Source organism: Acipenser ruthenus, chromosome 13 (genome assembly GCF_902713425.1).
Source record: "Acipenser ruthenus chromosome 13, fAciRut3.2 maternal haplotype, whole genome shotgun sequence".
NCBI classification, from domain to species: Eukaryota; Metazoa; Chordata; class Actinopteri; order Acipenseriformes; family Acipenseridae; genus Acipenser; species Acipenser ruthenus.
The window spans coordinates 10,002,023-10,146,201 of record NC_081201.1 but is presented as its reverse complement, the minus strand read 5'-3'; the positions used below and the strand labels follow the sequence as shown (position 1 = coordinate 10,146,201).

The window sequence follows — 144,179 nt, the reverse complement described above, 5'->3', positions numbered from 1 at the left end:
GAATTAGATTAAATCTGGAACTAATGCTTATCCAGCTGACCGCCTAGGAGAGTGCATGTAAGCTTTACCCTGACACCGTGCACACATCTCCTACCATTAGAGGATGAACATTAGGAGTAAACAGTGAGGACAGCTCTTCCCATTCTTCTTGGGAGAACCTGTGCAAAGAGGGTTGAACATCTGTTTATTGGGTTACATGAGAATAAACTCCCCCTTTGTCAGTAACATACATCCTCTGCCATGGTTGTAAATTCAAAATTAGACAGTTCCGAAATTACAATTAGTGTAAAAGTAAACATGGTAAACCATCACATTTTATTTTTCTCCAAAAAACTAAACAAAATATATGGAAACTAACCTGTCAACACAATGAAAGGGGTGTTTGTATTTGAAAAGAAGCTATTTATAACAAAGGTTCTTAATGTAAAAGATTTGTAAGCATGGAAAAAATGCCCCGCACTTACCATCTCAGCACTCAACCCCGGCTTTCCAGTCTTTCTGGGACTCAAAGGGACCCACACTTTCAGTAAGGATACAGGTACCATGCACTCCATAAAACCTTAATTAGCCATGTGCCACGTACTTTTGAAAAAATTTTTGCAAACGCAGCAAGTTTAACAATCATACGGCAGACTGTTCTTGACCTCAATGTATGTTTACACAAACTCCCAGTGCAACTTTGGTTTTACAAGCACCATAAATTTAAAAGAAATGACATGAAAAAAATGTACGTGTAACTTAGGGACATAAAGATTCCTGCATATATACCCAGATTCTGCAAGTCTCAAAACCTTGCTAAAGAATTACCTTATTATTTACTTGAAAAAAAACACCACCACCACTGAAGGCGGCACTAGGCTAAACGTTTGCCGCCTTGACTTTCTCATAGGTTTCACAAAAGAACGACCTTACCGTGTTTCAATATCATTGAATAAGCGGTTCTGAAGTGTAACGTACATATGAACATTTCCACTACATACCTATTTAAAAACGTCTCCATATTTATGAAATGAACCGTGTCTCTGGTGTTTGAGGATATGCAACACCTGGGTACATGATAATACAACACACTGAATCAAAAGGATTTCAGATTCCCAAAACACTGGGGGAAAATACTAAAACAAAACCAATACCGATGTGTTCCTGCCAAATATTTCAAATATGGCAATTAAAAAAAAAATAAATAAAAAATACAAACAAAAACTATTTTGAGTTTCAAACAAATTGAAGGCTGGAGACAATTTAAAGACTGAGAAATAAAACATTTCTTCAAGTGGAAAACCTATTGAATTATTGTGTTAGCTACAATCACTTTAATAGTGTGCTCAAGAACAGGTGTAGGTAGGTGTGTGTGTGTGTGTGTGTGTGTGTGTGGCATATGGGTACAGCAACCCACGGATAAGATTTCAGAAAACTGTATTTAGACCTTTAGTACCACACAAGTGTGGGACACAAATGCAAAACCACTACAGTGCTACATTACAATGCTGTTACTGTGATGCCATAGCTTTATGAATGCCAATGAAGAAAAGATAGTCGAGTTTTCAAATTCTTCATACATACACAATACAATATGTCCAACCCAACCCTATCATCTGCCTTTCTCCACTCCACTCCACTCCCTTACCCCCAAGCCCATTTCTTGTGTTTTTTAAATCTCATGGGATGAAGGCAGCAAAGTGTACAATACCATTTTTAATACAACAACTTTTGCAGTATTTGGAAAGCATCGGTTTCTGGGGAATCTCAGTATGGTTCTAGTGGTGGGGATGTGGACTAGCTCATCAGTTATCCAGTTACTCCCCTCAAACAATAACCAAACTTAGAGCTCCATTTTCTGTGGGTGCTGATACTTGTAACCATGATTTGCAGGTAGGTGGCTGAATCACAGGGAAATAAAGAACTAGTGGCCCAATCCGAAAACCCCAGCCCAACAAGTAAGTGCAATAGCTGGGACTGAAAACTGGCACCTACCACATTCTGGATGTTAAACAAGTTCTATGGATTAACAGTCAAGTAGACTCTGTGAAATGGTGCTCAGTGCACATAAAAAGAATAAAGGGTATTACTGACAAGGACATTCAAAATGATTTGTAGTAGCCACTAGTACCGTATGATTTTTTTGTATGCTATTTTGAACATATTAGATTTTTCCATTGGGATCAGCTCCCAGCCTTTGAGAGCAGATTAAACAATGGTAAAATGAGAGATTCCAGGGGGCTTGTGCTCCGTAAGGCAGTCTGTCGCACGGCCGCTGGGTTAAAGTGCAAATCCAGGAGGGCATCTCTATTGGTCTTGAACCCTGCAGGTCAATAATCCTCTACCCAGCCATTCTCTGAGATAAATGCGTCGATCACCTCCTTCATAGCCAAGTTTGGGATCAGCTGATCCTGGGTTAAGGGACTCCGGGTCACAGGGTCAAAGTGTCCAACTCGCTACAAACGCAAAACAAAACAGAACATCAGCGGCAATGCATATGGTTTTACATTCAGTATGACCGGCTTTGGATTTATCAATGGTTCTAGACATATAGTGTACAAGCTTCTTCAAAAGAAGTCTGAGGGATATATTTTGCCACTCTTCAACAGATCAGCTGCTCAATACTTGGTTTGATAGCCCCTGATTAGGACTTATCTTGAACTACTTTTCCCAAGGTAAGATTAGGTAGCCCCAAAATTAATGGTAATTGAGATCTGTAAAACTAGCCGTTATGACCGTCTTTCTTTCACCAACATCTTTTACTTGCTCTGGCAATGCATGATTGGATTCAGAACTGGAGATGGGCCAAGAACCACAATCTCGTACCTTCACAACCCTCTGTAATAATCAAGGACTACCTAATGTTACCCTTGCACGGTAGGAAGATAGTGCTAAAATCGGGATCTGTGACCCCTCTCATAATCAACATTCATTGCATGCTACTCAGTAGAGCAATATCAAAATAAAAAAAGGGTGTCAGTACTTTTGGGCAGCAAAAGTCGAGACAAGGTATCAGTCATAGAGAGAAATTTGAAAGTTAAAGTTGCCAAATGATTACAGTTTCCGTTCCGATTATCTACCGCTTATTTGAATGCATAGTTACAGATGTCGATTAGCCTAGCACTGTGCTATGGTTGGATGTTGTTTTTACCTGCAGATGCTCCTCTATGTCTTTGCGGTCATATGTGATTCCACTGGGGGTAATGCAGGGCTCTCTCATCAACTCAAAGCTGATCTTTCCACATAGATAATCAGGGATATCCCGCTTCTGTACAAAGAACACAAACAGCACATTCCAAAAGCATACACGGCTATGAAACAAAGGAAATGCTGTATGTAACAAAAAGACAACATTTCTCAACCCGTACTACTGTAAATTATTCAGACGACAGGTTTTTTTTTCTATTATACTGGGGTTCCCCATAAGTCATAGGAGTGATATATTATGGTGATTATGATATTCATTGTAAAACTGGGTGGCCATAACATGTAAAGTATCTGCACCACACATCAAAATGATCTGAATGTATTCCTCTTTGCTTAAAGACATTTCACACCTGAAAAAAACAGAGACAGCCAATATTAACAATAACACCTACAATTCCTGACTTATGGGACACTTTGTACAATTATAAATTGAAACAACTTAGTCGTTTTCATCATCATTTTCACAAATTTTCATGGCTTTGACGAACTAAACCAACTAATTTCCAATTGATGGCTATAGCACAGAGAATATGGCTATTTTATAAGACTGAACATTCACCCACCTTTCTTTTTTCATCTACTTGAGAGAACAACTCTTCCATGTCTGACAGGTATTTATCCTGTATAACAAAGAGAAAAAAAAAGTTTATTGGATAATACAAAATCTGCATTGTTTTTTTTGTGCACATGCAGCATGTATTCCTGTGTAGAAGCATTTAAGGAATGATTTCCTGAAATTGATCCTGTACTCTCTAGTGTCTCGTTAAACTCTGCTCCAACTGCATTCACTCATTAAAATTAGGAAATCAATACTGGAAAACAGATTCTGGCAGGCACAAAGTCCAATATACATGTGGATTCAAATTTGACTTGCTGAATAATAAAGCAATCATTTCAAGTATGTACGTGAGCTTCCCAGCAGGGACCCTTTTAAGGCCACTGCACACTGGATCTGATCCGTCATTTATCACACATTATCCCGGTAAATGATTGAACACATTGCATAGAGCTGCACGACTTCTTCAACGAGAGAGACACCAGTTGCATCAAAGATCTGAAATATTACTGCTATAGATTACTCTGCCCAGTACAAGAAAAGAACATTTCAGATGCCTGGTGATATTTTTATTAATATTTATTCTGTTTGATAATTTGGTGAAAATATAATTTCGCATTTGCTGTTGTTCAAGTCAGTATTTGAGAACTTTTGTAATAAAAAAAAAAGAAAATCTCCGATAAAAAAAAAGAAAAATCCTCGTTATTCCGTGAGAAAATAAAAGGGCTAAAAATGAGTTTTCCCTGCCACATTATAAGACACACAAACAGTACTACTGGGGATTACCGAGTTCACAGTACCAGCGCATTTTTGTATTCACATATTCTGTGGTAGAAAGAATTATGCCTTTCTACCACAGAATATGTTCTTAAAAAATCGCGCAAGAGAAGTGGCTTATGAACAGTAAGTAAACAACTTTATTATTATGTATATTATTTATGTAAGTTGTCAAATGTCCTAAGAAAATATAAATCAAATTCTGTTTTTACGTAGCATGTGTCAACTGTACTGTATTACTGTAGATACCCTACCCCCCCTTTGCAACCTAGTTTTTATTGCCTCTTGAAAATCAAACTTAGCACACAGAAAGCGCGTTTTCACCACGGTTTGTTTTTTGAACTTGTTTTTAGTGGAATCACTATAATCTTTACAAAGCAGAACATAATTAGAATTGTGAATTTTCTTTTATGCAGATCTAGACAATGTCTGACTGCCTAATAAACACTGCTGATTTAAAATGTAAATCTTCATATCTGCAACATGTCTGCCTTGCTGTTCCGTTTAACTCAGATAAAATAAGTATGCAGTCGTGTTGCTGTTAACAGTACACTGACTAGCGAACTTCCTTCTTGTTAAAATAACTTGCTGTAAATGCATTAACATATTTAATTTATTTACATGTTCAATATTCCATTATGTATGTAGGGGTGTGCAAATTTATTAAAACAACCCCGACTCTGTAATTTGATTTGTTGTATAATATATAGCACCTTCATTTGCAAATGGAGATTTCAAAGCCAGTTCATTAGTGTGGTATAATAATAAATACAGACATTCTGCTGTATTATTTTGTTTTTCAAATTGATGGAAACTTTATTTTCTCAATAAGTTTTGTAGCAAAAATGTAACTACATCAATTTAAAATTAAGATTTGTTTTTTTTAAAGAAGTTATTTTTTTGTTAAAAAATGACTTGAGCACAGTGTATTTATTTAAATAGCCATTTAAAAACGGATTACAAAAAAATGACATTATGCCGTGGTATGACGATAACCGTGGTATATTTTTTGACGGTTATCATACTGTCAATTTTATACCGTGACATCCCTACTACTGGGTGACAGTTAACACCGGAAGTATTTATTGTTGTTCTTGTTACACTTCTTGTGTCTCTTTATGTTGTATTTTAGTTTATAACTTTAATTATTCTTGAACTGTAACCTTGTATTACAGTGTAACATGTGTAAGTCGCTTTGGATAAATGCGTCTGCTAAATAAATAAAAAATTTTACATTTTCAAATTTTAAGCATGTTACAAGCTTACCAGCACTAATTAATCATTAATCAATAAGACAAACAAACATACTTTTTTTTTTTTTTTTTTTTTTTTTACTTCAAATATTACAAATAGTTCCCTGTTATAAAAATAAACAATATTCCTATAAGTTCAACTCCGAGTTAGTCTTCATCATCCGGACGGCTATTGTTAAAATAGAGCTGCAGCATTCCAGCTACAATCGGTCTGACTTCGGAATGGCACCACCTCCCTAATGTGCTTGCTGGAAAAATCTCACCGGTTGATCCACCTTGCATAGAGGAATGTTTCCTTTTACAACATTTTGACAAAATCTGAAACAGTTTCACGCTGTTCTTTCGCAGTTGTAAGACGCTGAAATCCAAACACAGTGGTCTGTTTCAGTGTTTGATGGCCCTGCTGTTTCGGCCTCATCTTGTTTTACGTTTCCTTTCATTCAATTTATGTTTAGCGCTTCCCCTGTGTTTTACAATGGTGTGCCTACGAGTGTAATCTACAGCCTTGCTGCATGAAGTACAAAACAGCACATTACCATCGGTGTGAAACTCGTCCTTGCCAAACTCGTTGATCCGATCTTTAGGAGTAATTGTTATTGTTTTCAGCATCTTTGAAAAGCTCTGAACACTGAAGTAAATTGAACTAAAAAGTAGTTTTATTAAATAGGTATGCTTACATAAATGTAGAGCAAAGTTGCCTGTGTTAATGTTTATATCATAAGTGTATTGATTTGGTTAATATCAAACAAACAAAAAGCCTTGCATGTTTTTTGACCCTCCCCAAGCGTAAAACTAAAAAATCTCCAAAAACATAGAAAATCTGTGTTTCTCCGTGTTATCATAGAAAAATCCGCGTTTTCCTGTGTTATTCCGCAGCAAATAACTGTAAAGAAAAATAGTCAATATTGAATCTGACAAGGCTAGTTTTTCCACTTTAATAAATATTATGTTTAAATCAGGAAATAACTATTTTTAGATTGTGAAGAGCCACAAAATAAGCCATTTTTTACCATGAAAAATAATACAGCCCAGTCAATAAGTGAAAGCAGTCAGGGCAGAGTTTAGGACTTAAACTGAAGTAGACAAGTCAACACATTAAAAGGAAAACTGTGTCTTACATGCTTAGCTTCAATCTTTGCTAATTCATTCCTGCATCTGTTGTCTTCCAAGTTTTCTTGTCTTTCTCTGAAGTCTGCTTGTTCACTGCGGATGTAATGGAACAATCAGCACACCCATACTCTTACAACACAAACTCATCATACTCATCCAATCAATGGGACAACTGCAGTGTGGTGATTCAGAGCTTGCGTTGAGCTGGGTTGGACATTGTAAGTACCTGTACTGAACAGCCTTCCTCATTCCATTCACATTAACTGACAATATGACCTTTCAAAAGTAAGCTCCAAGCCAGGTTAAGAAAATTAAATATTGGAGCAACAGGACTAAGAACAACTCACAATGATTTCAAACATCTATTACAATGACGTGATGGTACTTGCCCCCACAAACATAAATAGCACCTTACCATTAGACAAATATAACGACTAGGGTCCATTTATTTCTTCATTTTCTTTGGAGAGAGACATTTCCACATATTTATTTTTTTTGTAAAGGCTACGGGACAGCAGCACTAACTCCTTGTACCTCTCTTTCTCTGCCAGGATGAGTTTGGTGAGATAGGCGTGCAGCTCGTTCTCCTGGTTGATGCGCTTCTCTTCAATGTTGTTCCAGCGTTTCTTCTTTGCTATCCTGAGGGCTCCAGGGATATCGTCCCCAAAGTTCAGCCGCTGCTCCTTAGCCAGGTTGTAGGCTGGAAACAGACAAAGAAATCCTGCACAACACTGACAATATAAAGCCCTTATGTAGAAATCTGCAATGTTTTGGGGACTTTCCTGTGTGTTGGCAACAAGTGAGGAACACATAAAAAAATGTGAGGAAGCAGGTGTACAAGTAACACCTTACTTTACCTTTGCGGTATGCTGTGTTGCCTGCATCTCAGCAGTATATTGTTAAACAATCATGATTATTGTGATATTTCTAATTCACACATCATGGAGCATAAACAGGCTAGCTCCTTTTCAACGTTTTATTTTTCAATGCTTGTAAAACACAGTAATAAATTACAATTTGAGTAGCATATTTATTTAGAGTCAACTCTAGAAGCTTTATGACCCATGACATGTGACTACAAATATCAGAACAAAATTTGAGGAATTGGTGCCTTCATCGTGACCTCTGAATGCCAGGTAAACAACAGACTCAATCAAGTGTTTAAGAACCTCACGACTTGCTCGTTGTGATGTATTGTATCCCTACACTTCTGTTCATTCAGTTGAACATCAATCCGGGTTTGTCCAAAAGTTTTGAGTGTTACAGTGGCTCGCAAGTGACTTTGGGAACGCTCATGTTTTTGTGCTGACTTCAATAGACATCCTAGATTGCTGTAGCCAGTGCGGTTCCACATCGCCTTTTCTGTACTGAACAAAAGACAGTTCCAGCAGTATAATTTTTCTAATTGGCAGCTTTCATATTTGACCGGATACCTTTCATAATCTGAATGTTGGAAGTGACGAGTCCCTTCCTGTGTCAGTTCTGGTATTTGGTGTATACCTCCCTTTTATTTTTTAACAATCTCCAATTTTTCTGAGAAAGTTTTCTTAAACTGATTCATAACCAAATCAACTACGATGTCTCCATTGTTTGATGACATTTTTTTTTTTTTTAATTTGTAAATATTACTTCGAAGTTCAACATAATTCTCAATAACGGTCTCTATAATATTAGCAATATTGTGTGACATTCAGCTATTACCGTGAACCCTAGTGTATTTATGTCCTGCCTCTGCTCACTAATGATTGGACACCTGCATAATAAGGGGCAGATATCTGACCCATTGGTTAAACCTACTCAAGACCATCAACCGTATGTCCCGCCTCCGCTCACTTATGATTAGACTGCCATGGAGAAAATGCAGTTCTATTGGTTGACTTTATATAAAACATTTTAATTCTGCACAATTAAATTGTAAAAAATAAAAAAATAAATACATAAATAAATATGATCTGCTATCAACTCTTTAGTTGATTAAATTGGTCCGATTAATCTGTTATCTATCTATCGAGAGGTAGGCATTACATACAAAAACAGCTAGTCCATTTTTCAAACCCTGACCTAAAGCACATACACTACCGTCTAACTAGTATTTGGATGCTAGCGTGAAAACAAGGATATATTGGAAGTATATTAAATCCTCCTCTATTCAAATTTTCAAGAGCCGTTCAAATGTTTTGTGCAAAATCCACTTAGATAATAGGAAGAGGAGGTGGACTTTACTGGACAATAAAGGAAGTATCATTATACATCCTCCTCCACCACGGCAGTAAATCTATAATAAGAGCTATCAGTATCACAATATGTAAAAAGTGTCATCACAATTAAATAAGCAGTTCTTTAGAACAGATCATCCCCTTTAAAAAAAAAAAAAAAGAAAACATTTTTAATCCAACTGAATTGCAAAAACAAATGTACTGCAGTGAAAGTTTCCAATGAATGTATATTGTTAAGGCCTTCCACTTATCAACACAGTAAAAAAAACACTTTCCGTACAATAAATATATGTGCTGTTTTTACGGCTGTGTTAGAAGGTTAAAAGGTTCGAAAGTTCGCTTGCTAGCCAGGAATTCGAAGGTAGTTTTAAACCTTCGAAGGATCGTCAGGTGACATTCACACACTGTAGTATCCAAAGCACTGGGTATAGCGGTTGTATTGCTTCAGTAAAATATGTACTGGATACCTAGTGTACAAGAGAAGTGCTACGGTAGAATATGTTTGAAACATACAAAATATACGCCAACATAATAATTTAAATTTCGAAAACTGAGCACCGTCTTCCCCTCCCCCTGCCAGCTCATGTTATCCAGAGGCAAACCTTTAATTTCTTCATTCGGCATCTCGACAGCAAAGCGTTGCATAGCGCAAGCTGTATTGAAAGAAATGTCTTGAAACCCCTCTGCTGTTTGGTATTTTTAAGTTAAATGTCCAGACGACCAAAATATGAATGCAAACTGAATGCAAACTGTGCAAGCATCTGTTGATGTATCATGGCGGCACAGCCAATCTCCGGGGTCACTTGACAAGCGTAAGTTCATATTATTAATATTTTTAGTAGTAAAATGTGACCGATAACCTGCTTGGAAAGATGACTGTTAAATAAAGCTTTGTTTTGCATCAGTCCGCTGCAGTTGGTGTTGCTGCAATGCAAGCTTACTGTATATATAGCAAGCAACATCAATTACGTGTAAATAAGTGTATTTTTGTTTTTATTGAAATTATAAAAACATGATTATTGTTCTTTATAACATTTTTAAACGACATGTGAATGTTTTATTCCACTTATATGGATTACCTGTAAAATAATAGGATTTTCAATCAAATATAAACAAGTAGCTATGATGACGTCACCAGTAAATTATGCAAATTAGTACCACTGAAGGTTCAAACCTTCCTTCGGTAATGTGTTCCGAACCTTCGAAGGTCAAAATGTACCCTTCGTTGCAGCCCTAGTTGTTTTACAAAACTGTTTCCACAATTTTCTGGGGAATCCTGGGCAACCTCTGTGTGACATGCACGTGTCTGCTCTATATGCCCTCTATATGTCCTCATACTGTTGGAGGATAGTGAAGGCGTGCGGATTCATCGAGTCGCACAGTGAACCGTGATATTTTTCTTGATGATACGATTACTGATACAGTGACCCCTGTATCTGTACACCGCGATACAAACAAAATAAATAAATAAAAAGGGAGTCTGCATGCACAACACACGGGTCTGCAAACAGTGATGTTCATGCATAGATTTAGTTGAAAATCCAAGAATATAATGTGTTAGTAAGCACTCTGGCAGCCTTGCTCCATCTTGAATGACTGTGTGTAAAGGATGTTTGTCAAGCCCACCGGGAGCAACCCCGGAGAGCCAAGCAGAGACGGGCTATTGTTGATCACCAGTTAATTTAATGATGGAAGGCAACACGGCGAAATTCAACCTGTGTGCTGGCCTGTTTAAAATCAACAGCACAGCCTTAATGGATTTTTTGTTTGTTTGTTTGCATCAAGGACTTGCCCTAAGTTCTTGCTATGAGTCACGTTGCTAAGAGTCTAAACTATGAGGCACAAATCAAGTACCGGTACACTGGCCATACAACAAATCTCATTTTAAATGGCACCATCAGACCGACAGTACATTAGTTAGTAGTACATTTACTACTCGCCAAGTATAACTAGAAACATTAAATCATTCAAAACGATCTTAAGCATCTGCAAGCACTAAAAACATTACCAGTTCCCCGTGCATTTAGTTTGCTTTCCTACAGTATTGTGGAAAACTAATTTACCCATACTTTGGATCCAAGGTGTACACTTCTTACCAGTCCCTATATTACTGAATCTATTCCTGAATTATACTGACATAAAACAGGAAGTCATGCAGAGGGCAGCATTCACCTACAGTATTTGGTTTAAAATGAATCTCCATTTAGATAATTCTGAGAGATACCACATTTTTTGCAAAACGGATTAAAAAAACAAAGATTCTAAAACACTTGTTTCCAAAAACTGTGCAATTGTATAGATTTTTTTTGTATTAGGCTATTATTATTTACAGTATTTGTAATTGTTTTAAATAATGTTATTTAAAAGGTTAATCAGAAAACAAATGCAAAACATGTTGCGAGTCTTATTTGACCAAAACCTGACTTATTCCAAACACTTGCACTATCAAATGGGGCAATAATTGTGTAATGTTTATGTTTCACACTTAGTTTTCGGTGATATGATATTGTGAAGACCCTGCCTATGCACGGCCCTAGAGGATAGTCCAGCTATTCCGTCTCATGCCCTGACCTCTCTGCAGGTTGCCGATGGCCTCGTCATAGTTCTCCAGCTCCAGGTGGCACTGGCCCAGGAAGAAGTGTGCCTTCACTGACTGGCTGTCCAGCTCTAGGGCATGCTTGCAGTCAGCCAGGGCCTTGTCGTGCTGCTGCAGCTTCACGTAACACAGAGCCCGGTTGGTGTAGTACACTGCCACTGAGGGATTCCGGTTCTGAAAAAAGAACAAACGCAGTTTAAGATCAAAGTAGATCACTGTGACCCAAATGAATGGAAAGGACAGGTTCCTCCAAAAACCCCACGATCTCCTTATATCCCCCAGATTCAGCGACACTCAATTACTTCATCACTAGGGATGTCACGGTATACCAGTTTTATGGTAAAACGTGGTATAAACTGCCATTGTTTTGAAACTGCAACCATTTTTCTATACCATGATTACCGAGTTCACACTGTTTAAGGTGATATGGGAGCGTTTTTTTTATTCACCGTTTGACTATAGATAAATGAGAGGTTTATCTGTTTTCTAGTCTTTCCCAAACCCGTTCCTTGGACAGGCGCCTTCCTGTGTGCCGTGACCTTTCAACTCCCTGGTATGTTTATTTATTTATTTATTTATTTTTTTTAAGGAGCAGTCCTGTAGCCTACTCATATACTCTTTCACAATCTAAATGTCTCTACTTGAACACGGTAATAAAAACAATTATTTGCCATACTGATGTACATTTTTCAGAAATATATTAGTTAAATAAGTACATTTACGCCCAAGACAAATAGGAACACAGTCTATTTTAGAAGCTGTTCGTGTTGCGCTACATGGCCAGTGTGAAAGCCTCCTTAGATGTACAGTATTCTAAAAAATGAATGTTTCGCGGGACACTTTGACGCGACGCGCTTGGTGTGAAAAAACTTTTACAATGTAAGGTAGTTCTGAAACCCAGGACTGGGTGCAGGGCTGGTGTTAGTTTTAAGCCATTCATTTTGCAAAACTGCAAGTCAAACAAACATAAAATTCTATGGAAGTGCTACACCTCATGTAATCCAGCAGCACAAAACATCAGACCATAAGATCACCACTTCTGCTCTTCCAGGTTCGGCAGTATGGGAATTTGAAACCTTATAGCAGTGATATTAAAACAGGTGTCTACTTTTCTACATTTGTATTGCAAATTTTGGTGATGAATATCCTCTTGGATTTGCTGTTCGTGACTGGTACTCACGATAGCTTTGCTGTAGCAGACTGCCGCTTCCTGGTACTTGCGGTTGAGGAAGAGTCGGTTCCCCTGCTCCTTCAGCTCCTGGGCGGAGGCGCTTTTCTCGGGGCTGCCTGCCATCTTCTCCGCCACCCCCGCAGCACCCGCTCCGCTCTGCTTCCCAATCCTGCTCCCCGTGTCTCCGGCTGGCCACCCGGCAATCCCTCGGGCTCCTTCAGGCTGAAACCACCCCCCGATCCCTGCACAGAACACACAGTATGGGTGTTTTATTTATTAAACATCCTCATTTGTAAACGCTAGAGCTGACCTCTATATCCGACATGATAGCTTGGACAATGGTTGGGAAACATTTGAAGCACTAAACTATTCAGATTCCTAGCAGACAGCACACAAAAACATTTACCAAAACATGATGCAGTCAAAACAAACATTGTAAAACCAATAGGGTCATTCCAGTCCATTCCTAGAAAAAGTGTGTCCTACATGGTGTCTGAAGGTGGTAAAGCCATTTTGATCTTTAACCTACTTTTTTCCTCCATGGGTGGTAGGTGACAAATAATGTTATTATCATTTTAAAGCTTGTTTCAAGGGCTTTCCATCACATGGGGTTGGCAAACCCTACTTGGTCTACTTGAGCTGGAGTCATGTGCAATCAGACATTACAAATGGAAGCCCTACAGTGGACACACACTGTTCTATTTATAATTTCAATACTGTTATGCACAAGGTTTGTTTGGGGGAGTGAAGGATTTTTCTCATTGTAATGTTGCTCTGAGCATGCTTGAAATAGTCTCTATAAGCCATCTGGCCACTTTCAAATGCTGCTGTGGAAAAAGAACATAAACTTAATTGGTTTGAAGGATGCCATCTGTTAAGAGGTGCTGTGTGTTTCTGCGAATGTATCTGTCTTTCTACACCTTTTCTGAAAGATAAAAATGCTACTCAACCTGTACAGTATTATCACCTTTTAATACAGGGACTGATAGTTCTACAGGGGTCTTCAGACTGTAACCAAAGCATCACACAATGTCAGTGAATAGACCAACTGCAACACCCCTTTTGAAAGTCTGTGTTGGGCATGTTGCTCTTGGCTAGTCCTAGTTGTAGTGTTCCCCACCACATCCGGTTGTGGTTCTAATCCCGATATTTATTCACTTCATTATTAAATGCGTTATGATGTAATTTCTCAATAAATATACTAATGTCAATCAATTTGGATCACACTTAGCACCACTTTAAATATGTTGCATAGTAACGTATTTAATATAAATGACCATAATTATATACGAAGTAATGCATACTGCAAAGACAATTTATTGTGCAACATTACTGAAACTGAAATAGTATTTTTCTGCAAACTGAAATTTCTACTGACCCCTGAACAAACCCACAGAATAACGGTACTGATGTGGTATGAAATTACGTTACGAATTACATTTTGGGCGTCGCTATAAAATAAACACATTTTAGTATATTGTCCAGGTTAAGAAAAACACAAAATAAATTCATGGTTTTTATCCCGGACCGCTATCTACTTTCTGTCTATACCGTGCAGCGTCATATTTTAATATAAATAAAATCGCATTATACCCCTCAATTCCTGTTGCAGATAGACATATTGTAAATTGAGGACACAACTAAAGCATACTAGTTGCCATGTGAATATCTTACTGAATCGGTCAGCGAGGCCCGTGCAATCTGATATTAATACTTACTATACAAATGCCGACAGGAACGTGGAAAGCTTTCTTTGGCCACCAGTTTATTTATCTTTGTTTATTTTCCAGGTATTTCAGTGATTTTATATAACCCCTTGTCGATCCCTGTTTCCCCCTCCAACCCCTGTTCTGCAAAAGCGTTCAGACTCGCTGCCTTCCCTGTCCCAGCCGCTCTCTCCCCCAGCAACCGTCACAGCAGGCAACACCCGGGTCCTGTTGACCGCAGCTTCGTACCCTAACTAGTATTCCTTTAAAGCCCTTGCCTTTATTGCACGTTCAGTACTGTTTTTTCCATATCTTCCATTTTTGCAATATCTATTTTAAATATCTTTGACGTTGGCTTTTTTTTCTCGACTAGAGCGCTTCCTCAGCTTCTTGTTTTGGTGACGAAGACACTATCGGAAGTTCTCGTCCGCAACACACAGATCGGAAGTTCCCGTCGTAACATCTTCACCATAGAGTAAAAACGAGCATAGAGTTATATTAGACATATTTTAACTTCCCAGTTACCTCGGCCCTAAATATCAAAAGTGTCTTCCGACAGCCCGAAACTCGCTGTCTCTGTCTATTTTAACCCGACTCTTATCCCGAATGTTGTTTGCATCATAAAACGAAACACTTTTCTGCTGGTCTCCGACAGTTGGAATGCAATTTACATAAAGTTGGCGGAATAACTGTTAATTATTTCAAAGAGAAACCTATATGTTAATGACGCAAATAACACTTTTTACGCCATTTCAGGATTTTAATCAAGGGACAGGTGGGATTGAAAGGTAAGGCGGAGGAAAACAAAATAGACGTGTGTTTCAAGAGATATGGAGAAACAAGAGAAGATACATTTAACATAATAATAAAGCATACACATCAGGACAGAGAGAAAAAAAAATGAAGTTAGAGAGCTGATTTGAATGTAATTTTGTAAATGCATTAATTAAATTATAGTTTCTGTACTCGTTTGAACTTTATGAAAAGGAACAGACCCTAACACTTAAGTGTATTGTAGCGATCCGTGCATCTATGTAATTGTGTCTTGTGTACTGTACTGCAGTGTAATTCACGTTGTATTGCCCTTTCCCACCTCAGAGGGCTATCTGCAGCCTCACTTTGAATTAAGTTGTTTAATTTCCTGTTTTGCTTGTCTGCTAAATGTCTGTAATAATCGTGTTTTTAAACGATCTATTAAATAATGTTGGTTTAATCAAATCAAGGCATAATATTAGTGGGGTTTTTTTTTCAAATACATTTCAAGATCTGCGCCTGGGGAGCTCCTACACATTGATTTAAATAATCCTCATCATTATTTTCTGAACTCAGTCACATAGAAATGTTCCTCATATGCTTCTTTTTTCAGCTACTGAGATGCATTATTATTGGGGAAATGTTATACAGTGTGATATGGATAACTATAATAATATGTAATAATATATAATATGCAGTCAGTGACATGCATACGTCATGCATGCACAGGTATTTCACGTCAGACTGTAAAACCAGTCTTTGGAAAATAAAGGACATTATTTAAAATGATATTACTCTGAGTTAAGCTAAATTGCAACTAAATATTTTACAGCCTACAAAGAGTGTGTTGATATCGGGGGAATAATTTTTTCGCTTTTCTTTGAGACAAAAATACATATGTTATATAAAATTGACGTTTTCGATTTGTTACGTTTATTGTTATTGTTAATAGTAATGGTTTGATGGTCTTATGAAGTTTCCATCGGCTGTATTACGATGCGGTACGATGTGATCATGTGATTGGGGTGTTCAGATGAATAAGGGCTGTTACGAAGAGGTACGATGTGATCATGTGATTGGGTGTTCAGATGAATGAGCTTGCCTTCGGCAGTATAATGATGACATCTATTAAAAGCTGCGCACGCATGACTGCACGACAAGAGCTGCATGGCTGGAGGATCCGGGCTGCAGAGAGACACTGTTCAAACAATCGAGGAGCTTTAGCTGACAAAGAGGTATGTAGTCAACCAGCTACGATCCTCACTCCACGTGCTACTGCCACCTAGGCAGGGGGTGAATTACATATTAGATACGGCAAAGTAATACAGATACATACATGTTTCAATTCTGAAACAGTTCAACAATAAAATACTATGCATGGATGTTTTAGTGATGTACTTATACATTATAACTTCAATATATTTGTGTTGTACATGCAGGTGGGTGGCTGAGGACCAATGGGATGTTATCTCAAGGCATCCGATTTGCATAAGGGGCGGAGCTACGTTATAAAAGGTGCTGCGCCGCCAATTATGTGTGTGTGTGTTTTGAAAGCTGGTTATTGTTCCAGGATTGCAGTGAAGCAGACAGAGCAGTGGTCTCTGAGTAATTAAAGCAATTGAACTTGAATCAAGCATGTTGTCTCCTTCCTTTCTGTCTGCTTGTGAAATGCTACACTGGTGTCAGAGTGGGATGGAACGTAAGCATTGGGGACAAAGAGAGGAAGCCAGGGAGAGAGCTAACTGGAGCCGACATTCCATTATTACTCGAGTGGATGCTGGCAAAGGAACGGAGCGTCTCCAGAGTGTGGTAGCGGGGTCGCATCGCATCACTGGATGGAGAACGGAGACAGCAGTGACTCCGATGGGCGCTGAAAAGTGTCCGGGGGTCGAAACTGGGAGCGGAGTCGGAAGTCTCCGGCCCCTTTATGCAATTATGCATGACCCCTTGGTAAACGATTGCAGCTGACTCTATTGCCTGCAGCTGCTACCTCGTTTACTTTCCAAGTCAATACATTCCTGCAACGGAGTCTCGTATTTTTCCAGACTGACCGACTTCCCGACTCAGGGAATGACTGTCAGGCCAACCTGTCCAAAGCCTTTCCCTTTCGCTACTTAGTGCCCTCACAGGTCGAGAGGGAGATTTACAACCAGAACTCATTATATTTCTGTCACAAGTCCCTACATCCAAATCGGACCCTTTTTATTTTAGCACAGGGCCTGTTTGAATTAAGTCCTCATCTCCATTAGGACTGAAACAGGTGGAACCACTTTAGACGTAGAGTACTCAATCCAATCACATCAACCCTTTTGATGTTTTTCATAACATTCCTCATACTGTCGGAATTGGGGTTTTGCGACTGTTCTCATCCTTCCTGGCCATTTTCGATTTTTTGATCAGAACACGAAAAACAGTCGGAAAGTTAAAACTCTGCCACAAAAGGCCCCCCACCCCCACCCCTGTGGATTTCATATTAAAATAAAATAAAGAAAAACAATGTGTATTCATGGTTCCAGTCATGTTATCTCAGTGTTCCGGTTTCACCTAGAATGCTATCGCTCATTTCTATTTACTTTCCCTTCCCATTTTAAGTTGATTACATTGCCATGTATTGATTCCATTCAGTTCCCCACCCATGTTTGTTTGCATTATTCGATGGCTGCTGGGGAACTGTGTGCAAACTCTCCTAGATCTTTTTTTTCCCGGTTCGATGGTATCCTGAGACAGATGTAAATTAGATTTTCATTGTTTGTTTTTGCTGTTCATTGCCATTTTATGATTGTTGCAATCATTCCTTGTTGCATTACTAAAATATATTTTACTTTGGGAGTGGCTTTTCAGTTCTAGTTTGCCTGCCATAGTCATGCATCGTAATCAACATCAGCGAAAGGGTCTTTATATTGGTATACCCGAGACCCATCTAATGCACAGCTGTGTATTACCAGCAATACTCTACATCATTATCTTCATTTCTTAAAGGAAAACAAATAAGAAACAACTATTTACAAGCCCTGAATTGAAATGTCTGAGTTTCTGGCTTTGTAACTTTATTGAGTGCATTTTTCCTTTCTGAGTTTGTTTTTACTAATTTGGATTAAACAGCTTTGAGAATTTAGCACATTTTGTTCTATCTTCATCTGACAGAACAATTGTGTGACCAGGTGTGGAAAAAAGTATTCAGATGTGTTACTTGAGTAAAAGTACTGTTACTTGGAAAAAAATATAATTAAGTAAAAGTCAAAGTATCCTTCTAGAAAACTACTTGAGTAAAAGCACAAACGTATCATATCTTAAAAGTACTCAACTAACAGAAGTAAAACATAGCCGACCTTAAATTCTACCCATGGAAATCTGCTGTTACCCCTGAGTTACATACCAAGTATATTTATCAGGGGGCACAATTCTAGGATCAAATGTTAAAAATGTGAAATGCTGTTTTGAAACTTGTAGATTCCCGTTACTTTTCTAAACTACTAAATGCATTCTCTGCAGCTAAACAAGAGGGACCACAATAAACACAGATGAGTCAAATTACTCAAAAGCAGTGTGTGCATTCACGGAGATCATTCTGCGCAGATTCTGTGCAGAAGCTGACCAATTAATTAACCAATGATCTTCTAAGAATTGGTCAGATTCTGCACAGAATCTCCGCAGAACGATCTCCGTGAACGCACCCAGTATCATCATCTTCGTTCGGGGTTTTGTTGTGTTTGTTGATTGGTTATTTTAAAAATCAAAACAGTCTCTGGTTGGACATCAACATACTATGTCAGGGATGACGAACCTTTTTTTAGCTGGAGTGCCCAAAGTCAGATATATACTAAGTGCCAACGGTGCCAATGATTAAGGGGAAGCTAAATGTTATACAGGGTAAACGGTAACTTTTTAAAACGATATTGACATTCCTTTTTTTGTAATGATGTTTTTATTGAGCACATACCAACAAAACAAAAAGTTTTAATATTGCAGTATTGCTACACTACAGTGACATGCATGAGTCACACTTCACGTTTGAGAATTGTAATCCTAACCAACATTAAAAGAAACAATCACAATGCAGTACATATAAAAGGTTTGCTCATTTGGCGCGCTGCATCAGTATCCCTGGCCATATTGTTCGTTTATGTTTGCAGTTGCACACAACCATTACCGACGTACCTTCATTTTTTTTCCAACTGTGACATATTTACTTCCTTAAACATATCTAGTGCTTTTACATTTTGTAAAATAAGTAACAGTAGATAATATACTTTATGGCACTGTGTTTTGTTTTTTTTTTTTGGAAAAATATCATAGCTATGGTTGTCTTCATACAGTGGGGGAAAAGCAGGTTGTAAAAAATTCTCTAAAAAAGAACTGATATGAGTACATTTGTGGATATGCTGTTTGTTTTTTCAACGCAGTTTGACACCTGCATTTCCCCCCTAGTGTCAAAATTACATTAAAAAAATGTATGTGACAGTGAATATATTTTCGCTCAGATTATGTCATTCGGGTTTTTTTAGGCTCCCCGACTCCGACCATTTTAAATTGTGTCGGAGTGTGAAGTACGAATAGTACAGGAGATAACGGTAAGCAAAATTCTTCGTCCCCGGACCCCGCGAGTCGCGCTGACACATCCATAGCTGAACACATTTACATATGGGCAGACTTACTGTTTTTATCTGCTTCCTCCTGGCTCCAGAGTGCAGCACAAAAGCATGAAACAGACATAAACATGAAAACAGAAACATTAAGATAATAACAGCTACAGTTAGCACTGCTCAATTACTCGGGGACGGGGCCGTCCTTGCAAATCAAATTGACTGGCTTTCTGAAGTGCCACTGATCTCTGATTGCGGGCGGGGGGAAAAAACAACAAAGCAAACAGCTGCTGACTTGGCGTGCCAACAAATAATGTTTAAAAATAAAAAACAAAACACATTGAGTGTGCTTAAGAGGACATAACTTAGTTGTTTGGTTATAGTTTTGTAAAATGAACAGGTGTTTTACTTCATTTAATTAATTAAAGCCTAGAGTAAATGCTTTGAAAATATGAAATTGTGTGGCATCTCAGGGAGAAACACATTTTCTGTAAATATCTGGGAGCAAATTGAATTTTTCCTGAAAGATGTTTGAAATATTTGTCTACTTTCTTTACCTATTAGTTTTACCTCACATCTGTTTGCAGAGTTTTTCAGGTGTGTTGTATGTAACTTTTTAACCAGGTGGGTCATTACGTAATTTATATATGAACTTATAAATAGTTCATATAAGTTAAAGAGGTTGGGAAATTGCTGTAGGTTCTTAGTTCCACTTGGGAGTGGTTCAGAGCCTCTGATAAGACAGAAAGAAAAAAACAGAAGCATATTGGCCCTACCTTTCCAACTCAGCAGTCATGCTTTAGCTCCAGCAAAGAGCCAGACAACGCCCATTCGCTAGGAAAACACACAGTGAACCAGCTTCCCATAGCGTGTCTTTTAAAAACGGTTGAGCATATCAGGATTTATAAAAGACTGAACATGGTTATTGTGGAAATGGATTACAGATCGGTCACCGCCCCGGTAGGGATTGTACGTTTGGTTGAGATCTTCCTCTCCTGTGTGACTTTCAGTCTGGTTGCCCACGATGGAACCTTCAGTGGCTCCTATGGTATCTGGTGCATGTTTTCCTGGTGTTTCTGCTTCATCTTAACAGTTCTGATTGTGCTTCTGGAGTTTACTGGGCTATGTCAGAAGATCCCCATCTCTTGGGAGGACTTCACCAGTGCATTTGCCATGCTGGCTACCCTCATGGTGCTTACAGCCTCAATCATCTACCCTGTGGAGTTCCTCAAGAACTGCTCAGGAAACAACTGTTCCTTTAAGATTGCGGCTACGGCCATGTCCTGCCTGTGTTTCATTGCCTATGCTGTGGAGGTGGGGTTGACCCGTGCCAAGCCGGGGGAGATCAGTGGCTTCTTGTCCACCATTCCTGGGCTGCTCAAGGTTTTGGAAGCTTTTGTTGCTTGCATCATCTTCATCTCGATCAGTGATTACTCCAGAAATTCCGGACGGCAGTGGTGCATGGCTGTCTACTGTCTCTGCTTCATCTTTGCCCTCATCATTATCATCTTTACCATCTGCAAGATCATCTCCCTGTTCCCCTTCTCCTTCGATAAGGTCCTGACTGGGTACAACATCTTAGCTGTGCTCATGTATGCCTCGGCAGCCATCGTCTGGCCAATCTTCTGCTTTGACAAAAAATATGGTGGGGGTCCCAGACCCCCAAATTGCAATTCCTGTTCCTGGGATGGCTTGGTAGTAGTTACTGTCATGACTTACGTTAATCTGGTGGTGTTTATAGTAGACACAGTGTATTCTGTGAGGCTCGTCTTTTTCACCAGCCCATAGTAAGAGTACCTACCATGCTGTTTTATTCCATACGTGTCCCTGAATAAAAGACTCTCATTTTCTGTATATCATTCTGGCATTCAGATCCCTGAGATCTTTATAGTATTTTGTATTGAACTTGCTGGTTCTCAGATTTCCTGTGCTCCACTTACATTAGTTAAACTAAAATGAAATGCCCAGTACATCATTTTCTATACATCAATAACTTTTGAACTGTAAATTGTTTTTAAAAGATATATCTATGCTGCATTTAATTAACTGTCTCTCAGATCCCCTGTTCAGCACTGAGGTATCCATACTATCCCTTATACAATATTACCACAGTAAATTTGCATGTTAATTGTGCAGTTTTTCCATGTTTTTCCCATGGTTATACTATGTTTACCATGTTTTTTAAAATGATTTACTATATGTTTCTGTGCTTTGCAATGCTTACCTATGTTTTACCATGCTTTCTCGTTATTACACTGTGCTATGCTTTTACTTGGGTAAACTTTTAATAGGGATACTGATAAGAATACTTTCATAATGTCAAAAGTTTTGACAAAACTGAAGAAACTAGGTGAAGTACAAAAATGTTTCAGCTATACCGTCTTTAATGTGGTTTCTCTAATTTACTATCTTTCAGATCCCCAATACAATGAGTAGTACATTGAGTTATCTATACTATGTCGGGACTTGAACTGTGTTTTACCATGCTTAATATAATGTACTACATGTTGCTGTGCTTTTACCTTGGTATGCTGTAATAATGTTGTATGCCTTTATCAAAAAATTACCCAATAAAAATCACCTTTGCGCTTAGCTTATCAAGACTTAAAATCAGTAAACAAAATAAGTAACCTATATAGCACGGCATTCATTTTTTTCTACACATTTTACAGTAAGTAGAAAAAATGAACGCTGTGCTAAATAAGTTTCTTATGAAAAATGTACTTTTAATCAATACACATATGAGAGTCTGTTCTTTTTGGTCCAAACAGTGGCGAATCTGAATACTGTGACTGATGTAATTAAAAATATTTTACAAAATTATAAATACCTTTTAAATGTCATTTTAATTGCCTTTTAACATTTAATTTACTATTTATGGTGTTTACAGTCATTCTTGAATGTCATAATACAAATATTTGGCGGCCACAGAGCTTATTATAACGTACCGCGTCCCTTTCCCAAAGGCAAACTTCGAAAAAGAGGTATGACACAGGCCCGGTTTTTGGGATGGAACTGCATAACAGTTTCGCGTTTTGATTGGTCCATGTCTTACACATGAATATGTCGTCACACGAGTGGAAAAGCTTGCAGGCATTTTTAACATTGTGATCAGAGAGAGAAAGTGATCTGCTTTCCACAACCTTACCATTAAAATATAATGTGGTATTACGCTGTACTGATATAACAAACTATGGTTGATTTACTTTATATGAATTATCATGTCATGCACGAATGTAAGAATTGGCTTTCTGTGGTGGTGTACTTTTTTCTTTCAAGTAGCATATATCTATAATCGTTTTTGCGATATATTTTAATATAAAATGTATACACTATTGCAGTTTTGTTACAGGATACATTAGTTTATCTCTAATGTAATCACAGTTTTACATATAGACTGCCCCTGTTTTCATTTACGTCGCAAATTCTGGGCCGCTTTGCCTTTCAGATAATGTCCCAAATTCTGGGCCGATTTAGTTTTTAGATAACGTCCCAAATTCTGGGCTGCTTTGGTTTGCAGATAACGTCCCAAATTCTGGGCTGCTCTGGTTTTTAGATAACGTCCCGAATTCTGCATTTTCGAATTCAGGCCAGTTTTTGAGATATTCTGCTCAGCTGACAGCCGAGTTTCTAAGTCATGCATGCACAGTTTACCATAAACTGGACCGTTAATTCATTTAAGAGTAACCCTTAGTACATGAATCAAAGTTAATTTATTTTTACTCCCCCCAGAAAACATTTAGGAACATGGTATACCAAAAAAAAAAAAGGACATCTCATTTGCTTATGTAATGTCCATCAATATATAGTGAGGCGTATGGGTTTATCAGAACTTCTGGGTTTAAGAGACCAGTGCCCTTCAACAACTTCAAATAAATCATATTGTATTGTATTAGTGAACATTTCCCTTATTTATACTGCAGGTCAGGGGTTTTCAACCTTTTTTTGAAACTGTACCCCTTCTATCTGGAGGTTTCAGCTCGAGTACCCCTTTACAATTTTCGTTCAACTGAACGGTACCTCAGTTACGATAAAATGGAGAATAATCTGATTTTTGATACCCAGCATACACTGCAATACCCAGCAAAGTTATACACTGATATTCTGATAGCACAGCAATTCAGTTGAAGTTTGTAATTGGTGAGTTCCTCAAATATACAATAAAAAGTGATATTTATAGGGTATACAGTTATACAGCGATACAGTGGTTTCGGACATCTAAGAACAGGTACTGCGAGCATCTGGATTCATACCCAGAGGTACTCTGTAGCCTCCTAGGACATTCACAGCTTGTTGGCACCCTCTTGTAGTTGCCCGTTTCTGCATATAAAGCAAAATGCTGTTTGTCAATCTCTCTTTTTTCTTAAAAATCAGTCTTTGCAGGAATCATTCCAAAAACACTTGAATCAGTTAGGGACTACCAGTCTGACACTACAGGCCTTTAAATTGCAGTACCAATTTGCAAGTTGCTAAGTGGTTGCGTTCCTCAAATTTGCATTGCAAAGTGATATTTTAAAGAATAGGGTATATAGTGCTTTGTTTCGCCTCTGCTCGCTTTTGGTGCAAAACTATGCTCCAATACACTCAAGCTGATACTGTGATCACAAAACACTTGGAATGGACTTAAATTGGTGCTTCTGTTGCATAAATACACTACAAAATATGCACATTTCAGGTCTTATATATAATGGACATTTTTTGTATGCATTTTGCTATAGGAATAATAACGTAGTAGTAATAATAACAGTGACGTGCCAAACGATACTACCGATTTCGCCCTTTGAGTTCAGCGAGTTATTAAAGAAAGAAAAAGAGATACCGGTAGCTTTAAAAAGAATGGCACCCTGGGATGTGTAGGTGTTTTGTGGGGTTTTGGGGTGTAATTAGCAGACAAGAAAACTACAAATTCCATAATGCATCACTGTAACACTGACTCAATGCGCGGCTGACGTCAGGGACCAAGCCGAGTGTTCTGTTTTCATTGAGGCGCGAAAGTGCACAAGGACTCTAGAAATTTAAAAAAATCTAGTCATTCTTAAACGGTGTATATTGTGCCACAATTTTCACATTTATTTTTTAAAATAAGAATAAATATAATCAGTTTAATTCGATATTTGTGTTTGTTGGTTAATGCGTTGTCACATTATTTCTATCCTCCGCCTTCCTCCCTTTGTAACTAACTTATTCCTTGCTAGATATTTTTGTATTGTGTGTGTAAAAAGCGAACACAAACATATGTTTTTGATTGAATGGACAGTGTGATTATCCAGGCGGCTAAATAAACGCACTATATTGCTAGCTGCTAACTCCACGTCCTTGGTGGCTAGCTAGCTTGTTTCACAGCTAAATCATTGTGTGTGTGTGTGTGTGAGAGAGAGAGAGAGAGAGAGAGAGAGAGAGAGAGAGAGAGAGAGAGAGAGAGAGAGAGAGAGAGAGAGAGAGAGAGAGAGAGAGAGAGAGAGAGAGAGAGAGAGAGAGAGAGAGAGAGAGAGAGAGAGAGCATGAGCATGTTTGTTTTGATATCGTCAACTAACTAAGGTTATCTAATCACTTCAATTTGACTTTTTTACAAAAAGTCAAAGTGTAAGTAGGAAGATGTTATTAAAGTAATAAACACAATTGATAATGATTCTCATAGCAAATGTAAAAATAATTTACGAATGAAGTTAGCAGAGCCATACTTTCTCTCTAAACAGCATGCATCAATTTATCATTTTATCAGGCGAGTGAAGCAGTGCAACCTGGTAAAAGCAGTACAGATGCAGGTGGAGCAACAGGGTCGCAGGTGAGGTCTGTAATGGCTTAGTGATTATAACAGTGAAAGTGTTAGACTCAGTTTTGAGATATATTATTGTTTGAGGCACATTGTGATATGATAGTAGGCTAATGCTGTATAGTAACACTCAGCAAATAAAGTTAGCATAGCCATATATTCTCTCTCTATATGTCATGCATCAATTTATTATTTTATCAGGTGAATGAAGCAATGCACCCAGGTACGAGCAGCAGCACAGACACAGGAGAGGCAGGCAGAGCACGTGAGCGTGCATGTGCTCATGCTTGTAGCGCCAGGGGTATTGGTAGCTTACAGTAAGGCTGGGATAGGTTATAATTCAGGTTATTAGTAATTCTATAGCAGGGATGTCAAACCAGCTTCCAGGAGGGACACTTTATCATAGTGTTTTGAGTGTATACTAGCCAACTTCATGTCAATCAGATTGTCCTCGATTCATGTCCAGCATTCACTGGGGCAGCAGTGTGGAGTAGTGGTTAGGGCTTTGGGCTCTTGACCGGAGGGTTGTGGGTTCAATCCCTGGTAGGGGACACTGCTGCTGTACCCTTGAGCAAGGTACTTTACCTAGATTGCTCCAGTAAAAGCCCAACTGTATAAATGGGTAATTGTATGTAAGAAATAATGTGATATCTTGTAACAATTGTAAGTCGCCCTGGATAAGGGCGTCTGCTAAGAAATAAATAATAATAATAATAATAATTTCAAGCCACCAGATGTGACCATTTTCCCTGGTGGGCATGCCCCTGAACCCCCCTAGCAACCGCGACTCCGCCCCCCTAAATAATTGTGTCCCCACCAATGTTCAAACCAAACCTACGCCCTTGCCGAAAAGGGTAGTTTTTGGACATTTTTGACAGGGCGTATCTCGGGTTCTGTGGGGGTTAGGAACTTGATTTTTTTTTTGCGGCGGAGCCCCACACAAGGAGTCACCATTTTCATGGTTCAGATGCCAGGACGGCTTGGCAAAGTGAATTTTTTCGTCATGACATGAGTTTTTGGGTGAACCACCACACCGTTTTAGGGGGTGGTTTGTGGTGCTCCCCTGAGTCTATATCACTTTGAATGGTGGTTCTACGTGCTCGGGTTCGAGAGATATGCCTGAAATGTGTTTTTCAACCCTGCTATAGACATGAATGAGGCTGAACACCCTGAACGCCCTGAAAATATTTTCTGCAAAGAATTGCTATGAAACTGAGCATATTACATTCAGGCTGTTCTAGAACCCTTCGAACGGTGGTTATAGGTGCTCTGGTTCGAGAGATATGACTGAAAATGTGTTTTTTAACACTGCCATAGACATGAATGGGGCTGAATAACCGAAAATATATTTTGCAAAGAATTGCTACGGTGGGTGTATGCGTGCAGGGGTTGCATGGTGGTGTGTGCGTGCAGGGGTTGCATGGTGGTGTGTGCGTGCAGGGGTTGCATGGTGGTGTCTGCGTGCAGGGGTTGCATGGTGGTGTTTGCGTGCAGGGGTTGCATGGTGGTGTCTGCGTGCAGGGGGTTGCATGGTGGTGTGTGCGTATAGGGGGTTGCATGGTGGTGTGTGCATGTAGGGGTTGCATGGTGATGTGTGCATGTAGGGGTTGCATGGTGGTGTGTGCGTGCAGGGGTTGCATGGTGGTGTGTGCGTATAGGGGGTTGCATGGTGGTGTGTGCATGTAGGGGTTGCATGGTGGTGTGTGCATGTAGGGGTTGCATGGTGATGTGTGCATGTAGGGGTTGCATGGTGGTGTGTGCATGTAGGGGTTGCATGGTGGTGTGTGCGTATAGGGGGTTGCATGGTGGTGTGTGCATGTAGGGGTTGCATGGTAGTGTGTGCATGTAGGGGTTTCATGGTGGTGTGTGCGTATAGGGGGTTGCATGGTGGTGTGTGCATGTAGGGGTTGCATGGTAGTGTGTGCATGTAGGGGTTTCATGGTGGTGTGTGCGTGCAGGGGTTGCATGGTGGTGTGTGCGTGCAGGGGTTGCATGGTGGTGTCTGCGTGCAGGGGTTGCATGGTGGTGTTTGCGTGCAGGGGTTGCATGGTGGTGTCTGCGTGCAGGGGGTTGCATGGTGGTGTGTGCGTATAGGGGGTTGCATGGTGGTGTGTACATGTAGGGGTTGCATGGTGGTGTGTGCGTGTAGGGGTTGCATGGTGGTGTCTGCGTGCAGGGGTTGCATGGTGGTGTCTGCGTGCAGGGGTTGCATGGTGGTGTCTGCGTGCAGGGGTTGCATGGTGGTGTGTGCATGTAGGGGTTGCATGGTGATGTGTGCATGTAGGGGTTGCATGGTGGTGTGTGCATGTAGGGGTTGCATGGTGGTGTGTGCGTATAGGGGGTTGCATGGTGGTGTGTGCATGTAGGGGTTGCATGGTAGTGTGTGCATGTAGGGGTTTCATGGTGGTGTGTGCGTGCAGGGGTTGCATGGTGGTGCATGCATGCAGGGGTTGCATGGTGGTGCATGCATGTAGGGGTTGCATGGTGGTACACGTGTGTGGAGGGGAATTTGAGTGCAGGTTTTGCGCAAAAGGGGCGGGGAAAAGACTGGGAAGGGTAGGGTAAAAGAAAAATTACTACAATCATTTATTTTCACTATTAGTCTTTAATAAAGGAAAACGACTGCTTTAATTAATTTTCACGTATCTATTTCAGTGCAATGTAGTTTCTACATGTAATAAGAAATACGTTTTTTTTAACATTTACATTTTATTTCTGTTTTTTCATAAAAAAAAAAAAAAAAGATTTCTGGGGAGAGTAAAAAATACATTAACTTTGATTCATGTTCTATGGGTTACTCTCAAATGAATTCACAATCCAGTTTATGGTAAACTCGGCTGTCAGCTGAGTCCCCAAAACTGAGCTGAATTCGAAAATGCAAAGCGGCCCAGAATTTGGGACGCTATCTAAAAACCAAGGCGGCCCAGAATTTGGGACGTTATCTAAAAACCAAAGCGGCTCAGAATTTGGGACCTTATCTAAAAACCAAATCGGCCCAGAATTTGGGACATTATGTGAAAGGCAAAGCGGCCCAGAATTTGCGACGTAAATGAAAACAGGGGCAGTCTATATGTAAAACTGTGATTACATTAGAGATAAACTAATGTATCCTGTAACAAAACTGCAATAGTGTATACATTTTATATTAAAATATATCGCAAAAACGATTATAGATATATGCTACTTGAAAGAAAAAAGTACACCACCACAGAAAGCCAATTCTTACATTCGTGCATAACATGATAATTCATATAAAGTAATCACCCATAGTTTGTTATATCAGTACAGCGTAATACCACATTATATTTTAATGGTAAGGTTGTGGAAAGCAGATCACTCTCACTCTGATCACAATGTTAAAAATTCCTGCAAGCTTTTCCACTCGTGTGACGACATATTCATGTGACAAACATGGACCAATCAAAACGCGAGACTGTTATGCGGTTCCATCCCAAAAACCTGGCCTGTGTCATACCTCTCGAAAAATGTGTGCTTTTCAAGCTTTGCGGGAGATTGCAACATCAGCTGCTAACGCATCAGTAAAGACTCTACATCTGCTCCAAGGTACGACGCCCAAAACGTGTGGTGAACCTTTTAAAAGCAATTCAAACTGTCAAGACTTTATTGTTTTCTATAAACCCTGGAGTGTTGTTTGAATGCGTCTGGATATCAATGCTCGCCATTTTAAATAAAGACGTTGCAGCTTAACACACAGTTAAACCAAACTTTGTCAAAAACGAGTTCAACATATCTACAGAATAATTAAAATAAATAATGAACTTCCACGGTTCTTTTGGACACTACGAATAAACAGCACATTTGTCTTTTGGAATAAAAATGCAGTTACAAAACATTTTTCGAACAGTTTGTCACACTCACTTTAAGACTGTAGTTTAGGATTAATTTGTTAGAATACAAAATAAATAAATTAATACATTTTGTCAGTTTTCCAAAAGGACGTTGCAACGTTTTGTTTTAATTCGTAAAAGTCGAACACTTGAACTCGGCTGTCAATTTTATCTCGCCTTGTCCAACGTAGCAACAGTATCTAGGCCTTGAAAAGTGGGCGGGGCTAAAGTCGGATTTGCGATCGCTGAATTGGGGCGAAAAATGGGTGCAATGTTAACTTCTCCTCCCAGCTCCCTGTCCTGACCTGAACACACCCTACCTGCAGTCAGTCCTGGGCCTCTCTCAGACAGAGACCGCCAGTTGGGAAATTGTGCCAAATGACTAAATTATTTATAAATTTAGGGTGCCTAATTATTTATTATTACCCTGTTTTTATGCCCAGTTTTAGAATGTCCAATTAATTTTTCCAGCACCGTGCATGTCTGTACCTTTGCCATCGTTCCTGAAATATTTAAAGTATTTTAAAAAAGGTTTTCATATTTAAAATAATAAAAAAAATGTGTATGTATGGAGACTGTCAGAGTATTACATATCTTTTTAATTCCAGAGTATTACATATCTTTTTAATTCCAGAGTATTACATATCTTTTTAATTCCAGAGTATTACATATCTTTTTAATTCCAGAGTATTACATATCTTTTTAATTCCAGAATCACCTTCTCTATTTGTTTCAATTCCACTCCCTACTGTATTACATAATGTCCCAGTAAGCATCATCTATCTTGTACATAGAATGCTGTCACTAATTTGTATTTATTTTCCTTCACTTCAGATCATATTCATTTTAAGTTGATTACATTGCCATGTATTGATTCCATTCAGTTCCCCACCCATGTTTGATTGCAGCATTTCTGTTTCTACAGTGCCTTGCGAAAGTATTCGGCCCCCTTGAACTTTGCGACCTTTTGCCACATTTCAGGCTTCAAACATAAAGATATGAAACTGTAATTTTTTGTGAAGAATCAACAACAAGTGGGACACAATCATGAAGTGGAACGAAATTTATTGGATATTTCAAACTTTTTTAACAAATAAAAAACTGAAAAATTGGGCGTGCAAAATTATTCAGCCCCCTTAAGTTAATACTTTGTAGCGCCACCTTTTGCTGCGATTACAGCTGTAAGTCGCTTGGGGTATGTCTCTATCAGTTTTGCACATTGAGAGACTGAAATTTTTGCCCATTCCTCCTTGCAAAACAGCTCGAGCTCAGTGAGGTTGGATGGAGAGCATTTGTGAACAGCAGTTTTCAGTTCTTTCCACAGATTCTCGATTGGATTCAGGTCTGGACTTTGACTTGGCCATTCTAACACCTGGATATGTTTATTTGTGAACCATTCCATTGTAGATTTTGCTTTATGTTTTGGATCATTGTCTTGTTGGAAGACAAATCTCCGTCCCAGTCTCAGGTCTTTTGCAGACTCCATCAGGTTTTCTTCCAGAATGGTCCTGTATTTGGCTCCATCCATCTTCCCATCAATTTTAACCATCTTCCCTGTCCCTGCTGAAGAAACAGGCCCAAACCATAATGCTGCCACCACCATGTTTGACAGTGGGGATGGTGTGTTCAGGGTGATGAGCTGTGTTGCTTTTACGCCAAACATAACGTTTTGCATTGTTGCCAAAAAGTTCGATTTTGGTTTCATCTGACCAGAGCACCTTCTTCCACATGTTTGGTGTGTCTCCCAGGTGGCTTGTGGCAAACTGTAAACGACACTTTTTATGGATATCTTTAAGAAATGGCTTTCTTCTTGCCACTCTTCCATAAAGGCCAGATTTGTGCAGTATACGACTGATTGTTGTCCTATGGACAGAGTCTCCCACCTCAGCTGTAGATCTCTGCAGTTCATCCAGAGTGATCATGGGCCTCTTGGCTGCATCTCTGATCAGTCTTCTCCTTGTATGAGCTGAAAGTTTAGAGGGACGGCCAGGTCTTGGTAGATTTGCAGTGGTCTGATACTCCTTCCATTTCAATATTATCGCTTGCACAGTGCTCCTTGGGATGTTTAAAGCTTGGGAAATCTTTTTGTATCCAAATCCGGCTTTAAACTTCTCCACAACAGTATCTCGGACCTGCCTGGTGTGTTCCTTGTTCTTCATGATGCTCTCTGCGCTTTAAACGGACCTCTGAGACTATCACAGTGCAGGTGCATTTATACGGAGACTTGATTACACACAGGTGGATTCTATTTATCATCATTAGTCATTTAGGTCAACATTGGATCATTCAGAGATCCTCACTGAACTTCTGGAGAGAGTTTGCTGCACTGAAAGTAAAGGGGCTGGAAAATTTTGCACGCCCAATTTTTCAGTTTTTTATTTGTTAAAAAAGTTTGAAATATCCAATAAATTTCGTTCCACTTCATGATTGTGTCCCACTTGTTGATTCTTCACAAAAAATTACAGTTTCATATCTTTATGTTTGAAGCCTGAAATGTGGCAAAAGGTCGCAAAGTTCAAGGGGGCCGAATACTTTCGCAAGGCACTGTATACCTAACTGACCTTGATTTACAGTAGCTCCCATATATGCTTCAAGTTCTCATCTGCTTGTTGGTTTTGTGCCTCATTGTTGGTGTCGGTGGCACGTTTCGGATACGCATGTTCCAGCCTCCGTTTCCCGAGTCGGCAGGGGGGATGCGAGCGGTGAGCCGAGGATACAGATAATAAATGGGCATACTAAATTGGGGAGAAAACTGGGGTAAAAAATTGGCGATGACTAAATGAAAAAAAAAAAAATGTGGGAATATATAGAGGCATCTGTAAGCTATCCAATATTACAGGCTGCATTTTAATACATTGTTTTGTATGACATCTCTGCCTTTCACTTTCATTGGCTTTACAAATCCTGCTATCTTATAATACAACACAATACAGTCATAAAGGGCCAGAGCAACAACAGCCCGTCACAGAACAGTTTTATTAAAACCCAGGTCCAAAAGATTGTCATGTACTAGCAGGGTGCATTTAGATTGCTTGCAGACAGCAGTGTCTCTCACTAGTATAAAGTCCTTGACCCCATATTGGATTTTACCCTCTGGTGCGTTCAATGCATCCTGCAGTCAGCTCCTAATAACCTGTCATTTTGTATTTAAAGCTGTGGCAGGCGGCATGACAAATATTAAATATAAAAAGGGTGGATTGTAAATACTAGTAGTCTTTCAGAAAGCTGGAGAATGTGTTTAAGAGAGTTTCAGACAAGATTCCTGGTAAAGCTTTTAAAAAATACATTTTGTGGAGGGACTCCCCAACTATAAACTAAGGGAATGTCAAATCGCAAACCAGAAAGATACACTGTCAATCTGTAAGTATTTAAGTCCCCACAATATTTCTGTACATTAAATTGTTTTTTTTTTGCAGACCCAGTTTGAGAACCACTGAAAGACTAGAACAAAAGGATTTATGGAGAACCTCTAAATGGTCTTTGACTCGTCTGGCATGCAGAACAGATCTCAATTACATTTTATGACTGAAAACTTATTAGCTTATATTATATTTGTTTAGTTTGGGATGTGTTTACAACAGGTTATCCATTCACTGAACAAACCTTCGGGAACAGCCCTGAGTCCAGGAGTATCTACACAAACTAAGGCCGCAGTCATAACTTTAAAATCTTTAGCTTGCTGTTTCGTTGTTCCTGTAAACCTCTGAATAGCATCCTGGACTTCCAATGTGTAGAACTGGGTTCACATCTGGGTTGGCAATATGCTATTTTTTGTATTGTCCTTTTAAAACAACAGGAAACAGGAGGAAGGCTATAAAAAATCTGTTGTTTGAAGTGCACATCTCATTGATAGTTGCAAATGGTTTACTTATTTATATATTAAGTTTTCCTAATTTGTATATGGTTTTGTTCTTCAAGTTTTTCAAATTGTGCTGTAACATCAAACAACAGAAAAACTAATGAACAAATCACAAGTGTTCTTTAATCAAATACGAATTGCAGTTCTGTAGCTTAAAAGTGACATCCACCAGCTTTTAAAGGAGTAATACACTTAAATATGTGTCGTTCAGATTAAATGACCAAACACAAGTGAAATTGCACATCCAAGCAAGCTTGCACCATAAAAGTAGTCATAATATTGAAATATGGTAAAAGAGTTTCCATTTTGGGAAGATATACTATGTAATTAAAATGGCCATGAGAGAAAGGGGGGAACCAGCGCCAACTCTGAGGCACTCCATACAAAGTGGATAGAGCTCAGCCATATCATGGCAACCATTTCTGGCTACCTTAGTGACGACTTGCTGTATTGCAATTTATAATTGTGTAAATACATTTCAGGTGCCACCGCCGTTACAACTGCAACTCAGTTGTAAATTAAGTGGAGGAAGACTTAGGACAGCGGGAAGGAGACACTTCTTCACAGAGTGGTGAGGGTATGGAATGGGCTACCTAGTTATATTATTGATGGATAAACATTGCAATCCTTTCAGACCCAACTTGACAAAGTTCTGAGATCAATCAGCTACCAAGAACCAGACAAGCTTAGATGGGACAAATGGCCTCTTCTTGCTTGTACATTTTCTTACTCTGCTGTCTCTCTGCGATCACCACATCCTACACCCCTTTAGCAGGGCAAAAACAGGGCAGAATAACATTTCATTTTTGACCTTTTGGCGATGAAGGGCAAACCGTACAAGTGTAATATTTTTGAGCATACAGTATCGTGCAATTAGCAACAAGTTAGAGACTGGACAAGGCTAATATAAAAAACGGCCATGGATTCTGGAGTAAGGAATACAGGAAGTTAGGCAGTGGCACATTGGGAATCTTTATTGCTGTTTAAATATCTATTTCAGTTCCTCAATTCGGTTTATTATAGTTTTTATACATGCTGTAAAGCAAGTCTGTTTTGCTTGTACATGATAACATTCAGAAACAAATGAGTTGCTAAGTCCAGGTGTGACCCAAACAGACATGAATAGCACATTGAAAAGAGATTGTGGAAAAATCAAATTAGATACACATTTCTGGAGAGATAACAGCTGAACAGTATAGCATGGAAGTGACTGGTAATATTAAACCAGTTTCAACAGGAAGATCCCTAAGGGTCTGTTCAATTGATGTAAACAGAAGAGGATTTGAAAACTGCTACTGGAGGTCATTAAAAAGCTTTTATAAAATGATCTTAAAAGCCTAAGTACCTTTAAATCTAAGTTTAATAGCTTTTTAACATTCCCCTCGATATTTATGGTGCTTACAAGCGGTTCTGAGTCCTGCTGCTCCTTAAATATGATCTTTTCTCTAAATCAGCCTTTACCTGGTTTTGAGCTGCTTAGTTAGAGCATGTCTGGAAAGTCCAGGGGACTCTCTCTGGACACGTGACAAGGTGACCTTTCAACTCTTCTAGCACCATCGACTAGGTGGGACCAGTGGTGCTGAAAGCCATTGAACAAAACTCTAACCCCTGTATAGGATGGAAGCCATGCATTTGGTTGCTATTGTGTTCAAACATGTTAATAAAACAAAGCCAGCATCAACACCTGTTTATCTATTGAAGTAAAAAAATAAATAAATAAATAAATAAATAACCACAGTCCTTGCTACAATGCTTACAAAGTGCTTGCCATAAAACAACAACAGGGCTCCTAGCAACCAAGGTTATAAGTAGAGGCAGTGCAGATCTGGGGTAATTCCTCAGGAATCGTGGCGTTTAGCAGGCTCCTGTCTTTTACAGATGTGCAATATTCTGCAGCTACATCGTCATCATACTTATCATGAACAGACTGCTAGAGTGACCTGAACTATAGAACTTAGTTGTACGGTTCTAGTTTTATCTACTTAAAATGTCTGCAGTTTTTTTTACATATTTATCAGCAGATCTGGACTAGTCTCTTTGGTATATTAAACGGGGAAGTCTCATTGGGGCTTGGGATGGCTTGTTCTAGTGATCTGGCATGCAGATAGCTGTGCTGCAAGCATGCAGCATGTTGTGCCATTGAGCTCTCATGTTGCAGACTACATTGCAGTACAAATAGAAACCCGTAAGGCTCCATAGAAAAGTCTTTATTTATTCTTTAGTTCCTAAAACCTGTGTGGATGCTTGAACTGAGACCAAGCTAACTCATTTAATTGAGCTCCCTTCTCATGAATGCAGTACTTTTCAATGCCCGTTATCTCTCTCTCACCCAGTAAGATGTTGTAAAGATCAGTTCTGGAGCCAGGTTGTGATCACATGGTTGGGATGAGGGTGAAGCTAAGTTGATATATTTATATCTTCCTTCTCCTCTTTTGGTCAGGCAATGAGAAGAGATGCCAGCTGGAGGGCACATTTTGTACATTTGAGCAAGGCATGTGTGACAATCACAGTCATGCCAATGGAATTTTGTGGGATGGGGTGGCATTCTGTGGTCCAGATGGTTTATAGCAGTGAGCACTTTTCTGATTGAACCCACAGCAATTGACAGTGTCACCTCACGCAGTATGTTCCAAACAGTATTGTAATTGTTTGCCAATATGTGATGCAAATCACTAATCACCACCTGCTTATCCACAAGGAGCGTTGCATTGGCCCTAGCACTTTCGCGGTTAGGGATGCAAAATCATCAGCGACTGAGTCACCTCATCGCAGCCCTTACTGGCAGACACACTGTCAAGGCTGTAAGGAGGGATCAGGGATCAGAGGATCCTCACTGACCTTCTCCTGAATTGTATGGAGTTGCACCAGTGAGGGAACATAATTAGACATTCTAAACTGGGAAGAAACTCACCAAAGGTCTTAATAACAGGCATGATCTAATAGGGAGATTTTCAGCAACAGAATTTACTGTATCACAAAGTTATAAACTGGTCAACCAAACACACCGCTGTAAAAGAATAGACAAAGCTCTCCTGGCTTACTTTTGGTTTTCTTCTTATTTTTCATCAGGTGCAGACCATTGTTATTAATATACCGTAGCATACATACTTTAAATCACTGAAAACAAAAGCAGACATTTTCAGACCTATGGACAGGTGTGAGGTTCGACTGCCATTCAAACCATCCTGACCCTCTCCCCAGCTACGTTGTTAAAGGACAATCTAATGACGGTTTGCTGTGACACTGCTCAGAGAATAAATAAGAGGGTGTCAGACTGACGATCAAGCCTCCCCGGTGTTAATCCAGCACACAGAAAACATGTCACAATGCTAACATAGGCAGCCTGGGTGAGTCTGTGAGGTCTGGGTCACAGTTGTTCTAATGAATCACACACAGCAAGCAGACAGCTGGTTGACAAGCACTGATGCTCAGATTTCAGTTAACTAGGGCCAGTACTAACTGAGAAGGCAAGTATTGTGATAAAACTGTTTAGTTCCTATATCAAAAATGGATATTCCCATATAAACTGGATCCTATATCAACTTTACAGCTTAAACTGATAGGGTTTCAAACTCTGTTCAGGTCCCGTAGCCTCTCTGGATGTTTTTTATGATTCATTTGTAGCTGTAAGTACGTGTTTAACAAAACTCTCCATTCAAAAAACCATATATACTGTAGTGTAGACTGGATCTGAACACTGCTATCACAAGCTGACCTATAATGCAGCTATAGAAACCAACTGCACCATTCCTAATTTACAGCTGTCCCTGTTTTTGTATTCAAAGGGTTAGTACTGATTTGTTTTAGTGCAATCAGTGTTCAAAACAAATTACAAATCTGAACAGAGTGCTGTTCTATTTAATGAAATTGCAAACATACTCCTGAAACACATATAAGTTCAGATCCAGTCAGAACACAATACAAGGCAACCATATTTATAGTTGTGGCAGAGCAGGGCTCTGCCCTTGTAAATATTGGCAGGGATGGGGTTAAATTCTCCTCCCTGCCCAGGTTTATTGCATCAGGTGGGAGCAATTATCAATCAATTAACACCCAGCCACCTGACATAAAAGGAGGCCTCAGCGCCTCAGTAGAGGGAGCTGAGGAAGCAAGGGTGTTTTTCTTTGTGTGCTGGGTTTGTTCATGTTTCCAGTGAAGGCAAAGCGAAGCATGGAAGCCTTATTTTTTGTAAGTTTTACTTTGTGTTTATTGTCTTTTGTGTTTAATAACCTTTTTGTTTGGCCCTCGTGCCTGTTTATTTTGTGTCTTTTATTTATTAAAAGTCTTTTGTTTGAACTGCAGTCTGTCTCTGGGCTTCATCCCTTGCTCCATCCTGTCACAATAGTCAACACCCCTTTCATTCTCTACAGCAGAGCCACCAAGTTAGGAACCCCACACATATGATCAGTCAACCAAACACACCACTTGGAAATGGAAACAGGGAGCCGCTGTGTAACTTTGAAGATCTGCAGTAAGTACCTGGATGAAAGCCCACCACCAGATCAGGTCTCCACCAGGGTCCCCCAGAAGTCATGGTAGAACCCCTTGAAGGTGCTGATGTAGACCTATCCACAGGGCCCGTAGCCACGCAGCGAGGGCTTCGTGATGGAGCCATCCACCACCTCAGGCCCACAGCGCCTGGGTCCCAGGGAGCATCCGGGCCAGCTCATCCAGGTCTGAGACCCTGGTGTAGAGGGTCTCGTTGTGGGACGCCCCCACCACATGGACAGTAAGAGGCCAGGCGCGACGTTCCAGCCCAAAGTTCAGCAGACCGATTCCGATGGTCAGCGGCTGAGAGAGGAACTTGACAGACTATTTCAGCTCGGGCTCCTCTCAATGGGACTTCCCCGCGTTTGACCACAGGGTGCCCATGTAGCAGCTGGTCAGTACCGCATCCAGGCTGTTGTCCAGTTCACCCTGCATGGAGAGCCAGTCATCCTTGTCCTTTCCCTTCCTCATTTCTCAGACGCTGCGCTGCTCCCATCCAATTCAAAACTCTTCTACTCGCCTATCGTTGCTTCGACCTTTCTGCTCTCTCCTATTATCAGACTATTATTTCTCCCTATACCCCTTCTCACCCCATCCACTCCTCCACCATTGCCAGACTAACTGTACCCCCCCACTGCTCTGCCGCTTCCAGAGCCTGCTCCTTCTCCACCCTTGCCCCTAAGTGGTGGAACAAGCTACCCACGGATATGAGGACTGACCACCTTCCGGCGTCTCCTCAAGTCACACCTCACAACTTTCGACTACACTGGACTATATGGCACCCAATTGTACCATCAACATGTACCATTATACTTGCACTGAACTGCTCCATACCTTGCCGTATTCTACTACTGCTCTTAATTATAACTATTTCCTGTATCTTGTACTTGATTTTACTCTTATAGGTATCCGTATTCACGTTTTTTGTAATTGCTCTTATTTGAAACTGTTCTCATCCATCTATCGTACTTACTACGTGCTCTTAATGGACTTTACTCGTATAAGCATATATTATTACTATAAGTTAACTGCTCTTAGTCGAATTCGCTCTTAAATGTAATTAACTGTATTCCTTATTTTGCTCTTATTAGAAATGTATCTTATTTTCTACTGACTTTACTGTACTTTATAACTGCTCTTGTTGGTAATGTGATATTGTGTAATGTGATATTTTATAATGTGATACTTTGTACTATGATATTTTGTAACAACTGTAAATTATCCTGGATAAGGGCATCTGGCAATAAATAAATAAATAAATAAATAAATAATCCCAGCCTGATTCTTGGGAAGCCGACATGGGAACGGGAGGTCACCTTCGACCAGAAACAAGCAGTCAGGATCATGCGTGGTACGTTAGCAGTGTAATTCTCTAGTTCATCCAACCCAGTGAACACCATTGAGCTCAAGATCTATTCCAATCAAGGTCTTTATTACAACCAGGTCCTAAATTAGTCATGAGGATGCTCCATGAACATGGTGTATCCTATATTTATCCTACATGAGGAGACCTGTGAAGCCTGTCGATGGCCACCAGTTTGAGCCTCTTGCAGAACGTTTTATGAGTCGGCCAGTTGGCTCTCTGGCACTCTGTGCTGCGGAAGTTATTAGATAGGACAGTCACTAGATAGGAGAGGCTTGTATTTCAATATTATCATCACAGATACAATAGACTATGAACTCATATGCTTTTAAAAGATAGTCAAGAAAATACAGTGGTTAAATATGCCTACAACAGCCATTCATTAATAACTGCATTGTAATCTAAATATTAAATTGTGAATGTATCCTTCAGAAAATACACACGACCGTGAACGGTAACATTTATTATAAACTTTTTAAAAGTAAAGAAAAAAACAACCACCAGATATTAACGTACTCAATCTGTTTATAGAAGCGTTGGATTCTTAAATTGTAAATGCTTCTAATAGGTTACAGTATGACGTGATCAAAAAACAAAACAAAACAAAAGTACGGCCGGGATTTATGTCGTTTTAAATTAAACGTACTTGATACTCTGACATTCGGAATCTTTAAACGCTGCGCCACGAATATTCGCTTCTCATTGGTCAGTTTCCCTAGTTACGGCATGCGCAGCGGTAGAATCGGATCAAAAAATCGGATCAGCCGAGCCTGCTCGTGATCCGTTTAGTACAACGCCTTCTCAAGATCCGGCTTCAGTGAGCCAGGATCAGATCCTGTTTCTTGTCAAGAAATCAAGCAAATAACACGCCAGGGAAGGAAAGCTGGCCAAATTTGGCTAATTTGACCGTCAGAAATATTGATGCCATTGCTGAATACATTTTAAACTACATGAATTAACAATGTGTTACAGTCTTGTTTATTTGGTGTATTTATAATTTAAAAGTACAGGTATATTTATGTGTTTCGTATCTCTCATGTACCTATATCGTTTCATACTGCAAAATCCAGCTGTTTGACAAAACCAGTACAGCTTAAATAGTTTTTTCTTAAACTAGCACCTCGCAACCAACATTGCAGTATTGCAGAAGGTAGATCTTATAGGAAGATTTAAAGTAGATAAATGTTTCTGTTAGTGCCTTCACAGTACACACTGTTGAAATGTTTTAAGGTATTGTTTTACCTTATCTTTTTGATTGCGGTTTTTACCTTATAAAGAAGCTATGGATCAAACCAGATTAAAACAAGCACAAAAACAAACATAACTCAGACTGGAATAAACCAGTAGTGGTCATGGCTGGTATTTAAAACAAGGTTAAAATAAGATTGTGTGAGACTTCCCTCTATTTAACTTTGCTTCTGCCTCCCATCGCGCTGGTCGCTGGACTGACTGACAGCCTCTTCGGCTTCCTGTTTTGCAATCCCTTCAATCCGGCCCCAGTGCAGCTCTCACCGGGCTCTATCAATGCACACAGGGATTCCAGACTGCTGAGGTGTGACAGATGCTTTGGGGAGCAATGGCTCTGTTTAGCTCTTTATTAAAGTCACCCCCTCAGAGTGGTCCAGCAGGTGTAATACTCCACCACGCCCTCTGTTGGAGATGTCCTGTAACTACACTGACAGAAGAACCCAGCATGAAGCGTGACGTTTTTACAGTATATTATTTTGAAGCAAAGGGTAAGGCAAACTAGTTTAAGATTAAGAATATGATTTAAAAAAAAACAACAAAACTAGTTTAATTAAAAAACAGAACTTTATTTGGTCCATTGGAACCTGAGTTTGCAAACTACCCATACATACATATATCATACATATATAGATTTTTTTTCTTCTTCTAAAATTGATAAAATATTCCATATATCACATTCCTGCCCAAAAGTGTTCTTCTGTTTTGTTATTTTTAAGTTAATTTTTTTCTTATAAGATAAAACTATTCACAGCTTCGCGAAGATTAAATGTGTCTGTACAATTTACAAAAAAACAAAAAACAAAAACTAAATAAAACAAAAACCGCCCAGTTTGACAGATAACCACCGTAACTCAAATTTAATTTGCTGTTCTAGGCATCTCCCTGTAGATAGTAGGTGTGGTGCAGTCAGACTGTTCTGCAGAAAAGTCTCTTTCATTCCGGTAAATGGGATAAGTCTTGTATTCACCACAAGGGGGGGCTACACAACCCTGCTCCTTTCACTTTGCTTTACACCATTTCTGGGTCAGACTGCTTCCCAGTTACCCAATGAGAGCAACGATCAGTGTGGCATTGTGGAGGCCAAAAGTCCACAGAACAGATTTGGCAAGCTTTGTCTTGTTATAACAAAATCATTATTTTTGTCATCTACACACTGGTATCTTTTACCAGTTTGAAGATTGGATTGTACAGCTATGACCAAAAGTTTTGCATCATCCTAACAATTAACACATTGTGTTTCATAACGTCGAATGAAACCTGCTGAATAATGTTACGTTAACATATTGAATTACATACCGCTTTGTAGTTTTCCATATACTTAAGGAAAAACTGACAAAAATTGAAAAATGTGACATTTCGAAGACTGTACTATTATTATGGCTTCCGGTAGACTTTTGCGATATCATTTTGTAGTTTCTTTGATTACATGATGTTAGTAAAATATCTAAATTATGTTCATATAGGTTTTTTTTTTTAAAGAAAAATGATAGCTCAACCCTAAAATACAAGGTGATGAAAAACCTTTGGGCATAGCTGTAGACAGCCCCCGTTTTTATTGGAAAGAGATGAGATTTTCAGACTGGTTAGGCAAGATTGAGTAGTTCAGTCACTGAGGCCAATTGAAGTGTCTACAGAGACAGACTGCAAAACAGTCATTACAACAATGACTTTGTAATGTGAACACCTACAAACACAGAACAAAGACAGATAGCCTGAAGTAGTCTTTCAACAAACAGACAGCAGGCAATAAAGAAACGGAATCAATACTGTAGAACAGCTTTCTGTTTTGATGAATCACTGCTGCCCTACTCACATACCCTAAGTTCAAATAATTCCCAACACTGATGACAGGAAAGTACAGGGCCAGACCTTCATGGGTAGGGAGCCAGCCAGACACACATATCCTACTACCCACTAGAGTAATGTGGATACAAACATCAAATGAAATTGTGTTTATAAAGAAATATTCTAGGCAGCTAATTTGGTGGTATCAGTTTAACCCCTGTGCTCATCAGTGCAATCTGCATCAAACAGCAACTCTGCTTGAGAGGGGATCAGGAATGAATGTTTATGTGTGGACAGTGGAGTGCTCTCTCCATCTCGCTTTCAGAGCTGTGAGAAGGAAGCTCTCATGGTGCCTGCCTGCCTGTCGGCTCTGTACCAGACTGCAGTCAGTGTCACTGTCAACATAAAGGTCACAGTATGTTCTGTAATGCTTAAGGTAAAACTGCTAGACAATGGAGTCTTTCTACAGTGCTGCTCATCCAGAAGAGCCCTGGTCTGGATAGTCTGTGACAGTGCTATGCAGCTCAGACAGCATCATACAGGGTATTCCATTAGAGGGCTAGATGGCGCTGCTTCTCTGGAGACCCGGGTTCAAATCTGGCTCAAGACGCCAGCGTTTAAATTTAAAACCATTGTCCCTCACCTTCCATGAGTTCTACATTTAAATAAACAAAAATAATGTACAGTACAGTTACACACCTGCATCGACTGAGCAGGTGACCTGACAGATTCATTCAGCACACCAAGAATCCCTCAAGCCCCTCTCCATACACCAAGACTCACTGATCCTGCGGACTGGACTGAACCTGGGCTACGTTTCTGAATGTCATGACTCATCCTACCAGCCATCCTTTAAAACCCTGCTGTACACAGCTTTGAGCTCAGCGCTCAGCAATGGAGTCGAGACATTATACTGAGGCTAATGCCTTCAGAATGGATTTGCTGGTTCATTCAGAACATTAACAAAGGAACTTGCTTATATGATTTGTGTTAATTAGTGTCTATTGTGTTATAGTTACTGAAGACATTGGGCCAATACTTCTCTAAATTATATATTAATGCTGTTGTTTTCTCACAACATGATTTTAATATCGCTGTCTGAATTTAATGAAAATAAGGGTCCTGAAAGGTAGATGCTAGTAGATGTAATAAGTATGGTTAAAGACATTTTTTAGGGCTGAGTGCTACACAGTTAAGCTTTGCCCTGGTACACATATTTTCTAAAAACAATAATAATTATAATAAAAACTACCCTCAAGAGATAAATCAAGAATGAAAGTTAATACTATCTGGTAACCGGTACCTGACATTGGGGTTCTGTGCCTTTTACATATAATAATGATTATTATTACTAAAAAAGGGCATTTTAGTACAAAAATTACTAAAAAAAAAAAAAGGGGGGGGGGCATTAAAAACAAGAGAAAACAGATTTTAAAGCCTTAGTTTCCTTCCTTTAAATGAAGTTTTTAAAACCACAAAATGAATGAATCCCTCATAGCTTAGTTCCCTAAATTAGCAAATCCCACTACTACCACCACCAGACTACCTGCAGCACCCTTTCCAGTGAATATTCTGCCAGACTACCAGACCACAAGGAGGAGTTTTACTAATGCCTTTAAACCAGAGCTTGCTGCTTTCTGGTGTGTGTTCCTGTGTAAGGTAGGCTTGTGATTCGAGATGGGTTGACAGTCACTGTGGATGAAGCATCTCAGTGCCTTGATACAATTCAGACAGATGCATTAAAACTTCCAGCTTCTTGGTTAATGTAAAATGGCTGGTGGGTATGTGATTTGCTATAGCTGTGTGGCTCAGTAGCTAGCTTTGCAGCTGCAGGTTAAAAATGGAGTGTGGTATTGAACCAAATATAACCCAGTTTGATTTGTGAACTATGAAGATCCCCTTTACCACTTACCATTATATCTCTACACCATGCCACCTTAGGTTAAAAGACTGAATAAAGATAGGATCCCACATAAAAAAGACTTGTGTTGCCCCAGCTACAGTATACCTCTCCCTTTTAACTCCCATTTAATCTGTAAGAGGCAGCAGCTGTACTTCCAAATCCCATAAATGGATGGAGTAAACTCATGTGGCTCTCTGAAAACAGCGCAGGAAAATGTTCAGTGCAAAAAAAGGGACCAAAAAAATATCTGGCCGGGTTTAAAAAGTGCTGTTTTCCGTTTGTAGCTTCCTGTTATAAAAGTGTGCCCTCTCCCGGCACGGCGTGTGTTTTCTTGTTTTTGTTGCCCCTGTGCGCGCGAGGCCTGTCCCTCTGTCATAGCGGTCGGGGCCTGTGCAGTCCTGCAATGTCCAAGGTGAGCTGGGGGCTGTGTTTGCCCTTGGTCGGGGTCCAGTCCCCCAGACAGGCCTGTGCTGCTTTCCTGTGAGCCAGTCTGTGTGTTATGGAGAAGCCAGCATTCCCTTCCAGTTGAGATAGCACTACCAGTACCTGTCTGCAGGGGGAGACACATAGAGAGAGAGTAAACAGGGGCTGAACTGGAATATTTACAAATATATATAGACACATTAGGGTTGTCAGTATTTGGTGACGGCATGGAATTGGATGCCTAGCTATATTGATGCTGAGTCACTGGGATCCCAATTTAACCGGTTTGATTTTGGACTGTCTACTGCAGACTGAAACAAAGAGCACCGAGTTCAAAGTTCAATGCATGTTCCAGTGGTTGACCCAACCAATCAGCTACTAGAAACCGAATGCGCACTGATGAGCAGAATGGCTTCCTCTCATTCGTATGTTCTTCTCATGGAAAGATCACACAGCACTACAGGACTACATATCCCTACTCTCAATAACGAGACAGAGAGGCATCCCCTTACACTGCCAGATTCTGATATTGATTATTAACTTGTACAATGGCAGTCCGTCCCCGCAGCAGTGTGTGCTGTGTTACCTGTTGAGTGGCGGGACGCTGTCAATGGTCTTCAGGCTGCCCCGTGTGGAGACCACGTTGAAGCTGTCAGTGCAGTCACACGACACATGCAGGTAGTACTTGGGGTGTCTGTTCTCCACCACCACGATCAGACCCGCCCAGCCGTGTGTCAGGTAGTAACACGTCATTCCCTCCCGACCCTGCAAAACACCAAAGGTCACAGAATCAGAAAATAGCAATAATAATACTGTCAGACTCCCAGCGCATAGCAATTTGATCCATTCCTGGTTATAGAGTTTAATAAGACAAATCTAATCTACGAGCTAATCAAGCTCATAGTAAAACCTGGAATGGGTGAAAGTGCTATGCAAAAGTCTTATTTCCATCCCTGTATTATATGTTAAATAGTTTCGAACTGCAGCAGATGCGTAGTTATAAGCTATGTAGTTATGCACAAGTGAAAAGATATGCTGTGCACATTTTTGCTTGTAAATCAGCTTGGGACAGAATAGGCTTCAATCAAAACGGGACTTTGATACGCACCTCGTGCCGCTCCCCCTTGTTCTCCGTCAGGAGGATGATGGCGTCGGCCAGGGTGGTGGGAGGGGCTTCACTCTGCTCCACCATCACCTGCCGCGAGCTGTAGATTGCCAGGATGTACCCCGGGAATTCTGGGTTGGGGCGCCCTCTGCTGGTTGGACTCGATACTGCAGGCACAGGGAGAAAACAGTGTCACAGAAAACCTGCACAGCCTGTTTTGTTTCAGTCTTTCTTTTACTAACATTTAAAAACGTGTGTGACTTCAAACAGGGCAAACAGTAAGGATTTACAAATAGATATATAGACATATCTGAATGTAATTATTAAGGTGTAAACAGACCTTGTTAAGTACGTACAACTATATATATTTTAATAGTAGTTGGTGATTCAAAATGATCATTTTTGGTATTCTGAGCTAGGAAGTGAATTCTGCTGTCAACGTTTTAGTTTATTAGGAAGAGCTCCATGCTGGCCCATGGTTTATTTTAACCAGTTCAGAGATGGTTTAACATGGCTTTGAAAGCGGGCCCTCAATTATTATTATTTGTTTATTTAGCAGACGCCTTTATCCAAGGCGACTTACAGAGGCTAGGGTGTGTGAACTATGCATCAGCTGCAGAGTCACTTACAACAACGACTCACCCAAAAGACAGAGCACAAGGAGGTTAAGTAACTTGCTCAGGGTCACACAATGAGCCGGGATTTGAACCGGGGACCTCCTGGCCCTTTTCTTTAACCCTTTTCAGATTAACAGTCTTGTCTGATAATATATGCATATATTTAACCCGTAGAAACTAACCATTAGAACAAAACTACCTGTAGGTAAACATCTAGACCAGATAAATAACTGACATATGTTTATGACATGATGTAAAGTAAAGTGAACAAAGCATCATCATTCATTATTATAGGAAACTGAGACCTGCAGTGTTGTTCTCCTCTACAGTCAGCAGTATTTGAATTTCAGGTTACTTCTGTTGAGGTGAGCAGGTAAGTCTTGATCCCTTCAAAACAAGGTCAGCCCTACTTCTGACTTTTTATTTATTTAAATCTACGAAATCGACTGCTCGAGTCGCCTTGCAGGTGGTGGGAAATATGAGAACAAGAGACTAGCAAAACACAGCACAAAGACTTCTTCAGGTGCGGTAAAACTGATCACAATGGAAACTATATGTATACACACAAACATATATGTATTCTCCACACACACACACACATATATATACTGTGGTGTAGTAGTTATCAACAACAGATATGCAAGTCTGAAAATGAAAAGGGCAGGGATACCTTATACATAGTGTTCCTCGTTTCCGGTTCACTCCGAATTTTACCGAAAAATTACAGGATTTTTGGATGGATGTCGGTTTTTACTGATTTATACCTGATTTTTGTCTATTATTCAATATTTCTAGGAAATACACAATATTTTGATCAAAACGCTGTTTTATTTTGACTCTGACATTATAATACGCAGCCCTACACTGTATCCTAGGATACAGCAGACGTTTAGACTTCAGAGGACAAATAACATTCAAACGTGGTTCTCTGTGACTCCACAAACACACTATCACCTGATTATGTTGGACAATCAAAGTCTGATTATTGTGGCAACTGCTGGGCGTAGTACCTACTAGCTTGATCAAAAACTAAACTGAAATGCTTACACGAAAATATAATATTCAGTTTATGAAGATTCAAAACAAAATGAATGCTTCAAAGTATACAAAAATAGCAGAAGTGAGTCAGATGACGCAGAGGATGCATAGCTGCAGATACTGCTGCATTGAAGTACATGTTCACGCTGACAATAAAAGAACATACTGAAAAATAAACGACACATTAAACTAAAAGTGAACTGAGAGACAATCAATCCATTATGTGGCTTTTACACGCACTTTAATAAAAAGAGAGCGCAGAATGACTGTGTTAATGAGTTTGTCAGAACGCTGTGCTTTGCTGGACAGCCACTGTTTATTGCAGAGGTATGTATTGGTGACTTTGTGCGACAGGACTGTCTGTCCATCAGTTAAACACTGCCTAAGCCGACAATCTTAATCGTAAATATGTGAAAGAAAATGGTGACGCTTTAGTTGGTAAACTTGGAATGGAATGCATTGATGGAAATGTCCAGTGTGATTTTTGACCCGGCTCCCAATGGTTTGCACCACCCAGTTCTGTCAATTTTCTCTTCTTTTTATGATTTCAAGATGAATAAACCTGGCTTGTTTTGTGCTGATGTCATCTGTAGATACTATTTCTGCCAACATAGCGATTGCCCAAATGTTAAAAAAAAAATTTCTACCCTATTTTAATATATGTAAAATAAAAAACCAAAAATGCTGAACACTACTTATACAGTAATTATTAAAACTTGTAATTACAATAGACTGACCACTGGGTGGCAGCCTTGAGTCATCATATGGTACAATAACAAGTTCACCTGATTACAATCAAAGTAATTTAACTGAATTATTGAATGAGTGTTTGCAATTAAGTATGTAAAAAGACTCCTTTGTGCTCAGAACTTGTTGAGGTGTAGTAGAATTAGGTTGGCGTTGGTGGAGGAGAGTCTGTTCAAATCGTGTGTATCTGTGTGAAGAAACTATTATCGCGTAATACCATCTGTGTTTAAAGTGTTAACCACTTACACTTGTGTAAACGGCTAAACAGCTTAGCTGTCCTGTATTCTGAATTAGGGAACCCTCCATTATACTGTGCAGTAAGTTCTTTTGAATTTGAAAACTTTTGTTTACTGCAATTACTGTCTCCAAAACAGTGTGTGTGTGTCTAGTAATCTGCACCCTGCATACAGCCACATTACCACAATACACACACACACACACACAAACACAATATATATATGCATTCTCCACACACATAGACATTACAGTATTCCTTATGCCCAGGTACCCACCCGGAGTGAGGGCAGCTCCAGGGATGTTCATTTGCCAGTGGTTGAAGGCACAGCAAACCACGGCATACTCCCCCGGCTCCAGCATCACATCGCAGCCCACAAACTTCTTGACGGCGCGCTTGCTGTGTGCCAGCAACCTGCCCAGGCTGAGCTTGTTGCCGCTGCTGAAGGAGGCGCGGAAGACCATGATGCACAGATCCAGGAGGTGACTGTCAGCAGTGTCCGAACGCCTGGGGAGGGGAACAGGAGGAGCCAGCAGGTTCACACAGCATGCATTTTACCAGTCGTGTTGCTTTTTTCTTACTATTTTAAATGAACTGCATGTGTGGCCTATTAACATCATCAATTAAATTAGACAACCACTAATCTGTTTTCCAAGATTTTCAATTACAGTGGTTTGATTTCATATGCACATCAAAACTACAGAAGCAATGGGGTGTTGCACACTACTGTAAGTCTAAAAAAAAAAAAATTGTGGTACTACACTAGGTTCAAGAAATCTCAGATTATCTTGCACTTCCTGTGTCATTTCATCTGTTGAGTGAAGTTGTCCCCACCCCTTTAGCGGCTTCTGTCAGTGCCAGCGTTCTTTTATTTGAACTGAGCACAGCTCTGGATAATAATATTGTAAAGCTAAAGAAACACATGCAATGACAAACACTTTGACTGCAAGTCACAAAGACACAGTCTGTCAAAGAACAGTATCGGTTTCTTTAGAATTGCTGTACAGCAGCCAGTTCTTCTTGGTTAAGGTTCCTTACCGGCTGCCCTCCTGGAAGAGAGCGAACTCCAGATCAGTGCGCTCCAGCACAGTCAGTGAGGTCACTGTCACAGGGCCACTCGCTCGAGTGGGGAACGAGCCCTGAACCCGCACTTCCTGCCAGTCCGAGTGGATCTTACAGATATCCACCGAGTCAAAGTACCTGAGAGGGAGGGAGGGAGAGCTCAAACTACACAGGCAGACTCACGAAGCATTGTGTCCATTGGGAAACGTTTGCCATTGGATTTACTACGTTTCTTTTAGAATTCCGAAATTCTATATTTGTTTTGTGATGAGAAATGTCTGAATATAATCTTCTTGGTTTTTAATAATATCATTTTACAGTTATAATAGTCTTGTAAATGCATACATTGTATTTGAAAGCTTTTGGGAAGAGCCTACACATTTTCTTGCTTCTTGAATAGTACAGTGGTTCTCAATAAATCGATTACTGTTGATTTTTCCCTGTCCGGTATGTGATTAGGGAATTGGTTGCTGATTGCACCTGTACATATTATTATTACTGTACTTTACATCAGGGGTTCCCAAACTTTCCCAACTCATGACCCACCTGAGTAACCAGATACTTTTCTGGGACTCATGCCCAGTGGGAGTGTGTGAAATAGCATACACAGTACCACCCTAAGAAGTGCAGCAGTATAAAATAAAAATCACTTATTTACACAAAATGATAGATGGAAAATAATTATTATAACAGTAACTGTACTTTATCAAGTAAAACAAGAAAGGTTCCCAGCACACATATAAAACACCTGTCTCTCGCTAAGCAAGACACACTTCATCTCCACACTACACCCCTAAACCGTATTTTTTGTTTTTGAGGCTTTTATACTAGCATACTTTTTTTTGCAATTCTGTGCTTATATAAAAATACATGACTACTTTCTGGCTGATCAGTGTGAAGGGTGTGCTTGCTTCCACCCCCATATCTGCCCCCCATATCTGCCCCCCATCCCCCTCCCCACATAGATGGTCTATTCTTGGACTGTTGCTAAATAAGCTGACCCTCAGATCGTTGGATGTTTGCATTCTGGCACGGTATTTGTTGTCTGTAACTGTCATAGCTCAACCTATAACCTACTAAACCTGTACCGCGCCTACTGCAAACACATCTCATAGTCCTGTACAAAAGAAAAAAGAAATTGACGCAGCCTTCCAAATGAACCATTGAAAGCACATGTTTTCAGAAGCAATATCCCTAAGCTTAGTTTTACAGGTATGGTGCACAACAGTACATTGCTTTAAATAATTCGTTTTCTTTACTGTCTTGAACTTTTTCATATGCTTGCTTTGCTTCTTAATTCCATCTCATTAAACATTAGCTAATTAATCAATTATCATCAAGACCATATTTAGCCCTGTTTCCACCTGCACCATGAAACCAGTGTGTAAAACTCAAATCTATCTCATTCCAGTATCAAACAAAGGATGTGGTCGGTTCTACCTGCACCATGAAACCAGTCTATAAAATTCAATCCCATCTCCTTCCAGTGTCAAACTGGGGCTGCAACTGAATATGCAACTCTTCATTACATGAACGTGAAAGATCACCACCTTCTTTTGTATAATTGCAATTTATAAAATGAATTCGCCCTGACAGTATGATATATTCACAGCCTTCATGTTTAGCCAGCAGATTTGAAACCTGTCTCTCACATCCTCCACGTTGGGCTCACTAGTTAACCATCAGCAGGAGTTACAGATTGAGTTCTGTCAGCCTACAATCCTAACTGAGAGACCGAATTCTGTCAGCCCACAATCTTAACTGAGAGATCGAATTCTTTCAGCCCACAATCCTAACTGAGCGATCAAATTTTTTCAGCCCACAATCCTAACTGGGGCCCAATTGAAATCCACTCTGATCTGCTGCTGGTAGAGTCTAATTCTGAGTCAATTCCTACTGGACATGGCTGAACTGGACATACCATTTATCAAAGCAAATTAATGAAGAATATTTTCCCCCAAACAAATAACAATAACTTAAAAACACACATTTTCCAATACTTTGGTTAAGTAGATGCTTGTAAAGTGGACTGGCCAACAGTGTTGAGGAGACAGCCCGGCTCCACTTACTTGATGAAGTCTCCATACTCCATCCAGAAGACTCCCTCACTGCTTCCGTGGGCCATGAGTTCATGGCGGAGGTGCTGCGACCAGTCGGGCCACTCGTCTGACCAGCTCCCGTTCCATGAAAAGCGCCCCCAGGGGTTCCGTAACCTCAGGAGCCTAGGGAGGTGGGGTTATCGGAAGAACACATTCACTGTTTATACAATATATACAGGCTTGCTCCTTTTAGGGTAAAGAAAGTTCTCAGTTTGCTTGCCTACATAGGTGCTGCTCCCCTTACCTGTAGCCCTGCACGTCCCTCACGTCCAGTATAGAGTAGGCATGGCGAGGCCGAAGGCCCAGGCTCTCGTACACATTGTCATCCACTTTCATATTGCCTCCTCCACACGAGGCACCCATCAAGAAACTGTATCGGGGGAGGGGGGGGGGGGGGGAGAGAGAGAGAGAGAGAGAGAGAGAGAGAGAGAGAGAGAGAGAGAGAGAGAGAGAGAGAATGCATAAGAATGGACTACAGATTCCAGGCTTTACCAAGCAAACAAAGACTTGGCAAAACCACCAACACCTTGTTTTAAAGGGCATCGCCATCTTCTGTTTCCCCCCTCCATTCTTTTTTTATGTGACTGTATTAATAATTTGAATTTCTGTTGTTCCTTTTTAGTAGGAATAGTGCAAAACCAGCTGTACATCACAAGGCTGTAATTCCTTCAGTGCCATTTCAATGTCATCAAAAACGATGGAATTACGAAAGCAATGTTACTTTATACTTGGACAGCTGTAAAAATAAATAAAAAAAAAAAACGTTGCCTGAAATAGAAATGTAACCATTACTGAATGGGTGAGTGTACAGGGTTAAGCCGAGACTGCCTTGTGCGTTACCCTGCGGAACCCCAGTAACAAGTAGCTAGGGTGAAAAAACTGAGGGAGAAACTCACCTCTATGCCTGTGTTGTAAGGGTTGACTGGGAAGCCACCCTTAACACCAAAAAACAAACAAAAAAACAAACAAAAAAAAACAGGGTTTTGAGGATCCACGACAGTCAATTAGTCAGCCTGTAGACTCTAGTGAAGGTATGGCGAGTAGCCCACACCACTGCATGTCCTTGACAAAAATTGTTCAGATTGCCTCCAACTTTTCTTCCTGTCAGCATAGTATGCCAGGACCCGAACTGGGCAGAGTGTATGAAGCTGTCGCTCTCTGTCAGACTGGAAAGAAGGTGTATGGAAAGCCTCCAATTTGGCCCTCTTGATTAGCGGTACAAGCTCTGACTCCACGTCCTCAGGACGGGAACGCCAGCTCCTGTTCGCCCACCTTTTCAGGAGGCAGCGATGGACAGTATGTCATCCTGTGGCCAATCTGCGCCCGCAGCCCCATGGGGCTCCCAAGGGGGGACGGAGGGAAGGAAAGGCAGAGTTCGAGGAGGATGAGGAACACCGTGCCTGGGATACTTTCCCAGGTGTGTTGTCCGCTCTCCCTTGGCGCAGAGCCTTGGGGTGAGGACGCAGCCACCTAAGAGAGAGTGATGTGGAAGAGCGCTGAGCAGGAGTAAGGGATGCAGAGCGCTCCAGAGAGCTGTGGGATAACCGTGCCTCCTTGGCATGCTCTGACACCAGGCAGGAAGAGCATCTGCCGTGCTTGTTCTCCATAGGCAGACTGGTCTTGCATGTCTCACAGGGATAGGATCTGGGCATGACACAGGAAGCAAGCAATGCAGTGTACAGTATACAGTTGCTGCCTCAATCTGCTTATAGCTATCCACCGGGCGGGTCAAGACCCGAGCAGGACCCGTTTGGCAACGGACCGGTGATCTGAGGCTGGCAGCAGGTCGGTGCCTGGAAGGTACCGGTTTAACCCTTTGCGGTCCATTGTCGGACTGGGTCCGACATTGCAATTATTCCTCACAGGTCCTTTGTCGGACTGGGTCCGACATCATTATAGCAACGCAATAAACGGGTGTTTAGTCGTTTTTTCTCCGGAAAAAGCCGAGAAAACCATTCAATTGCCGAGTGGGAGCGACAGGAGCCGAGACAAGTCGGAAAAAAAAAAAAAAAAAAAAAGGCGTATTTCATGAATAGTCATACATGGTATCAGGTATCAGATAATGGGGCGTTCATAGTAAACAAGCTCGCTGAGTGCGTCAGCGCACTGAGACTATCATGGACATTTGCAGAGCTTTTTTTAGATGTTATAGTAATAAAATAATGACTTGGATCGCATTATTGAGGAGTTTGGTGATAAAACGAGTGATCCGGAGATGATCGATCGGTATGTACGACTATTATTATTATTATTATTTATTTCTTACATAGCTGAACGCTAAAGCAAACGAAAGGTTGGGGCGGGGCTGGAGATGCCTAGTGTGTGCTTTGTTGATATGCAGGGCCATTTAAACCCGTTTGACTGTGAAAATAAATACTTTTAAACAGCGTGTATAAAATTAACTGCGCGTGTGAAAATTAATTAGACCTGGCGTGCCTGACGCGCGATTAATAAATGGACCGCAAAGGGTTAATGTATTTAACACTGGGTCGGTACTGGTTCAGGACAGGTCCAGTTACTGGCTCGGAACCGGGTCGCCAGGATTCGGGTCTTTAGGAGGTAAATACCCATTCTGTAATGGTTACATTTTGTACTTGAAACGGAATCTGCAGTCGCATTCTACTGCAACATATCCAGTGAAAAACAACTTCCTGTTAATGGAAATGTACCTGTGTGGGCATCTGTCAAAGCATGAAATAACACCCCTCAAAACTCAAACTGAGAACCCCCTAGAAGCAAGTCTCAAATGTTGTCAATTCTACCTTGCCATGTGGATCAGATTCATAGTTTGTATCTCTAGGGCGCTGCTTCTTCAGCAATGCATGCTGTCTATAACAAGGGCCAACAAAAAGGTTGTATTTCTTCACCCAGGTCCCTGAGTCTCCCGTGAGATAGAGGAGCAGTTTAAAGTGTGCTGACAGGGGGTTTGCCCCCTCTCTCTCCCAGACTCACCCTGCCTCCTTGGAGCTCAGCATCTTTGCCCAGATGAGGTCTGTGTCGATGGGCTCCTCTCGTGGGTTTGTGGAGCTGACCTGCAGCATGAGGCTGTCACAAGGGGCTCCGGTCAGAGTGGCCAGACCCTCGATGGCCCGGCCCGCCTGCAGTGCGAAGTAGGAGCCGTGGAGCTTGGCCAGAGCCTTCTCGATGAGAGCCACCCACAGCTGCTTCCTCTGGGCCTAAAAACAACACCAGCCCCAAACAGTGAACGAGGAGTTCTGAACCCTGCCTCCCGTCTCAACACACCTTCCTTTTATCCCAAACCACCCTCCTCCACTGTCAAGCCAGATCTCACAGGAAAGCCGCTCTGGTCCTGAGGGTTGTTGTTTTGCATCCAGCTTTTTCACAAACATTTCTGCTTCTTACCTTTTCATAATGTTTGCAGTCATTCCGAGTGGCTTATTGCAATTGCAATTGACTCGAATACTGTGTAGTTTTCATGTTTTGATAAGTTTGTGTTTCCTGCCACAGACATATGTAATATAGGCTAGATCAGCCAGTCTTTATAATTGTAAGTGCCACCACCATCCAGTGCACAGCCGCGTATTGGCAGCAAAACAAATAAGTGATAAAGAACGACCCACTAAAAAAAACTATCCGAAGCACTTACAAGTACAAGTAATATTCCTTTATTATTTCATTTTTGATTAAAAAAATCTTTTATATCCACACCGATTCGGAACGGAGCTGCAGACGTGTTTCGGCAAACTGCCTTCCTCATGTATATCGCAAAACAAATAAGCACTTCATCCAAAGGTACACGTCATTAGATGGATCACTTTGACAAACACATATAAACTTGAATATATTTATGGCAGGCAACTAAAACTGAAGAGCATCTCCTGAACTTGGGTGAAAGCACCTTAAAACTCACTTTGAACATGTAAAATATATGTCAAATGTACATTAGCAAAAGGATATCATTTGGGGTATCCATTGAAATCTCTCGCTCACCTGGGAGAAGAGGAGGTACCCGTACTCGTCGCAGGGCAGCATGTCGTCCACCAGCACAGTGATCCAGGTGCCGTCCTTGCACAGCCTCACCTGGTACGCCCCCTCGGAGCAGATCACGCGCGTGATCATCACCCTCTCCACCAGCTCGGGTCTCTCTGCCAGCACAGCCAGCGCACTGAGGAACCTGTGAAACCAGGCAAGACACAGGGCTCACACAGAGCACCACACAGAGAGTGCACAGTGCACTGCACAGGAGTCACACACAGAGTACACAGGACTCACCCAGAGCACCACACAGGGATTACACAGGACTCACACAGAGCACCACACAGGGCGTACGCAGGACTCACACAGAGCACCACACAGGGCGTACGCAGGACTCATACAGGGCGTACACAGGACTCACACAGAGCACTGCACAGGACTCTCACAGAGCACCGCACAGGACTCTCACAGAGCACCGCACAGGACTCTCACAGAGCACCGCACAGGACTCTCACAGAGCACCGCACAGGACTCTCACAGAGCACCGCACAGGACTCACACAGAGCACCACACAGGGCATGCACAGAGGACCGCACAGGGCATGCACAGAGGACCGCACAGGACTCACACAGAGCACCGCACAGGACTCTCACAGAGCACCGCACAGGGCATGCACAGAGGACCGCACAGGACTCGCACAGAGCACCGCACAGGACTCGCACAGAGCACCACACAGGACTCGCACAGAGCACCACACAGGACTCGCACAGAGCACCACACAGGACTCGCACAGAGCACCACACAGGACACACACAGAGCACCGCACAGGACACACACAGAGCACCGCACAGGACACACACAGAGCACCGCACAGAGCACTACACAGAGTGTGCAGGACTCACACAGAGCACCACACAGGGGGTGCACAGGCCATACATATTCTCTAATATTTCCTCTTGTTTATTATATTGGCATTATTGTAAGAATGCTTGTTTTATATCTGAAAATGTGCAGTGTGCCATTCTATTTTACCTCATAACTAGAGGCAGTCCGCACCTGCTGGAAAATATGCTGAAAACTGCAGACATTTTCAGTAGATATCTGTGGAGTGTTCTGCGGAGCATCTTGTGTAAGTATTTTTATTAATAATGGCTTATAAATATGCAAATCAAGTAAACATAACCATATCAAACAATGTATGGGTTAAGTACTTTCAATTTAACGTATCAAGCCTTTTGTCAGTAAAAGTTTTAGAAACTGTCAAGCAAAAACATCACATCACATGAGACTTCTTATAGGCCATATAACTCCAGTATTTAATGAACTACTTTTTGAAGGAGACAGAATATCTGTTCATTTAACAAAACTAGAACCAAACAATTAACTTATATATTATCATAAAGATGTAGCTGCAGAATATGGTGAATCTGTGGAAGACTGTGAATTCCGTGGAAGACTGTGAATTCCATGGGAACCTGAAAATTCCACGATTTCCATTCTCTGCAAATTTGGACTGCCTCTACTCATAACCCTAATAAAAGTTGATTTGTAGTTTTCCCATGGTTATACTATGCATTTAATATAGTTTACTGTGGCTTGCTAGGTTTTTTAATATGCTTTCCCATACCTCTTTGTGCTTTACAATGCTTACCTAAACATTCACTACACTATTACATACTGCTATGGTTTTATAAGGGATGGCCAAGTTGAAAACATTCGTTTTATACATTCCCGGAGATTCCGGGAGTCTGCAGTACATAGAATAAGACTGACAAAGTTAACCTTATCTAATCCGTGTCAACCACTAAAACCACAACATAATGGTTTGAAAAATGACCAGCTGTATTTTTTGTCTGGTCTGAAACTGCGATTCTGCATCAGTCGTAGTGGGAGCAGCAAAGTTGCATTTCAATGCAAACGGTCACTTTCACTGTAAATGTTTAATCCGGGGGAATACATTTGATTTTTGGTCATAATTTGGGGCTACGACAAAAATACATTTTTAAATATACGAGTGCATCCTGTATAAATCACTTTCCACCCCCAAGCGATTATTCAAATGAGGCCAGCTGTGTTGCGAGATGCACTCAATTCACTTTATTTAAAAAACAAATCTCTTAGCAGGGTGCATTACGACTACATTTCCTTTTTGCTAGCAGCTTTCATAAATATTGCATAAAAAAATGCTAAAGTACATTTAGAAGCCATAATGGGGAAAACAGATCTGACTTTTAATGAATGCAGCTGGGTAATGCAAGTGCTGTATACAGTGGATAACTTCCCTGGAGCTAAACAAGAAATAGAACTGAAATATAGCACCCTTCTATATTTAAATTCTCCATCTCCTTTTTTTGGTTTTCCCAGCAGCAACTGAAAGCACTTCTGAAGCAGCGGAACAAGATAATCAATTATGCATTTATTAACTTATCCAGGTAGAAACTTTTTTTGACCTGTTTTACTTTTTTTTGACTTTGGGAAAGTGCTGTGAGCTGTTTTGAAAAACCCAACAACTTACCAAAGTTGCCAGGACTCTATTTCTCTTGCACTTCCTCAATGTGGTTAGTGAATTTCCACAGCTACCAGTCATGTCCCTTTAGTTTGACTCCTCACTGAACCTGCTTTGTATTCTGAAGAGGAGCCTGTGCCATTTTTTACTGCAGGTTTATTCTGGTAATGCTAGATGCATCAATGTAATTAGTGTTATTATAACACCTTGTTTATACAATCTGTCCAATAGGGGTGTGCTGATGCTTGTGCTCGTAATTGCCTTTAAGAATGATTTATCGGCAGGTATTCAATAAATCCACTCAATGAGTTGATTTCAAAACAAGAACACCTGTCCTTCCCTCACCTTTACAATTGAGTACCAATCAATGTTTTACAAGCAGATTGAAAGCAATTTTTTCTCTCTGTCGGTTTACGGCCTCTGTGTGCCAGTACATTAGTAACAATTTCAGCGTCCCAGATGAGGAGAAAATTAAAACACAAAAAACTATGTTTTACTTGACAGTAAGAGCTGACAATTCAGAAAAAGACAGGAAATTGTCAGGTAAGGCCGCCACTGCGCCCTTACCTGACCCATGTTCTGACAAGGCCTTCCAGCACACACTGCTTCACTGGTACAGTAGGTGGGTTCACTTCAGACAACATGTGTAGTCACCAGTGGACATGTGAGGTCAGGTTTAAAACCAGAACAACCATGGTTGTTTTCATATAGAATTATATGTGAATTGGAAAAGATAATTCGAGTAGTTGGAATATTAACACATCTGGAGTGAGACAAATTATATTGATATTTATATGCAATGGAAAGTAGATCCCTCCATTTAGATTGTAGTCCTCTCTGTATATCTTAAAGGGAGTTTTTGGTTTGCTTTTTTTTTTTAATTTATTTGTGGTGCAACTCTTAGTTTTTGTATAAGAAATTCTCTACTGTTATAATGTTATAACAAACATTCCCAAGTAGGACCACATTTTAGACCTTATACACATATACTTAGACTTCTCATACATAAACTAGCTATTATTATTAGGTTATTACATTTTTAATAAGTTTTAAAAACATGAATACTTTAGTTTATATTAGGCTAGCTATGTGATTGATTATTAATAACAACATGAATATATTGATAAATGTATTTATATTTATTCCTTGTTTACAAATGTACATTGATTCAAATTACATCATCAGCAGGAGAAATAGTTAAGGTCGGAAGCATTACGTTTTTTTTTTTTTTTTTTTTTTTTTTTAATAAGTCGTTAAAAAAGAAATGGATAAAGTCAGGAACCACAAGACAAGTAATGTAAGGAATTCAAATTAAATTACCCACAGAGAATGATTAAACTGACAAATACCCACTCACTTACTCTTGGTGGTGGAGCCCGACTACGCATGCGTAACTTATGAGTTAGCAAAAAATAAACCGTGCATGAGCGAAGAAAAATTAAAATAACTCGCTAAATATTTTATCAATTTTTTTCGGTTCCAAAAAAAGGCACTCCTGGCCAATGAGTACTATCCGGCAGCCGAACATGGTGTTTAAACTAATGTTTTCACGATTCTGTAACTTCCGAAAATCCGAACTAGCGCACTGATTTTCAAGAAACTTGGACAAAAAAACATCTGCGTCACACGGAGCCCATTAAATGCCGTCCCCATCCGTTTTGAAAACGGCCGACAAAACATACCCCTCAGGGGATGCTAACAGTAACCATGGAGATCCAATACCTGGGAGTGCAAGAGAAATTGAAAGTTCAAAGCACCGTCCCGGGTCATATGACTCAATGAAACTCTCAGAACCAGTGGCAAGGTAAGGGGAAGTAAAACATGCCAATGAAGCGACTTGTTCTTGAACATTGTCATTGTATTGCTTTTTGTAATGAATAGAAAATACAATGTATAACATACATTGGTTTTGAAGTGATGCTTTTTCTTTATTTCACTTGCATTTTGGGTTTTCCTTGCTTTTAAAAAGGACATAGAGCAAGAAAATATATATTTTCACACCTCCTTTTATGATGTTTGAAATCATTCTAAAATGGAGTTGCTCATATTTTTAAATGTGTTTTTTTTATTAACTTACTGCATCTTGCCTGTGTAGTATTGCTATATTTGTTTGCTTCCTGGACCGGAGAAATCATGTGATAGTTTGACCTTTCAACCTATTAAGCTAAGGAGATGGTGGGCTAAACAACTGAACTGAATAAAAAAAAAAAAAAAAAATACAATAAACTCACCAGCAGTTTCCCAGAAGCCCCTGCATGATGTCAGAGGGGCGGGGCGTGCAGAACACTGACCACTTGAACCCGCGGCCCTTTAAGTTACTGCAGTTGATCTCGTGGGGGCGGAGCCACTTCTTGACGCGCTGCTGCACACTGTCTCCCTCGGGAAACCCCACTGAGCGCGGGCCAGGGGGGAAACTGTCATCAACGAAGTTCACGGCATTCTGGGAACAGGCGACAAGAGCCAATAAGAACAGACTGACCAATTACAGGATGTAAATGAACAGAGGCCCCAACTCTCCTTCAATCTGTACCTCTCTATACTGTAACACAGCCCCCAACTCTCCCTCAATCTGTACTAACAGAGCCCCCAACTCTCCCTTAATCTGTACCTCACTGTAATAGAGGTCAACTCTCCTATAACCCTCGTCCTCTAATGAAAAATGTCCCCTCAGGTGGCATCACTGAACCACAGACTGGAATGGATGCTGTTCATTAATTAAAAGACTCTGAGGCAAATCAAACGAGTGTGTGTTCCCAGATTCACATCATTCCTGAGCTTGGAGACATGGTGAGCATTGTTTATTTATGTGTAAGAAACTGTATAGAAAACAAATTCCATGACCACTTTCTGTCTATTTATTCACACTGGAGTGTAAAAATAGAATGACTGCGGGTGGGACATTCATTGCAAACTAAATGTATTGTGATCCCTGAATAGCTAATAGTCTCCTCTTTAAAAATATGCCAGATATTTGAATAATTGAGCTCTCTCACAATTGAATGACTGTGAGGGTCAATAGCTCTTCACTTTTCCCCCGAAATGGTGTCTGCCAAGAATGAGACCACATTGAACTTTATACTAGTCTTGGCAGCCACCATTACACAAACATGTTTTAGGGGAAGATGAACAGCAATTGTCCCACACAGTCATTCTGCACAGGGAGTAATTTGATAAGAATCGATGAAGAACGACTGTCCCACAGTGATTCTGTACTGGTAGTGAATTGATAAGAATTGGGGTACCCCTGCACCTGTGGGATGGATTTTAAATTACATTCATATTAGGGATGGGCTGGTATAAAATGTCCACGGTATGATAACCATCAAAAAATATATATTGTGGTAAGCTTAATATCACAGTATAAATCATGCAAATTATAAAATGTACACTTGCTAAAATTGAAAATGAGTCATTCCCAAATATAGAGATGGTTTGAGCATTATAATAGTTTGCATAATGTTAAGAGGAGAACCTTGTTTTTTGTAATACCAAGTAAGTAAGGGGTCTGAGTGGGATAAAGGGGCAAGACATGTCCCACCCCAGTCACTCTGTTGCAAGGCCGGTGACACCATCATTGTGACACTCTATGGAATGTCTCTATCCTTGTCATATTCCGGAAGGAGCAGATAAGAGGACGTATTCCGGAATATTTTAGTAGTGTAAATGCTACCGAACATGTTCCGGAATCAGTCCTCTTATCCTCTCAAAACTTGAGTTTGTATTCCGGACTTAGAGGACAGATTCCAGTATACTTTGCTAGTGTAAACGCACTGAGGAAAGACTCTGGCAAGGTTGGAGAAAATACCCAACGGGTATAAGCAGCAACATCATCACAGTGCTGCCTTCCCATAATTCATAAACACAAACAAGAAAACATTTTCAGCTTCCAAGTCGTACCATCTAAATAAAGTCAGTGCAACTTATTTCCATACCTTTTTCTAACCGTTTGTTTGGTATATCTGTTTTTTTTAGATGCATTTGTTTTTACATTTTTTGATGTGTAGACTGGGGGTCTGCGTAACGCTTATCAGTTCAATTTTTAGAATGTTTCCTGAAATAGAAAAATGACAGCGCATGTTTAGTTTACAAAGTACGCATGCTCAGTCCAGAGAGAAGCACCCCCTGCTGTTTCATACAAGTGTAAACGCACCGTTCCGGAACACCCGATGTCACTTGTCTGCCTTTCCACTTGATTTAACGGCATCATTATTTAGTTCTGTGACAGGGTAGCGTCACGGCCCAAGCTGTTACCAGCAGGAAGAGAGACTCAGAAGCGGCAGGTTATGCGCTACTGCGCACGTTTAATAACACACAAAACAATAACTACAACTCAGCAACAAACAAATAGGCTCAAGGGCCAAAACAAAAGGTTGTACAAAAACTCACTGACATAAACAGGAGAAACAGCACCTCACAGTAAAATGCACCTCCACCAACACCGACATTAACTCCAATAACGCCTGCGATTCCCCTTTGTATACACCTGTGGCTGGAGCCTCATTAACCATTAACTCATTAATGTGTTTTCTGGCAGGGAGGAATTTAACCTCCTCCCTGCCAACCCAATATCCCACGCCCACCCCCACCCCCACCCCACAAACACACACTTTTAACTTCCTAATAGGGTAGCAGCCCCAGCACAAGCTTTATGAATTGATCGATCAGAGGGATGTGACTGTACTGTTACTGTAATTCTGTCGACTGGCTTGTGAAACACACACTCCTAAAAATAAGAGCTGTAAGCAATATCCTTCACCTGCACAGCGACCGGGTTCAAAGTGAAACAAAACACCACGAATCGGTTATTGAACCAGCATGGGCTTGGACAGGGAGAGGGTTAGGGAGTTCTTGTGGTTTATAGTGTCACCCCTCAATGAAATGACAGCCTTATTACGCACAATAATATGTTATTCCTTATTAGATTGAAAATCATTAAGTCCATCAAATCGGACTGTACATCCAGTAAGTCTTATTTTGCCATTGTGATAAATTATACGTGAAAAACTACCAGCAAATACAAATTATACGACGGTGAAAGTAAAATTTGGATTCTATCAATAACACAGAGCTGTATACCGGTCTAGGCATGATAACTACACTCAAAGCTGCAGGATGCTTTAGCAATATAGGAAAGATCATATAAATATTCCTACTTTTATTTATTTTTTTTCCCGTAGAAGACGAGCTCAAAAAAAAAAAAAAACGAAAATCGTGAATAAAAATTTGGTGCAGATTGTACAAAATCAAGCAAGTTCTCATGTTCTCCATGTACAGAGTGCCAGGCAGACAGACACAATGACATCTGATGAAAAGTAAACTTATATGGGAACCAAGCAAGATTTTTTTTACTGCATGTTTTGCTCCCAAACAGGATTAGTGCTGTTTGAAAAGAACGCTCTGGCGTTGGGTGTAGCTGAACGGCAGAGACACATCAATCCAGTCAAGGTTACACTCAAGTGGTTATTGTCATCTCAGCTGCCACAAGGGAAGCATCTGCTCCAGAGGAAGGAGAAATTCCAGCTGAGTCGACAGAGACACACTCACACACACACACTGCTGCTGTCTGACAGACCGACAAGAAATCCTCCAACCAGAACTCACCATCCCATCATTACAATGCATGTGAGCTCAGTTCTTAACTCTATTGTATTTTACAGAATTGTTCAACTTCAGTGCAAGTTTGAGATTATTGTTATCAAATTGTTTTCCGGTTTCATTAATACCCAATTTCACTTTATTGTCATTCCTCCATGTTTCTGTTTGTTTGTTTTTATATCATAGCTTAGTTCTCATAAAATAAAGCTACTTCATTTCAAGGCAAACTCCATTAAAGCAATAGAACAAGCACTGTATCTTATTCCCATTTCTTACTAGCAAAGTAAAACACATTCTGTGCAATTACCGTTTCTATTTCATTTTGGTTCATTATTTACATGTAAGTTACATTTCAGTTCCAGTCGTTGACAGTAAGTGCACTCATCTGCAGGTATTGACCTCTACAGAGGGTATTAATGCTATTATAAACCAAACAAATGTATGTATATGTATCTTTTTAGATGCATACTTAATTGTGGTTAGAAATAGTTTTCTCCATGGCAGCACAGCAAAGCATCCTGGAAACAAGCCTCATTCTCATCCACAACTCTGGGAGTTAGTGTGGATGCAGCTGGATTAGAGCAGGAGACAAAGGGGCTCCTCAGTCCTGTCTGACAAGATATTACATCAACCTGTCACTCCATTCCCCTCAGCCACAGTGGGGCTCTCCACACACTAGACATCAGCTTTCTTAAAAGTGCTTGTAGCTAAATAATTCCATAAACCTGTTTAGCACTGCCATCTCAAATGTGCAGATTTGAAAGAAACACAAGTTAGAGAAAATATGTGTTTTCATTAAATGGGCTGTTATAACCACACCTACCTCCCTGCAGAATCCGACAATGTTCTCCAAGAGCTCCTTGGCCTCTCCCTCGTCGTTCTGCCGCCTCGCCTCCACATGCATGCTCTCTCGTCTCTTCAGGGGCTTGGCCCCCTTGCGCAGGGTGAAGTACTGCTGAGCAGTGTGGCAGGCGGCGCAGTGTTTGGATTTCAAGTCGTTGAGGAGGGTGCAGGCTGGGCAGGCCCACTGACCAGCCTTCTCCTGGGAGTTTAGGGAGGTCGAGGACGAGGAGGAAGGAAAGAGCCGAGCAGGTTTGCGGGGCCCTGCTTTGCCTTGGCTGGTTCCAGGGCAGGAGCTGCAGACGTGGCCCGTTGAGCCACATTGGGAGCAGTGCTGCTGGTAGTCCTGGAAGCCATACAGTTTGGATGACCCGCAGGCGCTGCACTTGGGAGCCCCTGTGGAGTTGCGAAGAGTACACTTGGAGCAGGACCAGGTGCTGAAGTCCGGGCTGGACGGGCTGGCGGGGGTGAACCGCACAGACTCCCCCGTCAGGTCGATCAAATCGCTGGCTACCCAGGAGGAACGGCAGCTCTCGCACTTTGAGCTGTTGGAGGAGCTGTTGAAGGAGCAGGAGCTGCACTTCCAGGTGGAGGTAGAGGAGAGGGAGGGGGAGGAGCCAGAAGAGGGGGGAGGAGGCAGGGAAGGACACACCTGCATGTCCTCCTCATCGAAGACGCTCAGCCGCTTGCTTGGGAAGGCTTCCCCTTGCTGTGGGGGTGGCTGCTGAGGCTGGGGGGGCTTGGAGCTGGTGGGTGGAGGTTTGGGAGGCCACTGGGAGGTGGTTGCAGCTGTTGTGGACGGGGAGGTGGGGCTGGGGGCTGGATTAGGGGGCCGTCCCAGATGTGGGGCTTGAGGAGGAACCTCCCTGCGGCTTCGAGGGACCGGGTTGTTCTGCAGGAGGGAGGAGAGGGGGGTGAAAGCTGATGAAGTCGAGGAACCAGAGCGTGGAGTTTCAGGGGGCTCCGCAGGCACTGCCGCGGGAGGGGAATCGTTATCAGTCAGGTCGATAAGAAGCGGGCCTCCACTGTTCATGGCCGTGGGGAATCCGACCACAGGCGTCAAGACTTCCGGCACTACCAGAGCCTCGGGAGGGATTTTGGGAAGGGAAAGCTTGCGAGGCCCGCCGCAGGCAGAGCAGGAGAGGGCTACAGGCGTGTTGTGCAGGGTGCAGCGTGGGCAGGCCCAGCCAGAGAGAAGCAGCAGGTCTCCAGGACTCGCCTCTCCGTTGCTCTCCGATCTCCGGAGCTCCTCTTTGGGAGGTACCTGCCCTCGGGGCTCCAGGAGGACGGTGGTGGAGTTGGAGGGAGTGGCAGAGGTAGGGGTGTTTTGTGGGGGGAGAATCCCATTTGGAGTGCCCGGGGAGGGGCCCGGGCTGGCTCCAGGTCCGAAGCCACAGACAGTGCAGGCGCCGGACCCATTGGGGTTGTTGAGGGTGCAGCGAGGGCAGGCCCAGCGCTGTTCCTCTGTGCTGCTGAGACGCAGGATCTGGTTGAGGTCGGGTTTCTGACGGGGCGCTTCGCAGATGGAGCAGCGGGGGGCTCCACCAGCGTTCAGGAAGGTGCACCGGCCACAGGACCACTCGCTGCTCCCCACCGCTGCAGCCATGGAGCCAGGGGAGTGAGAGTGACTGCAGGAGAGACAGAGAAGGGAGGTCAGTGCTGCAGGATCTACAGAGATATCAGCCAAGCAGACAGACATTTCAGTGTTACATAAAAACATGACAAAATGTACAAATGGCAAGAGAAGAGACAGAGACTCGGTTTTTAGGATCGGATTGATCCCTAAACGTTGTCAGGTCAAACAACTCGCACGTTCTTCTGTAGGTAATGAATTGATGTTGTTTTTGTACTGTATGTTCTGTAGGAATGATTTATGGGAGCCTGTCTTGATCATTATTATTATTATTATTATTTATTTCTTAGCAGACGCCCTTATCCAGGGTGACTTACAATCGTAAGCAAAAACATTTCAAGCATTACAATACAAGTAATACAATAAGAGCAAGAAATACAATAACTTTTGTTCAAGTAAAGTACAAGTTTGACAAACCACAATTCAATAATACAGCAGGTAATAGTGACAGTTACATCAGGATATGATTAAATAGTGATAGTTACATCAGGATGTGATTAAATACAAAGTACTACAGGTTAAAAACTTGGCAGATTACAGTATTCTGAAGTACAGGATTAAATGCAGTAAAATAGGGGCTGATAAGAGCAAAATAAAGCACATTTACATGAAGGGTGATAGTGTCCCAGGATACAAACAGAGGAGTTCTACAGGTGCTCTTTGAAGAGGTGAGTCTTAAGGAGGCGCCGGAATGTGGTCAGGGACTGGGCAGTCCTGACATCTGTAGGAAGGTCATTCCACCACTGCGGAGCAAGGGTGGAGAAGGAGCGGGCTTTGGAGGCAGGGGAGCGTAGCGGTGGTAGAGCTAGTCTTCTAGTGCAGGCGGAGCGGAGAGGTCGAGTGGGGGTGTAGGGAGAGATGAGGGTCTGGAGGTAGCTGGGTGCAGACTGGTCAAGGCATCTGTAGGCTAGTACAAGAGTCTTGAACTGGATGCGAGCGGTGATCGGAAGCCAGTGGAATGCCCTGGTTCTATTGGAAATTACAAATAATTTTTTTCTTTAATTGGTGGTAATTAGTTGACTGTGACGGATGTTACATGAAACCAAAAAACACCACTTTAAAGCAGAGCACTTATGGCAGAAATTAAAAAACATTTGCCTACTGGGCTAACTAGCCTCTGTTTGGTTGGCTCGATGTCTGATGCTGGAATAAAAATGACATTTATGTCATCTTTGGTGAAATCATGAACAAGGAAACATGGCAGGGACTCTCTCTTAAGATCTAAGGCAGTGGTGTGCAAAGTGGGGGGTGCGAGGGCCATTTGAAAAGTTTGCGCACCACTGATCTAAGGTAAGGTCTGCCAAAGTTCCATTCTTAACAACCTTTTTTAACAACATTTCTTCCTGGATTGGTGGCCATCATGCCATTAACACTTCGGCTTCACACTCTTCCAATAGAAAGGTGCTGTCCAGTAGCTGAACATTCTCACAGGTGTCACACTCCCCAAACTTACACTTCAGTACTCCTGTCCCAAACAATGTTCTCAATCAATGATTTGCATGGAAATCCAGGAACATTTGGGGTGATGGTTTGCAACATGAGATTTATATTTTCATGAGAACGGCACAGACATGAGTTGTGGGGGAGCTCTGATATTGGAAGCATGTATTTACATCGAATCTCCTGGAATTTTGTCACTGTCCCTGGTGCATTTTTTCTCTTTGCTTTCTAAATCTCATTCGGGTGTGTTCAGGCTCCTTTGCCTTGCTCTCTGCAATTCTGTTCTCTATTGTTACTCTTGTAAACTGAATTTTTACAGGATTAGCTCTCAGACTTTCCCTTGACAGTCACTTTCTCTCTGCTGCTGACTGCCATTCTATTACGGCAATAAAAAAATATATATATATTATACGCCTCAGAACAGCCATTTAAAAACAGTTGCTGCGGAGAACTTTATTTCAAATAAATAATTTTTTTCCCCCAAATACAACGTTTATAAAATTATCTCAAATACTTTAGTTGAGAATGATAGTATTTACAAAAAATATTACAGTAGAGGTATTATTATTGTTTTTAATATTGAATTAACCTGAAGTAATTAAGTCACCCAAACTTCTACAAAAGCCTTAAATGTATGCCAATTGTGCTATTTAAAAAAATACATAAGAAATGAACAGGGTTAAGATGATTAAAAGCTTCTGGCACCACAAACCATGCTTACATCATATTTCTACCTAGTGTTAAGTCACATGACTTGTTTTAAAGTCATGTGACCATCAACATCACCTTGTAAGGTGTAATGCTTTAAGTCATTGTTCTCAATGTGACAGAAGTTAAGTGACAGAAGTTACACTGTAAGTCACAGCAAAACAAAGTATTAAAAACAGGTAAACAATTAAGCAAGTTTATCAAGCTGTTGGTAGCCACAAATGTGCTTTGCATTTAAATGCAAGTGTCTATCTGTCATACTTTAGTTAATTATTCACTTTTCTTTCAATAAGGAACATATTATTTAGAAAAAGCAAAAACTCAGGTTAGGTACCCAATTAGCTGACACATATCATACAAACTTCATTTTCCAGCCTGATCGTAGTGTTTGTTAAGTCGCAAACGAACACTGAAAGTGTCAGCTGAAATTATATCAAACCAACCTTGGCAGTAGGTCAAGGTATCTGTGTATTTTTCAATTTTCACTTGACCTGTTCATCTTGAAAAATGAAAATTCATAAACGAGAGACTTCTAGCTTTCAAATGATGACTAACACATAGGTAAAATCTAGATGTTCAATCTTGACTGTGTAGGACCACTTTTCACGGTTTCAACCTGGTACAGGAGGAGTTACTGAACAAGCATGTTAGCCACTCCAGTACATCATCACCAGTGTTAAATACAAAATTAGAGCCGTCAGTAGCATGAAAAAAGTAGACCTGTGCTCTAGGGTTAGAACAATAATAGTCATATCAGTCGTGATTATTTATTGTACTGAAAAACGACTAATCGATAATCATATCAAATCACTGATGATCGTGTTTCTGACAGTCATCTATGCTAAAAAGGATCACGCCATTGCTAACAAGATGGTTTGATCCTCTCTCTTCCTGAATACAAACACATTTCACAATTTTTTATTTATTTATTTTAATTTTTTAAATATAAATGTAGGTGTTCTCTGAACACTGTACGAATGGAACTACCAGACAGCACATCAATAAAATAGGTGTTTAGTTATGCATTTATTTTTGGGGCCGATTAGAACAAAAGCCTGTATTGGTTCTCTATCGTTTTGTAGGCCTGACAGTGCACTGTGCCACTCTGACAGTGTCCCCATGGAAACAGGGCTAGCTCTGCCCTGTGCAGTGTGCACTGTGCCACTCTGACAGTGTCCCCATGGAAACGGGGTTCTCTCTGCCCCGTGTAGTGTGCACTGTGCCACTCTGACAGTGTCCCCATGGAAACAGGGTTCTCTCTGCCCCGTGCAGTGTGCACTGTGCCACTCTGACAGTGTCCCCATGGAAACAGGGTTCTCTCTGCCCCGTGCAGTGTGCACTGTGCCACTCTAACAGTGTGCCCATGGAAACGGGGTTCACTCTGCCCTCTGCAGTGTGCGCTGTGCCACTCCGTCACTCCGTCCCTGGCTCTTCCCAGCCTGGCTCGGATCCAGCTCTTTATTAGGTGTGATATCTGCTGCCTGGGCCCTGTCCAGCCATCCTTTCTGGCTGCGATACATTTCTGTTGTGTTTAAAGTCATTAGCACCACCTTCTCATTGCTGGCTCCCTGCTCCCAGCTGCTCCCTGCTCCCAGCATGTCTCCACATTTCACAAGGCAGTCCCAATCCTCAGTCACTGCTAAAGATGTCTGCCTGCTTAACTGATCAGGCTGTAGAACTGGTGGAGCAGTCCAGCTGGCTTACACTCCACAAAGACAGTTCTGGCAATGTTGCTTTAAATTAGTTAGCAGTTTCAAAGTGTCTTTATAGAACTAAGAGCCTGTTTCAACTAATGATCTGCCACTTTGAATCCAGTTTGTTCTCTGGCAATGCACATCCGTGCACTAGATGGTGCTGGCACTTACTAAAGACACTTCTACAGCTATGGCCAAAGGTTTTGCATCAATTTTTGTCAGCTTTTGTTAAGCATATGGAAAACTAGAAAGCGGATTGTAATTCAATATGTTAACATAACATTATTCAGCAGGTTTCATTCGACTTGATGAAGCACAATGTGTTAATTCTATAGGGTGATGCAAAACTTTTAGCCATAGCTATTGTCTTCTTTACAGGTACTATAGAACTGAAGAGCAGCTCCTGAACTCACAGTCAAAGCCCAGGTGGAGTAGACATATGGTTTATTTATTTATTGTCCTACACATAAACATTAAAGACAATTTGAGTGCCAATTAATAAATACTTCTAAGATGTATAGACATCTGTAGACGATATTTTTTAATACAAAATAAGCCTTAAAAAAATACTAATAAAATATAACCAATTCACAAAACAAAGAAGCTGAAAATGCAGAAAGCTTTGTACCCTCTGCATTTCGTTCTGTTTGATATTTTATTTTAAAACACTGAAACTCAAAATCAATTATTGTAAGGTGACACTGGTTTTATGTTGGGAAATATTTTTAAGAAAAATAAAAAACTGAAATATCTTGCTTGCACAACCCCTGTGCTGTGGAAGCTCCCAGTTTACACCGATGAAAGAAATTGCCCTAACGAGGACACAATTACCTTACCATTGGCTTCCACCTGTAAACCATTAAAGTTGCTGTCACATTTTCTGGATAAAAACCCCACTGTTGAAGGATCATTGGTCAGGCTGTGAATCTGAAGGAAAATGAAGACCAAAGAGCATTCTACAGAAGTTAGAGATAAAGTAATACAAATGCATAGATTAGGGAAAGGGTACAAAATAATATCCAAGTGTTTGGATATCCCAGTGAGCACAGTTGGATCAATAATCAGGAAGTGGAAGCTGCATCACACCACCCAGGAACTGCCAAGAAAAGGCCGTCCCTCAAACAAGAAGGAGACTTGTGAGAGAAGCCACAGAGAGGCCAACAATCACTTTGAAGGAGTGTGATCAGGTGCAGTGGTGCAGTAAATAAATCCAGTCCACACAATCCTTTTCTCCCAAAACAGTCTGTGGACTTTAATAATAATAAAAATAATAACAAACACAAAATAAGTCCACCCCTTTTTTACCAGCGATGGTATTGGGGGGGTACACGGCAGCTTTTCTAAAAATAAACAAAAACGGGACTTTGTCCGTCCCCGCGTTCTCTGTGCGCGCAGTGCTCTCGCTCCAGAGAAGCGTGGTGCCGTGAGTGGTGCTGTGCTGTGCTGTGCTGTGCTGTGCAGTGCAAGGACGTGCTCTTTATAAATCGCCGGTCCGCGGCTCACTCCTCCTCTGCAACACAAAACACACGTAATCCAAACTCATAAAAACAATACAGGCTCCGGCCGTTTGCATTTCATTCTCAGCGCAAGGGGAGGTTTTGACATAGCTGCTTCCCCTTTGTACCCAGCAAACTCCTCCCTGCAGCCAACGCGTCGCCATGATTTCCCCAATAGAGGGCTGCCCCGCAGCTGACTGCAATGGAATCGTCCTGAGTACTTGCAGCTACGCGCCCCTCCTAATATGGTCACCTTCCGGTTTCCACCTACCACCGAGGTGGCAGATCTAGGCGGCAGCTTACCTTCCCCCTTACACAGCGCCCTTTCTAATCGGGAGGGAGATTTGCAGCATCGATCCTTTCTCTCTCTATCACATATCTCACCCCTCAGAGTGATGCCGAAGGAACACTCGGCCAACACTACATTCCCCAATGGTCCCCCCTCCCTTGAAAAAAAATCTGCATTTTGATGCTCCTTACCCGCACGATGTTTCACTGTATAGTGGAAGGGTTGCAGCGCTAGATACCACCGAGTTATCCGAGCGTTATTGTCCTTCATCGTGTGTAACCACCTTAAAGGAGCATGATCAGTGACAAGCGAGAAAGAACGCCCCAACAAGTAATAGCGAAGAGCATGAGTAGCCCATTTGATGGCTAAACACTCCTTCTCAATGACAGAGTAGTTAATTTCCCTAGGAGCCATTTTTTTGCTCAAATAAATGATAGGGTGTTCCACTCCGTCAACTTGTTGGGACAGGACCGCCCCCAGACCAATGTGGGAGGCATCAGTCTGAAGGATGAACTCTTTGCTGAAATCTGGTGAAATCAGAGCGGGAGCTTGACAGAGTCGCTTCTTAATCATATCAAATGCTTCCTGACACTGCCCTGTCCATTTAACTAATTTTGGAGCAGCCTTTCGGGTGAGATCGACCAGGGGGTTGACTATGGTGGCATACTCGGGGATAAAACGGCGATAATAGCCGGCTAACCCCAGTAGTGATCTCACCTGTGACTTGGTTCTCGGGATCGCCGTCTCCACCAGCGCCTGGACTTTGGAGGCGATAGGCTTTACCAGGCCATTACCCATAATATAGCCAAGATACTGGGTCTCCTGTTTGCCAAATGCACACTTGCCCAGCTTGGCTGTTAGCCCAGCCCCCCTTAGAGACTGTAGGACGGCTGAAAGCCTAATAATATGCTCCTTCCAGGTGGAGCTAAAAATCACTACATCATCGATGTATGCGGCTGCGTACTGATGATGAGGAGCCAAGACCTGGTCCATCAGTCTCTGAAAGGTGGCGGGAGCTCCATGCAACCCGAAGGGCATGGTCCGGAAATGGAACAAGCCATCTGGGGTAGAGAAAGCAGTTTTCTCTTTTGAGCTCTGAGTGAGTGGAATCTGCCAGTACCCCTTCGTCAGATCCAAAGTCGAAATTAACCGCGCCTTACCCAGTCGGTCGAGGAGCTCGTCCACTCGGGGCATTGGATACGCATCAAACTTAGAGATGGCATTGACCTTCCGGAAATCCACACAGAACCGAGTGGAGCCGTCCTTTTTGCCCACCATCACGATAGGACTGCACCACTCGCTCCGGGAAGGCTCAATGACTCCAAGCCTGAGCATATCCTCCACCTCCTCGTGAACGGGACCCCTGCGACTCTCCGGGATCCGGTACGGTCTCTCTCGGACCCTGACACCTGGCGGAGTAATAATAGCATGAGAAATAACATTAGTCCTGCCGGGCAAATCAGAAAAAACATCACTAAACCTTTCCACCAACTGGAAGAGCTCACGTTTCTGATCCGGAAGTAACTGTTCTCCCATCGGAATGTTAGTTGCAGCTAATGGATTGACAGTGGGACCAAAATCCTCTTCTAAACTGTCACCAGCTATAAACAGGGCCTCCCTTTCATTCCAGGGTTTTAGCAAGTTAATGTGATAAATTTCTGTCTTATTTCGGCGATTGGGTTGTCTAATTTCATAATTCACATTACCAATTCCCCGTATCACCTCATATGGCCCCTGCCATTTAGCATACAACTTACACTCTGATGAAGGAAGTAGCAGCAGTACTTTATCACCTGGCCGAAAAGTCCGAATTCTTGCTTGTTTGTTGTACTGCTGCTCTTGGCGATGCTGAGCTAGTTTTAGGTTTTCTTGTGCCAAACGACCAACCAATTCCAGACGGTCTCTTAACAGGATTACGTATTTGACTATGTTTTTGGAAGTTTTTGTTTGCTCCTCCCACCCTTCTTTCACAAGATCCAGAATGCCCCGTGGTTGCCTCCCATACAGCAGCTCAAAGGGAGAGAACCCAGTCAAGCTCTGAGGCACCTCTCTCACTGCAAACATCAGGTAGGGGAGGAGTTTAGCCCAATGTTTCTGCTCTTGGGTGACAAACCGCTTCAGCATCTGTTTTAAAGTCTGATTAAAACGTTCCACCAAACCGTCCGTCTGCGGGTGATAAACAGAGGTTCGAATGGACTTAATTTGCAACAATTTATACAATTCTTTCAAACACTGTGACATGAAGTTCGTTCCGTGATCAGTGAGGATTTCTTTTGGAATCCCTACTCTCGTTATAATCTGTACTAACTCTCGAGCAACTGCTGCGGCACTAGTAGATCTCAATGGTACTGCCTCTGGATATCTGGTCGCGTAGTCCACCACTACCAAAATGTGCGTGTATCCAGAGTCAGACTGGCTCAAGGGACCCACTATGTCCATAGCAATGCGTTCAAAGGGAACTGAGATCAGGGGCAGTGGGACCAGCGGGGCCGGGCGAACCCGCCCCGGCGCTACTTGCTGGCATTCCGGACACCCCGCTACATATCGCGTCACCTCACTATAGACTCCCATCCAATAAAATCGAGCCAATATTCGTTCCCGAGTCTTATCGCTACCTAAATGGCCCGAACATGGGACATCGTGAGCCAACCGCATGATCTCACGTCGAAAAGACTGAGGAACGAGTAATTGTGTTACAATCTGGCTTGTGCTCGTGGCTTGGGATACCCTATACAGCAAATGCCCGACAATAATGTGGTGAGGATATGTAAGCGGCCGGTTATCCTCTACATCCTTCCCCTCGATAGACCGAACCTGCCCCCAGATGTGTGCCAGCGAAGGATCATTCTTTTGTTCCAACGCTAGGTCCACATCTCGGTCCCAGAACTTCGGGATATCGAGCGGAGCTACAGTAGCTTCAGCACTGGGGGCCCCAGTAACCTGCCCCCGCAGGTCACACTGAGTCCCAATCCCCTTTCCCTTACATTTAACAGACTCTGAAGTTTCCCCCACCAAACCCCAGCCTTGTCTTATTGACATTCCTTCCCATTTTTCGACCCTTCGCTCTTTTTTTGTTTTTTTCGGGCGAAATCGGGAATAGAACAAATCAGCTTGCAGCGGGAATATTTTCCCAATAGTTTCCCCCGCTGCTCCCATGGTCTTACCGGAGACTGGCGTTACCGTTTTATTAATCATTGTTTCAAAATATGGCCAGTCTCGACCTAAAATAACTGGATATGGCAACTTTGCAGCCACTGCCACGATTACGCGGCGGGAATGACATCCAATCGTCACATCTAATTTAGTGAGGGGGTAGTCCTTGTTATCCCCGTGAATACAGGAAATGACCACGACTCCGCGTGACCACCAAGGTACCCCCGCCAACAGAGCTTCTTCAATTAAAGTCTGCCCACATCCTGAGTCCACTAACGCGTGGGTACTCACATCACCAACCCGTACATCAACAATGCAAGGCCCCTCCCAATCATTACCCCTGGACTTACCTGGTGCTGTTGGTAAGTAATGGGAGGCCGCACCACATTCCATCGCCGCCGGACAATTCCGCGCAAGGTGGCCGACCTCATGGCACCGGTAACACGTGGGGTGAAAGGGCGCCCACGGCGCTTGTGTGTCCCGCTGCCGGTTCGGCAGTGGGGAGGGGTTCTCTGCTCTCACCCCGCTGGGGGTCGACCTCGCCCTCCATTGGGGTGGAGGAAGGCCACCCGTGGGGTGCCGATGAGAAGTAGCCCCGTGGGGGGAGGGGGTGAAGTGCTGTGGGGGTCCTGTCCTTGGAGTCGGTCCTGTCCGGGGTCGGTTGGAGGGAGGAGCGGGGGTAACGACCACGGGAGCTGATGCCAAGGCATCCTCATACCCCTCAGCCAATCGGACTGCTGCCTCTAGCGTGGTGGGTCGATGCCTGGTGACCCAGTTCTGGGTGTCCGGCCCCAGCACCTTCACGAACTGCTCTATGGCAATCAGCTCGGTGATCTTTTCTGCATCGTTGGTGCCGGGGCAGAGCCACCGGGTCACATGATCCACTAGTTGCTGGGCCACCACGCGGGGTCGCAGTCCTGGGGGGCGCTGGTACTCCCGGAACCGGCGGCGGTGTGTCTCCTCTGTGATGTCCAGCCGCTGGAGAATGGCCTGCTTCACCTGGTCGTACACCAGGGCTTGCTCATGTGTCAAGGCTTGGTAGGCTGCCTGGGCCTCTCCGATCAAATTGGGGCCCAACTGGGTAGCCCACCACTCCCGAGGCCACTGAGCTGCTGTTGCCTGCCTTTCAAAGGCAACTAAGTAAGCCTCAGGGTCATCCTCCAGCGACATCTTCACTACCCTTACCCTTGGTAGGGGTACTGCTGGTTGAACCGCCGGTTCCCTCCCCCGATTGGCCTCCAGGAACAAGCCATGCATCCTTTCCATCATGGCCGTCAATGATTCCTGATGCCTCCGCTCCTGCGCCTCCAACAGCGCTGCCAATGCGGTTGGGTCCATTTATAATCCCTCTTCTTGACACCAAGTGTGATCAGGTGCAGTGGTGCAGTAAATAAATCCAGTCCACACAATCCTTTTCTCCCAAAACAGTCTGTGGACTTTAATAATAATAAAAATAATAACAACAAACACAAAATAAGTCCACCCCTTTACCAGCGATGGTATTGGGGGGGTACACGGCAGCTTTTCTAAAAATAAACAAAAACGGGACTTTGTCCGTCCCCGCGTTCTCTGTGCGCGCAGTGCTCTCGCTCCAGAGAAGCGTGGTGCCGTGAGTGGTGCTGTGCTGTGCTGTGCTGTGCTGTGCAGTGCAAGGACGTGCTCTTTATAAATCGCCGGTCCGCGGCTCACTCCTCCTCTGCAACACAAAACACACGTAATCCAAACTCATAAAAACAATACAGGCTCCGGCCGTTTGCATTTCATTCTCAGCGCAAGGGGAGGTTTTGACATAGCTGCTTCCCCTTTGTACCCAGCAAACTCCTCCCTGCAGCCAACGCGTCGCCATGATTTCTCCAATAGAGGGCTGCCCCGCAGCTGACTGCAATGGAATCGTCCTGAGTACTTGCAGCTACGCGCCCCTCCTAATATGGTCACCTTCCGGTTTCCACCTACCACCGAGGTGGCAGATCTAGGCGGCAGCTTACCTTCCCCCTTACACAGCGCCCTTTCTAATCGGGAGGGAGATTTGCAGCATCGATCCTTTCTCTCTCTATCACAAGGAGCTACAGAGTTCAGTGGCTGGGAGTGGAGTAATGGTGCACCAGTCAACCATATCAAGAGCTCTGCATAACACTGGCCTGTATGGGAGGGTGGCAAGAAAGAAGCCGTTACTCAAAACGTACCATCTGAAAGCACGTCTGGAGTTTGCCAGAAAGCATGAGAGTGACCCAGCTGCGATGTGGGAAAAGGTTTTGTGGTCAGATGAGACCAAGATAGAGCTTTTTGGCCAAAACTCAAAGCGCTATGTGTGGCGCAAACCTAACACTGCCCATGCCTCAAGACACACCATCCCTACAGTGAAATTTGGTGGTGGCAGCATCATGCTGTGGGGATGCTTCTCATCAGCAGGGACTGGGCATCTTGTTAAAATTGAAGGAAGAATGGATGGAGCAAAAATACAGGGAAATACTGCAGGAAAACCTGCTTCAGTCCGCGAAAAAACTGAAGCTTGGGAGGAAATTCACCTTTCAGCAGGGCAATGATCCCAAGCACAAGGCCAAAGCAACACTGGAATGGCTCAAGAACAAAAAGGTGAATGTCCTACAGTGGCCCAGTCAAAGTCCTGATCTCAATCCCATTGAGAATCTGTGGCACTATTTGAAAATTGCGGTCCACAAGCGTCGTCCAACCAACCTGAACAACCTGGAGCAAATCTGCCAAGAAGAATGGGCCAAAATCACTCCGATACTCTGTGCAGAGCTGATACATACTTACCCCAAAAGACTTAAAGCTGTTATTGCAGCGAAAGGTGGCTCTACCAAATATTAATGTGTGGGGGTTGAATACTTATGCAAGCAAGATATTTCAGTTTTTTATTTTTCTTAAAAATATTTCCCAACATAAAACCAATGTCACCTTACAATAATTGATTTTGAGTTTCAGTGTTTTAAAATAAAATATCAAACAGAACGAAATTTCAATGAACCATTTGTAATTCAGTAATATGAGAGAATTGGTCAGGGGTCTGAATACTTTTGCAAGGCACTGTATATACACATATATATAAACTGTGCTTTTTGTCATTTGTATGGAATTTAAAGTATTAGAATGTAATATGACAAATTAAACTCTCATATGAAATGCCCAGTAACTCATTTTTGTTGGATCCTCTGAAGTACGTGCATGTGCTCCCAATTTGAAAAACAGCTTTCAAACCAGCACTGTTTTTCTATTTAAAATTCTCTAAAACCACTGATTTTAAATGTAATTTTTATTATAAATAATAGCTATATTTTCAATTTATATTTAACATGTTTTTCAAAAGTGCATCCTAGGACTGTGGCCATAAACACAGGTTTAAAGCTGCATTATACAGCGGTCAGTGCAGAGACCCGGGTTTTGGAATAAACGACTGACCTTGCTTTTAAGATTTAATGTATATTACAAAAGCATAAATAAGTGCTACAAATTTATTTAAAATAAAATAAAAATACTGGTAAGTAATGTTACAATCTATTTATTTTTGTATCTGCTTTGCTTGTTTTTTTCTCACAACTTACAGTACCAGAACCCTGTCTTTTTTTTTTTATCTGATGAGATCAAATGCGGCAGAGTCAGGGAAAAAAAGATATTCAGAATATAATGTAAAATTACATTGTCCAGAACTGTCAGCAGATAGTCTTTAAAAATAATTAAAATTGCACTGATACAGTTCTTAATTTCATAACTGAGAATTTGTGCAATTCGTATTTTATTGGATGCAGAGCTCCAGAAGAAAGACGATGGTCAGGGGACGTGATATATTATACAGGGCATTGTGGCGATTGAAGTTCTGCGCTGGAGATTACCTCATAAAATCAAAAGGATAGGAACAGAAAAAATAACCAAACCACCAAAGACAACATTTACCCGCTACATGTTTTCAAAACAAGCCAAATTTGGCTGGAAAAACGCACAGCACTGATCAAGGGGGAGTTACCTAAAAGTTACATTGCAAGACGCATGCATTACCTATTAAATGTTACCTCAAGGTCAATGTACAAAAACGTGAATTTGTATCATTTGTTTTAGAAAAATGTACATTTTAATTGGAGTTTTGGTACTTTAAGATGTAGGACTACACCACTGTACCAACTCCCCAGTAATGTTGTTGAAGCTGACACCCTGGGATGCTTCAAGAAGCTGCTTGATGAGATTCTGGGATCATTAAGCTACTAACAACCAAATGAGCAAGATGGGCCGAATGGCCTCCTCTCGTTTGGAAACTTTCTTATGTTCTTATGTAAGGTTGGTGATACCGCCAGCATATTTGACTTCAGCCTTGCATAAACAACATACCGCAATGTTTGATGCTATACAGCCATCCTTTTTAGATTGTTTTATTAGGAAATGATTCCACACATGTGACTTTCCTTTGCAGAATTTAAGCAGCTCAAAATCTTTGTGTGCTTCTGCCATATTTCGTTTTGTGTTAGCACTGCTCGCATTATGAGTTCTCACGGGAAGGGATTATCTCATGAGATAATAGCTGACATTTTTCAGCAGATGTTTCCCTGAATCAGTTTACCCACAAATACCGGTATTGTTGTTCAAATACCAGTTATTGTATTGCCTGATGATATCGCAATACACCCGTATAGCGGTATTATCTCACACCCCTAATGATCTTACTGAGCGCAATAGGTCATCCATTGGTTAATTTGGAGAATATTTTAATGAGTTTAGTTACTGCAACGAGACTTCTTTCCAACGGAATGCTAGTGGACTGTGTGAGAGTGATGGAATGCATCCTCATTGAATGGAAAGCAGATCAAATAAGTCACGGTACCCCGTACTGGCATCAAAATAAGTGCGGTATTCCAGAGATTAGTTTATTACGCTTCTCAGTGCTGGCTGAATGAGTCTGCTCAATAATTCATGGCTGGCAAGACGGCTCAGTTCACTGGTGACTCGGAGGGGCTGCTGGGGTGTGGCAGCGATGGGGGCAGGCTAGCTCAGATTGAGGCCACCATTGCTACAGAAAGACCAGTATGACAGAGAGGAGGGATAGCGGGCAGCTAAAATGGCTCCAAACATTATTCATTTGATAGTACATTATGGGTTTCTGACTTTAGGTTTTAACTGGCTAGCACTCCTGAAAAATGGAACCAGCGTGCATGAAGCACCACAGGGTGTTCTGTTTTCACAGACTTCCATTCATGCTGCAGTTTGCTGTATTGTGTTATAACAGAGGTACAGAACACACTGTGATTCCCATCTGTGCCGTTGTCTGATTGGAGCAGTTCTCACGATCCAACACATTAGAACTCCTGAAGAGAACTATTGGGCAATATGAGAAATCACTTTTTACATGGTATAAAAAAAACAAAGATTCTGCAAAAAAAAAAAAAAGCAAAGCAATCCAAGCCACGTGTTTGAAATTATTTACAATGTGCTACGAGGTATAAAGGTTTTGACTCTTCTCCGCCCCCCCCCCTCTACTTTTTCCATTTACTGTGTTCCTTCGAATTTAAGATGCACTTTTTGAACAATTTTTCGCTTCTCAAAAATAGCCTGCATCTTAAATTCGAGTGCAGTATAGTGATGCGTGTATTAAAAATCGCCAACAAAAGATGTGACTACCCGAGTACACAAACAGCAACGTGACTGACTGCCGAGAAAAGACGAACCAAGCTTCCTGTGGAATTCCAAAGAGAAATGTTTACAATTTTAGCGTTTCTAACAACCAGTACCAGTTTGGACAGATTGGAAATGCTGATCAGACATGGCAAGCAATACAGTTCAATGCTGTTGTAGTTGCTGGGTTACATGTTGCCTGATGTCGTGCTTGGTGTTGCCGGGATTCGTGATGCCATGAGTGAGTGAGAGGTGTGTGTACGACAGAGACGCCATCTTAAGTATTATACAGTACGCATCACAATAAACAAGGTCCGTGGTTAATTTACAACAACACTGTTTCATGTCCGTTTTGTACGATGTTTTATTTCTTCCTCAAATTGAGGGTGGTAAATTTGGGCTGCGTCTTAAATTCGAAGGAATAAGGTACTTCACAGACAAAATGAAAAGAAGTCATTTTGAAAGGCCATTGAAGCCTGGGACTGCTTTTTATATGTATATGGAAAATCAATACCTGCCTCTTAGCAATCTAAGTTTAAGTAACCCAGAGCAGTTCCCAATGCCCCCTGTGATGAGATCCACAATCCGGAGTTTCAATCAGAGAAGAATCGCAGTGCGAGATCAGCACAGAGGCTCCGGGAGTTTCAGCAAACCATTAAGAGAATACCAGCCAGTAATGACAGCTAGCATGAGAATCACAATTATATTACATGACTAATACATTCATGTTAATAGCCAAACTGAAACAGAAAATGCTGTACAAAGTGATTCCAAGCAACAAGAAGAATACATTAGTTAAGATAACTGTGATACTATCTGCACCATGTTGCCTGTTGTTTAGTATAAGGGACCATAAATACCTACATTGATTGTGAAACTAGCACATGTAAATCTTGCCTCGGGGAAGCCCCAGTGTTAAGTGTCTGCACAATAGCTTTTTCTAAAGGCAAGATGACATTATTTCTACAGCTTCTCATTCTGCCCACCTGGTTAAAACCTTGCTCACATTCCCCCGAGACGATCACAGAGATAGTACATCATGGAAACTCTACACAAGCGCTCCATCTCAATACTATATACATTTCAGCAGTGTCCAACCCAGCAGTCACTTGAAAAATGACACCTGACATTTCTTATGTATTTCTTATGCGCTACACTTTGAAAACCACAGTTTACCATGATTTGTCATGTTTTTATAATATGCTTTACTATACCGCTCTGTACTCTACAAAGCTTAAATTATGCTTAGCCATGCTTTCGCTATGCTTTACAGTAGTCTCTACGTATAGGAACACCTCCTAAGAGATCACTTTATCTAAGGGAACACCCTTGTGGTGAAACTGATTTTTCCCAGTGTAAATGCTCCGGCTAAAGGAACAGAAACTTCGCTTAAAAGAACACCTTTTGGGCACAGACAGCAATGGATACAGTACTGTTTTGTAACCCGATAACTCATCATCATCAAACTTAAATTCAAAAGGTTTATTCAATCTTTTCAAAAGTGACTTGACATCGCGAGAGTGTCTTGAGGCTCACCGATTGCTTTATTCAAGGGCAGCAGTGTGCTTTATTTATAGGGCAGCAGTGTGGAGTAGTGGTTAGGGCTCTGGACTCTTGACCGGAGGGTCGTGGGTTCAAATCCCGGTGGGGACACTGCTGCTGTACCCTTGAGCAAGGTACTTTACCTAGATTGCTCCAGTAAAAAAAAAAAAAAAAAAAAAAAAAACAACTGTATAAATGGGTAATTGTATGTAAAAATAATGTGATATCTTGTAACAATTGTAAGTCGCCCTGGATAAGGGCGTCAGCTAAGAAATAAATAATAATAATAATAATAATCTTTCCAGAACCACCGTCTTTATCATTGCCTCGTTTTATATTCTGATTTCCACGAGTGCCCCTCATCGCTACAAAAAGGCATGTAAACAAATGTCAAAATACATCGCTGTTTCTCTTGCTACACAAAGTTGGAAATTGTTCGAGCTCCAGAAAAAAAGTCTGAAATCAGACACAAGTCGCTGAGCAATTTGGTGTTTTCCATTCTGGTGAGTTGCTTCACCATTCTGTTAAATCATTTTGTGCATAGGGGCTCCCAAGTGGCACATCCAGTAAAGGCACTCCGTGTGGAGTGCAGAATGCGTCCTACAGCCTGGAGATCACCGCGTACCAGCGATCCCTGTCGACTAGCCGGGCGCCTGTGGGCCTGCCTGCAAGCAGCCCAGAGCTGCGTGGTCCTCCGACATCATAGCTCTGAAGGTAGCTGCATGGCGGACCTGCAGAGTGAAAAGAAGTGGACGACTGACGGGACGTTTCGGAGGACGCGTGCGCTCATCTTCGTCTCTCCAGAGTCAGCGCGGGGGAAGCAACAGTGTACCAGGCTTAAAAATTTTTTTTTTTAAAATTGGGCATTTCAAATTGGGGAGAAAATTCAGTAAAAAACAATTGGTGTCTCAAAATTAAAAAAAATATATATATATATTGCTCTTGTATAGGTAGTCATAATTAATCTAAAGCTGCTGTTTTTTAATGTGTGTAGGGGTGCTGTGTTAATTCAGTTAGTTTATTAACATTGGTTTGTCTGTTACTTTATTATTATAGTTTATTAACATAAGCTTGCCTATTGCTTTTCTCTTACTTATTCAGTTCATTTCATATGTTGATGCACGTGTGTCATGACAAGTAATACATATGTATTTATTTATTGATTCATATATTGTGTCTGGTGGCTAACTCCGTCTTAGAAAACACTTTGGCTAAGAGAACACTTCGCTTGCTTCCCAAGGGGTGTTCTCTTAACCAGAGACTGACTACTGTATTACACTTTGCTATGCTTTTACTATGGGAAACTTTCATTAGTGACCAGTGCTTTGAGTCAAGGCAGCCCCTAATATTATTTCAGACAGCCTGTTGTAGTTTTCAAGTAAAACCCTTTTTCAAACTTCAGATAATTTTATTCCTGTCCCAACATGGTTCCACCATGTATTAGTGCTTTTAAGAGCTATTGTTTTTATTGGGTAACGGAGCGGCTCTTTGGAACACTAAACAGAAGCACGACTACCTGTCTAGTTCTACCATTGCACTGTCCTTTCAGGATAAATGAAAAAAAATGAAATCAGACTTGACAGTAAAGACTACTCTGTACAAAGTATCTTACGCTTCCCACATTGATACACTCATTATTGTACAATAGCTCCTAATTAGCAAGCACTCAAGCCTCCTTGAGCTTTATTTCTTTACAAATGATGTTTCCCAGGCTGGCTTTTGCGTCACTTAACATTTCCCTCACTGCTAACTGACAGTGCCTGATGCTTTTCCACTAAGAGCCAACATTGACACAGCTGTCTCATGGAATACTTTTTTCCCACAGGAAAAAAAAAAAAAGTTCAATACATGATTGCTTGTTTAATACAAAGGTATTATATTAATTTTTAATTAGCTGATGAACAAAAGGGATCACAAGTAAACTTTTAGGTTGATTGATTTTACAGAACACAAGACAGCTTCTCCTACGAACTCATGGCGCAGAATGCAGTGAATCAAAGCACTGAAGTATCTGCACAGAGCAAATTGATACTTATTCTTCATGAATACCGGTAGCTTCAAATCAAAAATTCAAAAATCAAATGCATGTTCAGCATAATGTGCGCGTCTTCCATAAAGGAAAATGCGAGACTTACAAATATGTCAAATTATTTTCCACAAAAATCTCAGTTAAAACCGTTTTTCAGCTATATATACACACACACACGCACACGGACTTTTTGGTCTTTACAAGAGAGACTTGCCTTATCAATAGCGTGTCAGTTTATTCAATTGTAAGCAATTTGATTCATTAGCCCAATATGGCCTTATACACTGTCAGAATTTTAATTTAATTTTAGATTAAATTCAACTGTTTAGTTTATTGGTCTTCATAGATCATCCTTTCTTTTAAAAGTAATAAGTGCATAAGAGTATTAAGATTTCTTTAAAATGTCTTCAACAAAAAAGACACCAGCTGAATCAAGGATCGGAATTATTTAAAAGATCACTTTGTCTAGTTTTTATTTTGTTTGATAATTCACTGATGGTGAAAATAGAATGTCTTTAAAAAGTGGACATAAAAAACGAAATATTCCACAATTTAGCATTTGCTGTTTTTTAGGTAAGCATTTAAATATTTAGGAACATTTGCTGTATAACAACTTTAGAGAAAATGACAATGCTATTTGTTCTGCTTTAATAAACATTATGTTTAAATCATGACATATCTTGAAATATCTATTTATAGACTGCGAAATGTCATGAAATATTTTACCATGAAAATTATCAGTACAATCATATAATTTATAAAACTACTACATTATATATAGAACTCTACTGAATCTAAAATACCTTCTGGGGGTTTTAATAAAGGGTTGGATACAACAATAATTTTCCCTAAAAACACCATTAGAAGCTTCTCTCCTAGATAAACTCCTGTTCCTGAGAAAAGCTTTCGAAATGTGATTCCAAATACAAGCTGATCCTTAAATAGTCTCTGTAGTAATACGGTATTCTCCCCCTCAAGGAGTGCAACACACACAGACATTTTAATGTGGAGAGTGAATTACCTACAATTAGCCTGACAGAATGAAACACAATTAACCCTCGCTGTAGGGAGAGAATTACCTGGATTAGCGTTGTAGGATTGGGAGACAGCTGGGAGAAGATAATCTGGATTAGCCAGCACAGTGACACACATTTCCACGAGGAGGCAATTCTCCAGACTGTCAGCGAATTTCAACACGCAAAAGCTGCACTGCTACGAGCAACCTTCCCTACAAGTGACAGCCAAAAAGGAAATATTTTCTATGGCAGTGGTTTCACCTTTAATGGAACCTCTCAGTGGAATATCCGCGGAAACTGTCTCACGCTACTTTCTTTTATTTACACAGATCGGCGGTTCACTTGGGTAATTTTGTTCCCTTCAAGGTCATTTTTCATCCAATCTTTGCATCATTAATTGTAAAAATGACAGAGGATTCGGCCTACTGGGATGCATTTTAAACACTGTTCCACTGTACGAAGAGCTAGCAACATAATGTCAGTAGATTTTACCTAATCACTTCATAGCACTCGCATTCTCCCATACAATATAACTGAATAGTTATTATTATTTTATAAATTTCTGTTACTTTTAAAAACCTGCTACAATCGTGGGATATATACGAAATGTAGAAACAAGTAGGCCTACATCTATGGTATTTATTACTGTATTTGAAAACGTAATTTGTTGTTTGACAAAGAGACAACTAAAGAAGCCAAAAGATAAAAAAAAAATAAAAAAAACACTAAAAAAAATCTATAATAAGAATTAAAAATAAATGTCCTGCCCATTTACCTGAACTTTTTTTTTTAAATAGCATTTAATACAGGTAGGGGAATGTTTACCAAGGTACTGGGGACATTTCCCATGAACCCATTGTATGAAAAACACACACATTTTATTAAACGTGTATTTGATTTTTGACTGGTATTTTCAAAGCTATTAATATTGGCTTTCAGTCCCTGCATTCCACTTCCAAAGGTCACATGAAGATTACATGGACGTGGAAAACGTTAGGTTATTATCATAACCCTGCTTCCCTGAAATAGAAATGGAACCCTTACCAAAATGGATGTTTACCTCCTAACAACCCAGAAACCTGACAGCAGCAGCGGCTCCTGACTTTAATAAGTGGGGAGGCTAAACAACAAAATCTGCTTTTATTGCGCATATATATATATATATATATATATATATATATATATATATATATATATATATATATATATACTTTTTATTATACACAATATAATGTGGCTCATTAAAAATAATTGGCGACACAATAAAAAAAGATATCATAAAATATAATAAAACAAACACACATATACCATTACATGATCTTATACTGGAACATGTAGAAGTTTGGTTTCTCTCTTTTCTATACGGTTGCTTTAATCACTTAGTTCTGCTGGCTAAGCAGATATATTGTATTCTACACTGGGAAGTTTTGCCATTATACAAAACTGTATTCTATTCTACTTAGAAAATGTACAAGGAGTACATAATAAGCCAGTAATTGGTTCAATTAAGTAACTGAGAGATTGGATGAAACGAAAACCAGCAGCCACAGTAGCTCTCCAGGACCAGATTTGGAGACCCCTGTTTAAAGCCTGACTAGCAAATATAATGCTTAGGATGTTTTTTCTTAGAATTCTTAAATGTAAAGTGTAGCCATGCTCACAAGTCAAGGGGGTTGTTTCAGGCTGACACACTAAGTCATTAACAGTCCTCACCTCAAGCCACAGTCGATACTGTAGTGAGGCTTTCACAATGTTCGAAAATCCAGAGAGGAAAAAACTAAACAAAAGCAACAGCTTTCCAGCACAAGAGCCCTGCAGTGCTGCCTGCCAGCATGATGGAGTGACTCGCAGCATGAGATCTGGAGAGACGAGATGGAGCTCACCAGGGGATACTGCATGGTCCAGCACAGGCAGTACTCACTGACTAACCCTTACAAGAACAGGGGTTATTTCGCAATACAAATTAGTGCTGGGACCAACATGGGTCCTTCCAGTTTGAATACCCATTCAGAATTCAAATCGATTAGCTGGAAAAGAATGGAAATTGAATGTAGGGATGTTAGATTCCATTTAAACCTGAAAATGAAACGCGTCTGTACTAGAAAATGATTCAGTACCATCATCCAATCAGCTTCCAGCTCTAGCAGGCTTCAACTGTGAATCAAATTTAAAATCAATCCGCGGAAAGTGATGCATTTTTTATTGTGATTTGCCGTAATGAAAGCTTGGTTCAAATCTATTGGACAACAAATACTAAACAAAGACAAAATAGGTCCGAATTAATTTTCTTAGCCAGTAAAACCAGCCAATCAAAACTTTGCACTGACAAAAGCAACAAATCCTGTAGCCACAACTGCCAAGCCAGCCAATCACAGCCTGTCAGCTGAAATGACGCTCAGCATCTTTCAACAACAACAAACTGAGACACGGGGAGTTCAGTAATATTGCTCCAATCATCATATTTGGTGATCTTTGATAAATATTTTCAGGACTATTTTCCTAAAACGTTTCTGAAAGAATCATTACAAGTTTAAGGTACCAGTAATTTTAAGTTTTAAAGTGTTGTTTTAAAGAAAATAATGAGAACAATTATTTTCTAATAGCGATAGTGCCCTCTCGATGCAGGACTTTCATTAGCGCCGTCACCTTCGGCTCAGGAAGTATAACTCCAGTTATGGTCAGCTACCACATGGTAGAGCCTTCATCGATGGGCACTATCGTTGAAACATATAGGACATTTTTGTAACCAATTGAAAAACCCTGAGAAGCACTCCATTGGTGTTACTTTATGATATACAGCACCACACGTGAACGAGACTGCGTGTGTACAGCATGTGGAGAATAATGAATAAATATTATTATTATTATTATTATTATTATTATTATTATTATTTATTTCTTAGCAGACACCCTTATCCAGGGCGACTTACAATTATTACAAGACATCACATTATTTTTACATACAATTACCCATTTATACAGTTGGGTTTTTACTGGAGCAATCTAGGTAAAGTACCTTGCTCAAGGGTACAGCAGCAGTGTCCCCCACCGGGGATTGAACCCATGACCCTCTGGTCAAGAGTCCAGAGCCCTAACCACTACTCCACACTGCTGCCCCATATTTATATATATATACTGTATTACTTCGAATTAAGGCCGTCCTCGAATTAATGCCTCACTCAGATATCAGCTTTTTCATAGACGCCGCCCTCGAATAAACGCCGCTCTCAATAAAGAAACGTAAAGGTATTTTTTTTCTACTCCTGCTCAAAAAATAAAGAAAGAAACGCGCAACTCTGCCTGTGTACATGACACCCCCGAAGAGACTGCAACCTCAATCCAGCATGTAATACAAACTAATGTACACCCACCTTAGTAAGCAAATGTTATTTTATAGTACAGTCCCGACAGACAACACAAGATGAACTACTTACAGCACAGCAGTCCTTCATGTCCCTTTTTTCCAGCAGAGTTCAGTGCCAACACAGCAGGTGATAAAATAAGGGTTATCTGTTTACCTCATCGTCTGCTTGGATGGTGAAAACTTCAACTCAGAGGAACTTAGAGCTTTGCCGGTCACTCTAAGTGCTATCCGAAAGCTGGCTGAAGATATCTTCTTGTACGGGGTTTAGTTGTTTTGTTTTTTATTCAATTGGAATTTTACTCAGTCCTGTACAATTATATATATATATATATATATATATATATATATATATATATATACTTGCTTACTATCTATGATAAGATTTTGTTTCGGTTTCTCTTACAGAGAAATTACAAACAAGCAGGTAAATTACAGTGAGAAAAAAAAAGAAATAACCAAGTAGGATATATTTTAATTTTAACAGAAATCAAACTGATATTCAGGAGGTAGAAAAACAACTGCATCACACTCAAATACCGTTCACTCTCCTCTTCTTGTCCTGTCCCATAGCAAACAATACACACTCCTGATTTGCTGGTACAGTACTCCCCAGACCTCCCAACTCCCACCTAACAGGCTCTCCTTAATTGTCAGTAAATGTACTGTATTCAAGTCCCAAAAACACACAAGAGTATAGTGCTGCAGATCGGAGCCTCTCATGGCAGAGTTTCTAAAATGCCTTAAATCATTGAATAAAATATTGCAGCGTTTGTAAAGCATAGTATTAATAAAGTCCGTCCTCGTTTAAGGGCCGCAGTTATTTTGATCAATTTAAAATAAACGCTGCAGCGCCAAATTGAAGTAATACGGTATTAAATATATCTGAGAAGCATATCTTTGACATGGGACTCTTTTCTGTACATAACGTGTATCGCTCTCTGTATTAGAATGCTGTACAAATATTTCACGTGTCCAGAAAAAGTTAGAATAATGTCCTTGTAAAGATGTGATATCTACAAAAGGGCATATTATACAAAAAAGGGCAGCTCTGTATATAGCTAAACGAGACACAATTTGAGCAAACTTGGCCCCCCATTGTTTTTGCAGTAGGAACAAGTAGTTGAATAAAGAAAAAGTGGGTCCAAGTTTGCCATCATTTATTATATGTCCAGAGATATCAAAAAGCTGTTTTGAATTGATGTTGGAGTGTTCCGAGCCACCCAGAAACAATACTGTAATGGTACTCTCACTAGTTTTGCTCCATTCTTTATTCTAACTTGGCCGGACGAACTACTGTGACAGTAATTCTTGTTTAGACAATTGCCCCCCCCCCCCCCTTTAATGAGTCAAACTTCATCTAAGAGCAACGACGACACGATTTACTAAATATCCTGGTATCTGTCAAGAAGTTATCATCTTCAAAAAAGATGTAATAGGCAAGGTGTCCCACAAGTGCTGTGTCGCCTCTGATGTTATCTATTTACTATCAAAGCAGAATGACTGGGTGGGATATTTCTTCTTCATTTTAAACCCAACTTTCTGTGTTAATAAAAGCTGAGACAAGCATCGCATTGATAAATGATATTCAAGTGCTTTAAACTACAATTTTACTTCCTTGAGGGAGCAAGGCATTGGTGTGTCCTCCTGGTAACATCTTTAAAGTGAGAACATCTACAGCATGCTGGGAAATGAAGCAGAAACATGCCCTTTGAGACCCGCTGTGTTCTATTTCCCAGTTATTACCGTGGTAACGACCGCACAGTGTGCTCCACACTGATGGCACTGGTGCTGTGAACCAGCCCCTCTGTCTCACTCTCCTGCCTATTATTAAAGATCAATAGATGTACAATACATTTTCACTGTCCCCTTACTGTTTTTTTATTTTTATACTGCAAGTGTGACTGTGTTCAGGAGCTGCTCTTCAGTTGTCAACTAAATGAAGGCTAGATCAGCTAAACTATCTTTATATTAAGCACCAGCACCCTCCAGTGCAGTGCTTCCCATCCCTGGTCCTGGGGACCCCTTGTGTCTGCTGGTTTTCATTCCAACTGAGCTCTCAATTACTGAACCAAACCCTTCATTGAACTGATCATTTGCTTAGACCTTTTTAATTGTTTTCAGCTCTTAAAGAGTTGCAGATTTCAAGTTAGCTATAACATGTTATAAAGTAACTTGAACTATGCAACTGTTTAAGAGCTGAAAACAATTAAAAAGGTCTAATTAAGCAAATTATGAGTTCAATGAAGGGTCTAGTTAAGTAACGGAGAGCTCAGTTGGAATGAGAACCAGCAGACACAGGGGGTCCCCAGGACCACAGCAGACACAGGGGGTCCCCAGGACCACAGCAGACACAGGGGGTCCCCAGGACCAGGGTTGAAAGCCACTGCTCTAGTGCACAGCAGTGTATTGCCAGCAAAATTAAACTTGATCCAAAGTGTCAGATCCCTAGATGGCGCTGACACATCTATAAAGACACTGGTTGATCTAGTCGATGTTACACATATCTATGGCGGGCAACTAGAACTGAAGAGGAGCTCCTGAACTCAGGGGAAAGACCCTTAACACAGACAAACGTAAATACAGTGTTTGAGAAACTGCAACAAGAACCACTAAGAAAGATAGCAAACGATAAGGGGCCAGTAAAAAAAAAAGTTATTAAGTTATTGATCTTTCTTTTCTTTCAGGCTCTCAAACTGTCAGGTCCTCACTTTTCATTAAAGCTATTCTGTGTCTTGCCTGCACAGAGATTGCAAGCTGATTTTTTGAAGCTATTACATGAAGAATAACGGTTTAAATATGAAATAAATCTTTAACCAAAACTGTGCTGTTGCATCATGCACTGCTTTTCAATCATTTAGAGTGATATGGAATATGTGAAACACAATCAAAATAATGTAATAAAAGTAAAACATAAAAGACGATATAAAGACTTACTGGCCTTAATACCGGTTGGTCTGCAATAAGAACTAAGCCACTCTCTTCAGACAGAATATACTAATTGCTCAGGGGGATGTTATCAATGAAGGGAACAGGATAGTAAAAAGCAAGCAACTCTAAGTGTCATTTTTCAATTTCTCTTGCATTGTGTTTGCAATCATTTTGAGTGGTTCTGTTGCTCCAATATTGAGTTATTGCCATTTCCATGTAAATCTGCCTTTACCTGGCTTTGAACACAGTCAATCCCAAGTGCTGGGACTGGACACAGAACCACTTAGAACGATTGCAATTCTCATACCACTGTATGGAAAATGCAAAACAAGCAATCAAAGACATTTGAAGGCCACTTGCTTTAATAAGGGTTCTGAAAGGAATACATTTTCCCTGGTAGCAGATGAAAGCAAATAGGTTAACGACTAGGTGCCCTTGCTTTGGGGCCTCACTGGAAAGCCTGAATGGTCTTCCAAGGTGCAGACTAACAACAGGGAGCAACATTTTCATTTATCAACAATTGACGGAAATAAAATAGAACCAGGTTTATTTAGAAATGACCAACATTTAATGCTATTTGATCGCAGTATATATCATTTGACTTCAGTAATATTGTATATGTCCTATATATGTCCTGTGCAATATAAGACACAGCAAGACCTACAGAACAAATACAGTAAGCAAAGAGTACTGGTTCATCCACTCTCCACAGTGACTGTCTGCCAGGGTGGGTGATAAGACAGCCTGCTCCCCTGTCTCCCAGTGTGATCAATCCTTCCCAGACTCAAGCTCCCCACATGGCTATCAGTGTCAGGGGGACGAGACAGCACTACAACACCCAGGTCAAGCAGGTCGACAGGCAGTTTAGAAGGATAAATAGACACCACACAATGAATACATGCAGAACCACAGGGGAGTGGAGTATTTGTAGCCCATATTCACAGATTTTTCAACTTTACTTGACCCCACACAGTCCTAGCCTGGGACTATGAGGCTCAGGAAAGGGGGGCCTAATAGACTGCTGCACAGGAAGGAAGTGAATTGATAGTGTGGAGAATGTGGCAATAGATGCAAGTTTATTTATGTAAATACAGTCGCCACCGCTTAGAACGGGCGCGTTTGTGTTAAAGTGATTCGCCCACAGTAAGCGACATACATACGAGTGTATGCAGTTAAAAATCTTTAAGACACGCATTACACTAATAAAAAAAAATATATATTGAAACCTGTGAATGTAATAAAAAGTAAGTGCAAAAAAAATAATGCAAGTGCAGAAATGTATAGTACAGGTAGGCTACATTACTGCAGTGTTTCTAGCGAAGAACTCTGTGGTACGCATCTGGACGGATGCTGCTCCATAGCGCTCTGCAGTGTTAAAAGCGCAGCACGCACATACGTAGCCATTCACAAAAAAATTCCCCAGTCATCCGGGTGGTTCTGTTTGCACAGTAAACCACAGGCAGGTGGGGAACTCTAAAACAACGTGGGGTTTTCCATTTGCCAAATCACTAGTGGGTCACATTTTTCACTGCCATCAATATTACAGCGAAGCACGACTGAAATTCTTTCCTTTTGTCTTTCCAGCCATGCTTGCTGTTGCAGTCAGTGTTATTTTTTCAAACTGTAAACCCGACACTGCGTACAGGGATTAAATAGCCAAGGTACAGTACAGGAGTAATCGTTCTGAGACGAGGTGCAAACAGCTGATTGATCGATCTGTCAAGCTTTTACTACAGTAAACTGCCTTTTTGTATTGAAATCCATGTGAATGGCAAGGTAACTAGGTGAAAACAGCTGATTGGTGGACTAGTAAGAGCGATGACTACAGCTAGCAGTGAGTTTGTTATTTAAATCTATGTGAATGGCACATAACGAGAGTTTGCCTGAACTATACGCCATGCTTAACACAGTATTACCAATGCCTTTATTATTGAAACCAATTGGAATGGCAAACGCTATCTGCCGATATAAGCGACTGTCCACAATAACCCTGAACGTTGTAAGTGGTGGATGCTATATACTATATATATTCCATTTAAGGTTAAATAACTGTAAATATTTCATTTTTGTTCGTCGTAAAAATCCTATCTTATAGACATGGAGTTTCAAAATTTAAAAAAAAGCAAACAAAAAAAAAACAGCCTTTAGTTGAAACGACTATTACGAAATTTAAACAAGCTGGCATGTCAGCAAGATCTTTGTTTCCAATGAGTATATAAAAGGGTAGATTATGAAAGAATGTAGTATAAAAAAACACTGAGAGCTTTAAACTAAGGCATGTTCAGAGTTAAAGATCTATTCCTGTGAAGTATAAAGAAACATGATTGTACACGCTCAGGGATTTCTTTAAAACAAAATTAGTTTGTGAACAAACTCTGTTTAAAAAAATGAATCCCTCAACGGACAAATATACCCTTTGCTTTTGTTCTGTAAAACACTGTAATTCCAAAGTTTTCAAGATCAATAGACACACTGTTTAATAACATCCCCCTGCGGACGCACTCTGGTGTTTATGAAGTCGCTTGGGGTCTTAGTGGCAATGGTGGAGAAACAAACTAAATGAGAGACTAAATGAGAGTACAACCGGAACACCATTAACCTGACCCCCTCACCACTACTGGATGGGAGAAATACATGAATAATACTACACAGAACATCCACTGGAAGCAGTGTTGCAGAGCGCCAAATACTGAACATCCCAGTACGGTAGGGAAATTACCAATACATGTGTGTTATACAGTTTCTAGTACGACCTACCTTTGAATCTGCGTGTGTGTGTGGGGGGGGGGTACCTTTATAGAGCGGCAGACGGCGTGTTTGGAACAGTTTGCGTCAGTTGTGACCTACATCTCAATGCAAAAGAGATTACCATGGCAACAAACCTGAGAGCGCGAGACACACACTGCAAGCTAATTAGCTCAAGGGGCTGTGGCTATGGCTGTGTCTGTGTCTGTGTCTGTGGCTGTGTGTGGGGGTGTGTGTGTGTGTGGGGGTGGGGGTGGGGGGGTCATGTTGCCTTCTACTGCTTTGGCCTCAGCCACACTCTGTGCACCTTCTGTCAGGCCAGGAAAGAGTGCTTGGAGCTGGGCTGAGCCTGCTAACAAAACTCCATTCAGCAGTTGGGTCTGAAGCCTCATTCTACATGAGCTTGAGTAGCTATATTAGTGTTGTTTATTGGGTAAAGATGATAATCATGATTAATATTATAAATATTTTTTAACTGATATTGTTACTTTTTCTCCCTAGTCAGCAGGTTTTTCAACCACTGCCTTTTGCCCAACTATGTTAAATGGAACTTCTTTATGTGCTAAAGAATACCCTTACAAGTGGCATCACAATTGAGATTACTAAAAGAAACGTTTGTCAGTGAATTTATTAAGTTTCTTCCAGCATTTCTAAATTTATCACAATTGGACAAATGGTTCTCTAGACACATTTAAAACTACGAGGTGTGAGATCTGTAAGGAAAGCAGTGCAGACACATACTTTACAGAGGGTCCTCACAGAAGCCCATATCGAGGCAAAGCTTCAGTAGAGTGGAGGTGTTGCAATAGCAGTTTGAATACAAGCGCAAACGTAAGAACGTGAAACAGGTTAAAAAGTGTGAAATCCAGAGCTTAACTGGTTATAGTCAAATGCAATACGAAACGTCTATTGGGGGCTAGGAATGATAAGGGTCAGGGGCAAGCTCGTTCCTAGCGGGTCTGTGACAAAATTTGTGACAAACGGTGTTGTGATGCAACACGGTCACAAATGTTTGATTTTTATACCTTGGTGTACAATGTGTTAAATAACTATTTAGACCAAGAGAGGCCACGAAAGCTCAGAAAAATTATAAGAAAATAGAATTGCAGGCTGAAGCTTTCCCTTGTACCCTGGAAACTGGCTTGGATTAGTGGGAAGGGCTGGCACACAAGGGAGAGGAGGGGGGGGTGGAGCATCTCTGAGGAACTCAGAACAAAACCGGCTAAACACGGGCAGTCAAGGGGAGGCCATGCTGCCAGATGACTTCCATTCACAAAATAGGTTCTATAAAGGATTCATTCTGCAGAGCCAGAGAGAGAGAGAGAGAGAAAGAGCGAGAGCGAGAGCGAGAGAGAGAGCGAGAGAGAGAGAGAGAGAGATGGGGCATTGTTTTTTTTATCGAAAAATGTTCTACCTTTGAGACATAGCTGAACTGCAGGCTCCCTTATTAAAACCCAGAAAGATTCACGCATTGTTGCAGATCAAGTTCACGCATTGTTGCAGATCAAGTCCACGGAACACTGCAGCACTTGTAATTTTTCAAGACGATAATGCGCCACGCCAGAATTATCTGACGAGAATGACAGAGACTTCAGGTATCTTCTATGTCCACCACAATCCCCGGATCTCAATCCAATTCAGCTATTTTGGGATGTATTGGAATAATCTTTACATATGATCCTCTGCCCACCTCTTAACAACAACGGTGTGAAATATTAATGACTGAAAGGCTTGGCATCCCTTGAGACAGCCTCCAGCACCTTGTAGTCTAAAAAAACAGAGCTAACAAAACCAATAAATAGTATATTTTATATTTTTTCAAAGCTTTTTTAGAACAAAATGTACTCATCGTTCCATGATCACTACATTTTGTATGTTAGAATTACCCCCCCTCCAATAAAATACACATTTACCATAATGGGTGACTCTTTTATAATGGAAAAAGTGAAATCTATGCTATGATGGAAATACAAATCAGGTAAGATAAACTTTAATTATTTTGTGCGCTCTATGGGGCTGATGTAAGGATAGACAAACAATGTGCAAACAACTGAGGCTGCAATCATTTTGCACTACATCCTATGTAAGCTTAAGAGCAATGCAAATTACTCAACACGCACAAATAATGAGCTGCAATCATGATAATGAGGTTCTCGGTGAGCACCGCCTGTGCATCGGGCTATTTACCAACCGCACTTATATCCCAGAGGTGAGGTGAGTTAGGAGTACAGAGAGCAGTAGGCGCTGTATGAGATTTGTGGAGCACGAAAATCTGGGGGGCATTGCAAGTGACCCTGGGTTTGAATTTGCAGGGTCTTCTCTGTCTTGCCCTTCTCCTCCAAAGGTATTCCTGCCTCTCCTCAACAAGAGCCAAGCATCGGCACTTCAGGAAGTGTACCACAGCAGCCAGCCAATCGCTTCTACAATGGTTTGCACCTTGCAAGAGGAGGTGCAAAGTTTCTGCAGGGTCAGCAATTGCCCAAGAGCAAGGCAAAATCCTTCCTTCTCATTATAATGTTTGTGCCTGCTTAGTATTCCAGATCCCCACCCAATTCCATGCTCTTTTCGTCATCTCAATACATTTCAATATCATTTAAAATGGATTAATGATGGTAAACTGCTAATTTGATAGCGGGTGCAGAACGGCAGGTGAAAACCATTCTTTACATATGCCACATTTTTAGTGGCTGCTAAAGTCCCACTTTACGGCTGCTAAACACGGTTTGCATGTTAAACACCGATTTGGGTGTTTTGCAGCCACAAATCACTTTGCACATATCCATACATCAGCCCCTATGTATTTTAATGGAGACGTGAACAGGAGGTCTATTACTGTCCTGTCAGAGACAGTAATCCAACCCAGTCTGAGGCAGATCCTAAAAGCAGCAGCTTATTTCGATGGTATTCTGACCTCTGTGTTTTGTTACAGTAATGTGACTGCTCTTATCAGCCAAAAAAATAACTGAAATGCTGCAGATTCATTTCTAAAAATAAGTGAATTAAAATATCCAGCAGCCAGGAAATCCAATATGCTTTTGGGGATCCAAGAGCCAGCAAAAAAATACAGTCTAGTAATTAGAACCAAGTACTTTACTAGGGATCTGAGAGCCAGCTAATTCAATACAGTCTAGTAATTAGAACATAGTACTGTACTGGGGATCTGAGAGCCAGCTAAATTCAATACATAGTGTAGAGAACTCAGTACTGTACTGGGGATCTGAGAGCCAGCTAATTCAATACAGTCTAGTACAGAGAACTCAGTGCTGTACTGGGGATCTGAGAGCCAGCTAATTCAATACATAGTGTAGAGAACTCAGTACTGTACTGGGGATCTGAGAGCCAGCTAATTCAATACAGTCTAGTACAGAGAACTCAGTACTGTACTGGGGATCTGAGAGCCAGCTAATTCAATACAGTCTAGTACAGAGAACTCAGTGCTGTACTGGGGATCTGAGAGCCAGCTAATTCAATACATAGTGTAGAGAACTCAGTACTGTACTGGGGATCTGAGAGCCAGCTAATTCAATACAGTCTAGTACAGAGAACTCAGTACTGTACTGGGGATCTGAGAGCCAGCTAATTCAATACAGTCTAGTACAGATAACTCAGTGCTGTACTGGGGATCTGAGAGCCAGCTAATTCAATACATAGTGTAGAGAACTCAGTACTGTACTGGGGATCTGAGAGCCAGCTAATTCAATACAGTCTAGTACAGAGAACTCAGTACTGTACTGGGGATGTGAGAGCCAGCTAATTCAATACAGTCTAGTACAGAGAACTCAGTGCTGTACTGGGGATCTGAGAGCCAGCTAATTTAAAAATGAATTTATTTATTAAACTCGTCCTACCTAAAGTTTCTAGTCTTTGGTCGCAGCTCAATGCAGTTTGCTGCAGCTAATGATTGGAATGTGTTATAACTTAGCCTAAAGTTAAACAGTTTTCTTACTGTGGATGCCTTTAGCCTCAGGGTCAAATCCCTGCTGACTGATATCTGTGCCTGATTTTTATTGTTTTAAATGTGTTTTTTTTTATTTTTCTTGTATATTTGTTTGTATGTATTGTGTTGTGTTGTGTATTTTTGCTGCTATGGTGTGAGCTTCATGGCCAGGTCGTTATTGAAAATGAAAATCTGTTCTCATGTGGGTAAATAAAGGTAATAATAACAAGGCAAAGTGTTTGAACTTTTCTGAATGCTTCTTCCTGACCGCAGACGTGATCATGGATTGTATGCCTGGAGGGAGGGGATACGATAAACTAAACCAATCGCAAGCACACACACACTGCTCAGTCGTATGTGAAATCCAACAGGCCAATCACAGCAGCCCTGCTGATTCCAATTGCTCAATTGGAGTTTGTGCCTGTTGGGGAGAGCTGGTCCAATGACTGCATGCAGGCTCATCCTTCATGTTAGCCCTGACATTTCAACAAGGGCAGCGAGGCCAGGGCTCCAGTTTGCCTTGCCAGGTTATTCCCAATTGTAGACTATAGAGTCAATTCTCAACCGTTGTCTCTAACCAAGAATGCAACGAAGCAGTAAAAGAGCAGCAGTTCCTATCTAACAGTTGATGCAATCATTTCCATGGTCTGCACCTTTCCTATACTGTGTGAATGTAAAGCCTTGTATTCAGGCGTATTTCATTTCATGCATCAGCTTTTTTGGCAGTACCATTTTAAAAGGATCATCTAAAAATATATACTGTACACTAGGCTCCAGAAGTCGCTTCTTCAGCTAACAAACTTTAGTTTATATATTTTAGACAATCCTATTAAAGCCCCCCAAAAATTGTGTGCATAGCTGTGGAGCTGTGCAGTGTGGAGTAGTGGTTAGGGCCCTAGACTCTTGACCGGAGGGTTGTGGGTTCAATCCCGATCATCTAGATTGCTCCAGTAAAAACCCAACTGAATAAATGGGTAATTGTATGTAAAAAAAATGTAATTGAATGTGATATCTTGTAACAATTGTAAGTTGCCCTGGATAAGGGTGTCTGCTAAGAAATAAATTATTAATAATAATAATAATAATAATAATAATAATAATAATAATAATAATAATAATAGCTAACCTGTCAGAAATTGCTACTTACCCATAACAGTAAAGAGATATTATATGGGGTGAATTCTGTGTATGGGATGAAGGATGTGTTTCACCTATTATTTTAAACCTGCTTCTAGTTAACATAATTTGCTGTGCAACATCTCTAAAGATTACAATTTACCAACAAGCTGAAAACTGGCACCCCACAAGAGAAAAGAAAGTTTTAATTTAGTTACATTTTGAACTACATTTTTAGAGTTTTTTGGGGAGTTTACAGAGCAACATATTTATGAAGAGCCCTCTTGTCATTGGCAGAATAGGACAGATAGTAAAACACCTCAAAGATCAAGCAAACAATGTCTAATGAATCCTTATTCTTTTCAAATGAGTTTGTTTTTCAACAATGCTGCCGCAAACTTGTTATAAAACATCCACTCTTCCAATTTCCTTCCAAAACAAAATGAGCCACAACTTTCCTTACAAACTCGAACTGCTCAAGTAATTGGTTTTTTGGGGACTTTCTTTGAAATGTTTTTTTTTTTTTTCCCGACTTTGCTCCCAAGGTGACTGGTTTCTTGTCCACCCCCACACAGCACTGTGACATAAACTGCAAAGCTCTTGTCAAAAAGCTTTTGGCCATGCATGAGCGAAACTCATTCCACTTGCACTCTGTTGCCTCCATAGATCCCCAGATTCCGACACTAAAGAATGTCCTTACCAAGTTTTATCACAATTGGGAAAGTGGTTCTCTCTTTATATAGGCCTATGTATGTGCGACAGTCTCAATATACTGCCAGACTTGTTTCAATGACTTGTGCCAAGCTTAGAAACTCACACTAGCCTGCACTGTGAGCTTAATTGATGCTCACAGAATAAAAGCCACGAAGGTCAATATTCTAGTCGATTAACTGTGGCCTCTTTAGTGACAAGTGCAATTTGCCAGGGGCCAGATTTAATTCCTGGAACCTAGTTATTTCAATTATCTAGGCTAACTAAACAAGAGGTGTTTGGAAACCTAGGACTGGGTGCAGGACTAGTGCGAGTTTCCTAACCTAGTTTGAGCAGCACATGTATTTATTTAATTTTATTAAATAAATGTGGAATATGTTTGGAGGTCGTTGTTTAGACTTAAGGGGATCAATATACACCACAGAGGGGTTTAGGTCCAGTTTCCCACTACATTTATTAACTGCAACATCAAAAAAAGGTTATTGGAGAGCACATTAATAGTTAAATTCATCATTTATTTAATTGAAATTGCCTTAACTTAACAGCCTGGTCAGTTTACCACAGCGGGAAACTGAATGCCAGTAGTAAAATAAGTAACTATTCAAGAGGGTTTATTACTTTAACAAGTCTCTATCTAGAGGCAGAATCAGTGGCTGTTAAATTTGATCTAGATCTAAAAATGGGCTGCACCAATAAAAGCACAGACTCAAGAAACTTAACGCTGTCCCACAGTTTTACAGCCATGAAACTTCTTGACTGTGTTTAAGTGAGGGCTTAAGGTTAATATATGAAAGCTAAAACTATACTGTAGGTTACAAGCACCCGGTACCTAATCACTGCACGTGCTGTATTTTAAACTCAATGATCTAGCTGCAATAAGACCATATGAGGTGCCAGGACGCAACAGAATATCAATAGCTTTATTTGAAATATATCAGTAAATAACATTAAAAAAACAAGCAACGAATCTAAACATTCTCGGCACGTTAAAAGGGGGACCAATATAGATGTTCATAAAGCTTAGACGAAGAAGAGTTACCGGAATTATAAACTCTGCCTATACAAAGCAGAGTTGAAAGGTCATACTGTCACATGAATAGAGTGAAGATAGCTGTCCAGTCCCGACAGTCCAGACAAGATCAAAGCAGCTCAATGTCAGGTAAAGATAGATTTATATTAAAAAGATAACTCAATATTGGAGGAACAGAACCCAGAAAAATGTTTTACATACAACACAGAATACCAAGGAAAATATTCAATTACAATAACATTTGAAGCTATGAGCACTTTAATTTAAACTAAGAAAAATTGCCAACAATGATAAGCATCTCTGACATGGGACGATAGAGGAAATGTCATTCTTAAACATGACTCAGAATCTAATCCAAGAGCCAGCAAGAGGCCCAATGTACAACTGGGTCGAAGGCAGAAACATTAAAATTCACAGCCCTTCTTGAAGCTTGACTGCATAACTACAAGTGCAATGGCTCGGAACTGCGTTACCTCGTATAAAAACTCTGATTCGCATCAGGAACCGTACAGCATCACTGTCTGAATTCACAAACATGGAAATATACTGTGCTCCCTGGGGAACAAGAACAAAAAAAAATGATTCATGATGTTAGAAGCAGAATGCTCCAAACTTGGTAACAGTGATGTAATAAAAGTCACCACTGAGCAGGGCTGATCGTACAGGGGTTGCAGTAATGAGAAACGCACTGTAGCACACTCCTTTATAAAACGGCAAATGTCTTGCCTGACTGATCAAGTTGGTAAGAAACTCACACTAGTGCTGCACTAGGTCCTGAGCTCCCCTTGTTTAGGTATATTATTGAAATCACAACAAAAAAGATCTTCAACTCAAGAAAAAGGAAGACAGTGATAATGTTGCTAGCGTAGCGGGCAGTGTCATGTGATCCACTGCCATTAAGGAGTCTGTCCCCTGTCGATGAGACAACGTTAAAAGCTCTGTGACCACGAATACAGGCAAGCTTGGCTTTATCGCACAGAGGTTAAGACGCTTACTTGTGCGTCCAGCCATTACAACAGAACAAACATTTACGCACGAGAAGAAGCCACTCGCACCATCAACGCTCATTTCCAAATAGCTGACTGATCCCAGAACTTTGTGAAGCCTGGTCTTAAAAGGACCCCAATGACAGCAACAACACAGCTAGGTAACTGTGTAAAGAAGGGTCTCCTACTGTGTCCTTGCATCTCCATCCAATATGCAACTTTGTCCCGTGGTCCTGCTTTCTGTGCTGCAAGTATTGGACAGGGTTGTCAACTCCTTGTAAGACTCAAGTTGCTGTCCCAGTGGGCTAGCAGGTAAAGATGCCTTCCGCAACCAATTTCCTAATTGAATGTTGGTTATAATGGACAACATTCGATACATTGAGAACACTTCATTGTTATTTAAAAGCAAGGCAAAAAAGTGTGTCGATAAAAGCCATGCAAATCAACAATGAATTAATCAATGATGTGTTGCATAGCTAGCAGGAAGTTCCTCAAGAGAGCCACATTTGTTCAGCTTAATGAACCCCTAATAGGTGCAATGTACATCATTTGAAAGCTGCAACACAATCAGTTTTATACCAGTTATGCTCACCTAAACCTAATCATATCACTTGAACAGCCAGAAAATAAGTTCCAATTTTAGAATAACTTGCAAATTGTAGGATTCCAAAATTATATAATACAGCTTACAGTACAAACAGGAGAATGAGGGGGAAAATGTATATATATATATATATATACATACAGACGTGCTCAAATTTGTTGGTACCCCTCCACAAAAAACGAAGAATGCACAATTTTCTCTGAAATAACTTGAAACTGACAAAAGTAATTGGCATCCACCATTGTTTATTCCATATTTAATAGAAATCAGACTTTGCTTTTGATTTTTTATTCAACATAATATTGTAAATAATAAAACAAATGAAAATGGCATGGACAAAAATGATGGGACCGCTAACCTAATATTTTGTTGCACAACCTTTAGAGGCAATCACTGCAATCAAACGTTTTCTGTAGCTCTCAATGAGACGTCTGCACCTGTTAACAGGTAGTTTGGCCCACTCTTCCTGAGCAAACTGCTCCAGCTGTCTCAGGTTTGATGGGTGCCTTCTCCAGACTGCAAGTTTCAGCTCTTTCCATAGATGTTCGATAGGATTCAGATCAGGACTCATAGAAGGCCACTTCAGAATAGTCCAATGTTTTGTTCTTATCCATTCTTTGGTGCTTTTAGCTGTGTGTTTTGGGTCATTATCCTGTTGGAGGACCCATGACCTGCGACTGAGACAGAGCTTTCTGACACTGGGCAGTACGTTTCGCTCCAGAATGCCTTGATAGTCTTGAGATTTCATTGTGCCCTGCACAGATTCAAGGCACCCTGTGCCAGGCGCAGCAAAGCAGCCCCAAAACATAACCGAGCCTCCTCCATGTTTCACTGTAGGTATGGTGTTCTTTTCTTTGAAAGCTTCATTTTTTCGTCTGTGAACATAGAGCTGATGTGACTTGCCAAAAAGCTCCAGTTTTGACTCATCTGTCCAAAGGACATTCTCCCAGAAGGATTGTGGCTTGTCAATATGCATTTTAGCAAATTCCAGTCTGGCTTTTTTATGTTTTTCTTTCAAAAAGCGACGGATGGTGCGATCAGAAACTGACGTACCTTCACCTTGGAGTTCAGCTTGTATCTCTTTGGTAGTTATTCTTGGTTCTTTTTCTACCATTCGCACTATCCTTCTGTTCAAGCTGGGGTCGATTTTCCTCTTGCGGCCGCACCCAGGGAGGTTGGCTACAGTTCCATGGACCTTAAACTTCTTAATAATATTTGCAACTGTTGTCACAGGAACATCAAGCTGCTTGGAGATGGTCTTGTAGCCTTTACCTTTACCATGCTTGTCTATTATTTTCTTTCTGATCTCCTCAGACAACTCTCTCCTTTGCTTTCTCTGGTCCATGTTCAGTGTGGTGCACACAATGATACCAAACAGCACAGTGACTACTTTTCTCCATTTAAATAGGCTGAATGACTGATTACAAGATTGGAGACATGTGTGATACTAATTAAAGAAACTAATTAGTTTGAAATATCACTATAATCCAATTATTTATTATCTTTTCTAAGGGGTACCAACAAATGTGTCCAGGCCATTTTAGAATATCTTTATAGAATAAGCAATAACTCATCTCTTTTCACAGCTTCTTTGCTTTATTCTATGACATACCAAAGGCATGCAAGTATACATGATAAAATAGCTTTTAATTTCATCACTTTTCAGGAGGAATGAAGCATTATTTCAATGAGCTGTAAGGGTACCAACAAATTTGAGCACGTCTGTATGTATGTATGTATGTATGTCACATTGGACAACCTCATAGTCACATGACATGACCATTTATGCAGGTGGATTAATAAACAAAATGAGTTCCGCCAGTCTTGGATTCTTGTTAGCTGTCAGGTGTGATATTTGAACATTCAGTCCTAATTTTGTTCTTTAACTTTCGGTGTACACTACTCCACACACACACACACACACACACACACACACACCAGTTTGCCTTACCTTCTCTCTCTATGTGGAAGAGGCTGTTGCTGTGGTCTGGACGTAAAGGTGCTGCCCCAAACCGGACTACTGTGACTGTTCCTGAGCCAGCCTACAGATGGCGCTGAAGGGTAAGCGGTGCTGCGGAATCCATGATCCGATTCTGTCTCTGCAGCCAGAGAAGAAGCAGAGCTCCCCATGGCCTAGCACGCTGGGATGATCGGGGTTCTCAAAACCAGAGCAACCACCAAACCTTCCTCGGCTACAGTACACACAAAGCTACTCTGAAACCGCTTTGGGGCTTCAGTTATTGCACTGCTCCTCTTGCTAGCTTCCCAGTCACTTGATGGAAACAACAGTTAGTTGTGAACTCAGAGGGTTGATCAATCTTATCACGCTCTTTCAATGGTTTCCTCCAGATTTGAAAATCATACACTCGATTAGTTCCAAGAACGTCCTGATCTGGTGTCTGAATACGGACTTCACATGCCTTTCTTATGACACTTTCAAAAGTTACCAATGAAGGAAATCTCTGGTGGTCTTTACATTTCAATTAAAGACATTTGACAAAGGATGTAATGTTTGTTCTTGTACACGAAAGCTCCTGTATAAATCTATAATGTGTAGTCCTGCTAATGCCCCATGGTGGATTCCAGTAGCACAATGGCTTTCTGTTGATCCAGAGAATGAATGAACTAGTCCTACGATGAACTGCCCAAGTCCAGGTGGCCAAACTGGAATCATCCAGCTGAAATGTGGAGCACAAGAGTAACCAAAGGTTCCATTCTAATGATCCGTGGCTATTTTAAAAAATCGTGGCATGAAACTCAGATCTAGGAATAGAAGTCTCCCACAGCCCAGGTTTCTTCCACTACATGGACTGGTGAACAAGTTATAATATCGCTCCCAAATCTGACTGAAAAATATATTGTTTTCAGATTTTACTACACGTTGCTTGTTTGATCCATTAGTTGCCCAATATATTTCAATCCAAAATAAAATGTGTTTATTATTATTAAAATACTGCCAATGAGTTTCTCAATCTAACATTAAAAATGTTTATAAAACGTTCAAGCAGGTCCACTATCAAGACAAACCATGCTTGCAGAAATAGTTTGGGGACTCTTGTTTACAACTTTGTTTCCCACAGCACATCAGGTTTAAGGAATCCAAAGTTCATAGCAATTGTTACAGGATGATTTAACTAAGCATGACGATAAACAACATAGGGAGACGCTAAAATACCGTCATTTAATAAAAACGATTGCGTGTTTGATGTAGTTTGGAAAGCTAAAAATCACCAGCAACAACTTTCTACAAACACAAAAGCCAGCATGTCGCTGATGGGAAAAAAGATGTATATTATAAAGTATAACAGAAGTTATGACTTTAAAGTTTAGAGAACTCCATGGCTTCATTTACAGGCTAGGAATGCAAAACCAAACGAGTCAGCAGCTGTCTCTAGCAACGTTTTTAAACTGAGCAAGGTGTTTAGAGGGCAGTTACTTGTGAAATGGGACTATTACATTTTAAAGAAAATATGAGCAAAATCCACGATTCATTTTAAAAACATGTATTTCAAGCAGCCCTGATGATATCTCCATTAGTCCATACTGATGTTGAGTATCATTTTCACCAAGACTTTCTGACCGAATGCAGTATCTGTACTGTTTTCATTGTAACTGAATCAGATGCGATTGCAAAAAGAACTCGAACAAGCAGTTCACTGATCGACTACATAGAAATACATACAAAAAACTACTGCAGCCTCAGACGATTAAATCCGCACAGAAAACTATATAGCATAGCTTTATGTCAAGTAAGAATGTGGCTGCTGGTCAGCAGATATTATTACCCGAATGCAATACGATTGGCACTTCATCAGATACTGTTTTAATTAGAATAAATTCCTAATATATGTACATCTATAATCAAGAACGTTTTAAACTTTTAAACTTTAAACGTTCTGCAGGGTTTTTTTGTTTTGTTTTAGCTAGTATTGACTAGCACGGATAGATCAATAATAAATTATACGTTAACAGATACGAGTTTCTCCATTTCAGTTACACAAACTCAAGTGAGGGTTTGAGAAAAAAGTTATTAGCAAAAATCCGGTTGTTTTTACTCAGCAAAACCAGCAAATAAAGCATTTACCACCCAGATTACACATCCACCATTAAATCCGCTTTAGAAATTGCAATAGGGAATACGATTATTTTTATGAATCTAATTTCCTGCAAATGCAAAATACAGTTATTTTACTGCCTGGCATATTTCCCAGTGTTTGCAACTTTAGGGAGAAATTAACTCTGATTCAGTTGCAAAAACTAATACATTGCTTTTATTGTCCTGTCAATTCCAATATAATATATATGGAATACGTTTTAAATATAAATGCATGTTAAACATTCTGATTTCGTTTGTCTAAGCAGGCAATCAATGTTTGTGACAACTTAAAATTATCAAGACCGGCAGAAAAATGAACACGCCGGTAGTTTGAGTTGAATTATTTTCCGTGCTGGACGGTCCTTCTTCAGTGAAATACTATTATTCTCCGTGTATTTTTAAAGCAGTCTTTTCTCAGCATACGAGAATCTAGCAGTCAGCGGCGTGCATTTTTTATTTATTTCTTGTCGGCCAACAGCACATCTCTAAAGGGAGACGTGAAGCTGGATCATAACATAATCTTGCAAATTCTCTTTTGAATATGCGTCAGATCTGCGGGTTGAAAAGGGTACATATGTATCCGTCTTACTGTTAAATCCGTTTCCATGCAAAATACTGAGGTCTGCCCGTACGGTGGCAGAATAAGTTACAGTAATATTCTTCAGTGTAGTTAGTTAGTTATTTATGTATTTGTTTATTCCAGCACATTTATTCTTGTCTTTATTGTGCGAGTCAATCAAAAACACCGATCCTCTCTGTTGAGTGCAAGACTTTCACTTGTCAATTTTCCGAAGAATTTTGCATTATCAAAACAATGTGCAATTCAGACACGACTTGATGAAATACTCCACTTTTTAATACGATCCTTATGGTTTGCTGTCCATGTGAATTCTCTACACTCCGGTCCTCCTCGGTCATGGGTATTAAACATGAAAGCAGCTCCCTTGTTGCACTACTTCGTTCCCGGCACCCGGTTTCTTTTTATTGCAATATATATTAAATGTTTTCTTCAGCCTCTTTTCCGATTAGTGCAGTGAGCTGCATTGCAAACTATCCCTTATAGCTGACTGCTGCGAGTCAGCAACGCGCATGCGCTCAAGGAAGCTTCATTGAGCCCGTAGGAACAGGAGGGGGATTAACCACAGAAGCATCCGCTTCAGCCGTGATAACAGAAGCACTATCAACTCCCACACGTCTCTTCTGAAAATGTAATTTTAATATTAAACGCGACCAGACGTGGCAGAACCTAACCCCACCCACTCCACAGTGTGCTCCAGATTTGTACCTTCTCAATGTTCAAAATCACGAATAACCTGACGTACTGTTTTGATTTGAAATATTACCAGAAAATATCGAGACTGCATATTTACTTGTAGTTGTGCTTTATCTAGTACGTGAGGGTTAGACAGAACAGCAAAATAATGTATTCCAAAAACACTTAGTACCACATCATCAGCTTTAATAAGCTTTTTCTTAAATTTTTAAATAAATAAAACTATAAAACAGCATCCAATCATCGAAGGGCTACTATGTGCATCGGAAACAAAATGTCTTGCTAGTTTTGTTAGCATTGTAATCTTACATGCTTATCTACGACCTGGTATTGCAGGGAAATAAAATAAAATAAAACTGCTTCAGTTTGCACAATTATGTTCTTCTGACATGCCCCGCCATGCCTACTGTGATAGGTATTTAGAATCTGCCTTGATACACTGCTTAAATATTCCCCTTAAAGAGCATGGCACTCTCCTGGCTGCAAGCCATTACAGCTGAACTGTCCTTTTACATTTATTAGACAATAAGTCTCCTTCTCTCCTGATCTCACTTATTTCCATCAAACTAGCCCTTCTGCTGAGAGGTGCAGGGGTGGGGCAGTATCCCATAGCACAGAGTGTCACTAACCACCTCTAATCACATCACTGCTGCCCACACTGCACACTAAGTTCAATTGCACTTGTTCATTGCTCGGGTAGATTCAGCCAGATTCAGCCAGTCCCAGAGAAGAAGCAGGGCATCAAACGTGGGCCTCCACTTGTAGAGACTTCACACTAGATTCAGAAAACCACTTACTCAATTGTGATTAAACTTGGTAAGGCCATTCTTTAGCACAGATTAGTGTAAGTGCTATATTCAGAGTACTCCAATCTGCACTAGGTAAAACTCAACCAAACCGTGTTCCATTATCAAACTGGGGCTCCGCCAGTTCCATTTGCAGTCTACAATATACAATCCAATCTGAAACTGGACACAAAAGTCAAAGATCTTATTTTTGCAAAACTGGCTGGGTATCTTTCACCAGCAGCACAAGTACAGACATCGAGTTCGCCAGTCTACGATCCTAACTGGGGCTGATGACATCTCCACTGAATGGAAATAAACAAGTGATTTAAAATCAGATGGAAAAACTCCTTTAATTCTCTTGCCTTTCATTTTATACGTGGCTTATCCCAGCAGTGTCTAGACTGATCAACCCATTTTTTTTTAGATAGAGGGAGAGAAGGAGGGAGATAGAGAGAGAGGAGAGAGAACACTGAAAGTTGGCTAATTCTTAGCGGGGGGGAATTATGTTTATTTATGAGAGAGTATACCTTTAATGAACATTGTTTCAGAGGGAGTAATAAAAAGAAAATATGAAAAAGGAAACTAGACAGGGAACTGGGGAAGGCTTTCTTTCTGTAACGGTATGCTAAACAGCAATAAAGTTATTAACCCCAAAAGTGGCATCGACAGCTGGGCAGACTCTTTCATGGCTCAAGATTGCATTACACTCTGTATGGGAGCCAAACACAAGCAAGGGAATAAATGCATTACAGTCAGGCCGTGTTCAAGACCACCTGTCACTGGAGACCACCTGTTCACAACAACAACTACAAAAAAGAACCGTGGTCTTCTGATTCAACAGGACTTTCCACAGCTGGGTTACCAAGAAAACACTGTCGTCCCCCGAATGCAGGGATCATTACTGCTGCTGTGGTTCTTTATGAAGACGTAGGAAAATCCAGTTGTGTTTGTTTTGTTAATAATGATCTGGTACCAGCAACTAATTCACTCCTAGTAAAGGAGAGGCAACTGTTGGGACATGTGAAAATAGCAACTCGCGCAATAGGGAAAAGCTTAAGTCATTTATTTTTTAAAAATGAAAAATACACTTTGGCACACCAAAAGTTAGCATAAAAAACATTGCAGCTTCTGTTTTCATCCAAACTGCCACAATTCTAAAGGAATGGCCTAGAACTGACATCTTTCTTATCTATAAGTGACCTGTGACCTGGGCAGGACAGGTGTTAGTGAAAGTGTAGGTGAGAACCTCTACTGGTCTTGCTGCATTCTCAGCTGTTTAAACCCACCACTCAACATAGAAACCCCACCCTTTTCACAGGTGGGTAAAATGATAACTACCAATGAACTGTGACCTCAAGACACCCAAAGCCTGCTCATGAAAGGTGAGGGGCAATGGAAGACACAACAGGCACCCTGAGCGCTTCAACTCACAGCTCTCCAAGCGTGTGCACCTCAATCCTGACCTGGACTCCCCCTGCACACATTTGTCTCTGCAATTTAGAGTGTCCAATTATGTTCACTTCACGCAGCAATCCCCACAACAGCTCCGGAGAGTTGAAGGTCAGTGGGCGTCCTCCGAACTCACCAATAAGCCAATCGTCTCTTTACACCCAGGACCTCTGCCGTGGTTGTCAGTGAGCTACTGGCCCCTGGAGGAGGACAAGGGCTAGCCCAGCACGAGTCCACTTGAGCTCATCAGATGCCTGACCAGCAGGGTCTGCTGTGGAGCAGTGCGGAAAAACAGTCCCTGACGATTTTGCACTCTAACCTCCGCCACAGCCAAAGTAACTGTGGAAAACCCAGCAAAGATCAGCCAGGACGGGGACCTGAACATACCTGACTGTATGACTCGCCCCACCCCCCCCCCTCGGGGACTCTCCTCTGTGCAATCCTTTCCAGTTTATCTAATGGAACACATACATTACCACCCTTATTTACTTGAACTGTGTGAGAAGCAGAGAGGGTCATTCCAGCAAACCAAATTCCGGGAGAGTGTTTCATTCATTTGTGGTTGATGATCAACCAAATGTGAATGAGAAAACGGTGCTAGGTAGGTGTGGTAAAGTGCCCATTTTGATGAGGCTGAGTAACCCCTATTGGTCTACAGCAGTGGTGCCCAAACGTTCTGTAACCCTAACCCTTTTCTTAGCACACATTTTGTTGCCCCCCTTGCCCCCCATAATCACACCCCCCCACTTTGCACACCACTGGAATGGACACACTGTCCAGCACAGAGAGCACTGGTGGACTCGAATACCTGCGGACCAACATGGAGAGGAAAGGGCTTCTCCACAGGGTTGTACACATTTGTACTTTCTTGGAAATGGAAAGTTGAACAATGGTTTAGCCTTGAGATGTTGCTCCATAAGACCTGAAGTTCTTTACTGCAAGGGGAGTTCATAAAGTAATAAGGGAAGAACCTACTTGTGTGTCTACAGCAGGCAGCTAGAGTTGAAAAGCAGCTCCTAAACTCCTACTCACCTTAATAAAACATTTGATTAATTGTAATAAGAACTAGCCTACTCAAAAATATTGCAAGCATCATAGAAAGCCAAGGGGACATTAACAATATGAAGTTACTTTAATATTATTTTTATAACCCAAAGGGGGCTAATCTAATGACCTAGCTCTTTAAGTTTACAGCAGGACACTTGTTCAGCATGTGAAATGCTTACCTCTGCTCTCAGTCACCAATAATACATCCCCAGCTGCTAACTCCTGTCCACTGTGGCAATTTGTATCCTTCGAAGAAGCACTAACTTCACTGTGCAGACAGACAAGGCCAAGTAAGACTCAGGTGTTGGGTTGGAGTCTCCGTTCAGTCAATCAGAGAGGGACTGAATCCACAGCTCCGGAGAACATCCGGAATCACAGATGGAAAAAGACTGTCACACTGGTTTCAAACATCCAGGACTATGATGTCACCTCGGTCTGTGAAACCAGATGCAAGACATTATCGCGCAGGCAGCTGCAAGTGTAATTCTGGGAGGTGCAATCAGCAACCTAATTGAATATCAGACAGGTAATAATTGATGCATTGAGAACATTTTATAAGTCAAAAGCAAGAAGTAAATGTGTCCTCTTCACTAAAGCTGCAAATATGACTCAAAACATTCGTTTGCATATTATTATACTGTGGTCGAGCAGCTGTTGAGTGGCATGTGTGGTGACGTCACGGACCAGGAAGTACCAGAAACAAAACAATGGATGGGCGGGTGAAGCTGAACGCTACTGCGCTCAGCGTATTTATTAAATAATAAAACAAAACAAAAGATTTAAACAAACAACACAAAACAAAAGGGAATGTTGGCCAAACAAAATAGAAACAAATAAGTGTGCTGGTTTTAGCACCAGCACGATACTTAGCAGTTGTTTTTTAAATTTGTTTTCTCTCTACTCGCTCTCTCCGCTCCCAGTACTCTCCTCTGTACACTCTACCCACAGCACGAGGGGTTAACTAGCTGTTAATTATCTTATTACCCCTCGGCCACAGTCTGCACGAGTTTAGTAAGGATGCGTGACTGTCAGCTAGTTAAATAATCAGTAGCTGATCAGCCACGCATCCTCACAAAGTTTTTAAAAATACAAAAACAATAACAAAAGACGTGGCACTTTTATCCGCGCCGCAAACGATAACACAAAAAAAACAGTGCACAAATATATAGGGGAGGGACACTCCGCCACATATACATAGCCATATAATGCATAGAATAAACCTTATTTTTTGACTTCACATAAGCCTTCAAATAAAATTGAATAAATGCATATCTATTAATATAATATATACATGAGAAATGGGGCTCCAAATAGGGGGATTAACACTAGAACCACCATGCGGGTCAATCTGACCCATTTTGGATTTCAAATGTTAATTACTCTTCCATTGTAAATCGTATGTGTATGTCCGTTTTTGACTTTTCCTGAATATATGAATTAAATATCATGACAGAGTGTGATAGCCAGAATCGCAAAAATGATAAAGTTATAAACAGTTCTACCTAGAACTACCAAGTTGATCAATTTGACCCATGCATTACAATACATGTCTTTTTTTAATATAACATATGATATTCTATTTTTGTTTGTAAATGCAGCAAACAAGACACGCCTCCTCCTAGCACACGTGTTTTTTTTTTTTAATTTCAATCCTTTCTTTGTTTGTAGACTGACTACGAGACAGAGATTTGTGGATTTGTACAATGTCACCAAGATGCAAACTCAGTGAAAGCCTAGTTGTTTATTTTTCAATGTACCTGGGAGACATCAATCCATCGTTTTGTTCCACAAATGCAGCTGGGGATATATCAGAAGGAAATATTTAATCTTGAAAGTAGTCATTTTGATTGGAATATGGCAAGCTGCACTCAGATGCACACAGCAAACTAAAACAACAGGTAGGAGAACAACTTATGTACCTAATATGAAACGTATGTTATATATTATTTTTTTATATATTACTTTTAGAAAAAAATATTTCAGTTTTACAGGTTTGTACCAGTTTACACAATAGTGTTCAACGGAACGGCGTCTGTGTTTACAACACAGCTCCTGGATGCAAGCACAGAGCCAGCAGGCAGATGCGTATGCTTCATAGAGCCATCATACCGGAATAGTGTTAGATTTTCTTTTTATGTAGTATTAGAAACAATGATTTTGGTTTTACAGTTTTGTATGTACATACACCCGTTTACACCTGTAGACGTGTATATGTACATACCTGTTTCTTTTTAAATATATATTTTATTATTTCACTGTTTGTTGTATATGTGCTCATTTTGAACATAAAGTCTTTAATGTTTAATTTTCCATTTAAATACTGCGTTTCTGCAATGCAAATGTTAGATACGATGTTCATGAATAAAACTTTTAAGTTGTATCCAATAGTATGTTTCATTTTCATAATGAAGCAGTTTAAAACTGTATGGGTCAAAATGACCCACGTGGTGATTCTAGGTAGTTTGAAAATCCGGCAGTTGTAGTGTTAATTGAGGTTTAATTAAGGCTCCATAATAAAAACCATAGCAATCAATAATCGATTAAGACTGTGTAATAATTGAATCGATTAATTGTTGCAACTCTAGGAATTTAATTGCTTTTTTTTTATATTTCCCCTGGAAGCTGAAATATCATATTGTCACATGATTTGAATGGAATGGGGAAGGCAATTAAGATTCTCCAGATATCCTCACAGCAGAACAATTATAATAACTCGCTTTGGAAACAACAGAACCTAGAAGCACTCAAAATGATTGAAAACTCCTTAAAATCGTAATGAATAAAAAAAGCAATTAAAACGACATTTGAAGCTCCATACTCTTCAACTGGAAAGTTATTCAAGCAAATTAAAATGTTTGGTTTGATGAAATCCTAAAGGGATACTTCATGCAATCTAACCTGTTATGTATTTTGTATTCTCTACTGAGGTTTAAGTGAGATGACTTTTTATAAATGATAAAAATCAGATGCACGCCCCTAGTGGACAGTTTTCAAACCACCACACTTGAATGCTTGGCTACTTCCTAAGCCTGGTAAACAACGATCCAAGCACAAACGACAATAGAGAATTATAGCGAACACTCGGAATAGGATATAGGGGCGGCATTAAATATGATCAAACATTTGATCATATAAAAAGTATAAAGTGAAAGTTTTTACTAAGATGATAGAAAAATAATAGAGTAGTACAGTGCTATGATAGAAAAAGGATTGTAAAGCTTCACTTCTGTAAAGACTAAATGTGCGTAGCTTGCAAACCTTACCTTCAGCTTGTATATTGTACATTACACATGCTAGGAATTTTCAGAACAAATGAATCACCATATTATTTTTTGTTCTATCAGCAATAAAAATGTACAGTAAATGAGGAAATATTTGCTTAGACTGTAGCCATGTTCGTCACTAGCTATGAGGCTAGCTATCCTGTCCTTGTTTGTTTTTTTGCATCCTCAATGCTGATGCTCATGTAAAAATTCTGGTAAAGTACAACAGACTCCTTAATTTTCTCTGTTGGTTTGCTGTGTAACACAGATTTGAGGTTGAATAGTGACTACCAAGCAGTCATATAAATAGTGCCAGCTAGAGCTTGAAACCTCAGTTTGACCTCGGTAGAATGGCAGCTCTGGATATGGCCCTGACTGTAACAAGCAACGCCTAACCATACAGAAAACATGTGGAACTGCAGGGAGTTTTTGAAAGATCTCAAAACGAAATCTGAAGAACTATCACTCTTGTTTACGGAAGGGAAACAGCAAACAAAAGTTGAGACACATTATATTTCAGTACATCAGACAACTAAATTTATCATGAGCTATACAGTACTGTAATATTAGATTTGATTTGTAGACCAGAAGACAAATGTGAGGCTGTTTATATATATATATATATATATATATATATATATATATATATCCTAAGCCATTCGAAAAAAAAGGCATAATACCACAGTAGGTGACGTCAAAAAGTGATAATTCCTCTAGAGGAAAATATACTTGAACTTTGACCCATTCGACTTCTCGAGACCATCACTTTCAATTCAAACACAAAATGTCTAGTTTTCAATCACTCGACAACACCCACAGTACAGAAATTTTCATTAATGATCAACAAAATGAGAATGTGTTTTAAAAAAATGATGTAAAGCTGGTACATTCGTATCTGAGAGAAACTGGAGAGGAACAGGAAATTAAAACAAGGTAAAGGCAATCATCCAAATAAAGCTGAAGCACAAACGGATAATGACATAGAACGTCTGTACAGCACTGAAACACTACGTTTAAAAAAACCCAACTGTACTACTGAACCTTGTCTTCCTTAATATTAGCATCACAAGGGTATCCATGTATTATAAAAAAATAATAGATGGGCCTCTTCAGTGAGTTACAGGAAAACAATTCCATCTCGGGTTTCTGTGACAGCTTATAAACTACTCGACCTTCGGTCTCGTAATTTATGACGTCACAGAAACCCTAGATGGAATTATTTTCCTGTAACTCGCTGAAGCCCATCTATTATTCTATATGATCCTTTAGCCCTTTGCACTCATAACGTCACACTGCACCCAGATTCTGATAAACTTCACATTACAATTTTTAAACATTTTTTTTACCGTTTAAAAAAAAGAAAAAAAGCTTTTACTGTATACCAGGGTTTAATTGTTTTTGTTATTGAGCTGTTTATTTACGTGAATTTGGTATTATTTACTAAATGGCGTTCTCTTAATTGCACAATCTCTGAAGAAAATAATGCTCCATGTGTGGTTTTAAAAATAGGTTTAACATATTTACACCACAACTTGCTAAAGGTCAGTTTTGATTCCGTTGTGTCTGCTGATGTGTATGTTCAGTACCAAAATCGCGTGTCATTTTAAAGTTCAGCGTCTTTAGAATTCAACTTGTAATAACTGCAGGTCCCCGCGTCTCTCAAAAGAGTGAATGGAGTTTGTTTTTCTTCTTGGTAGTGGGTGGAAGATGTACATCTCTGTCTGTCTCTGATCAACCATTCATTTGGAATATAATGCCATCGATAGAGTTATATACACTCACTAGCTGCTAAGGTTATGTACTTATCTATAAGTGTTACTGGGTGTTCGCTAATCACCAGACCCCGATAGCTGCTAATTCATTGAAATACCGAGCAACGCTAAATCCACAATGAATTAACATTAATCCAAAATTCTGTGAGGTCGGCCCCCCAAATCTTTTTATTGGGGGGGGGGGGGGGGGGGGGGGAATTGATTACGCGGTGGTTTATTAGGTCACTTTCAAGTTAACTGATTTAACTGTTTTTTTTTTGTCTTGCGTACAGTTTTCAAAGGTGCACAATTACTTAATTTGATGAGCATTTGTGTCATATTAGAACCAGGTTATGAATTTTCGGAATTAGATAATTGTCTAGGTATAATCCACTGCATTGGCACCCCACATATATCTGTTAGCGAACAAGGCGTAAGCGACTGCTACCTATAATCATGTTCATCCGAAGGAGCCTTACCTTTTCGGCAGACTTGATTGATGTTTGGGATTAAGAGCCGTCTCGTGTTATCAGCTTCCTTTGGTGCTGAAATTTAATCACCGGGTACAACTTTTCTTTTCAGATCCAAAATGTTTTTCGTTGTTTAGTTACAGTGCTTGGTTTTTAGTTTCGGACATCCAGACTGACTGGCTTATTTGTGTTTTTAGTTTCTTTAAAACAATGTGAAACTGCACTTGTACCTCCTACAATCCAGGAAGAGGAATTATAAAAAAAATATTTAAAAAAACACTTGCGCAACTGGTGCAGTGCAAAGATTCTTATATTACATATACATGCGCAAAATAAAGCCGTAAAAGGCGTTTGTGAATACCTATCGAGAACTACGATAACCAGTGTGCCAAGCGGCGAAAAAACGGATATCCGTGTCTTGGTGACGAAGACGAGCCAGCGTTTGTGGGGGTTGTAGTCCTTATTGGAATAAAATTTTAAAAAATAATAATAATTTGGAATATGGCCGCTGTAAATCCATTTGTATTGAACCGCCGTTCCATTAAGACTGTGTACTGTAACATGTTTTTTTTTTAGCAAAGCAGGTTATTTTTGTGAAATTCGTTTTAATCGTATTTAAATTAAATTACAAGTCCCTGGCATAACAGTGTTTTCTTCTCGTATGTGACGGCCACGGCATTATATTTTTTACACGATTGGCGGTTGAGGCCGGGTGAATGCCGAGGTTCGGGTGATTGGATCGGGCTTGTGACCTGACACATACAGGGGGGTCTTTTCTAAGTTTTTACAGTATGGATTTTGTTATGATGACGTGCAATATGATCGAGATAGAACGAGACAGAGCTGATGTCATGTTTTGCAAGGTCTTGCCGCCCGCCGCTTTAGGTTTTGCATATAAACGGTGTAACTTGTTGTTTTAACAAGTAATGTTTGGAGTTGCACAAATCAAACAACTTACACCCATAAGTGGGGTGCTGGAGATGGGGTGTATTGGTTTTATTGTTTTTTTTTGTGAGCCCCGGCTCCGTGCAAGTATTGAGCCACGCTCCCCTTTTAAATTGTAATTCTGTCTTTAGTTATTATGTTACTTAACGGGCAGTGCAACCCCCTTGCCGTGACTGTGTATTCTAGATCTGCCCTGTTTGTTAAGTATAGTTTACCACCTGTATTTAATAAAACGATGTTCATTGCCCGATATAATTGTGTGGTCCAGTTTATTTTCCTTCTGGTATTCTGCCAGGCTGATCCCTAGACATGCAACACCTAGGAGGGCCACTAGTTCTTTCACCCCGACCAGAAAGAACTAGTGGCCCTCCTAGGTGCTGCATGTCTAGACGTCCTGCATTGAACTGAGCAGTATAATAATTTAAGAAACCGTAGAACTGAAAAGTTCTAACAATATTGACCATATAGTTCCATGCATGATGCAGCTACTTGTCCTTGAATCAATACCTTCTCTCCTCTGCCTTATGTGACAAAGTCCGTCTCATGTGGAATTTGTGTGAAACCTATCAGATAATTGCCTACACAGAACGCATGTACGCTATGGCCAAAAGTTTTGCATCACCTAGAACTTTAGGATTGAGATAATTTAATTTTAAAAAAAACTACATGAACATATTTTAGATATTTTATTTAACAGCATGTAATCAAAGAAGCTACAAAATGATATCGCAAAATTCTACCGGAAGCCACAGTATAGTATTTCATGTTCAATTTTGAAATGTCGCATTTTTCAATTTGTCGGTTCTTCGTTAAGTACATGGAAAACTACAAAGCGGTATGTAATTCAATATGTTAAAATAACGTTATTCAGCAGGTTTCATTCGACTTTATGAAGCAAAATGAGTTAATTCTATTGGGTGATGCAAAACTTTTGATTGACTGAGCCCCAGCCTTCGTGATGTAGGTCCCTACTTTTTTTCGTTATCAGCAATAGCACTGCAATTCCATTGCAGGCACATCCATTTTTAGGGACTGGCGATCTGCAATGCGAGGTGTCAAACATTGGCATGAACGCATTCTTCTTTCTGCTGTGGATCTTGCTTTTGTGAAATTCGGCAAAACATTTGCACATTATGTGACGCTATCAGTCACATTACTCATATACCTTTAACCTCATATAAACTGATGCACAAAAGAAACGCAACACTCAGGTCTAATGGATTTAATCAAATATTTTAAACATAGATATCAAACAAAATCACAGAAAATGTGAACAAAAATACAGATCAAAGGAGGCATGATAAGTTTTCAGTATGAAACGTGACACACTGTCAAAATGAAACCATTAAAAAGTTAGTATCGAGTATGACCTCCCTGAGCATTAATACAATCCTGGCAGCGTTGACGCGTAGACCCGATCAGCCTCTGGATAGACTGCTGTGGGATGTTCCGCCACTCTTACTGTGCAGCTGCAGCCAGCTGGTGAAGGTTGGCTGGTCGCGGTTGTCTCCTGTGGATGGCACTGGCGATTTGGTCCCACAGATGTTCTGTTGGACTCAGGCGAGGAGAAAAATCTGGCCACAGCATGACCTCGACATTGTTTTCTAGAAGTCGTGCAATTGTATTCCTAGCACTGTGTGGTATTGCATTGTCCTGCTGGAAAATCAACACTTTCTGATTTACTTGCAGGAACGGAAAAACTGTTGCCTCAAGGACTTCGTCAATGTATCGTTGAGCAGCTAGGTAGCCCTCAATCTGCACCAAAGCCATTCTTGTGTTAAAGGAGATTCCTCCCCACATCATCACACTTCCACCGCCCCACCGGTTGGCTTGAACGATGCAACAGTCAGCATAACGCTCACCACGACGTCTCCACACACGTTGTCTTCCGTCAGGTCTGTTAAGGGCAAAACGGCATTTCGTATCTTCCGCTGTTGTTGCGTTAAATTAAAATCATGTCTTTTCGACTGGCTATTTATACAGATTCTTAATCAACTCATTTTGGCAATTTTAACACTGAGCACCTGGCGTTTTTATGAAATCACATGACTTGAGCTCAGTATTGTGTTATCCCAAGGAACAATACTACTCAAACAATCAACAAACCTATCTGCTCACTATTTAAAATGTAAATAACATTATGTATGTGCCCAATGAGCTATTGATGTACAATTTAGACTGTTGCATTTTCATTGTGCATCAGTATATTTGGTAATTTACTGACTCAATAGTACCAGACCAGATTAATATATTTTATTTTACTTTTTACATCAGTCCAATTTCTTCACCTGTGCAATCCAATTTATCTGTAAGACCTTGATGACAGTACAGTTTGTATATGCATTTTTCATATGTAAATACTTAAATAACTGAGGGTTCTAAATAATGGCCGTCAGATTGTGGAACCCTTGAAGATTCTATATTTTGGTGTCTCGTTTAATATGGAACCCATTTGTGACAAGGAAATGACTGAGGTTGAGGCTCAGAGACAGTTTAAAGTTCAAAATAAAGCTTTTTAATAAACAAAAAATAATCAAATAAACAGGCACAAGGGCCAAACAAAAAGGTTTCTAAACAAAAATAATAGACAATAAGCACACAAAACAAAACTTACAAAATAAGCCTTCCAGGCTGGGCGTTGCCTTCACTGGATTCAAAAACTTACAAAAACAGCACACACAGACAAACACTTCTTCTCCTTCCAGAACTCTCTCTCCTACTTTTATGCCAGGTGGCTGAATAATAATTGAATAATTAATTGGTGGATTGCTCCCACCTGAAGCAATCAACCTGGGCAGGGAGGAGAATTTAACTCCTTCCCTGCCAGTATTTCTAAGGGCAGAGCCCTGCTCTGCCACACACCTCCCTCCACGTACAAAGTACGGAGGGCGCAATCGGCCAAACTCCCCCCCCCCCCTTTGAACCCAAGACCTCCCCCCAAGAGTCCCCTTATGTCCCTTGGGTGGGCTATTTCAGCGGGCGGTGGTGGGCGGGGTTGATGCCGGATCCCCCAAGCTTCCTTCAATAGCGGGGGCCCCGGACCTTCAAAGCCCCTGAACGCTGGTAGGGAACCTGGACCCTCCAGCAGGAGCAGCGATGGTGGCACCTCTAGTGGTGGAGACAGGAACGGCGTCCCGTCTCCATCTGGTGGCGGAGGCGGGAACGGCGGCCCGACTCCCTCTGGTGGCGGAGGCGGGAACGGCGGCCCGACTCCCTCTGGTGGCGGAGGCGGGAACGGCGGCCCGTCTCCCTCTGGTGGCGGAGGCGGGAACGGCGGCCCGTCTCCCTCTGCTGGCGGAGGCGGGAACAGTGGCTCGTCTCCCTCTGCTGGCAGAGGCGGGAACGGCGGTTCGTCTCCCACTGCTGGCGGAGGCGAGAACGGCGGCTCGTCTCCCACTGCTGGCGGAGGCGGGAACGGCGGCTCGTCTCCCACTGCTGGTGGAGGCGGGAACAACAGCTCGTCTCCCTCTGCTGGCGGAGGCGGGAACGACGACCCCTCACGAACAGCAGGCGGATCCTCTGGGACAACAGGCGGAGACGATGGACCCTCAGGAACAGCAGGCAGAGACGGCGGACACTCCAGCATCGGTGGTGGTGGCTGTAGACATTCTTGCGGCCTCTGAGGTTTGGCTGGCACCTCCTGCAGCATGTGCAAGGGCTGCTGAGGGGCGTCAGCCTTCTCCCCCTCTGGCTCTCGGGACAGCAGCTCCACCCCCTCTGGCTCTCGGGATGGCAGCTCCACCCCCTCTGGCTCTCGGGACGGCAGCTCTACCCCCTCTGGCTCTCGGGACGGCAGCTCCACCCCCTCTGGCTCTCGGGACGGCAACTCCACCTCCTCTCCAGACTCCTCCTCGTCTGGCTCCCAGTCCAGTTCTCGACACCCGTCCTCCTCATGCCCGTACTGGCAGCAGTGAGTGCACCACTCCTCTACTTCACTGATGGGAGCCCCTCCCATGTCTACCTCCAGTTAATCCAGCATCATGCTGGCGATATCCTGGAGGGAAACCAGGTGGTGCCGTCTCTCCCACTCTTCCCACCTCTCCCCATCTCGACACCACAGCGTGCGGATGGCTATGGGAAGGTCGTGGGGGAGGTCTGCTTCGGGGTGCACCAGCCACTCCCAGATCTCCCACGATGGTGGTAAAGGCGGTGATGTTGGAAGTGGTGGGGTGGCTGTCGAGGACGGGGTTTGCAGCTGCTCCTGGTCCGGGTTGTGGGGGCATCCTGCCCAGCTGTGGCCACCCGCTCTCAGCGCCCACACCAGTCAGCTGGTGGCCCATCTGGACAGGACCTCCACCGATGATCCTCCTTCCCGCACCAGGAACACCACGGGAAGAGGCTCGCTGGGTTCTCCCACAGGGTTTGGGGTGGTGGTGGCAGCTGCTGTTGTTGCTGCTTCTGTCGCTGCCTCTGTCTGCTCTTCTTGCCCATTTTTTTTTTTTTTTTTTTTTCAAAAAAACCTCCCAAAATTCAAAAAACAAAACAAAACAAAAAAATACTGCCCTGAGCCTCCAGGTAGCGTTGTCCCACTTCTGAGCACCAAATGTTACAAGGAAATGACCGAGGTTGAGGCTCAGAGACAGTTTAAAGTTCAAAATAAAGCTTTTTAATAAACAAAAAATAATCAAACAAACAGGCACAAGGGCCAAACAAAAAGGTTTCTAAACAAAAATAATAGACAATAAGCACACAAAACAAAACTTACAAAATAAGCCTTCCAGGCTGGGCGTTGCCTTCACTGGATTCAAAAACTTACAAAAACAGCACACACAGACAAACACTTCTTCTCCTTCCAGAACTCTCTCTCCTACTTTTATGCCAGGTGGCTGAATAATAATTGCCACACCATTCTATAGAAAACTCCATCTGGCCTCAGCATAGCTCTTATGTCTAACCTATATCTGGTACAATGAACTGTAACCATGAATAATATTCATGCCATGAGAGGTCAGATTAGCTACACATGAATGGGTTTACTGGCTGCTCTGACAGAGTGGGTGAAAATCTGCTTGTATGTTATTATATTATACAGCACCACACAGTAGATTTTGTATAATATCAATTAAATAAGAATAATGAAACAGTATGCTAACCTTCTCTTATAAAAGTTTACTACAGTGAAAGCAAAGCAAAGTGTAATAAAGCACAGTGAAAGCATAGTTTAGCAGGTCCATGTATGGTAAAGGATATTACAAAATGTGGTAAACTATGGTAATATCATAGTAAGAGCATAGGAAAACAGCTACCATACCATACAGGAGGCTGTGTGGTCCAGTGGTTAAAGAAAAGGGCTTGTAACCAGGAGGTCCCCGGTTCAAATCCCACCTCAGCCACTGACTCATTGTGTGACCCTGAGCAAGTCACTTAACCTCCTTGTGCTCTGTCTTTCGGGTGAGACGTAGTTGTAAGTGACTCTGCAGCTGATGCATAGTTCACACACCCTAGTCTCTGTAAGGCGCCTTGGATAAAGGCGTCTGCTAAATAAACAAGCTATCGGATACAAATACATTTCACCTTCAATATTAAGGCCACCCCTGTATTCAGCTTTAAGGCCTCCATCATCAGTCCCAATAGTATCAAGCCAAGTACCTCTCTAATAAGACCATCGTACTATAAACTACCTCTGAAACCCTGGAACATGATGTGACTCGTTTGATTTCGATTAGCAAACAACTCACCTGAATGCAGCTGTGTCTTGTCAGAACTATAACTGGAAACTCCAACATCGCTGATCTCTAGATGGTGTTGGATCTGAACTTCCTGACATTAAATATATCTATGACAACTAGAACTGAAGAGGTCCTGATCTCAGATAAAAGCACTTTGAGACTTAAAAACAAGAAACAACCCCAAAAAGAACCCCTCAGAATGACTGAGCACATAAAACGTGGCAAGAGCACAGTACAATATAAGTTACTTACTCTCTAAGTTACAAGTGTGGGAACAGGTGAAACAGAGGTGAAACAGGCACCCCCAGTTCTGCGTGTACAGGCGTCTAGATGGAGATCCAACAACAGCCTGCTTATTTCTGCAAGACTCAACACATACCAGTATTTGCTTATGAATGTTTTCTTAGTGATGTAGATTGTGTGTTGGGAATAGCATAGATTCATATGCTCCATTTTGCAATTATATACATGGTGGTCATAAAGTTGCCCTTCCTCTCATGATTTCCATTTTATAAAACACACATTATCAGATTTAAACAGGTAAGAAATGAAATATTCTGAAAATGTTGACAGCATAATGTATGTGTTCAAAACCATTCCACATGTACAAAACCGCTGTGTTAGAATAGCCATATAAAGATGTGCTATTTCTATTGTTATCATGCCAAACACTAACACACTGAAATGCACAACAGGTAACATTCTTGAAAATATGTTGCAGCTACAGCCACTTTAATGAATTGAACAGATCTCTGAACGATTGGTAGGAGTCACACCTGAAATCTGTTTTTAATAGCCAACACTGTCAGACGGAGACTAGGAGAGTTAAAAAGAGCTGTATAACTTGAAAAATATCGAACAGATTGGAGTTTGTTTTCATGCGGCTGGGCAAGTTCCCTCTTGACATGCTTTGAGGATTAAGGTCAATCTCTTTAAGTTCGCTGAGCTGTTTAGGGGCAATTTTCCTCTCTGTTAGCTCTCTGAGTCTCTCTGGAGATAAGCAGAAGAGGAACCTGCGGATTACCTAAAGACTTTACAGGTTGACAAGCTGCAGAAATAGGGATGCACTGCGAGCAATGTTTAAACGGTGTCTCATACGGTTTGAAACAATACTTCCAATTTGAATACAGGCATAGCTTTAAACACACGGACAGAGAGAGCAAGGGCACATTTCTGGAATAAAACCATTGTATGAAACCAGCAAAATGTAGTTGCAGATTATTTGAGCAGGGAAATTATTGGTCAGAGCAATTCCTTGCTAGTTTTAAATTGCTAAAATGGTTTTATTCCTTGAATAAGATCAAAAGACAGGTACAGGCAGGTTTAGAGAAAATTATACTAAGCCAGGCTGGGGTGTGTTGGAGCAGCAGCATCCAGAACAACTCAGAATTATCAATACAGTAAGGGACATTTTAAAAGTTATTAAAATGATTTTTAAAAGGTACTTAGATTAGCAGATTATTCTCCAGTGGGGATTCCTATACCTAGGGTATATTGGAGACAGTTGTCTGTACTTAATGTCTGTTAAATAACTTGCTCGGGATATTCTTTAGCACAAAGTTCAATATCAGAATCTGCGTCTTTTATGCACTTATGTCACATTTACATTTTTAATGGGTAAGTGAAGGTGATGTACTTTTTCTTATTAAAAAGGAGCTTTCATGTTGTAATTATAACTGTGGCTGAGGATGTTTGTGACTGACATGCTTGTCTTCAAAGAGCCTCCAGCCCTATTCTTCACTGAGCTGTAATGATATGCCCTAACTTCATTTATTTAGTAAAATGCTGTAATCCTTGTAATCAAACCAATTTCCTACTTCGCTTTTACTCCTTAATGACATTGAACATCATATTGGATCTCTAAAACTTGATTATTTAACCAGACTAATCCCAGGGCTGAATCTATTAGCCAAGAACAAAGAAGGATGAGGGGGACTTGAAAAAGTTCTTGCCTGTTCTTTTGGTTATTAATGCAATGACTCAGTGTTGTGGTGAAAGCTTGATGTTCATGATTGAAATAATAATAAACGTGTGAATGTGTGACAGCAGAACCCTGTTTCTCCGAGGTCCTTTCCTATCCAGCTGTTTGAAATTATTTCAGTATTTCAGAAACCTGAGAGGATTATATTGACTTCGTTTTAGAAACTACATAATGCACCCCAGAGGCAAACTGAATCTCCATACATACAGCGTGACTCATAAAAAATGCACCACAGGGATAAAATGCCTTCATCTTATTTCAGGTTGAAGTGGCACCACTTGGAGAGAGAGGGAGAGTTACTATTTCCCTTTTCTGTATTAGGTTGAGTTTAAAAAAGGCCCTTTATTTATGCCTAATACTAGTCTGTATTTCTCCATTTTAATCAGTCGCTTCAATGAAGTGGTTATGTTCTTGTTACACCACACTTAGAATACTCTGGCCAATTCTGGCAAGCTCGCTACAGAAAGACATTTTTGCACAGGTACAGAGAAGGGCTTAATAGCATGCGCTATAAAGACAAAATAATGACATCTCTTCAGCTTACAAAAAGATGGATAATTGAGGTGATAAAATCTGACATGCTATCGATAACATGAACCCAAGTCACTGTTTAGCACAGAGTAGAATGGGAGAGCACAAACGAGTCACAAAATATTCTGATTACTGTACAAGCATGGGGTTTGTCCGAGCGCACAACTTATTTGATTTACAAAGACGAGTCATTTTTATTTATACAACAAGGTTTGTATATGTAGATGCACTGTATGTACAACATACAGTTACCAGTGCAAAGAAATTGATAAACTTGCAAAAACAAAATATACGATAGATAGATAGATAGATAGATAGATAGATAGATATGCTTTTATTGTGGTGAACCAGGTTCTTTTTTTAATACAACAGATTACTCATAAAAAGAACACTGACTTCCAAATACAATTAAAGTCAAAGGTCATCTGAAGAACAGTATACATGCTGCATCAAAGCTGTGCTTAGAGATTCCTTCTTCCCTGGGCTGTTCATGCGAGATACACAAGAAATCTCCCCTGGACAATGAATTCTACCTGGCCTGCACTTGATTGTAATCGGGTATGTGGGCTGCACTCAGTCCAATTTAATGTGTTGTTTGTGGTTGAGATTTTCTGTCACGAGGTGCAGCCATCGTGTCTGACAGGCACTGGCTCAAGTGCGCCATCTAGGCAGCTCTCTGTGCTACTGCAAGTAAATACCTGAAGTGATATTATTGAAGTAGTACAAAATCGCTATAATTATTAGCTTCAGTTTGCAGACTAAGACTGTAAAGGTATAAAAGTTTTGTCTACATGTAAAAGATTTAATTTCCTGCCTGTTTAATACCCTACCCTGTGTATTCCATATAATTCTCTATTGTTTTCATGTCCTACCTGTTTAATACCCTAGTCTGTGTATTTCATATCATTCTCTGTTGATTTTTCTGCTTAGATCAATATTTAACAGGCTTACTAACTATTCCAGAAAATACCTTTTTTGACATAATGTGGTTTGAAAAAATGACAGCTAGGGGTGTGCAGCTGTAATTTCTGTCCCCACTTTTTTGTACAATGATTACCTATCAACTAACATAGCTGCCACAGTTGCACAGGGAGGCATTGTAGATGCACACTCCTGGTTGTTACTTCTCTGAAAAACGTGGTTGAAAAAAGACATGAGTGAGTAAGCCTGGTAAATAAGGGTCTGAGCAGAAACAGAATAACAACAGATAATTATACAAACAAAAAACAGGTACGAACATGCATTAGGAACATGTTGATTGTACAGCCCTTTCAAGTAACCTTTAAAACAAGCCTCTGCTTGTAGACCCTTATTGTGCTTGGGGAGGGATCTCTCGTTTTCTGTAGTAATTAATTATTTGACTGTCATTATTACTAAAAGCTGTGCTCCGCGACAGCATTGTATGACATCTATTGCAGGTAAGAAGGAACACCTTAAAACAGTTTCTTTAGGTGTGTGTTTGTATTAGGCTTTCCAGAGTTATGCCACTGTGCTCTGCAGAATAAGAGGTCATTTCTTCCACACCTGCTCCCCAGCGATGAATGTAGCTCTCACATTCAAAGAATCATCAAGGAAAACAAAATCTATGGGAAAAGAAACAACTCTAAACTCTCTGATATCAACAGTCATAAGAACAAATATCTTCCAATCGTACTGTCACAGATATAGAGAAAAATGATAATAACTAAGACATCATAAAAAGGAAAAGGTCGTGTGGAGGGTGTCACCTATACACGAGATGTGATATACAGTTTGGGTGAGAGGATCGCAAAGCAGGTTAATTCATTTTCAGTCTCTCCTTTGCATCGATTTTCACCCAGTTTTAATTTATCCACTCCTCAAGCTCAGACTCTCTAATATAGCACCGCTTCCACCCCCGTTGGTACGCTCCACTCACCCGCGTCTGAGCCATAGTGCAGCGTCCCCTTCCTGTCACTGACCCCCAGCAGCTGAGCCGGGTGGAGAGAAGCTGCTTCCAGAGCCGCCTCCACGGTACAGCCTGGGCAGAAAGAAGAAAAGTCCGTAAGTGAAGAAGAAGAGCAAGAAAGTAATATAGACACATTTCCAATCAAAACGGCAGATTTCACAAGATTCATTAACATCCTATTCAGCTTAGCTTTGCTCTGCCAGCCTGTGTCTCACCTGAAGCCTGTAGGAAGTGGCACACACACATATCGATGGTAGCGATGCTCCCGCACAGAGTCTTGGTGCCTGTGGAGAGATAGGTGGCAGTGCGTTATTACAAACTCATTTCAAGGTCACAGACTCCCAAATACTGCTACTTTGCAGCCTGAATGTTTCATGTACTCTCATTCTCTTCTCCTCCCTCACCATTCACAAGCACCAGATTAACATATTTACTAAAATATCTTGAGAATGAGAATGGACTCCCTGACCTGCTACGTAGGCATTGAGCCCCTGGATCTCGATGACCTGCTGCCCCAGAGTGTGCCTGCCTGGGGGAAGCCCCATCGCGGGGATGGCATCTGTCACCAGAACCAGACCTGGAGCAGGGCACAGACACAAAGCAGAGGCATCACAGTGCTGGGCACAGGGCAACATTCCATTCAAACAAGCATTTCAGCTGAAGTCTCCACTGTAAGTGAATGTTTAATTCCACAGTTTCTGAATGTTAAGACTTGTTAATTGCATGAGTTGTTGTCTAAATGTTTTCACTGTGAATTTGTAATTCATATTAACTATGGAAAAGTAAACAAACATTCAGAAAGTGTGTGATTAAACTTAAATTTATTTTTTAAATTATATTTTACATGTTTTTCGAACTTTTTTCAAATGCCCAGTTTAAATGTTGCCTCAGCGTTGCAACCCACTAGATTTTAAGTTACTATGGCAAATAAGACCATTAATACCAGAACTGGCAAGTTCTCTCAATTGCTTAAATAAGTATGAACAGTAATAAAGAAATAATTTAATGAAATATCAAATGCTTTCGACTAGAATATTTGTCACTGAATTCTAGTTTATTTTAGTATTTCCTATTTCAGCGTTATTGCGTGTTTATTCTTTATGGATGCATTGTAATAACCTATTTGTTTAAGCTAGTGTTAGTGAAAGTGGGAGTGCTGGTTTTCATGATGTGTGTGTGTGTGCTCTGACCTGTGGGATGGGTGCGGTGGGCTATGCGAAGGGCTGCAGGATTGGTGTGGATGCCGTCTGCGATCATGCCGTAGTACACAAAGCGTCCGGGGGGCAGCTGGTCACTGGTCAGCAGCCCCACAATGCCGGGGTCCCTGTGGTGAAACTGAGGAGTGGACATTATCAACACAAACACAACTCCACACAGCATGAGATGAACCACACTGTATTCACGAGATATAACAGGAGGAGACACAGAGACACAAACACCTCACGCCTCAATGCCTGGTGAGGATAAACCCAAATAAAATTACTTTAAAACATTTCTAAACTGTTTGTAACCTTTCATGTATTTATTTATGTAATCATTGGTAGAAAACATTCACATCTGTATACGACAGGAATTACAATCATGTACACTGTTGCATATGGAAATGACAACAGCCGTTCTTTGTATAAATTCACCAAATGCTAACAAATGTAAAATATATAAAGCTAACAAAACAAATTGACCATCCTTTTCTAGATTTACAATATGAAGGAGGCACACATTATGGTAAATGTGTATTTGATCTGGCCACCTCCTTTCATGCACTTTTCAATTGCTGCACTTTGAAGACGCACAGGCAACACTGAAAAGATGGGACTTGCTTCTGGGAGTTTGATTGCTTTTCTAAGTAAAATGTGAAACCTATGAAATAATGGCAATACTTTTTTTAGCTCAATGAAGCTCTGTGAAAATCGAAACATTGTATATGTACTATATTAGACGGTGCAAGGAACTTTCTTTAAATAATCGCTCCAACATTTCATAATCTGTTTGTATTTGTAGGCCGGGTAGTTAATGCACTATTTTCATGGCACTACGGTAGACGATGTGGACTCACAGGCAGCATGGCATTGAAGAGGTGTGTGATGAAGGTGGCTCCCTGCTGAACAGCTTCCTCAGCCTGGGACAGGTCAGACACAGAATGCCCTGGTAGCAAGAGAAAGGACAGGCTGGGTCTCAATCCTTCACCCTACATGCTTGGCTTTGAAATCCTGTTCCACAGACTTGGATTAGAATGGGTTTAAAACAAATGTAATGTTTTCACTGCTGTTGTTTTGTGAGTTCTCTACTGAATAAATCTTTAGAACAACCTAGAATCGGCATCTCAGACAGTTCATGAGATATTAGCAGTTGGAAAGGCAGTGATGTCATATTTGATCATATTTAATAACACTAAAAGCCCACACATACCGAGTGACACAGTGACTCCCCTGCGTGCCAGCTCTCGGATCACCTCCTTACTGCGGGGCAGCTCAGGGGCCAGCGTCACGAGGGCCACATTGTCCAGCGACCCATAGGTGTCCAGCAGGTCCTGGAAGCCCGAAGCCTGGAAGGAGCGCAGGCACTGCTCTGGGTGGGCGCCCTTCTTCTCCTGACTGATGAAAGGGCCTTCCAGATGAACCCCTGAACACACAGAGAGCTGGGTTAACTCAGCAGGGCCACATATTAACTGCAATGCTGTAAATCAGGCATATCTTTCAGGAGTATCGGCTTTTACAGAATGCTGCTGCAAGAGTTCTGACCGTGTCAGCCCTTGCCTTGATTTACCTGTCTGAATGGCTGCCTCCTTTTGTCCCTATCTCCTTAGAGTTCATAACAAACAATGACATGGTTTACTGTATTCAAACACACATACCCAGTATCCCTGCTCCTTCAGCCCCTCCATTCTGGATACTGATCTCAGGCAGTACCTGTCAACAGGAAAGGCAAAGCGAGATGGACTTTCATTGTAAACCACTGTAGCTGAATACTATATGAGAAAAATCTGAGATAAATACAAAGGTAAAATATAAAGATGGCTAGGAATACTAAATCAATGTGTCTGATAGTTTACATGGCAAAGATTAAAAGCTGAATCTTTTAAATGTAGATTAGGACAGTGACAATAAATATTGAATACAGATTCAATAAACATTGCATTTTAAATTGTTAATAGATGGTTATTTTCTAAACTTGGTAACTTATTTTCAGGACATTTCTGTTTATAAAGCTCAGAAAACCAAAAATAAAATAAAAATAGTAAATCATAAAAAAAACCCTGAAACATAATCGTTTAACTGGGCAAACACAAAATTCCCATTTATGTTAAAATCGCCAACACAGCTAACCCAAGTTTTGAAAATAAACATTGCTCAGAATTTAAAATTTCAACGAATCAACTTCAAACCTTCATTCAACTTGGGTTTCCAATCAATTGAATCTTTTGAGTGTATGTTTTTGGATTTGTTCCTCACCTTGTGGTAGATGTGAGGTGGAGAGCTCACCAAAGTTGGGCAGAAAGAGGTGACACCATGAGCCAGTATTTTCTTAGCAACCAATGAGACCCCACGTTTGACATCATCTGTTGCTGAGGAGAAGTCTATGCCATAGCCTCCTGGTGACCAATCACAGAACAGCAAGAAAAATACAGTTATAGTCATCATTTCTTGGCATAACTTGGTCATTTGTTAACAGGTTTACTTTCTTTACCACAGAGAGAGGTTTTCTGACCAGGGTTTACCGTTTATCTGCACATCGATAAATCCGGGAGCGATTATACTGCCCTGACAATCGATCTGAATGTCTGCATACCCTTTCTCATCAAAAAACAGCTTCTCTGGGTTCAGAATTGTACCTTCCCGCACCCAAAGATCCTCTCTGGAACACAGGAGGGAAAAGGTTAGAAAGTTTCCCCCGTGGTTCTAGGTAGACACATAGACTATTCCATACTGTAGGCTTTATTGTGACTTTTCAACATGGTGATAATAGGTGGAGTTGACATTAACAGGAGTGATATTAGGGAGATATTAAAAACAGGAAAAGACCCATGATGTTCGCCCCAGAGGCAGTGGTCAGGCTGGGTGTTAGGCGTCCTTTCAGCCCAAAGGTGCGCAGGTTACCCAGGCTGCACTGCACTCACCTCCGCAGGTCCTGCTCCTTCAGGATCCTGCAGTTTAGAAACTGTGTGATTGGGGCGTCTGATACTGACTTATTGGATGGCATTGTCCCAAGGACCTGTGATGAAAGAAATGAGAAGCCACTGATCCTCCGACAAGCTGCTGCAGTAGCTTTATTGACCATACTACTGCCCTTCCACTTTTGTTGGGGATGATTTTCAAAGCGTTTTACTCCAGCATGTAAATAACTCCATTTAATAAAACACTAACTGAACTACCTAGTGCTAGCACAGGTGGGGACGATAACAGGTACGAAACCCATTCTTTTACTGAACGATGAGGTTAAAATGAGGTAAATACATGTGATTTTATGTATATTCCATTTCTACAGTACAGCCTGCATGGTTCTTAATATACTGTACAGTTGTGACCCTCAGGTGTGTCTTATCAAACTCACAGTAAAACCAGGAAAGGATCAAACTGCTATGCAATAGGAGTCTTATTTCCATCCCTGCACATATACACATACACACACACACATATATATATATATATATATATATATATATATACACACACACACATTATATAATACACACACACACACACACATACACAAATACACACACTACTTCTAACAACAAATAAAGCCATTGGTAAGTAAATCGTATGGAATATATATATATATATATATATATATATATATATATATATATATATATATATATATATATATATATATATATATATATATTAATCCAAAGTGGAGTTGTAGAAGTGTTGTTGTACTTTTGTAGCATTTATACTCTACCCTGATTTCTTTAAACCTTGCAGCTACATAAGAGACCGGACATGTCAGACTGTATACTTCAGTTTTGAAATATCATAATACCGCGGTGCCTATTACAATTCCTGCAGAACGCTCAAATCAAAATTAAATTCGAAAGCGAAATCAGTTATCAGTTATCTGATTTCATAGCGGTGTTGCAAAACAAAGGCTGGACTTCAATATCACATGCAGGAAAGTGTACTCACAGTGAAAAAGCAAACGCTTCAGTTCTATCTTCGTGTACTCGACATTGCTGCTGAATTATTTTTCTTATAGATCTCTTAGGCACCGGTATATACAAAGACCGTTATTGAAATTGAAAACTGTTTTCAATTCTACATACACGAATTGCTTATACTATTCCGCGCACTCTAACCGTACCCGTGTCCGTGTTACTGGTAGTCGGGTTACAGTCATGCGAGAAAACAACTTTTTTGGGTCAGCTGATCAGCATCCTGCCCTGACAGGAACTGCTAAGCAATGCGCATCAGGGAAAAGCTTCGATGTTTGTTTGAGGACTATCAAAATACACCATACTGGTAATGTTAAAATTGTTAAATTAGTAAATAGCTTTAAGTAAAATTCTAAAAGCATTCCTAGTCATATAGGATTGTCTAATGCACTACGGTGACTGCATTAAGACTATGACCTACCCTCCTAACACAGGAAACGTATCCCTTTATTGATATTTTTTTATTATGTAAGTCATATGAATTTGATACATATAAAACACATTTTAAGATAGTAGACATTTAGTTAGTAATAAAACAAATTAAATTCACTGTACTGCAGACAACCCAGGTTTATGAGATTGATTTCAGGGAGACAGTCTCAGGGACCCAACAATACCAAACCTAAGATTAATGTACCTTCCAGTGACGATGAAATACATCTGTATATGTTCTCTGCATTTGCTGAATTGCAGATAGGCATATCTACAAAGCCTACACTGACTTGAACTGTCTCTTCATCAAAATACCTTGCAAGGACAGCACACTCTTTTTCACACAGTGTCATTACTAACATCTGTCATTAGATAAATTATGGATGTAGTCAGGAATTTACATTAAATACCTTTATTTTATCCATTATTATCTATTGTATAGAACATTTAAAATACTCAAATCCTGCTGTTTAACAAAAAGTAAAACATTACAGAAGTACAACTAAACAGTGAAGAATTATAATCTAGGGACTCTTGAATGATCGCAGTTTCTATATTTTTAGGTCTTTAACAGTAACACACGTTTCTCTCCTTTCAGGTGCTAAAAACCCCAGGAGCTAAATGTTTTGTGAATTAAGCACTTGTTGGTGCTTTGCTTTAATGGTTATAACACACACACAGCTGTGTTTTTAGTTTTGAATTAGTTTGATGACAGAGCAATCCTCTTGATGTAGCTATACAATACAATTGCAACTTCTGCTTCTAGTGAAGTAAGACACTGACAATTTGTACGTGTTGTTAGTACGATATTTGAGTTAAACTCGATGAAATCAACCAATAACTGCGCTACTGAAAAAACAAACATGGGTCACAATTACACGACACTTAGATCTACAGGTCTCCTACAATCGTTTATCTCGCCATGGGCTATGGAGAAATCTGAATTGCACAATGTGCACCTGGCATAACACAGGGCTTGTTTTTACAGAAATAATACAATGTAATGCCTTTGTATAATCCGATGAGAACGGTGTTTATATATATATATATATATATATATATATATATATATATATATATATATATATATATATATATATATATATATATATATATATATATTTGTATTTTCTAAACAATGTGGTTCACCCTCAGTTTCATCTTTGTCATTTGATGCCATTGTGTGCAACTGAGATTAATGTCCCGCCCAGGGTTGCCAGATTTCTGACAGAAAAATAGCGACCTTTTCTTCAAATAAAACAAGCGGAACCCTATCCACGCCCCATTTCTGCTCACCCTTGTTAATCTTTAAGAAGCTTAAATCGCGGTGTTGGGGTAGGGAGAAAATCACTTTCCTATGCGCTGTATCTAGCCTCAGGCGGCTCATGTAATTTTGAAATATGTATTTAGAGACTTAAATGAAAAGGTAGATGCATTTACAAGAATCTGAAAGTATACCTCCTGAAAGTATACCTCCTCCGCCTTTTTCCATACACTACATGCGTAATAGTAATACGAGTATAGTATTAGTAGTAAACCGTAGTCTTTAGCAGTATATTGCACCACAGTAACTGAATTGCAGATAGCAGTATGATAGGTTTGATGCATAATCCAATATATTTTGCATAATAAATATAGTAATGAAACATGGTAAGAAGGCAGTCTTGACCACAGCACGGTTCTGAATCTGAGCATCCTGCCGCATGCCCAGTGCTTACAAAGGTACCACGAACTGTAGTGTTCGAAAAAAAATCTTACCTGCGATTCCTTAAAATGCTGGGTGATGGTGACACCTAGTGGTGAGCACAGTTCCTGTCATTTTATAATATTGGCTAATAATACTATAGCTGCCATATATGACCTATAAACCAGTGTTGAAAAGAAATCTGTATTGGGTTTCTGAGTATGATACATTGATGTTGCAGTTGAGGGGTTTGCATTCACATGCATGAAACTCATTTTAAAAAATGCAAAAGGCTGTTTTGGCTAAATAGATTCACTCACCTCTGATTTATCTTAATAACTCATAACTTCAGCCCCTGGAATTAGTCAGTTGCTCTGCATGTTTTCATGGCAGTCTGTTAAACTGACTGTTTACTGCAGTCTTTCACAGTTGACCCCTCTGTAATACATGGATACACCCAATAATTGAGCCCTGGTCCATACAGAAAAGCAAGTACTTGATGTGCTACATGCAGTGGTACTCAACTCTGGCCCTCGAGATTGATTCCAGTCCTGGTCTTTATTCCAACCAGGTCCTAAATTAGATAATTGCCTCTTAACAACTTCAATTAACTACATTAGAACCTGCTTGGAGTAAAACCCTGGACTGGATTGGATCTCGAGGGCCAGAGTTGAGTACCACTGCTAAAGTATCTAATTAGTCTCGGTTATAATTTGGTGATTTGATCATAATTCTCTGCAGCTTGCTGGTTGAGTTTGTTCATAGAACTTTTTTTTTATTTATTTACTTTAGCTGGAACCCCTTTTTAAAGCAAACCCCCCAAAACATTACTAATATATTATTGTTAAATAGATACATTACAATATATATATTATGTATATACAGTAGTGTGCAAATGTATAAGAACACCTTGCCCATTGCTTGTGTTGTTTTGATTTGAAATCAAACCACTAACTGAAAATCTTGGAAAATTATCAAAATAGGTAAATCAGTGATTGTCTAATTTAATTGATGACTTTAATAGGCCACATATGCAATTCATCAAAAATTGAAATTCTCGCACCCAGAGGTTTTCATGCAGGTAGGTATAAAAGGATATAAATGACAACTCTTGAAGTGTTCTAATACATTTACACACGACTGTACACTGCCTGGCAACGTTATTAAGATCTGTCTATCTGATTGGATTTGGCATCTCCCGAGTATGTAACAATTGGGTAATTATTCATTTAAAATATTGGTACTTGAATACATGTTTTCCTATATTCTTTTGATTGTGTGTTTTGAAGGTACGGTTTAAGTAAAATGCAACTGTGACCCCTTTAACAGAGTGCTCCTTGTTTTAATAATAACAGATTGTTTCCTGTTTGGAGCCTTCAGATCCTCTAATGGTAGTTTAGCTGCCAAAACAAGGGGTGATTTAGCCTTATTCTTACCCCTCACAGGTGCAGATCCCCTCTGGCACATTGCTTGCTTTTGTAATTCTCAGTTCCTTTCAGTGAAGAGTGAATGTTTCTCTCTCCAGTTGGAATGATTTCAGAAGCGCTAATTCTCACTCTCTGCTGTTTGTTTCTCTTTACCATCTGGGAAACCTGTAGCTAACCCAGGCTCTAGCATTGCACTGCTGTGCGTTAGTGATATATGAACTCAGCCAACTTGTGTCATTAAACCAGAAAGATTTTCATGAGCACGGATTGTTTGCAGAGAAATGCGAACCGAGGTTTTTAAATCCATGTCCTTACGATTGTAGCTAACAAAATAATTCCGTAAGTTCCACTATACATTCCTCTATGTTTTAGCAAACATGCATTTTAAAACATGATATCTGGTACTACACAAGGTTAAAGAAATCTCTGTTTGCAAGCCCTGCTTTCAGATTGTCTTGCACTTTCCTGGTCATTTCACCCTGTGAAATTGCTCCCCACTCCTTAAGGCCTTCTTTCCTGTCAGTAACCTACCAGCTGCTGCTTCTAACCGGTAAGATGCTTGACCCTGAGGCAAGAGAAGCAAATGTTATTTGACCTTGTCATGTTTGTTATCACATGTTTTGTTCTGAACTGCCCACTGGGTTTGAATATACTTGTAAGAAGGTGTGTGGGTGGATCACTGATTCTGACGTTCTCCTGTTCCTTATCACTTTATTGGGGTACCCAGATTCCCCCCTGAGCTAAAACTAAATCACATCCCCTGTACTGTATTGTCTCCAGTATGGGGCATGTAGAACCTAATCGTATCACTGTGGACTCTCTTTCTCCACGGCCGCCTGCAGCTGACTCTGCAACAGGCAGCTTTTCTTTCTTTCCATTCGTTCGCTCTCACTCGGTATGTGGTGTATCACCAGGGTATTCCACTGCTCCGGCCAGAGCTTCCGCTCGACTATATCCAGCAAGGACTGACCAAAGGAATAGGAGAGCATCACTCTTATGGGATTGACCGTCCCACCAAGACCCGCCCCCCAACCAATCAAAGAGGTCCGAGCGACAGACCCTCGCTCAACCTCTTTGTGTCATCGCCATGACTGACAGGCGGATCAAGCAGGGCTTCCGCCCCCCCCCACCGTGACAGAGATCGAATGATTCTTGGTGTTAGATCTCCCTCTCTACCTGTGAGGGCACTGTGTAAATGAAACAGAGTATCCTTAACTAAATGGCAATTTATTCCTTAGGATAGGTGGAAGTCGGTCATTTAGGAAAGGGGCGGAGCTACGGTATCCAAACTCAATGGTAAACAGCGTGGCATCCGAGGATTGGAGGACCGGATGCGCTCATTAACATAGAGCGAGGATATAACTAGGGTACATAGCGTACGCGATCTGTTCCTTTTGTGAATGGTTAGGAAAGAACCTAAAAGGAGTCCCTGCATGTAAAAACTGTGAGTGTTCTGTTAGTCTGTCTTGTAAACGTTGTTTGTTTTTCGTTTGTCTAAAAGATTACTAACACGATCCTGAGCTGCAGCCGCAGGCCAGCATTAAACCCGGACACCAGCACTTCACTTTCCACTGAGAACTGTTTTTGGTTGCGGGTCAAACCCGTGGGATTTTACAAACCGAAGTGATACACGCCACTGTAATTACTTCCAGCATTATTATTTACAGGTGTTTGCCATAAGGCTCTGGACATTGTAGTAATTTATCAATAAACACCCTTGCACCTGTTTAATTGTCCGTGTACCTGCACTGCACTCACCTGTATCCACTCATCACTTTGCCACCCCCCGCTTGCAGGATCAAGCATGCGCCCAATAGCCAGCACAGATCTCCCCCTGTCACAATACTGTATTTGCTTCAACAAGGAGAACAGGAAAAAGAATATTTGTTTCAACTTTTTGAGTGCTTAAGTGTGACATGCAGACAGACAGACAGGCATCACACACGTCCTGGATTATGACACGCTAAATAGCCTCCAAAGTTGTTTTGAAGTCAAACCCTGTACACTCCTCCGCTAAATTAAATTACACCCTTGTTTCTCTGTCTGCCCAAACTTGAAGACTCTGACTGAGAGCAGACAGACAGAGGGGTCTGGGATTCACACAAGCACCCCTCACTCCAGCCAGTGTTGGAATTTGATCCCGCCACAGATCTGAAATATCACAGTTACATCAGCCTAGCTATTGCATTCTTCTTGTTTATTAGGTATACACAATGCTGGGGTAGTCAAAAGTGTAGAGTACAAATCAAATGATGAGGTTGTATAACGCATGGGTGAGACTGCACTTAGAATACTTCGTTCAGTTCTGGTCACCAGCTTACCAAAAGGACATCGTAAGAGTCAGAGAGAAGAGCTACCAGATGACGCCCAGGGCTTGATGGAATGAGCTGAGGAGATGGAACAGAATTGATTTAGTCTAGAACAAAGAGGCAGCAGGAACCAGGTTCTATATATCTTTATTTTTATATAGCACTTTTCATAGTGGACCACCATCACAAAGCGCTTTACAGTGTAGGCTGTGAACTGTGCATTATATGCAGAGTCACTTACAATAGGACATTGATTTAACATCTCATCCTCAGATGGAGCACTAATATATATTATATATATATATATATATATATATATACACACACACTCATACATACAGTAATCCATCACATATCTGACTGTGGTGGGACCAGAGTAAGGGTGGATATGTAAAAAAGTGGATAATTGAATCCCTTCTTTGGAAAAATATAGGGTATTAATGCTTATGACAGAGTAGCTGTCTGCTGTTTGGGTGCTGAGTGACAGGCAGGAGATCGAGACGGAGGTTGAAGTTGATACGCCCCGCAGGCGAACAGGATTTATTTACATATCACCACACTGAACAGCTCATGTGACACTACCAGCAACGGCAGCGCACGGAGCTCATATAACACAGTGTACGAAAACTTTGGTGGGGTCTACAATCTCTGAACTAATCTTCTCTGTTCAATAATAAAGTAAGGTTGCTGAGATTGATCATGGGGGATAAACAGTTAGGGCGGATATGTGACAGGTGGATACGGATTATATACAGTAATGTGAAGATATTAACACTGAAAAACAAATGCCCTATAATACAGTGTGATAGTTCACGTCTCATCAAGTTCTCCCCTGATCTCCCCCTACCTGATTTGCAGCTGCATATTAATTATTACTGGAACGCAATTATAAGGTGCTTTTGGAATTGAAGACACGTGGCTTCTTAGCTTGCTTGTATAGTATGACAGGTAGCACTGTCCAAACTGCACACATATTGTCACACATGAAGAATGTATACTCAACCATGAAAGCCCCCAATCCTAAAGCAACACACAACTAACAAGTAGGTCACTGACATACATACCCTGCCACAGCTGGATGTACAGAAAAGTATAGAAGAAATGAGATTAACTAGTTCAATGAAAATTGAATCATTGGTGTTTTAGAACTACATGTCATTAGGTAAGTAAATGTGGTGTTAGTATCATAGTAAAGCATATTAAAGTAATGATTTACAGTATGTGGAGTATGCTAAAAAAATATTCATAGCAAGGCATCGCAACTGGATAAGCGATTTTCAAGATACATAAAGGTAAATGTGACATACAGGTGGACAAAGTGTACGGGGAGACAGACACCCCCATCCCCAGAATCTCTCAATAATATTCAGTAACTAAATAATGCTGATACTAAGTTTCATCCCAATTGGATAACTGTTTTTCCTTGTGGTGGATAACAAGAAGAACAAGGGGGCTAAGATTCTAGCCTGGGTCTGGTGGTCTCAGCGTAGCCCCCAGCCAGTGGACATCAGTGCAATCCACTTCACAAAACAAACACAGTACTATCAATATGAGAAGCAGACTGGTGGTGTTCAGGTCAGACCTCAGGTGCTCTCTCTGCCTTTCTCTCTCGCTGCAGAGCTGTGAGCTCCCACAGTGCCTGCCTGCCTGGCGGCACCGTGTCTCATACTGTGGGTGCTATTGTCCCTTTCATGAGCACATAAACAATAAAACTAAACATAAGATCCAAAGATAAGAAGAGGGGCATTACTACAAGATCAAAGGCACACAATAAACAGCCAGCATAAACAGTCAGTCGGGAAGCACAGCAACAGCAGCCTGCCAGCGAGTGGAGGCGGCGCCTGACTTCATTCTTCTAATGAATATAAGTAAATAACACTTGGGTAGTTCTTTTGGTTTCAGATTTGAAATTAATACATTAGAAAGCTTTTTGGCAGGTGCATGGCAACAAGGGGGGGGGGGGTGTGTTCTGAAAGAAGTTCACCTATATATAGTGTGGTGGTAAGTCCAAGATTAACGTTTGTGAATGCTGGAAAGCAAAGACATTTTTATTTTAACAAAGGGTTTGCTTTTTATCAGGACAAGCCTGTTACCACAAATATTTCTTAGGGTTTCATTCCAAAAGGTGAACACGATAACTTTGCACCAATCCTCTTCATCATATACACGGAATTCCTTTCAGAGTTATGAATTGGAATTACGGTTGGATCCTTTCAGTTTGACAGCTCGCGCTAGGGTCGCGCTCTGTTGCTGGTATTAATGAGCGCTGTATCAATCGGCTACGGGCAAGATCAGCTGGATGAGAGCTTTGGAAACATTGCTCACCAGATATTATAGTCGCATTATCTACAGCTATAAGATTATATAAGGTTTTTTTTATTACGTACATGTCAAATAGGCATCTTAACTGACTTCACCACTGCACCCAAACTGGCAGAAGACAGAAGTGTTTGTTGAAAATCAGGAAAATGCTGTCAGAAGAAAAAAAGACATTGAGTGACATAAATGTACTAAAAGCACACCTGGGACCAGGGCCGGATTAACCTATATGCAAATTACATTACAGCGTAGGGCCCCCAGCAGAATTGGGGCCCACACGAAGTCTACGTTTTTGGGACATTTTACAAAAACTACATGTGTGCGGCTGAGCCCACACACACAGGAAGAGAGGCGCAAAGAAACTTGCTTTCTAGGCGGGAAATTAAAATACTACACACTGTAAAAAGGAAATGGATGTCTCTAAAAATGCATCTGCAGCAGATCACGTAAAGCAGTATCCAGCAGGAGTTTACACAGCAATGGAGGGAAACTCTTCTGTAAGTCCTTGAGGCAAAGTGGTTTGCAGTGCACAGGTGTAGAGGTGATGCAGTGCTCAGGAATGATTTGAAACAACACAGTTCATGGTTAAACAGCTCTTTATTTGCTGAGAAATAATAATAACTGGCTCTACACACTAATGTGTATCACTCAGTTAAACCACAGGGTTCAGTCCCAAAATAATAATGCAATAATAATAATAACACACAACACAGACACGATCACTTATCCAAACAGTGAGTGCTCTTTGTGCAGGTGGTGCTATACAACAACTGTGAAACATCCCGATATACCCTCAGTCACGCCCCCTTCGGTAGCGAGTGCAATCACGTATCCTCCAATCCATGACTGACACATCACCTACCGCATTAAGGCGATGACTTCTGGTATAGTGGCTCCGCCCCGTTCCTGGATGGTCGACTTCCAACTGACCCTGGAATGAACTGTCAAACCACCCAGTCCTGGGCACACTGTTCCTGTTATACAGCGCCCTCACAGGTCGGGAGGGAGATTGTTGACTCGGATTCATTCGCGCTCTGTCACAGTCCTGCAACATTACTGTAGATCATTTTTGCTTCAAAAGCCACAATTTAATTTTCAAGCAATGCCACTGAGTTCTGCTGCAGCTTGCAGCAAATATCGTAAATAAGACTAAACTAATTCTGTAGCAAAATAAAACAGCACATTTAACACCACTGATTTTCTAGATATACAGTACGCTCAGCCTCCTGCATTGCTCAACACACGAAACCTGTGATTAAAGTAACCTTATAAAACTTCTTTCTTTTAAAACACATTTTCATTTTATTCCATGTAAATACCATTCAGAAACATCAAGCGTTCACATCTAGCTATCTTTGAAAAAAACGCAGCTATGTTGGTGTGGAACCATGAAGAGTACAGAATTCTATAGGGTACAGAAATCTACCATATGCAACACCTGAAGTTACTTGTATGTCAAAACATTGACGATTTCTCTGCTCTGGAGAAAAAGGTATTTTATTTAATGAAGCGAGTCAACCCCCACCCGATCAGTGCAGTAAATTGTAACGTATTTGACTACACAACAATGTACAGGTATGTTTGGTTTTTTACTATTTATTTTTGTGGACTATTGTGGAGAGACTATTAGTGAACAACAGTTTGAGCACCCTTTAATAGACAAATCTAAAACAAAATGGCCAAAATGGTTTAATACATCAATTAAAAAAAATATTCAGCCAAAAAAGGCACTTTACAGAGCATTTAAAAGGGACCAAAAACAAAGTACACAGAAAGAGTACTTAGAACTGCAAACGCAAGTCAAAAAGGAAGTTACAAAGGCCAAAAGAGAGATAGAAATGAACATTGCTAAGGAGGCTAAAACCAATTCCAAAATGTTTTTCCAATATTATAACAGCAAGACGACAATCAAAGAGGAGGTTAAATGTTGAAGAGATACAAATGGCAAAATAATAGACAAAGAAAAAAAAATAGCAAATATATTAAATGATTACTTTTCACAAGTTTTTACAAAAAAGGAGGATACGGACAACATGCCCCACATGTTGACCTGTTCCTAGCCAGTTTTAAATAACTTTACGATAACAGAGGCAGAAGTGTTAAAGGGACTAGGAGCTCTTAAAATAAACAAATCCCCTGGGCCAGATGAGATCCTCCCAATAGTACTCAAAGAAATGAAAGAAGTTATTTACAAATTGCTAACCAAGATCAAGCAACAGTCTCTTGACACAGGGGTTGTACCGACAGACTGGAGAATTGCAAACGTAATACCGATCTACAAAAAGGGAAACAAAACTGAACCAGGTAACTACAGACCAATAAACCTGATTTTTATTATATGTAAACTATAATAAGATCCAAAATGGAAAATTACCTTTATGGTAACAGTATCCTGGGAGACAGTCAGCATGGTTTTAGGAAAGGGAGATTGTGTCTAACTAACCTGCTTGATTTTTTTGAGGATACAACATCGACAATGGAAAATTGCAAAGCATATGACATGGTTTATTTAGATTTCCAGAAAGCTTTTGACAAAATCCTGCATAAAAGATTAATCCTCAAATTGAATGCAGAAGGGATTCAAGGAAATGCATGCACATGGATTAGGGAGTGGTTAACATGTAGAAAACAGAAAGTACTGATTAGAGGAGAAACCTCAAAATGGAGTGAGGTAACTAGTGGTGTACCACAGGGATCAGTATTAGGTCCTCTGCTATTCCTAATCTACATTAATGATTTAGATTCTGGTATAGTAAGCAAACTTGTTAAATTTGCAGACGACACAAAAATAGGAGAAGTGGCAAACACTGTTGCAGCAGCAAAGGTCATTCAAAATGATCTAGACAGCACTCAGAACTGGGCAGACACTTGGCAAATGACATTTAATAGAGAAAAGTATGAAAAAAATGTGCATTATAAATATCATATGGAAGATAATTGAAGAAGAAATCTATGAAAAAGACTTAGGAGTTTATGATGACTCAGAAATGTCTTCATCTAGACAATGTGGGGAAGCTATAAAAAAAAAGGCCAACAAGATGCTCAGATACATTGTGAAAAGTGTTGAATTTAAATCAAGTGAAGTAATGTTAAAATTTTACAATGCATTAGTAAGACCTCATCTAGAATATTGTGTTCAGTTCTGGTCACCTCGTTACAAAAAGGATATTGCTGCTCTAGAAAGAGTGCAAAGAAGAGCGACCAAAAAATCGTATGCAGATAGGCTAAAAGAATTGAATCTATTCAGTC

The 144,179-nt window shown here is 40.8% G+C and overlaps 4 protein-coding genes across 6 annotated transcripts; 1 reads left to right on the top strand and 3 right to left on the bottom strand.

Moving 5' to 3' along the window:
* Positions 1–296: 296 nt before the first annotated feature.
* Positions 297–15,201, bottom strand: LOC117418528 (E3 ubiquitin-protein ligase CHIP-like). Its single transcript, XM_034031674.3, has 8 exons — positions 14,584–15,201; positions 12,875–13,107; positions 11,670–11,868; positions 7,417–7,582; positions 6,891–6,975; positions 3,750–3,806; positions 3,131–3,247; positions 297–2,435 (listed from the first exon to the last, which is right to left on the bottom strand). The coding sequence occupies exons 2-8, from the start codon at positions 12,986–12,988 to the stop codon at positions 2,310–2,312; spliced, it is 864 nt and encodes a 287-aa protein (XP_033887565.1). The 5' UTR covers positions 12,989–13,107; positions 14,584–15,201; the 3' UTR covers positions 297–2,309.
* A 5,521-nt stretch (positions 15,202–20,722) lies between these two features.
* Positions 20,723–21,932, top strand: LOC117417934 (myeloid-associated differentiation marker homolog). Its single transcript, XM_034030353.2, has one exon. The coding sequence runs from the start codon at positions 20,826–20,828 to the stop codon at positions 21,693–21,695; it is 870 nt and encodes a 289-aa protein (XP_033886244.2). The 5' UTR covers positions 20,723–20,825; the 3' UTR covers positions 21,696–21,932.
* Positions 21,933–41,031: 19,099 nt separating this feature from the next.
* Positions 41,032–116,908, bottom strand: LOC117418460 (calpain-15-like). 3 transcript variants are annotated; one of them, XM_059035635.1, is made up of 13 exons: positions 106,284–107,681; positions 104,366–106,105; positions 64,361–66,005; positions 60,174–60,382; positions 55,452–55,635; positions 54,453–54,676; positions 51,745–51,870; positions 51,471–51,623; positions 49,378–49,539; positions 48,617–48,846; positions 45,706–45,869; positions 45,184–45,362; positions 41,032–44,724 (listed from the first exon to the last, which is right to left on the bottom strand). In XM_059035635.1, exons 2-13 carry the CDS (start codon positions 104,542–104,544, stop codon positions 44,547–44,549), a joined length of 3,633 nt encoding a protein of 1,210 aa, XP_058891618.1. In that variant the 5' UTR covers positions 104,545–106,105; positions 106,284–107,681; the 3' UTR covers positions 41,032–44,546. The 3 variants fall into 3 exon arrangements, with proteins under 3 accessions (XP_058891618.1, XP_033887434.1, XP_058891619.1); XM_034031543.3 differs by lacking the exons at positions 104,366–106,105; positions 106,284–107,681 and adding an exon at positions 116,561–116,908; XM_059035636.1 differs by lacking the exon at positions 104,366–106,105 and having other exon boundaries at positions 107,362–107,681.
* A 9,084-nt stretch (positions 116,909–125,992) lies between these two features.
* LOC117417964 (N-acetylglucosamine-6-phosphate deacetylase-like) lies at positions 125,993–132,950 on the bottom strand. The gene is made up of 12 exons (XM_034030409.3): positions 132,734–132,950; positions 131,722–131,816; positions 131,323–131,459; positions 131,057–131,196; positions 130,459–130,513; positions 130,014–130,226; positions 129,661–129,749; positions 128,795–128,939; positions 128,074–128,181; positions 127,820–127,888; positions 127,575–127,676; positions 125,993–127,260 (listed from the first exon to the last, which is right to left on the bottom strand). Exons 2-12 carry the CDS (start codon positions 131,802–131,804, stop codon positions 127,187–127,189), a joined length of 1,215 nt encoding a protein of 404 aa, XP_033886300.3. The 5' UTR covers positions 131,805–131,816; positions 132,734–132,950; the 3' UTR covers positions 125,993–127,186.
* Between the last annotated feature and the right edge of the window lie 11,229 nt (positions 132,951–144,179).

Excerpts from the sequence above, each read along its gene's own strand:
- LOC117417934 (XM_034030353.2), top strand. The coding sequence starts at position 20,826 with ATGGTTATTGTGGAAATGGATTACAGATCGGTCACCGCCCCGGTAGGG.
- LOC117418460 (XM_059035635.1), bottom strand. The coding sequence starts at position 104,544 with ATGGGGAGCTCTGCTTCTTCTCTGGCTGCAGAGACAGAATCGGATCAT. Across the intron at positions 66,006-104,365 it reads CTTCCACATAGAGAGAGAAG|TCACTCTCACTCCCCTGGCT; the intron begins GTAAGGCAAACT and ends TCTCTCCTGCAG. Across the intron at positions 55,636-60,173 it reads GGGCTTCTGGGAAACTGCTG|GTTCCTCAGTGCGCTGGCTG; the intron begins GTGAGTTTATTG and ends CTGGTTTCACAG.
- LOC117418528 (XM_034031674.3), bottom strand. The coding sequence starts at position 12,988 with ATGGCAGGCAGCCCCGAGAAAAGCGCCTCCGCCCAGGAGCTGAAGGAG. Across the intron at positions 11,869-12,874 it reads TCTGCTACAGCAAAGCTATC|AACCGGAATCCCTCAGTGGC; the intron begins GTGAGTACCAGT and ends TTCTTTTTTCAG. Across the intron at positions 7,583-11,669 it reads CATCGGCAACCTGCAGAGAG|CCTACAACCTGGCTAAGGAG; the intron begins GTCAGGGCATGA and ends GTCTGTTTCCAG.
- LOC117417964 (XM_034030409.3), bottom strand. The coding sequence starts at position 131,804 with ATGCCATCCAATAAGTCAGTATCAGACGCCCCAATCACACAGTTTCTA. Across the intron at positions 131,460-131,721 it reads AAGGAGCAGGACCTGCGGAG|AGAGGATCTTTGGGTGCGGG; the intron begins GTGAGTGCAGTG and ends CCTGTGTTCCAG. Across the intron at positions 128,940-129,660 it reads TCTTCAATGCCATGCTGCCT|TTTCACCACAGGGACCCCGG; the intron begins GTGAGTCCACAT and ends TCCACTCCTCAG.